The 120,514-nt window shown below is 53.4% G+C and overlaps 5 protein-coding genes and 1 long non-coding RNA gene across 6 annotated transcripts; 5 read left to right on the forward strand and 1 right to left on the reverse strand.

The window, feature by feature from the left end:
* Positions 1-1,678: 1,678 nt before the first annotated feature.
* IGSF8 (immunoglobulin superfamily member 8) lies at positions 1,679-8,563 on the forward strand. The gene is made up of 7 exons (XM_039246414.1): positions 1,679-1,925; positions 4,960-5,337; positions 5,901-6,362; positions 6,693-7,100; positions 7,322-7,735; positions 8,025-8,155; positions 8,306-8,563. The coding sequence occupies exons 1-6, from the start codon at positions 1,862-1,864 to the stop codon at positions 8,138-8,140; spliced, it is 1,842 nt and encodes a 613-aa protein (XP_039102345.1). The 5' UTR covers positions 1,679-1,861; the 3' UTR covers positions 8,141-8,155; positions 8,306-8,563.
* On the reverse strand, positions 8,287-15,893 carry KCNJ9 (potassium inwardly rectifying channel subfamily J member 9). Its single transcript, XM_039246416.1, has 3 exons — positions 15,047-15,893; positions 11,439-12,683; positions 8,287-8,297 (listed from the first exon to the last, which is right to left on the reverse strand). Exons 1-2 carry the CDS (start codon positions 15,891-15,893, stop codon positions 12,352-12,354), a joined length of 1,179 nt encoding a protein of 392 aa, XP_039102347.1. The 3' UTR covers positions 8,287-8,297; positions 11,439-12,351.
* A 9,520-nt stretch (positions 15,894-25,413) lies between these two features.
* On the forward strand, positions 25,414-55,583 carry KCNJ10 (potassium inwardly rectifying channel subfamily J member 10). The gene is made up of 2 exons (XM_039246402.1): positions 25,414-25,552; positions 51,508-55,583. Exon 2 carries the CDS (start codon positions 51,508-51,510, stop codon positions 52,645-52,647), a length of 1,140 nt encoding a protein of 379 aa, XP_039102333.1. The 5' UTR covers positions 25,414-25,552; the 3' UTR covers positions 52,648-55,583.
* Positions 55,584-62,549: 6,966 nt separating this feature from the next.
* Positions 62,550-64,363, forward strand: PIGM (phosphatidylinositol glycan anchor biosynthesis class M). The gene has a single exon (XM_039246399.1). It carries the CDS (start codon positions 62,623-62,625, stop codon positions 63,892-63,894), a length of 1,272 nt encoding a protein of 423 aa, XP_039102330.1. The 5' UTR covers positions 62,550-62,622; the 3' UTR covers positions 63,895-64,363.
* Positions 64,364-75,261: 10,898 nt separating this feature from the next.
* Positions 75,262-109,718, forward strand: LOC120241364 (Fc receptor-like protein 6). Its single transcript, XM_039246421.1, is given in 4 exon segments — positions 75,262-75,361; positions 79,898-80,050; positions 108,598-108,864; positions 109,285-109,718. Coding segments are annotated over 4 exon segments (954 nt in total).
* Positions 109,719-109,872: 154 nt separating this feature from the next.
* Positions 109,873-113,964, forward strand: LOC120241420. The gene is made up of 4 exons (XR_005530880.1): positions 109,873-109,900; positions 110,007-110,317; positions 111,274-111,361; positions 113,687-113,964. It is a non-coding gene; the product is annotated as an uncharacterized LOC120241420 (long non-coding RNA).
* The last annotated feature ends 6,550 nt before the right edge of the window (positions 113,965-120,514 follow it).

Below are 120,514 nucleotides of genomic sequence, written 5' to 3' on the forward strand. Positions count from 1 at the left end.
CTGGGACGGTGGTAATCAGGAATACCTTCCAGCTCTCAAGCATCAGGAAGGCAGAGTCAGCACACTCTGCTCCCAAATAAAGGGAGAGCGGTTTACCTCCAAAGCTTCCCTGTGCCTTTCCGTTTTCACATAGCTCCATCTGACCTGTGGATGGATTTAGGTGAGATGGAACTGGAGAAATCAGGCTGTGAATATCTCAGAGTGGGGGGAAACAGGCGCCCGGGGCTGGTCCTAGAAGTCTTGGGAGGGAGGGCTGCCCCTTGGCAAGAGCAGCATTCTGCTTATGAGTTTCTCTGATCTCTTGAATGTGACTTCAGCTGAGTGCCTCCTCTGAGCCAGGCACTGGCTGTATCCAAGGAAGGTCTGGTCTGGCCTCTGTCACTTCCCCCCTTGGGGCCTCAGTTTCCTCCTCTGTAAAAGGGCTGGGGGGTGGTTGGGGCAGGTAGGGGGTTAGAGGGTGAAGGCTAGCTGAGCTCTGGGGTCACTTCCCCAGCCCAAGCCTTGCAGACCTGGCCGCCCCTTCTCCCATCTGGCCCCACCCTCCCTGCACCCGCCCCTGCCGCGCCTGCTGGTGGCTGGAAAGAGGGCACCTAGGAGAGGTGCTCTCCAGCCTCCCACCTCCAGGCCGGCTCCACCCTTCCCAGTGCCAGCCGAGTGCCGCCCTCCTCCCTGGAAACCAGACTTCATGTAATCACGTCACTGCTCCAAAGGCACTTCCTCTCAGGAAGTGGTTTAAATAATCATTCAAAAACAGAAACTAAACCCCCTAACACCCTGTCTCCTATTCCGTGTCATCCTGTGCCAAGAACCCCGTGTACATTATGTCAATTAATCGTCACAAAAGCCCTTTGGGGTGGATGTCGTCCCAGCCCAATGTGCCAGCGGGGAAACAGGTTGAAGGAAGGTACCCAACTGGACGGGATCCCCAACCAGGAAGCGACGGCGCCCAGACGGCGCACCCTGCTAACCCCCCGCCCCGGATCTGCCCCGAGGGGGTGGCAAACAGGTCTCCCGTGACCTCGGGTCCCGCTGCGCCCTTCATCCCCGGAACGCCTGGGTCCCGCCCGTCCTCACTTGAGCGGGTCTGCCGCGAGGCCTAACGGCGCAGGGCAAATGACTGGATCCTAAGTGCGCGGCCAGTCACCTGACCGACCCCGAGGCCCCCGCACCCAACTCTCAGAGAAAAGGGGGCAGGAGCAGGGTGGTGGTACGCTGCGGGGCGGGGATTTGGCGGAGCCCAAGTGCCGCCCCCTTGTGCCGGCCCGGGGTCTGGGCGGAGCCCGGACTCAGGTGGGCGGGTCGGGGCCCGGGTCCGGGCGTCGGGGCGGAGCTGAAGTCGGGGTTGGGGCGGAGCCCGGGCCGAGAAGGGCGGAGCGGGGCCGGGGTCTGGAGTCGGATTGGTTCTGGGACTGGGGTCAGATCGGATCTGAGGTCCGGGGTCCGGGGTCTGGGGTCTGAGGGGGTCCTGGGTCCGGCTGCGGAGAGGAGACGCGACAGAGGTAGGGGCGGGACGGGCCCAGGGTCCGGGGTCCGGGAGAGTTACGGATCCGGGGTTGCGGTGGGGCTGAGACCGGGATCGGGGCTGGGCGGGGCCGGGGCTCCGGGGCGGGGCCGGGGTCAGGCGGGGCGGGGCGGGGCTTGGGGCGGGGCGGGAATGGTCGCGGAAGGAGGGAAAGCGGTAAGAAGAGGAGGGGGGGGGAGGGAGGAGACTTGGAAGCGCCCGCGCCGCCGGGCTCTGCTGCGTGCACCCACGCCCCGCTGCTCCGCTTCGTGCCCCCAACCAGGGCATGCGCCCCCCGAGCCCCCGACCACCCAGAGCCCGCGCCAATCCCCGGAGCCTCCCCAAAGCCGGCCGCGCAGAATGGGCGCCCTGTGTCCCTCGCCGCGGCTCCCGCCGCCGCTGCTCCTGCTGCTGCTAATGCTGGGTAAGCTGGCCCCCGCCCCGGCCCCCAACCCCGCCGGCAGGTGCCTGCCACCCGGCGCTCAGCCCGGCCCGCCTCCCCTGCGTTTCGGGGCCCCTCGCGCCCGCTTCTCCCTCAGGGGCGCCTCGAGCCTCCCCGAGCTTGACGCCCAGCTGCCCGCCGAGCCAGCCCCGCAGCTCTAGGCCCCGGACTGGGGCCCAGTGAGGACCCACCGAGGTGCCACCCCCAGGCCGCGGGGCCAGCCCCACTTCTCAGCCGGCGTACTCGGGTCCTGGGGTCGCTGCGCCCCCAATGCTACGTCTCCCTCAGCGTCACGCTGAGCTTCAGGCCCCGAGTGCCCGCCCTGCGTGGGCAGTGCTCGCCCGTCTTCATGATTGCCCGGAGTTGGCCGGAGGCCCAGGGGCCGGTTCTGCCCATGATCTTTGAAGTTCAGTCTCCCCTAATGGTTCCCCTCGGCTCCCGCCACACTTCATCATCTGCTGTTTGGGCACCTCCCCCTCTCACCGCCATCTCCACTCTGGACTGCATCTCCCCTTTGCCCACTTTCCCTCTTTCAGGTCGCACTTGGCTCTGTAGCCCCCCACCGCTGGTCACACCCCCTTAGTTTCCGCCTCCCCCCTTTCCCCGCCACAGGGGAAAGCAGGCTCCATGGAGACGGATGCTGGGATCTCCAAGCACCCTGCGTCTTTGAGGGGGGGTGATCATGGTGAGGTGTTCTGGCTACCGCTGGGTGGATGCTTGAGGGCCCTGACAGTGCAAATTGTTTTTGGCCTGAACTGGAGGGTTCCTTAGGCTGTTGCCTGGGGAGGAGCGTGGCTTTGAGACAGGGAGGCTGCCTGTATACACGTTCGGGAGACCCAAGCCCTTGAAGTAAGAGCACAGAGTGGGGGTGGCCTTGCCTCCCGGATTCACAGCTGGGCGCAGGCCGACGTCGCCCCAGCAGCCTGTTTCCAGCCCAGAGCCCCTCCGCAACACCAAGCAGAGCCTTGCCCCCGGCTGCATAGGCGTCTGGGCCCTCGGGAAACAGATCCAGGCCTCTCCTTGGGGCCCTGGGTGAGAGGCAGGAGGAAGTTGCTGTGGGGCCCGGTTGCCTAGCAGTCGGCCCAGTCGGCCCCAGTGGGAGCGCGGAAGAGCCCGGGGGAGGTGGGGAGGGGTGGTGCACAGACTTGGAAGAGCCGCAGAGACCTGCCTGCCCACTGTGGCAAGTGCTTAGGTTCATTCCCAAGATGAGGAAGATGAAGTGACTTGGCCCCAGAGAACACGTCTAGTGAGTGTTGGGGCTTGGATTGGAACCCAGATCCGACAGACCCCAGAGGAGGTACCTGCCCCTCAGCCCCTCTCTGGCTGGGGAGGGAGCTGCCTGGCAGCTGGTTTCCTCAGGCGGCCTGGCTGGCGGACTTTCCCATGGGGATCTCCGAGCATCAGCAGCTGTGGAGCCAGGAAGGTGGGAGGGGGCCCTTCTGAGCAGAGTCTGCCCCGAGGCCCAAAGGTGTCAGCTCAGCTGTCTCGCCTAATCACCTAGATTATGAAATGCCGTGGGGCAAGGCCCACCTGAGTCACACACACACTCACTCACCGCCAGAGTGGAGGCTCTTATCTCTCCTCCAGTGTGGAAGCCAGCTTGGGAGACGAAGGGGGACCCGTGCAGCTGGGCACGGGGCTGGGGCTGGGACCCAACTTCCTGAGTCCCAGCATGCACTATGGCGACCACAGGTGTCTCCCTCCTCCCTGGACTCAGCCACAGGAAGAGGGACAAAGAGCCCAGCTCAGGTGGCAAAGTCAAGGAGAGCACTTCTGGAGGAGCTGAAGGGCAGAGTTTGACCACAGACTGTGTTTCCCCCCAGCCTCTGCAGAAGGGCCCCTGGTATGCCCCTGGCAGTGACCGAAATTCTGGTGGCTGAGGTCAGTCTCCGTGGCCCCTGCTAGGACTTCCCCCTCTTCCTCCCTGGTGGTGTCCTTCCGCAGGGGCTGGGGGAAGCCATCTAAGGATGGTAGGATCTTGGTCAAGACGTTGTACTTCTGCCTCAGCGTTTCTCATGTGTGAAGTGAAGCGGGGGGCGGGGGGGGGCGGATGGGGGCACCCAGCTCTCCTTACTGGAGTTCTGTGACCTGACCCAGTGGGGCTGGGAAGGATGGATGGGAGGAGAGAGGAAGAGGCCTCAGGGGTATCTGCTGGGGCATCGTAGGGCCTGGAGGTGGGGCCAGCATGGGGAAGGAGAGAATGTTGCTGTCTCTGAGGAGAGGAAGATAGGAAGGGGCCGTCTGAGTTTGTGGCCCCCCCCCAACAGAGAGGGAACCTTATGTAAATGAATGCACACCATATGCAAATGAAGGCTTTTGTTGGGGAGTTGGGAGGGGGGCTTTGTGCCTGGGGCTGGGCCGGCCTAGAAGATTGGTGGGGGTGGGGGTGGGGGGGGGGGGGGGGGGGGGGGGGGGGGGGGGGGGGGGGGGGGGGGGGGGGGGGTGAGGGAGTGATCTTCTGCCCCTAGAGGCCAGGGCAGAGGCTGGTTCTTGCCCCATAAGCCTCAGCGGCTTCGGCAGCCCTGCGGGGTGGGAGAAGCAGTGAGCTCATGGCACAGCTGGACGGGGGAGGGCATTGTGTGGTGAGAACTGACTGGGTCTGTGCCCTGTCCTGCTGGGGCCACTGGCTCCATTGTCTGGAGTCCCCTGGTCCAGGTGACACAGCTGAGCCAACCAGCCCTGCTAAGCAAGATTTTGCCAGCTGCCCTCCAACAAAGGAGAGGGATGCGTGGACTCAGAATCCCTTTGCTAGAAGGCACAGAAGCACATGGACTTCTGTCTGTTGGTGCCTTACTTCTGGAACATGGGGTGTTTCTGGGTTCTGAGGCAAACCCGGGTCTGCGACCAGCTCAGATCCAGGTGTCTTACCTCCCGGCATCCTTTCCTGGGTCCCGGCTGGGTCCCAACCTCCCCCAGGTTTCCTGTCCTTTATTGGGCAGGGGTCAGGAGCGGTGCTGGTCGTGAGGGATGCCGTGGGGCCCCAGGCGTCTCCAGCATCCCCCGTCCTTCCCTACAGGAGCCGAGTGCTTTGCCCGGGAGGTGCTGGTCCCCCAGGGTCCCCTGTACCGCGTGGCTGGCACGGCCGTCTCCATCCCCTGCAACGTCAGTGGCTACGAGGGCTCTGCCCAGCAGGACTTCGAGTGGTTCCTCTACAGGCCTGAGGCCCCAGAGGCTGCGCTGGGCATTATCAGCACCAGGGACGCCCGGTTCTCCTATGCCGTCTTCGGGCCCCGCGTGGCGGCTGGCGAGGTGCAGGTGCAGCGGCTGCAGGGGGATGTCGTGGTGCTCAGGATTGCCCGCCTGCAGGCCCAGGATGCTGGCGTTTACGAGTGCTACACACCGTCCACCGACGCCCGCTACCTGGGCAGCTACAGCGGCAAGGTGGAGCTGAGAGGTAGCGGGCCTGTCTAACCAGCCCTCGGGTTTTGAAGCTGGGGAAACTGAGGCCCAAAGGGGTTATGTGACTCGCACAACATCCCAATATGTTAGTGGCCAGTCTGCGCTTCCTAGTCTATGGATCTACCTCGTAGAATGGAGCAAGTCCCCTCCATCCCCTGATGCGGGGAGCCTGCTAGGGTGAATAGAAGCCATTCCTGGAGATTCCAGGATCCAGATCTGGGGGCGGCGGGGGAGGAAGTGGAGGTAGGGTAGGAGGAGTGAGGCCACGTGACACATTCTTGCTCTCTTATGTTTCTTTGTCTTCTGAGAAGGAGGACAGAGCCACTTTTCTGTAGTTCAAACAGGGGTCGGCTCCAAACATACGGGTGAGTGGGCGCTGGGCTGGGTTATGAACTCCGAGAAGGATTTATTGAGTGCCCGTTGGGTGCCCAGCACCGCTGGGTTACGGGAGAAATAACCCAGCTGAAGCCTGCCCTGTAGGGAAGCAGGTGGTACACAGGGAACAGTAACGAGGGCCACCGGCTCCCAGCCCTCCCCCACTCCCGCTGTTCTCTCCAGTTCTTCCAGATGCGCTGCAGGTGTCTGCCAGCCCCCCAGGGCCTCGGGGCCGCCAGGCTCCCACTTCACCGCCCCGCCTGACGGTGCACGAGGGGCAGGAGCTGGCGCTGGGCTGCCTGGCGCAGACAAGCACGCAGAAGCACACGCACCTGGCCGTGTCCTTTGGGAGGGCGGTGCCCGAGGCGCCCGTAGGGCGAGCGACGCTGCAGGAAGTGGTGGCTCTCCGGCCCGACTTGGCCGTGGAGGCCGGGGCTCCCTATGCCGAGCGGCTGGCAGCAGGGGAGGTGCGGCTGGGCAAGGAGGGGGCTGAGCGCTACCGCATGGTGGTGGGGGGCGCCCAGGCCGAGGATGCGGGCACCTACCACTGCACAGCTGCCGAGTGGATTCAGGATCCTGATGGCAGCTGGGCCCAGATCGCCGAGAAGAGAGCCGTCTTGGCCCATGTGGACGTGCAGACGCTGTGTGAGTGCCACATTCCCACGGTGGGGGCTGGGAGCCGTGGCATCTCGGTGGCCACGTGGCCGAAGGGTCACTGCCTGACTCCAGGGAGCTCGTCTTCCCCAGTGAGGTGTCGTGTTAGCATCGCTTCCCTCCCGTGATGGGTCTTCTCTGCTCCGAAGTTGGGTGTGGAGATAGGGCCACGGCTGAGGGCTGAGAGCCAGGCCCTGGGAGGGGCGCCATGGTCCTGTCCTGTGACAGGGCTGCTGTCAAGGAGGGAGGTACTGGTGGCCAGTCAGGAGGCCTGTGGCCCCTGCTGCCTCCGTGATGCCCTGTCCCCCTCCTGTGTTGCAGCCAGCCAACTGGCCGTGGCCGTGGGGCCTGGGGAACGTCGGATCGGCCCCGGAGAGCCCTTGGAACTGCTGTGCAATGTGTCAGGCGCGCTGCCCCCACCAGGCCGCCACGCCGCATACTCCGTGGGCTGGGAGATGGCCCCTGCAGGGGCCCCTGGGCCCGGCCGCCTGGTAGCCCAGCTGGACACAGAGGGCGTGGGCAGCCTGGGCCCTGGCTATGAAGGCCGGCACATCGCCATGGAGAAGGTGGCGTCCAGGACCTATCGGCTCCGGCTGGAGGCCGCCAGGCCGGGTGACGCGGGTACCTACCGCTGTCTAGCCAAGGCCTATGTCCGAGGGTCTGGGGCTCGGCTTCGAGAAGCAGCCAGTGCTCGCTCCCGGCCACTGCCGGTGCACGTGCGGGAGGAAGGTGAGGGGATGGCTGGGGCCTTGCCAGGGTCTGGGGCCTGTGGAACCTCTTCCTTCTATTTCTGTGCGTCCCCCCGCCCCACCCCTGCACCGGCTGCCGCCATGCCTCGGTTTCCCACTTCTCTTCTTCAGGATTGTGGGAGCACCTTGAGCTTCCTGGGGTGTTGCTCTGACAGTGGTCCTGACCCCCTACCCCTCTGACCCCGCATCCTCGTCCTGCAGGCGTGGTGCTGGAGGCTGTGGCGTGGCTGGCGGGAGGCACCGTGTACCGCGGGGAGACAGCCTCCCTGCTCTGCAACATCTCTGTGCGGGGTGGCCCGCCGGGGCTGCGGCTGGCTGCCAGCTGGTGGGTGGAGCGGCCCAAAGAAGGGGAGCTGAGCTCCGGCCCTGCCCAGCTGGTGGGCGGCGTGGGCCAGGATGGGGTGGCAGAGCTGGGCGTCCGGCCTGGAGGAGGCCCCATCAGTGTGGAGCTGGTGGGGCCCCGCAGCCACCGGCTGAGGCTGCACGGCCTGGGCCCCGAGGACGAAGGCGTGTACCACTGCGCCCCCAGCGCCTGGGTGCAGCATGCCGACCGCAGCTGGTACCAGGCCGGCAGCGCCCGTTCAGGGCCCGTCACGGTGTACCCCTACACGCACGGTGAGTGACCCCTGCCCACCCCCCACCTCAGCCCCGGCCCTGTTCTGCCCTTCCCATGTGCTTCTCATGCTCCCGTCCCTCCTTCTCCTGCATGAAAACCCACGTTCAGCCCCTTCTGAAACTGGGGTGCCCTAGTACCCCCACTGAACCTGGTCTGGGAGGAGAGGGCAGGGGGCACCGTCTGCGAAAGGAGGAAGGGGGCCCACAACACCACAGCGGAGGCGCTGGGACGCAGGTGGGGCAGGGTAGCGGCTCCCCAGGCTGAACAGAGCCCTCTACTCTCTCCCAGCCCTGAACACCCTGTTTGTGCCCCTGCTGGTGGGCGCTGCGGTCGCCCTCGTCACTGGCGCCACCGTGCTTGGGACCATCACCTGCTGCTTCATGAAGAGGCTGCGAAAACGGTGACCTCTTGCTCCCCAGGTGAGGGAAAAGAACCCCACCGACCTTTGTGTCTGTCCTCTGGCCTCTCCCCTGCATGCTGGGGTGAGCTGCCCCGCCCCAGCCCCGCCAGCGGGCACCGGGTCTCCGTCCTTAGGTCTCCGTCCTTAGCGCACCCTGCGCTCTCTCCAGTGCTTGCAGGTGTGGACTGTCTTCCAGCCCGGCTCCAAGACCACCTCAGGCTGCCCTCGTCCTCTGTCCCCCTTCCTTTAATTTATTTGACCTCCTCCCCCCCAGAGTGGGGGCCATGGCCCCCCAGGCCCCACTCCTCCCTTCCCGTTTCCTCCCTCTGGCCTTCTGTTGTTGATCTCATGCCCCCAGCCCACAGGGAGGCCATTCCCTGTCCTAGAATTAGTTTTTCTAAAATGTGAATAAACTTGTTTTATAAAACCCAGCGTGTCTTCCTGCCCTGGGGCCGAGGGGCGTGGCCAGGCAGTCTGCTGGGGTGGGGGGGGTGATGGCCTGTTCTGGACCACTCAGGCCTTCCTTCCCACCACAAACACCATCTGGCCTTTGCGGGCCGCGCCACCCACCCCAGGAGGGGACACCTGGGTCCCATCTGCTGCCTGAGCTGTCAGTGCCCTGCCAGTCCCTGTTGGGACTCCCTCCTCGGGGAGGGGAGCACAGAGAGGGGGTGAAGTCACCGAGCCCAGCCCCCTCTCCCAGCCTCCTCCCAATGTTGCAGGGCCCGGGCTTCTGGGTGAGCCGTCTTCTGAGCTCCCCACACCACTGCCTTCACTTTCTAGGCCCTCTGGGTCTCGGACCTGACTCCTCCCTGGCCCTGGGGCCTCAGCCCTTCCCCTCCTCACCACAACAGAGCAGATGCACCAGAGCACAGCCCCCTGGGTAGGGAGGACGGCAGTCAGGGGAGGGTCTGTGTCCACAGAGCCCTCACGTGCATGCCCCCCCACAGCCTGCCTGCACCCCCAGGTCTTGGCCCAGCTCCCTTCCAGTGCCCCAAGGGCCCCCCACATTGCGTCAAGATTCTCTGATCTGAAAATTCTTAGCTGCTCCTTCAGGGGCACCCAGTTTACCTCTTGTAATGCAGTTGTTTCAACATTTATTGAGCAATACTGGTTTTCTGAGTGTTATTTTTACAGAAGGGGAAACTGAGGCCCAGAGGAGGGGTATAACTTGCCCAGAGTCACAGGGCGAATTAGTGACAGTGTCAGGAGTACAAACCAGGTCTCCTAACTCCCTGCGCTGTACACCGTGGTGCCCCGAGCCGTCACCAAGCCCACCCCTCCTGCCCAGACTCACCTGTTGCTCTGAATTAAACCCAATGATCCCACCCCATACCCCCACATTTGTTCTTGAGGGAACAGCCAATGCCAGGGCTCAGGGACCTTGTCTTTGACCGGTGGTGGCCCCGGTGGCCCTGTGTTGGGAGGCAGACATTTCTCTGAGTGGACCCCCTTCCCGGCTTCCGGGAGGCACAGGGACCCATGGGATCTTGGCTTCCCAGCCTGGAATAGAACAGACTGGGGTGCTTTTGCCCGAGGGGTTCAGTCTTTTATTAAAGGACAGGAGCAGGGTGTGGCCAGGACCAAGGGGTAGAGGTCACCGCCGGACCGGTGTTGTGGGAGCACACGCTTGCCTGGACAAACACCCCTCTCCCAGGGGGCCAGCCTCAGGCCCCCACCTCCACCCTGCCCCAGGCTGCCCCTGCTCTCCCCTCAGCATCCTGCAGGGCTGCCCCTGGAGACTCGGCGGACACCAGGCAGGGGGTGGAGGTGGGATGCGAACGGTGTTTCGGGGACGGCTGGCCCAGCTGGGTGGACAACGGGCCACAGACACACCCGATGTTTGACCTCCTTGCTTCTCCCTTGAACCGTCACCCAGGTTCAACCCTGCCTCTCAGTTACTCCTACGGGGATTCAGTCTGGGGCCACTGATGCCCTTCCCGCCCCAGCCACCCCCCCCCACCCAGGAACCCCCTCCAGGACCCCTGATGGCTTCGTCTTCCCCACACAGCATGTCCAGCTCAGCACTGCGGCTTTCCCACTGAGGGGGGCGGCTTCCCGGGCCCACAGTTAAACTTGTCGGCCTGGGTTTCAGGGTCCCTTTTCCCAGTCATGATAGCCCACCCTTTATATTCAGTCTCCTGCTACGATCCTCAGTTTTTCTTCAGCTACTCCTCAGCTTCTCCTCAGCATTCCTTAGCTCCCCTTAGCCCCTCTGCTCAGCTTCTCCGCAGCTCAGCTTCTCCTCAGCTCAGCTACTCCTCAGCTTCTCCTCAGCATTCCTTAGCTCCCCTTAGCCCCTCTGCTCAGCTTCTCCGCAGCTCAGCTACTCCTCAGCTTCTCCTCAGCATTCCTTAGCTACCCTCAGCTACTCCTCAGCTCAGCTACTCCTCAGCTTCTCCGCAGCTCAGCTTCTCCACAGCTCAGCTACTCCTCAGCTTCTCAGCATTCCTTAGCTACCCTCAGCTACTCCTCAGCTCAGCTACTCCTCAGCTTCTCCGCAGCTCAGCTTCTCCACAGCTCAGCTACTCCTCAGCTTCTCCGCAGCTCAGCTTCTCCACAGCTCAGCTACTCCTCAGCTTCTCCTCAGCATTCCTTAACTACCCTCAGCTTCTCCTCAGCTCAGCTACTCCTCAGCTTCTCCTCAGCATTCCTTAACTACCCTCAGCTTCTTCTCAGCTTTCCTCAGCTTCTCCTCAGTATTCCTTAGCTACCCTCAGCTTCTCCTCAGCTCAGCTACTCCTCAGCTACCCTTCAGTTTCTCTTCAGCTATTCCTTAGCTACTCTCAGCTTCTCCTCAGCTTCCCCTCAGGTTTTCCTCAGTTTCTCCTCAGCTCCCCCTCAGCTACTAAGTTCCCCTCAACTCCCCCTCAGCTGCCTCTCAACTACCCTTCAGCTCCTCCTCAGCTCAAATGCCGTACCTCCTGACATGACTTCCAAGTCTGTGTAGAGCAGTGGTTCTCAAAGTGTGGCCTCCGTTCCAGCAGCATCAGCATGACTTGGGAACTTGCTAGAAATGCAAGTTTTTGATCTCTACCCCACACCTACTGAGTCAGAAACTCTGGGAGCGGGGCCCAGCTGTCTGCATTTTCACAATCCCTACAGGTAACTCTGATGCACACACCAGTTTGATAACTGCCGGCTCACTCATTCTCTTTCTCTGTGCCTCACGTGGCCCCTAGCTTTCTGGTCACCAAACCCTCCTGCCCTCTGCTCCGAGAGACGGTCGGGTTCAGTTTGAGCCACACCTCGTGCAGTTGTCTGAGGGGCGCTGTGTTCTGAGAAGGAACCAGGTCTCTGACCGGCCAGTGCTCTGTACTCAACGTGCCCCCAACGGACCCTGCGAGTGACTCCCGGTCACTGTGCCCACAGGCCCCTGTACCTTAGCTCTCGTGAACTCCCTTTCTGGATCTCTCCCCCGGCCCTTCTTCCTCAGAATGTCCCTCTCCCTTTCCTGCCGCTGCAGTGCTATTTATGAGATCTCGTCCCGCTGTCAGAAAATAGCCGTCCCTGCTTCTCCTTCCCTAGGCCCCGTCTCCCTGCTCGTGGGCAAGGTCATTCACGCCGGGCTGAGCCAGCCCTGCAGTCTTCTGCCCTCCTGCTCCGGTCACGGTGGTGGCGGTGGAGCGGGGCGGGCGCCATCATCTCGGCCCACCTCCGTCTGTCCGTCCGGCTCTCTCTCCTCGGGGTCAGCTCGGGCCACTGTGTCCAGTGAGACAGGTGTGCGGCAGCACAGGGAGGCTGGCCGAGGAGGTGAGTGGGGACTGAAACCCAGCCCACGCTCTGTTCCCCAAGCCGTGCCCCTCTGGTTGGGGACGCCATCAGTCCGGAGGGAAAGGGTGCCGTTTTAGAATTTGCAAAGATGCTCTGTGGGTTAGCGGCGGCCCTCAGCGCACCGCCTGTCTGTCCATTCGCCTATCCACCAGCGTCTGTCTGTCTGCTACCACCTCCCCATCCAGCCTGCCTACATCCATCCTTCTGTTCATCCACCCGCCCATGAACAGATGTGAGGGTCAAACACAGATAGGCTGGCATGCTTGCCCATCCCCACCCTCCGTCCTCCTGAAACCGGGCCCCCTCCCGTCCACTGGATTCTAGGGGAATCTCTGGCCTTAGCGCCTCCCTGGGGGGCTCGCCTGCCTCCTTCTCCGCCTCTGACGTCCAGCTCCCAGGCACTGGTGTCCGGCCCTGCCACAGGGGTCTGGAGGGAACTGGTCACACCTTGGACTCACTCTCTGGGGGCGGCAGGCAGCCATTCTGCTCCTTGTCCGCGCCGGCCTCTCCGCCCGCCCCCTCCCCGGCCCCCTCCTCCTCCACCTTCTCATCCAGCCGGCTGGGGATGGACCAGTAAAGATGGGCGTCAAGGCGGGCAGCAGCTTCGGCCAGCTCCCGGGCGCTGCACGAGGGGGTGGGCACCTCAAAGGTCTGGTGGAAGGTGGCATAGTCCACCTCATAGAAGCCGTCCTCTAGCGTGAGCACTGACGTGAAGCGGTGGCCCCAGAGCACCTCGTCCACCAGGTAGGAGCTCCGAGCTTGGCATGTCATTCCTGCGGGGAGGGGGACATGGGTCGGGGCGCGGGGTGGGGAATCCCAGCCCCAGGCTTCCCTTTCCCGCCTCTCTTTCCACAACCCTATTCCACACTCTTCCCTCTGCCCCTCCCCAGACCCCCCCAACCCCTCTTTGGTCCAGCCCATCTTCTCCCCCTTCTCAGCTCCTGTACCTGCCCAGCCCCCCACCTTCTTCATTCACCCTCACTCTCTTGACCCCCCAGCCCACGCTCTCCCCGCCTCTCTGTGGGAGATGCCAATCGGAGAAGCTTAACCTTGAAACTGACCTCAGGAACCATCTAGGCCAACTTCCCTCTGCATATAGGCCTTCCCCCAGGAGCCTTCCCAATAACAGGCATCAAGCTTCTACTTCTCACTACCCAGGACAGAGAGCTCATCACCTCACAAGCGTGATGCCGTGAACACGTTGTTCCTAATAAGAGCTAAACTCTGCTTCCGGGACCTCCACCCCTTGCTAGCCTGGCCCTGCCACTTCACACCCCTTCAAGTATCTGAAAACAGGAGCCTCGGGGCCCATCGTGTCTTTTCCTCAGGCTGCACATCCCTGGCTCCCTCCACCACTCCTCATGTGACCCGGCCACCCAAATTTTACTTTCTTGATCACAAACCTGAATGGCCAAGCGGCCCCCTTTTGGCACTTTGAGCGTGACATGTCCGGCAGCGGCCTGAGCCCTGCATGGGAGAGGGCTCACCACCTCTCTCTCCTGGCCACGATGCTTTAGCTAACGGGGCCCAAGACTACGTTACATAAGCATTTTTGGAAGCTGTATCACACTGCTGCGACATTAAGCCTGTGGCCAACTGAAACCCCCACTTCTTTTTTTCGCCCGAGCTCTTCAATGCGGTGCTTACATAAGTGATTTTTTTAAAGCCTAAATGTAGAATTTTATATTTATTCCTTTTAAATGTCATCTTGTCGGGCTTTGGCTCATTACACTTGGCTTCTCAAAAGCGTTTTGAATCCTGACTCTCTCACCCAAAATATTAGCATCCTCTCCAGCTCTGTCTCTCTCAAAAAGCCGGACGAACTCCCCTCCTGGTCTCCTCCACGCCACCCTCCCCAGTCCTGCTCGCCCTCGGGCTGTGTCCTGTCATCCCTGGCGGGCTGGCCACCCACTGGAGCAAGCGACCGTCCTCCAGGGTCTCTCCCACCTCAGAACAAGGGGGAACGGAAGACGGAACGGTAGCTAACCAGAGACTGGCGCTCGGCGTTACAAGCGCTGGCATTCTTATTCCCCCAGTGACGGCTGGAATAGGAAGTGTCCAGTGGTGGGGGTGAAGAAGAGGCAGAAGGGACACTGGGGACAGAGGGGCTGTGAGGAAGGGAGGGCGGGGCAGGGACCTCTCTCCTTAAGGAGGGCAGCTGCTCAGGGCCTGGTGACAAGTGACCTGTCAGGAAAGTGACAAGGAGAGGGACCGGGGTGAGGAGGGGAGGGGGCAAGGGCTAGAGCAAGTGTGGGGGGCAGTGAGGAAGCCATGGGGGACACTGGGGTGGAGGGTGGTGAAATAGACACGTGGCAGTAAAGGGGTTTGAGGCCACCAGGCTGGGAAGCAAGCAGAGGCCACAGCTCAGGCCATAGCCCGCAGCCTTCTGGTCACCCACGGCGGTTTTCTTATCGTCCTATGGCTTCCAGATCTCAGGCTGCGAAGCACCACACCTGCGCCCCTGCACTGGCTTCTTCCTACCTGCTCCCAAACTCTTCACCGAGTAGGCCTGAGTTCAAGGTCATGGGTTGATACCACCCGGAGAACTCCTCCCATAAAGGGGCTAGAGATGCTAAGATCATCTAGTTCCATTGTCAGTGGAAGTTGAGAGTCTTCTGATGGGTGGGGAGACTGAGGCAGAAGTGAGCCCGGGTGTCAACCTGTTCCTAGGCTCCAGCCGGGGAATAGCTCAGGCCATGGAAGGCCCTGGCCACCAAGTTCAGGGGCCTGCACCTCTCAGCGGTGGGAAAAGCCCCGAAGGTACCCCTCCTTCCAACTTCCGACTCTGGACCCCCAAACCCTGGAGCCGGGCTTCTCCTGCCCTATCCGCTTATTCCACCCGGGACTATGGCCACCCGTCTCAACCTCAGCCTCCCCAGGCAATCTCCCGTCTGAAAAATGGGCACGATAAAGAGAAGTAACCCTCCCCGGGTCAGGAGAGTCGCCAGGACCAGAGGACCTCGGAGCGGCCCGGGCGGGCCGCGCAGCAAGCACCAGCCGAGTGTGAGCTCCGTGACCGCGCCCACCCCCCACCCCCCACCCCGGCTCCCGGTGACCCCAACCTCGCGCCCCCAGGGGGCCCCTCCATCCAGCCCGCCCCCCCACCTCCCTCCCCCGCCCTCACGCGCGTCCGCACCCGTGGCCTCCACCATGCCCTCGAGGATGACGACGATCTCGAAGTCGTCCCTCTCCAGGGCGCGGCGCGACGCCTCCCAGAAGGGGCTGGCGGCGTCGATCTCGTGGCTGATGACGAGCGGCGACACGAGGAAGAGGCGGTCGTCGCCCGTGTCGAAGCCCACGCTGAGGTCGGTCTGGTGCAGCGGGATGAACTCGCCCTCGAGCGTCTGGCGCGAGCGGATGAGCTTGGCGCGGATGGAGGCCTCGACGATGTGCGACGAGCGCAGGTCGCCCACGCGGAACATGAGGCACAGGCGGCCGTCGCGCAGCGACACCACGGCGTGCGACGAGAAGACGAGCGTGGCGGCGCGCTTGTTGGGCTGCGAGATCTTGACGAACATGCAGCCCACCATGAAGGCGTTCACCATGGAGCCCAGGATGGCCTGCAGCAGCAGCAGCGCGATGCCCTCGGGGCACTGGTCGGTGATGACGCGGTGCCCGTAGCCGATGGTGGTCTCCGTCTCGATGGAGAACAGGAAGGCGGCCACGAAGCCGTTGAGGTTGTTGACGCACGGCGTCCACGCCGCGTCGCCCAGGTGCTCCAGGTCGCCGCGGCCGTAGGCCACCAGCCACCAGATGGCGCCGAAGAAGAGCCAGGTGAGCGCGTAGGCGAGCACGAAGAAGAGCAGGCTGAGGCGCCACTGCAGGTCGGCCAGCGTGGTGAACAGGTCGGTCAGGTAGCGGCCCGGCTCGCGCACGTTGCCCTGCTGCACGTTGCACCTGCCGTCCTTCTCCACGTAGCGCTGGCGGCCGCGGCGGCGCGGCGGCTCGGGGCCCGGGGAGCGGGTGGCGCCGGCCCGCGCCATGGCGGCGGCCTCAGGGGGCCTGCGGGGGCGGGGGGGGGGGACCGCGCGGCGCCTCAGCCCCGGCTGGCGGCCCCCACCCTCACCCCCACCCCGGGGCGCCCTGCGGCCCGGCCCGCCCCCACCCCACCCCCACTCTGGGGCGCGGCGGGGGGCTGCCTCGCGCCCGGACGCGGCCCGCTGTCCTTCCCTCCCCCCCCCATCCAGGCAAGGCCCCCGGCCCCGAGGACCCCCCACGCGCGACCCAGACTGCGCGAGCCCCCTGCCCCCCTCCCCACCCAGTCCTGTCCTGCCGAGTTCACCTCACCGCCCCCCCTCCACCCGGCCCGCAGCCCTCCTCCTTGGCCTCCCCCCCGCCCCGCGCCCCGCCCTCGCCCCGCCCCCTCCCGCATCTGCCTGCTCCCCACCCGCTGCCGGAGAAGATGTGCAAGGGGCGCACGGTCAGGGCAGCAACTCCGGGGGCGGGGGCGGAATGTTCCCGCTCTCAGTCCCGCCAGAGGACTGGGCCCGCTTGTCGCTGATGGGTGTCAACCCCTGTCCCCGGGGTTCTTTCCACTGTGGGGACCGCCTGAAAAGGGGCAGGAGGGCTGCCGGGTGTGAGATCAGCACGGACCGCCGGGGTAGAGGAAGCACAAAGTTCGTCAGGAGCCAAGCTCGCATCGCCCTCCGGTCCCCGGTCCCCAGGAGCCCCGTGCGGTCTCCGCAAGTGAAGCACCGAGCACCCACATTTACCTCCCCACTCCCTCCAGGTCTGCGGCGGCAGCCTCCCACCGACGACCACACGGCCCAGGGCTCGCATTCCAAGGGAAGCCCACCTGATTTTGCGGCAGACTCTTCCCCCCAGGAGCAATCCGAGCTGCAGAGCGCTGAGAGAGGCCCAGAGCCCCTCCCCAGGCCCCAGGCCCCCTACCAGGAAAGCTTTAGAAGGATTTGGTCCTCTTCAACCTTCCCTTCTTCCTGGGAATCGTTCTCTCCGCCCACTCCGGGGAAACCTGGGTTGGCTGGGAGGGGGGTGGGGGGGCTGGACGGGAGGGAGGTGACAGGGATCACAGATGGCCTGGATGTGTGACCAGGTCCTGGGGAGAGACTGCTCGGATATGCAGCTCCAAACCCAGCGCCCCCGAATTTAAGTTCTGGAATGAGGTGCTTTGCAGCCAGACCTTTGGAGGCTGCGTGTGTGTGTTGGAATAGAGGGCAGGAGGAAAAATAAAAAAAGATGGCTTGGAACTTAGGGACCCCCCCCCCACATTGATTTTCCAAGAGGAGTCAGGGGACACAGGGTCCCATGCAGATTAGCGGCTTCCCCTCCCCCAACAATGGATTTCCCTTTCCCTTCTTGAAGCCAGGGACGTCCTCTAGAAGTTCTCTCTAAGCACCAACTGGCTCAGGGACCCCAAGTCATGCAAAAAAAGTGCCTGGTTCCCACTTCTCCCAGAATCAGCCCCAAGGAAGCCTCCAGATGTTCTCTCGGGGTCTGAGGTCATCAGAGCCCCAATCTGCCTCCTTAGACAGATCTCTCTGCCCAGGGGTGGGAAGGAACCCCGGAGTCCGATCACCCCCAGAACTCCCCAGAACACCCCCAGAACTTGCTCTCCACTGCCCCAGGGATCTAGGTGAGCCTTACTTTGTGTCCCCTCTCCTGTCTTCCTGAGTGGAGACTGCATATTTCTCAATGGGGAAGTAAAGGTGTGAAACAGACTTGATTTCTGCGCCTTCCCTCCTGTTCCTCCAGCTTGCTCCTTATTTCTTGTGCGTGCTGTGACCCCTTTCCAGAAGACCCCGCTGCCACATTTTCCTGGATCTCCCTTTCTCCCCCTGGGGAGTGCTCGCCAGCAAGAGGGTTTGTTTTTTGGAAGGGGCTTCTGGTGAAAACTCCCTCAGGAACAAGCTGTTCCCAAGCCCCCACTTGCCTTGGATTTAGGGGCCCAAACCCAAGTCCCCCGCAACTCAACTCACAGTGCGTGGAGAGGAGAGTAGCCGGCAGCAGAGACCCCTGGGGGGTAGCGTCCATGCCCCTGACACCACCCCTTCCCCGGCCCCCTTGGAGGGTGGGAGCCACAGACACCGCTGTTTCTCCTAAATGTAGCGGCAGCTCCGACTAGGACTTGCTATCTGTGTCATCCCCACTTCCCAGGCTCCCCTGCTCCTCTCCTGTTTCCACAGCAACCAGTCTGGCGACAGCTCCAGAGCATCCCCCTCCCCTCCCTGGTCCTGGGTACCACTAGAGGCTGAGCCACACACCATGGCTATTTTTAGCCCAAGTCCCTCCTCCTGGACAACTCAGAGCTCGCCTCCTCACCCCCTCAGGAAAAAAAAAAATGAGGAAAAAGCTGGCACGCTCTTTCCTAAGAAGCTTCTTGCTCTGGGAAAATACGGGCCCTGGTGTGTTTGGGAATAACGTGTTTGATCTCCTGGGGATTCAAGCTCTCTGCCCCCGAGAGCTGGCATCTCATCACCTCCAGCAGGGTGTCTGGGTGCAGGTGTGACTCTCAGGCAGGCACCATCAGGTCCCCTACTTTGGGAGAGACCATCCTGGTCCAGGAGGAGATAGCTAGACAGCAAAGAGATCCACCCAAGGAAGGGAGTTAGGGTCAGGGGTTCTAATCTTTGTCACTAGTTTATGATGCGACCCAAGGAGTCGCTTCCTCCTTTGAACCACCGGTGATCCATTTCTCACAGGATGTGGACACAGGCAAACATCCCCTTTCAACCTGCTTCACAGGGTGTGCAGATCAAATGAGGCAACACAAATAGAAGGGCTTTAAAGTGTATTTTGTTACTAGCGAAAAGTCTGGAAACAACCCACACGTTCAACAGAGAGAAAAGCCCAGGTTAGGGCTTAAACCTATTCATCCAACAAATTTCTGCGGAGCCCAAGTGCTGGGCAAAGTGGGGGTGGTTACAGAAATGACTTGGTCTCTGCCCACGCGGAGCCCGTGGTCCAGTGGGGGAGGAAGACAGGCAGACACAAAATGCTAATATCACTACTGATAAGTCCTTCAGCACCAGCTGTGAGCCGGACACGCACCTCATTTAACAACCCTGGGAGGTACCCTATGAGATGGGTGTGTTTTTCTCCATGTATGGGCGAGACGCTAAACCTGAGAAAGAGGAAGAGAGTTGCCAAATGTCGCGGAGGCAGAGATGGTACCCAAAGTCATCCATGTGAGTCCCCGCCTCACTGCATGCTCTGCACAAAGCCGCACTAACCTCGGGAATGTAAGAGCAGACGCAGAGAAACATAACAAGTTACCGTTTTCGTAAGTGTAAACTTGCATGTAGGCACGCTCTCGCATGAAAAAGCAGAATGTAAAAATATTCGTCTACGTTGGTCATAACTATAGAAATAGCTTGCAGGCATGCAGATAAAAATCAGAACAAAATTTGGGGAAATAAAAGTATTTTGATGTTCATTTTCCCCAAGGAAGTAATTAAAAGCAAAGAGAGGCATACAAACGCCAGGTGTTATTATTAGTACTGTTTTATCTGAGATATGTATCTATTCTTCTTTAGATGCTTTTGAGTTTGAGTAAGAAGATACGAGCCAGAGAAGCAGGAAGATGTAGAAATGGACACCGGAGTGCAGAAGTTGCTGGAATGACCTGGGAAGGTGGAACAGGTGGTACTGAGTAATACAATCTCGAGAGGCAGTGCCCTGGGTTCAAGTCCCAGCTCTGTCCACTGCTAGCTGGGTGACTTTGAGCAAGTTACTTAACCTCTCTGAACGGTTTCTTCACCGAAGAAGTGAGAATAACTGTATTATCCATCTCTTGGGGGGTTGTCGTGAGCCTTACACGAGGCAGTGCCTGGCACCTTGTAAGTATTCCGCGAATGCTGGCTACATCTTTCTTCTCCTTCTTGTCACCCTCATCCCCGGCATCTCCTGAAATCCCCACCTATCCTGTGCTGCCTTCCTCTGTCTGGCACCACCCAGCGAGACCTGCAGGGGGCACTGCTGGTCCGGTGCCCTCCTTTCCCCAGCCCTCTTGCCCACGTTTCTTGTTCCAAGTGGAAATACTGAGTTTTTCAGCCCGAGATTGGCATCAGGCGGGCTGTTAAAGCCCCAGTCCCCATCCCCGTCTCCTGGGCCTGGCCCTGTCACCTGAGCCTTGGGCCTGCTAGCCTGCCCTTCTCTGTCTTGCCAAGCAGCTGCTCACGGAGGTTCTGCTGTGCCAGGAGCTCAGAGAAACGAAACCGGACCCCTGGGCAAGAGCGCATTTGCATAGAACTGGTCCCATTTCCTGAAGGGAGGGGGGGTGTCACAGGGCTGGCAGGCCCATGGGGGGGGTGCCAGCCAGCCCCCTGCCTCAGTCCAGGTGACCACCACCCTGCCCCTGATATACTCCCCACCCCCCACCGCAGGTCCTGGACTTCACCTGGCCTCTAACTTCAATATCTTGTTTATCATTGAGCTTGAGCCGAGGGAGGGAGTAAAGTTTTCTTAAGTTCCAGGGCACAGAAAAATAGGCAAGATCCTAGCTTTCAGGTATTCCGACAGAGAGAGCAACTTTACAGGGAATCAGTAAAACATGTCAGTACAGTGGTGACGGTGGGAGATTGGGTTTGGAACTTGAGAATGTTGAGGGCGGGCTGGGACCACGTAGGTGGTCCATAAAGAACCTTGTTAGAAGGTAGAAAAAGGAGTCTGCTTTGGGCAGGTGTGTTCCTTATGGCATGTAGCTTGGAGAGCAGGTGGTCCTTTGGGGCAAAAATAAAAATAAAAAGGGGACTCTTTCTTGTAGATACAGCTCTGAGCCAGGGTGCAAGGACTGGCAAGCTGAATGCAGTTCAGTTCTCAGCTTGCCCCTTCAGTGAGTGCCTTTGTGCAGTCCACAGCCTGCACAGCTGTATGTGGGAGCCCTGGGACCGACCAATCTGGGAAGGTTTCCTTGAACGAGATCATGAGACCTTCTTTGGGTAAAATCTTGGAGGCGGGAGAGGAAGTATGATGGGAAAACAGGAGATGGTTGAGGATATGAATTTAATGGAACAGAGAGGCCAATCTGGCAGAAACTATAACAATTTTTATAAATTCAAGGGAGCGGGGGCCCAAGAAAACTCAGAGCAGAGGGAGAATACGGTTGAAGCAGAGGGTGCAGATGGAGGTCAGGGCGAACGGGGGAGGAGCAGAGCACAGCACCAGGACAGGTGGGACCCCACTGGGCACCTGAGGCTGAGGCACTTGCTGGCCTTCTGGCTCTTTCCTGCACATCCAGAGGATCAGAGCCTTCTCGTAAACAGGTGTATCTTACTTGACAGGATTGGGTGCAGGTTGGCCAGGATTTAAAAGCCCTGGTCCAAAATTTGTCCTTACTTACCTGGTCCAAAATTGTCTGAAATGGATCCCAAGAGAATAGACAGCGCTAAGACTAGGCATCCCAGCTCCTGGCTCTTGGTTGTTTCTTTATTCTCTGTAGTCCTCCCACCACCACCACAGTGGATTGGGGGCTAATGTGATTTTTATCCACGGGACCCAACTGGAAAGCTACCAGAGGAACCACCTAGTTAAGGAAAGTCTGGGAATGATCCTTTAGTAATGGAATTAAGCATCCCCTAACTTCCCTCTCATAAATGTGGGTTTGTGTAAATTGCATCTCCTGAAGGGAAAGGGTATGTATACCTAAACAATAATCCTTTAGTGCCTGGGGCGATGTAGCGCAGTCCCTCTGTCTTGTGGTTCTCCATGGTCTGAATCATCCAGCTACGAGGCGCCCACTACCAATGGAAACCGCTGAGCTGCAATGTTGCTTAGAGCCCTGTAGTGTGCAAGGCAACCGTCTCTACTCTTTCCAGAACAATGTCAAAGAAGAGATGAGGCTGAAGTTGGAAGGAATGAATCTGAAAGGAGCAATCGAGAAGAAGAAAGACAGTTTGCCAAACTGAGAGAAGAGGGGAGGTCTTCAGAGAAAGACGGCGTCCCTAACTGCCACTTAGGGGTGGTCCAGAAGGAGCCCTCACCTCACAGGGAAGGGATAGGTCCCAAGAGAAGGTGGTGGGCACAGATGTCACAAGCGTGGCCAATTTTTCATACTGGCCTGTGCGCATGTTGACAATTAAGGTTACATTTAACCGATGCAAATTCACTCCAGTGAGACGAGCTTTGGAGTCAAACACATGTGGATGCAGGTTCCGAAGCTAACCCCTTCTAGCTATGGTACCACAGGCCAGCCACTTAACCCCTCAGAGCCTCGGTTTCCCCATCTCAAATGATCTATGTATCTTCTATCATAAACACAATACCAATTTCCTATGTCTTTCATCCTTGCTTCCTTATTGGGCTACTGGAAACTATTCTTGGACTTTTTTTTTTTTTTTTTTTAAATATAAGCTCTACACCCAGTGTGGGGCTTGAACTCACAGCCTAGAGAATCAAGAGTTGCCTGCTCTACCGACTGAGCCAGCCAGGAGCCCTTAGTACTTCTTTTTTGTAAAAAGAGTTACAAATTGAGAACCGTCGTTTGACAATACATACAAAGGAATGTACACGATGGATATGTGTATATCTGCTGTAAACCACGACTTAAGAACAAAAACTTCATTTAAGTCACTCTTTTAAAATTAGAAAACTACAGTTCCATTTGAGCTGTCTGTACTTTTCCACAGTCTTGCACCCTTGATGTTCTAGAGCTTCTAAGCTCTTTCTAATTGTCCGGTCCCGCCCCTGATTTTTAGCAAAGGGCTCTTCTGCTCTTCAGGAAAGAAAGGTACAGGCCATTTGGAAGGAACTTCTCCAGAGACCCCTCCTTCACCGCGAGGTATCTCTTCTGCTACTGCCCTTGGCTCTTCCCTCCCTGTCTTCCACGAGTCTAAGTGTCGAGCTGAGGAGCTTGGCCTGGGCCCAGGAAGCAAAGGGCACCCAGTTTGGGGGTTGATAGGAGGGTGCAGGGACAGACATGATGAAAACAGTTTGCCTCTTCCTCTGAGAATGGGGAGAAGGGTGAAGGGTGTGTCCAGGTCCTGGGCTGTTTGTGATCCTACCTGATCCTGGCTATGGCCATGAAATGAAAAGGGACATCCTAGAGAAATATAACAAAGAGAGACCTGGCAGGATTTGGTGACTTAACTGACATGTCAATGGGTGGTACAGAGTTCAGATCACTTTTAGTTTTTAAATCTGATTGATCAGGAGGGGCATCTGGGTGGCTCAGTCGGTTAAGCATCCAACTCTTGATTTCGACTCAAGTCATGATCTCACGGTTTGTATGTTCGAGCCCCATGTTGGGCTCTGCGCTGACAACACAGAGGCTGCTTGGGATTCTCTCTTTCTCTTTCTCTTTCTCTTTCTCTTTCTCCGCCCCTTCCCTGCTCATGCTCTTCACCACCCCCTCTAAAAATAAACAAACTTAAAAAAAAAAAAAACCTGATTGAGCAGGAGAAACACAGAAATAAAGAAGTCACGAGGACTGCCAGCCCAGAGGAGGAAGAAGATAAGTTCGGCTTGGGGCCTGTCCGGTTGGCGTGGAAATCCCCAACCAGCAGCTGGAACTGAGATGCTCGCAGGAAAGCCCAAGGCTGAACACAGAGATCTGAGTGTGGCTTGGGAGACGAGAGCAAGAGCGATGTCAGTGACGAAGGCCCCACATCAGACGCAGAAAGAGGACAAGGACACAAGAGAACACAGCACCGAACCTTCGGTGTTGGAGGGGCCGCAGCTGTGGGTTTGGGCGTGCAGGGCCAGGGGAGGCGGACGAGGCTGGAATGGCACCAGATCGCAGGGGGCTTTCTGTTCCAGCGCAAGGCATTTGGATTTTACTTCTAGCCGACGGGCAGCCACTGAAGGCTTTTAAATTGGGAAAGGGGCACAGTCAAGCTTGTGTTTCAGAGAGATGGTACATTATTGGTGTTTATTCTTAAACACAGAAAGTCGTGGTTCAAAGGATTGTTCGAGTGATGGAAACTGGAGGTGGGAGGCTAGTGAGAAGGCAGCTGCAGAAGTCCTGGTGGAGAGGGGCGGGGTCCTGGAGCACAGCTGAAGGATGAGGGATGCCGCAGAGAGGAGGGGGCAGGCCTGCGGAGCCTGATAAAGTGCGTGCTCTGGTTAGCTCAGACAGAGTGAGAAAGGGAAAAGCATGAACACCGGCATTGCAATCTGCCCCCACAGTGTCCCCTTCATCCAAACCATCTTGCTCACCTCCAGATTTGTCTTCCTAAAATTCTGCCACGGCTCTGTCAGCCCTTGGCTCAAGAGCCTCCAGGGCCCTCCTTTGCCTCCAGACACCCAGAGCCGACCACCAGCTGGCATAGTCCTCTCTTTGCTCCAGAACTTTCTCTGACACAAACACCACGCCTGTGGTGCCTGGCCTGCAACCCACCGCCCTCCGCTGGGGGTGGGGTGGGGTGAGCAAGTTCAAATGTACCTTTACCCAGCCTATGGCTTTTAGGGGTGGAACTAAACTAAAACATTTAAAGTTTCTCTGTTTTGTTTTCACTTCAAGGTATATATCAACTCAATATGATAATGCTGGTTACTGATTGATAGGTAAATATCTAAATATTTATGATGAACAAAATTGGGGAGCTAATTCTTTCCTTAATAAATGCCACGGGTGGGAGCCTGTGGTAAGACCCCCTGGAAATACGGATTCAGGTACTGAAAGCAGTCCTTGGTGACGGAAAGGTTGAGAACCCCACCCGCTCTCTGTCTAGTCCAGGGGGCCCAGGGTGCTGCGGTTTCCCAAGCAGACTTGTAGGTCTATGTGTCCCGGGGACTTGGTGACTGCCGTTCCTTCTGCCTCAGATGCCCTCCCCATCGTCTCCCAGGACCTGACTCCTCTGCACTCTTTAGGGCCCTTATCAGATGCCCCACAACTGCCAGGACCCTCTAACTAGAGTGACCTGGCCGGGTCTGCGGCCTCCAGCGCCTGGCACCTGCGCAGCGCGCCCCGCCCCATCGCCGCTCTGGGACCCAGCCCGCTCCTGGCGGGGAGGCTGGTCCGCGCACTTGGCGCCCGGAACCTCAAGCAGCACTTAGGGCACGGTGACCGGCAGGGACACAGTGCGGAGGGACAGAGCGCCGGAGCCCAGCCCCGGCCGCCCCTTAGCGCTGCGCGCAGGGCCACCGCGCCGTCCGGGTTCATTTCCAGCTCATTGACTCGGCCCGGCCCGCCCCCCGCGCCCGCTCCCCGCCGCTGACACCGCCGCCGCCGCCTCTCCCCTGTCACTGTGCCAACGCAGCCCCTATCGCTTCGCCCATCGTCTCGCGTCCCTTCTTCCTCCCGGAGTCTGTCTGGGTCCCGCTCCTCGGGCGCTGCGCTCTGCGCGGCTCCTGCATCTGTCTGGGTCTCCGCTTCCTTGCCCCCTGCGCCCCGCCCCCGCCGCGGCCCCTCCAATCCCGGCGGCTCGGGCCTGGCGCTCCACGTCCCCATTGGCTCGCCCGCGGCCCCCCGCCCCCGCCCGCCGGCCCCCGCCGGGCCCCTCCATTCACACCAAGTTTGGCTCCGGCGCTGCGGAGGGAGGGGGCGGCCCGGCCCGGCCCAGCTCTGCCCCCGGCCGGCCCGACCCCGGCCCCGGCCCCCGGACCAGCCCTTATCTGATCCCAGCTCCGGGTTTAAGAGTCCCGGCTCTGCCCGTCGCCCGGCTCGGTTCCTCATTCCTGCCCGCCCCGTCCGTCCGTCTGTCCGTCCCGCTGCCCGTCCGAGGGGCCACTCCACCCCGGACCCAAGGTAAGACCTCTGACGGAGGACAGCTGCCGCCCCCGCCGGCCCTGTCCACCTCACTCCCAAAGATATGCGGAACCCTGGCCCTTCGGTCCCCACCCTGTGTGGCCTCAGCGGTACTGTCCTGTTCCCCAGCTTCCCGCCTTGGGCGACCCCAAACAGACCCTCCTGGGAAAGGCTCCCCAGGGAAGAAACTTTACCCGAGCTAGTCACCCCCAGCCCAGTAGGCTAAAGAAGGGGCCTTCCTGATGCCCCTTCCCACCAGGCGGGCCGGGCAGGGGCATCACAGCCCTCTCAAGGGACACAGCGACCGCCGCGTACAGGTAACCATGCCTGCCCCACTCAGACTCCAGACAGCGCCCCCTCTTCCCAAGACCATCAGGTTCCCCCACTCCCGCGCCAGCCCGCTCCCCCTCCCCACACAGTGACACCCACATAGTGACACCCATTGGTCACGAGTTCACACATGGGAACAGAGACACAAGCCGCTTGGATTAGGAAGCGGTGGGAGCCTGGTGTGTCTGGGACCCTGCCCACCCGGCCTCTTCCCTCCACTCCCACTTGCCCCGCGTGTCAAGCCCTCCCTCCCCGTCTCTTGCCCATTCCCCAGGTAGGTCACACTCGGATCCCTGGGAAGAAAGCAGACCCCTCCTGCTGCAGTTAGAAGGGCAGACCGGGTTCTGACACACTCACGCTCCAGACGGCGATGCCCTTTCCCCATCCCAGCCTTGTCCCCACCAGGAAGTGACCAAGGGCAGTGGCGTGAGGAAAGAGATGATGGTCTGAGCTTCCTGATTTGGGGCAGGACAGCTGAGCCCCTGGGATGGGTAGAAGGACCAGATGTGGGACGAAGTGGGGGGAGGGCCTCTGGTTGCTTGAGATTTCACTCGCGCTTCCCGAAGCACCTCAGAGTGCGGCGGGGGTGGAGGTGGAGGGCACAGAGGAGGCCAAGGCTCGGAGTGTGAATTTGTTGCTCATCAGTACAAATCCTGGCTAGAGGTTTTGGGCCAGTCTGCCTAGGCCGTGGTGTCTGATGTTTTCCCCCACCGGGGCTGCTTTTGGGAGTTCCAGCAGGGAGGAAGGAGACGATGGGGGGATTTGGGGCCCCAGGGTGAGGAGGGTCTCCCGTGTAGGGGTGCTCAGCGGGGCCTGGGGGGTACCAAGGTCGTCCTGAGGACGGGCCAGCAGCCACCACGGAGTTCTGTTTGGCTCCATCTCCAGACCCTCTCCCTAATCTCTACGAGTTTCTGAACACGTTCCTGGCACAATGCTGGGTACCATCCTGTGCTGAGGGTAGTGCGTTCGAATTCCTCAGAGTGCGGCCTGGTTACGGGGGACCCAGTGTAGAAGGAGGCAGGTGTTCTGGCTCCCAGCTAGTTCTTCAGGGAGCAGGAAATGAGGGAGGGGGAGGGACGGCGTCACGCCAGGGAGAGGGGCCAGGGCTGTTCTGTGGAGGCGATGGGCATGGCCCAGGCAGTGCCAACTCCCTTTTCCCCGCCCCTCTGTCCTTTGGTGGTGGTGGCGAGGGAGGGAGAGAGGGGGTGTTGGGGGGTGATCTGGGCCAGTCCAGCCTCCCAAAGCCCTTGCCAGCCTGGGTCCTGAAAGGAGCTGCTGTTTTCCGAGCCGTCCCCCACCCCCCACCCCCCAGCCGGAGCCCGGGCAGCCAACTTGTCTCAGTGGGTATCAAATGGCAATGACTCCACGGGATGGAGGGGTGGGGGTGGGCAGAGTTGTGGGCCCATTCGTTCTGTGGTTCTAATGCAGAATCCCACTGCAGGCCCCCTACGCTGAGGGGGAAAAAATTTATCTTCCCAACATCGGCCTCATATGCAGCCTCGTGTTTGTATGGGAGGCTTAGCTGTCTGGCCACTGGCACCCCCACCTCTTCCCGTTCCCCTACCTGCGCCTCCACACGTGAGCTCATTTATAGCTCCAGCTCGTTTGGCTTGAAGGGAAGGGCCTATAGAAGACCCGGGGACCCCCCCCTTCCCTTGTCCTCCCTAGGGACACTCAGATCTGGGTGGGCTCAGATGAAACCCTCTGCATCATTTTGGGATCCATGGGATGAGACGTTTAGGGTTCTCAGGGGGTGAGTCATACAGAAAGACCCACTTCCTCCAGGGAGAACAGGCTTGTTGGGCCTCCCGACAAGATACTCAGCCTCTGCACGCGAGGTGGAAGGAAGATGGGCCGAGCCCCCTGGCCTCTCTGGGGAGAGAAAGAGACATCGGGCCCCGGAGCCCCCAGCTTTCCTGCCAAGGGTTATGTAGGACGGAAGGGAAAAAAACTTCCACTCTCCCTCCCCTTCCCGGCCTAGATTCACCTCTTGCCTGACTAGTCAGTGCCACCGTCCAGGCTGAGGCCAAGCTGTCCAGGACAGTGGTGAGGCCCCGGAAGGGGCAGGGAGGCCGTTGGGATGGAACTGCAGAAAGACAGAGGGCGGGCAGGTCTGGGCTCCAAGTGTTTCAGTGCCCGGTCAAGGGTGGCTTCCAGCTGGGCAGCTCACGGAAGCTGGGCTCCGGGAGTTTACCCCATCGCCAGGTTCCCCCCCCCCCCCCCACCGCCCCACAGGCTGAGTTCAGCGCTTCTCTTCCCTCACTCCAGTTTCTCATACATGATGCTGCCATTCTGCGCAGATAAGGTGGCCCCTCTCCGTCCCCTCCCCCGCCAGAACCTTGAAAGGGCAAAGAGAAAGGAATTGTGGGAAAACCTCTCCGTGGGTGTCCGCCAGCCCCGGGTTGGATTTGAGGCGGTGGGGAGAAGGGAGGGGCTGGCTCTGGAATGTGGGAAGAAGTGGGAGCTGGCTTGTGCGGGGCCTGGAGAAGCAGGGCTGAGAGGTGGGCCTGAGCACTTCCGGCCTCTTAGGACATGGCATCCAAGTCCACGGCCATTGTGTTATTCTTGCAGGGGGCAGAAGGGCCTGGAAAGGGTTGGGGCTGCAGCTGGAAGGACTTAGGTTCGACTTCAGGAAGCATGTCCCATAAAAAGGAAAGAAATCTGAGATGGAATTTGGGAAAGAATGGGAGACGGCCTTCTGGAATAAGAAAACACACCCCTAGGCCCCCAAGCCCATCGTTAAGGCTTCTGAGGGGAGCTGGGAGGCTCGGTCAGCACAGGGTTGGAAGCCGTTGGGGGGCCTCTCCCTGGTGGCCTGGCCACTCCGCCGCGTGGTCCCAGGGATTCTTCCCACTCGGGCACCACCTGGGAGGCTGCGGGTGGAGTGGTTAAGAGCAGGGCCTTGGAGTCAGACTCCCTGGGTTCAAATCCTGATTCCACCACTCGGCAACTACCAACTACGCGTGTCTCCTCAGCCTTATGATGGCGCCAGTGATAGCTGGGGATGGAGACTCAACGTTTGTGGAGGGCTTGCTGTGGCGCTGAGCACAGTGCGTTTGCTGCTGTGGTGTTCCGGCCCTCTGACCCCACCCTGCCTCTCTCTGCTCCCGGGCCTTACCGCAGCCCTTCCCCCGTTCTGCAGAGGCGAGTCCAGGGCTCTGTCCATCCACCCTTCCAGAGTTCCGGAGGCTGAGAGTCATCACCTACACATGCAGGCGAGCCACCTGCCTTCATCCCCAAAGATGGGTCCCCCGTGGGCCAGGTCTCCTCTCCCATAGCTTCCTTCCCTGTTTCTACCAGGCAGAGGAGTCTTCAGCTGAGGTCCAAGAAGTGTGAACTGCGCCCTTGAGCTTCCCTAAAATGGTCTGTTTGCCCACTCGGGGCAACTTCTCCCCGTCAGCCCGCTGCCCCACATCTCAGCCATGCCCCGTGGGCTTGCCTGACCCTCTGATGCCTGGTTTACGTGCGCGCCCTTTTCTCTGTCCCCCGATCAGCCTGAGTGTCCGCAGCAGCCTCCCTAAAGGCCTCCCTGACTCCAGCCTTTCTCTCTCCTTGGTTCCCTCCCTCTTCTTCACCCTCCCACTGGGACTGTCACCACAAAGCACCTGTTTTGTCTTGTCCCTTTCCTACCCAGACATCCCTGTTGGTTTTCAGATGAAAACTCCCAATCACAGTCTTCAAGGTGCTTTATAAAAGTCTTTCCTCAGGGCGCCTGGGTGGCTCAGTGTGTTAAGCGTCCGACTTCGGCTCAGGTCATGATCTCACGGTTCATGGGTTCAAGCCCTGCATGGAGCTCTGGGCTGACAGCTCAGAGCCTGGACCTGCTTCAGATTCTGTGTCTCCTTCTCTCTCCCATCCCCTACTCGCTCTCTGTCTCTGTCTCTCAAAATAAAAAAAATTAAGACATAAAAAAATAATGGGGTGCTCCCCTCCAGCACCCATCTCTTGGGACTGCTGTCTTCAGACTTTGTCCCCGGGGTGGAGACGCGTCCACCGGCAATCCTTGGACCTCTCTTCTTCTCTCTCTCTGGGCCCTCACAGGGCCATTCTCATCCCAAGGCCGACGCTTCCTGCACGGTGCAGTCCTCATCTCCCCATTGGCTCAGCCATCTTGTACCCCCTTCTCCTCAGCAGTCTGCATGGTTTGTCCCTTGTGTCTGTGACTGGGTCCGGATGTCCAATGCAATGGACTGGCAGTGTTGCAGGGAACATGCTGTCTCCTTCATTACGTGGGGGCTCCTCTGGGATGGGGCCAAGCCCTTGCAGGTTTTGGACCCCCTGAAGCAAAGGCATCTCTTCCCTTCCTGAGACCCCTCAGCTCCTAGGAACACACTGCCCTCTGATGAGCTGGACTCTAGGTAGGAAACCTTTCGGGCAGCCAGTTCTGGGGGAGGACACTGACTCTGGAGGCTTCTGAGTGTCTGGGAGTGGGGGTGTGTGGAAAACCCTGTTATTGAACTCTCTGGGGAACTTGAAGAGAAGCCCCTCTCCTGCCCATGGCCCCACCCTGTGGAGGTGGCTTCACCCTACGATTACAAGCAGCAGACCCTGGAATCCCCAGTTTCCAGCTCTTTAAGCGCTGTTGGCCCAAACACTAAAACTCGCGTGGGGCTCCGTGGAGCCTTCCTCCCCTGGCCAGGGAGGTCTGCTCCCACCCGGTGCCGGCCTCGTTGGCAGGTGTCCAGGGTGGAAGAGGCAAAGGTCAGCACCCAGTCTGGGGCAGCCCAGTTGTTCTGAGCATCCCCTTGGGCTCGCAAGCTGGGTGATCTGTGGGGACACCCCAGGTGGGGTGCAGACCTGACCGCTTCGCCTTACATTCTCCCTGGGACTGTCCCCTGCCTGTTCCCTCGGCCCTAGTCCCAAACAGGAGACCGAAGACATGCCTTCTCCCCACATCTAAACCTCCTGCTGACCCTCCTGTGGACAAGACACGGGCAATGGGCAGGAGGAGAGCGCGAGTGTGTCTGAGTCTAGGGCGGTGTCCACAAGCCCTCTGATCTCAGACCCCTTTACACTCTTAAACGTGATTGAAGAGTCCAAAGGCCTTTTGTTTATGTGGATTATACTTATCGATATGTTAGAAATGAAAACGGAGGAGACTTACAATATTTTTAATTCATTTAAAAACAACCACAAGCCCATTGCATGTCAACATGTATATCTTTTTATTTATTTATTTATTTTAATGTTTTATTTATTTATTTATTTCTAGGAGAGAGAGACAGCGTGAGCAGGAGAGGGTCAGAGAGAGAGGGAGTCACAGACTGAAACAGGCTCCAGGCTCTGAGCTGGCAGTCAGCACAGAGCCCGACGCGGGGCTCGAACCCACGAACCGCGAGATCATGACCTAAGCGAAAGTCGGACGCTCAACCGACTAAGCCACCCAGGCGCCCCAACATGTATATCTTTTTAATGAAAATAGCTATATTTTATTTTTTTAATGTTTATTCATTTTTGAGAGAGAGGGAGAAAGGCAGAATGTGAATGGGGGAAGGGCAGAGAGAGAGGGAGACACAGAATGTGAAGCAGGCTCCAGGTTCTGAGCTGTCTGCATAGAGCCCGATGCAGGGCTCGAACCCATGACCCGTGAGATCATGGCTTGAGCCAAAGGCAGATGCCCAACCGACTGAGCCACCCAGGCGTCCCAAAATCGTTGTATTTTAAAAACAAAGCCACAAAATGTTTAGCAAGAAGAATAGTGGTATCTCACACTTTCACGAATCTTTTTAACATGTGGCTTAACAGAAGACAGATGATTTCTCATATCTGCTTCTGCATTAAATCTCTTGCCATAGCATGGGTCACATAGCTTCTGGAAAACTCCACTGAACACTTACGAGAGAATGAGGGCAAAGAAAGCAAATAGCATAACAGCATTGTTAAGAAGACAGTCTTGACCTCACAGAGCCTATGGAAGGGTCTCAGGAACCCCCAGGGTCCCTGGGCCACGCTTTGAGAATCACTAGTCCAGAGGAAATCTCAGAAAACAGTTTCAACCTTCCCCACAAACCCCCTCCAGCCAAGCTGAGTATCTTGGCTGATCTCAGCTGCCCAGGCCCCCCTGAGTGTTCTCCCTGGGGAGTCAGTATGTGGTTAAACATGTGGGGCTCCCTTCTCACCCTCCCTAACTGTGTGACCTCGGGCAGATCATCAACATCTCTGTGCTTCAGTTTTCTCATCTATGAAATAGGGCTTTAAGAAAGTGCCTATTTTTTAGAGTTGTTGAAAATGACATGACAGAATTCTAGGAAAAGGCTTGGCGTAGTGCCACATAATGTGAGCTCTTATGAAATTCCAGAGCCTTGCCTCTGAAGAGTTCCCAGGGCCCGGGAGTCAGGGGGTGGCACAGGTGATCCTTCCCAGGTGGCTGGGGGGCTTCCCAGCCCAGGGACAGAGAGCGACTGCTGCAAGGTCCTGGGAAGGTTCACAGGACTGCTGGCCCTGAATCTAGGAGTTCAGACTCCCAGCCCTCTCCCTGCTTCCTCTACTGGACCCTTTTCAGGGCAGGGAGGACTTGCAGAAGAACCCAAGTCCTGACTGGGAGAAAGAACGGGCCTTCGCTCTCCTCCAGTCATCCAGGGCTCAAGGCGGTACAGCAGGAAGCCCTGAGGGCAGATAATAGGCAGGACCTCCTGCCCTCAACACAACTGAAAAGAGAAGTGCCCAAGCCCAGAAGCTTTTTCTATCTTGCCTTGTGGGGGGCGGTCCTGCGGAGTGACCTCAGCCCTCGCTCCTGGGGGTTTCTGGCCCAGGGCAGAGGAAGACTTGATTAGGCAACACTGCTTCTCATGTGGCACCTCTCCCCTGCTCGCTGCCCACAGCCCCTTCCTAGGTCCGGGCCTGCTCTCAGCCCCCACGCCCTGCACTGGCCGCTCCCACATGGGGGGGGGGGCGGGGGAGTGTGGGGAGGCAGCACCTGGCGCCCAGGCCATGGAGGGTGCCGATGATGTGGGTGGGTGGAAGAGGGTGCTGGGTCCCCCCTGGGGAGGAGAAGGGAAGCCTCTCGCCCACAGCGTGGGGCAGGGTGAGGTGGCCCGTACACCCTGCAGCACAGCTAACCCTGGCCCTCCTGCCCTTCCGCCACATTCCCTGGAGCCCGGCTGCAGGCGCTGCCTTCGCCAGGAGCCCAGGTACCCGAGATGCCTCAACCCTCCCCTGAGCACACACCAGTTTTGCATCTGGTGGCCGTTCGGGTTCAGGTCCGACCCGCAGCCTCGCAGCCTGACAACTCAGAGACCCCATGGGCTTAGGTTTGAACCTTGCTGTCCATTGCTATTTCTCGCGCCCACACTACTGCCCGGAATAGATGGTAAAAGACGGCAATAGATGGTAAAACTGAGGCCAAAAGTGGGTGGGCTCAGACTGCCCACCTGCTTCTTTCTGGGGCAGACTGGCCCCCATAGCGTCCTCCTCCTCCCTCCTTACCAGCCCCTGTGGCTTTTCCTCTTGCAAAGGCCTTTGTGGCCAGTGGCTGGTTTGGGGGCCCTAGGCTGGTCTCCCTCTGTTGTCTCCTTAAGGGAGCCCCGATGGGCTAAGATCCCTCCAGTCTCAGCCCTGCCCCCCCCACCTCCACAGGCAGGGCCAGCAGCCCCCCAGCTCCGTCCTCTGGGCTGTGGGACAGGGAGAGGGCTGAGGGGCTGGCCCTGCATACTAATGGGCTGCCCATTGTCAAAGCCCCTTTGTGCCAGAGAGCTCCATTGAGGCGGCTCCGGGGCAGGCACAATGGGGGCTCTGTCCCTGAGTTCCCCCAAACAGTCACCTGCTTTCAGAGCCTCCCCCCACCACCGCCCCCACCCGCCCCAGTGTCCCGAGGGCCAAGAAGCGCTGGGGGAGTGGGCCCAGGGCCAGGGGGATGGGCAGGAGGCAACCCCCCCACTCCCGGGGCAGGCTGGGGAGATGGGCACTTGTGGGGAGAGGCCCCCAGCTCACGGGGCGGGGGCGAGGCTGTAGTCTGTGGATGGAGCTGGGATGCAGGCTCTAGGAGACCAGCAAAGGGAAACGGGTGCTCACAGCGCCCACTCCTCCGTTCCACATGCCCGGGCTGGGCCCAGGGCTGCCCGCCTCTGCCCCTCCTCCACTGGCCTCATATATGCAGAGACACACAGGCATGCACTCATCTATGCAGCCCCACACACGGACCCCACACGCACGCCGGGGCGGATGTGCCCAGACACAGCAGGACAAGCCAGAACCCAGGCCCGAGGTCCTCCCGGCACCCACGTGCGTATGCACCTGCACCCCGCCCCACCCCCTCCCCTGCGCACCCCTCTGCCAGCCTCTGGTGGCTCAGCGCCACCCCTCCGTGCCCTCTGTGCCCCCTGCTGCTCCAACACAGGTTATAACAAGTTTGCACTTGTTGTGACCTCAAGAATGTAGCCCTGCGGCGGGTAATGTCCCGCTGCCCCAGACCTGACCGCTTATACGTTAACCACGGGCACGGCCTCCTCTGCTGAATGGAGTGCAGCACCCCACCTCACCCCACCTCAGGGGCTTCAGAGGCCGGGACCCTGCCCCACAGCTGAGCCGAGCACACAGAGGGGAGCTGTGCAGAAGGAGCAAACCCAGCCTGCCCGGTGCAAGTGCAGTGTGACTGTCCCTTGCTGTTGCCCGAGATGCACCCTGTGTCAAAGCCCCGCATGGCCTGAGAGGTAGATGAAGCAGGACTCATTTCCCTGGTTCCCACTAAGGCTCTAAGAGGTGACACCCTGTGTCCAGGTGGCAAGGCTGGGACTAGAGCTGGGGTTTTAGCAGCACGGTCAGGCCCCCACCTTCCCTGGGAGGGGATTGGGGGAGTACTAGGTGGGGGTGGGGAGAACAGCAGGCACAGGGAGCTGAAATAGGATTCTGGGTCTAGAAAGGACCTCAGAAAGTCACCTTGACCCTTCCACCGTCCCCAGGCAGGGGGAGCCTCCCTCTGGATGGCTGGAGAGAGAAACCCCAGGGGTTCCTGCGTTAGGCTTTAGGGGTTGAGAGCTGTGTTTACAAGTCCTTTAGGTGCCTGGCTCTGACCTTCCCTGCTAACACCCTCTGTCTGTGCAGGGGGCTGTCCGGGATGTCTGTGCCTCCCTCCCCTGCTATTCCAGGCTGGGGCATCCTTGGGAAGTGTGGAGCAGGCAGTCTAAAAAGGGGAGAGACAGAGGGCCCACCAGGACCCTGGGACTTGGGGCGGCGGATGGGGTCATAGCACCTGCAACAACTCCCTTAGATGGACGGCTTCGCTGGTGCTGGCTCCCTCGCCTGCGAGGGTCGTTGAATGTTGGTCTCCACGATGTTTCCCTTATGTCAGAATTGACAGGACCCTTTGACTCCTTAACCCCCGTCTCCCTCCCATACCCCCTCCTCTGGCTGCCAGGTTCTGCTTAGGCTGCCTTATCCATCAGTCTTCTTCATGCAGGGGCACATGACCCCCCCCCGCCCCCCCCCAGCTCTTACTCCCTGGAGTGGTTCTTCGGCCTCCAGATCTCCAGATGTCCCTTCACACCTCCTCTGGTGGAGAAGGAGGGCTGCCCGAAGCACGCCGTCAGCTCCCCGGCTGCACTCAGACCGTTAGTCCCGTAAGAGGGAGGATGGAGGGCAGCCACCTCTGAATCTAGTTCTAGACTCATCTAGAATCTACCAGTGCCTTGTTAGTTAGTGTTTTCTTATGCCACCCCTGCCCCATTCTTGTCTTCAAATGGGGAAGGTGGGGAAGGCGTATGTAGAATGATGGGGGCTGGGTAGAGAGACTTCCTCCCGGGTGATGGCAGGGTCCCCTTAGATCCTCTGTGTGAGGGTCAGGGAGTGGCTCTGCACATAGAGCCAGGAGCCCCGGGGCTGGAAGGGAATGGAGCCCTGGCTGGGAAGGTGGCTCAATTCTCTGAATATGCATCATAAGAACGGGGTGCCTCGGGTCTCCGTCTCCACCAGGGGTGAAGATAAGATTAAAAGGCTTAGGGGTGCCTGGCTGGCTCAGTTGGTTAAGCATCTGACTCTTGATTTCGGCTCAGGGCTTGTGAGTTCGAGTCCTGCATCAGGCTTGGTGCTGATGGTGTGGAGCCTGCTTGGGATTCTCTCTCCCTCTCTCTTTCTGTCCCTCCCCCACTCACACTCTCAAAATAAATATATAAAACTTAAAAAAACTTAAATTGCTTAGATAGCAGTAGGTACATTTAGATGGAACAGGAGGCATTTCCTGGGTATAAGGTATTACTAGGCAAAGGGGAAGGACCGAAAGAAGTGGAGAGCTCACTCTCCCTGATGAGGGGGAGGGGTCCACCTTTGGTCTCCCATTGAACAGAGGCTGGTTGGCCTGGGAGGTAGTTCTCATGATACTTGGCGCCCCTGTGCACCATGGGATCCCCATCTCTCTCAAGAAGTCGCTTGACCACGTCTCAGCCCCCAGCAGAGAGCACCCCCAAATCCACCCCCTCCCTACAGGCCCACACTTTGGCTGTTTCTTTTAGCTCCCCTTGTTGGCCTAGTTGTGAGCTGGCAGCTGCAAGGCCGAGGAGATTCTGGACACCTGAGGGTGGGAGGGGCGGCCCTGGGCGTGGCTGTGGGTGGCCAAGAGCTCAGTGGGTGTTGCTCCCAGGTTGGCATCCGACCCTTCAGGACCCCAGGTCAAAAAAGGGTCTTATAGGAAGAGAGGGTGGGACGAGGAAAAAGTCAGTGTTATTGCTCTGATTCTGATAAAAAATCACACAGGTGGGCACCTGAGGGGCTCAGTCGTCTGTGTCTGACTTTGGCTCAGGTCATGATCTCGTCGTTCATGAGTTCGAGCCCCGCGTCGGGCTCTGTGCCGACAGCTCAGAGCCTGGAGCTGCTTCAGATTCTGTGTCTCCCTCTCTCTCTGCCCCTCCCCTGCATGTACTCTTTCCATCTCTCCAAAGTGAATAAACTTAAAAAAATTTTTAAAATAAAATCACATGTGCTACTGGCCAGCTGCGAGGTCGTAGGGAAGTTACTTGCCTTTCCTTGGCCTTGCTTCCTCTTCACATGAGACGGGGGAAACTATCTGGATGACCCAAGGGCCTCCTAGCAGGCACATTCTGTGACCCTAGGTTGGCAAGATGGAAAGCGTGGACTTGGCTGCAAACAGACCCGGGTTCGGCCTGTGGGTCCTCCTGGGCCAGTCGGCTAACCTTCTGGGTCTGGTTTGCGCACCGTTAATATGCAGGCGGTGATGTTCCCCACCTCGCCGCCTGCCCTGGAGAGCAGGGTGACGTGCTGCTGGCGAGGCCTGGCTCTCTGCAAGGGCAGGGGACCCAGGAGGGGGTGTGCGCGTCTGCAGAGGCTTTCCGGAGAAAGTGGCATCTCAGCTGAGGCCTGGGAGAAGCGTAGGGATTGACCGGGCGAAGTGCGAAGGGGCAGAGGGTTTCCCGGACGAGGCCCCAGTGTTTGCTGGGAGCTGTTGGTGAGAGGAGGCACGGGCTGTCCAAGACCTGGGAGAGGCTTGGTGTGACTGCACAGGGGACACAGTGAGCCCCAAGAGAGGACAGAGGGCGCTGATGCTGGGGAGGAGGGCAGAGACCAGTTACCCCCAACTCCGTCCCAGCTGTAATTCTGGGTCTTTCGAGGTGGGTCATGGCTTCCCCTTCCCCCTCCCATCCCCCCCCCCCACCGTCGTCTTTCTCTGGCTTCTCCTCCCATTCTTCCAAAGCTCAGCCCTCGGGCGCTCAGGCACAGGGCACGAACAGCACTGGTCTCATCAGCAGGAGTGGTCGGTCCAGGGAGAAGCTCAAGTCCAGAGTTGTCTGACCCTGGATGGTGCAAGAGAATCTGCCTCCCACAGGAGACTCTGGAGGGTCGGGCATGGAGGCTCTCCTGCTGAGAGCACTGTGCACCCGCTGTTGGCCTCAGTTTCCCCGTCTGGCCCCCCACGAGAGAGCGTCTGGAGAATGTAATGGAGGAGGGCTGCGGGAAGCTATGGAAAAGGCAGCTTTTCACCCAGAGTCAAGGCTGATGGGAAGAGCGGGTCAGTGCCTCCCACTGTTCCTAAGGGAAGCTTGGAGGAAGGACTTCCCAGGGACGAAGCGAGTCACGCACAAGAACGGGGCTGGAGGGAGGAAAAGGGACTGTGGACCAGCAATCCAATGCTCTCTCGTGGGAGTTAGCCGAGCTCTATTCTAGGCACTGCTGACCCGCAAAGATTACAAAGATGAGCAAATACAGTTCAGAAATCAGGTCAGAAAAATGTCCCCTGTTTGGGAAGGTGGGCTTGGTCCTTCCTGGAAGGAGGGGGCAGACACAATGACCCCGTAGGAGCATCTCTTCTGCCTCCCCGCCCCCCACCCTCTCAGATCCAGGGCCCAGCAACTTCTAAAGCCGCAGACAAGAAAGCGTGTGGACAACACACTTCCAGACCCCCGTCCTAACTCAGGCAGGGAGCCCCACTGCCCCCTGGGACCCTAAGGTCCCATTGGCTTGGCTCCTATCTAGTTTCTCAGACTCTGCTGGCAGATCTGGTGACAGCTCGGTGGCTCGCTGGCCTTCCCACCAAACCCCTTATCTCCTGGGGCTTGGCCATTCTAGGCTTTGAGGTTTGCCAGCCGCCTGGAGCCACCAAGGCTGGGGCCAAGCAGGGGGGCACAGGGCCGAAGGGAGTCATGGAGGAACGTGGGCCGCACAACTTCTTGGCAGGTTGAAAGGGTTTTGGAGGGAGCCTTATCTTGGGAATGATCAGGAGATGGGATATAAGCCTCTTCCGATTCTGGGGACATAGTCAATCCTACCCCACAAGTCGCTGTTACCCTAGAAGGAGCACCATCGAGCCCCCTTGGCATACGGAGAGGCAGTGCGGGCAAAGGGCCATGGGGCTTGGAGACAGAGGTTCAGGCTCAGCCATTAAACAAATGTCAGCAAGATACTTTGCCCCTCTGAGCCCTGCTTTCTCTAATTCGGTGGACACTTCCCTTCATCTACAAAAGAGGATAATAATAACAATAATATCTCAATATTTGCATAAGGGCCTTACAGACTTCACTTACTTCATCTCGTGTAATCCTGACCATACAATGGAAGGTTTTATTACCTCCTTAGGTGAGGAAACCGAGCCCCTCAGAGATTAAGAGATTCACTCATTGAAGTTCCCATAGCTAGAAAGTGACACAGCCCAGGGGGCAAATAGTGGGAAAGAAGAACAGATAGGGACCTTGGCTGTGACCCAGACATGCCGGGATAGCAAGTAGGCTTCCCTTGTTAGGCTAACTCCATCCGGCTGAACATGGTTCTCTGTGTCACCATGATGAGAAAGGTATCGAGGCCCCGTGAACAGAGGTAGGAATGATGCAGGCTGTGTGACCCTTGTCCCGGGTCAGACTGGGGGCTTCCGGTCTAAGTCCTTCCTCAGTGCTAAACAGTTGGGGGAAACGCAGAGGCAGGGGGCAGCTTATGAGGTAACTATGGCCAGTCGCCGGCTTCCAGGAGCTCGCGGTTGCTGGAGAGGGAGCAGGAGGTGCTCTCTGGAGGATGTGGCAGAGAGAGAACGGACGCTTGCAGAGGGCCCCCAGGCTGGGGGGCCACAGGAGCCCCTCGTGGGCACAAGCAGGCCGTGGTCAAGCGTGAATGGCCGCTCTACGGCCAGAAGACAGGGTACTTAGGGACAAGCGTTGGGATGAGAGGCGTCCGTGCTGTGGAAGGGCCGGGGGTGGGGGTGGGGGGCAGCTGGGGGCAGCAGAGGAGGAAGGGGAGGCAGGGTCACTGCAGCGCCTCCAGAGGTGAAAGAGAATCCAAGGCTGAACTAAGGCAGCCTCAGGGGAGACTGAGAGACGCCCACCCCCACCCGGATGCGGATGTAGGGCTGGAGGGAAGCCAGGGGTGACCCTCAGGTTCTGCATGGAGGGCAGTTCTGTGAAGAGGGGACAGCCAGAGGGGACTCTCTCCACCCTCCCCCCCCCCCCGCCCGCGCCCAGAGGAGAGAGAACAGGAGTGAGCGTGCTGACGCTGGAATGCTCCAGATAGAGGGCAGAGGTGAGGAGGGGTGAGGAGGGAGGGCTGGACAGCTGAGGAAGGGCCTCAGAGTGGCGGGAGATGAACACCAAGGGTGGGGCCCTGAGAAGCGCCCGCAGCCAGGAGCAGAGGAGAGGCCCCAGCAAGAGGGCTGGGTGCGGAGGAAACAGCCAGGCCCAGGTGGCAGAAAGCGTGGAGGGTGGGCTGGGAGGGAGAGAGGGCTCCGTGGACCCACGGCCCACAGCCCGGGGGGCCCTGCACCCAGCTCTTCTCAAAGTCCCCCACCTCCACGGGCAGGCACTGCTCCAGCCTCTGTGCAGGTGGAGGGAAGGGAAATCCAGAGACTTCAACTGATTTGCCCCAAATCTTGAAGCCTGGGAGGAGCAGGGCCGCTCAACAAGGTCTCCTAAACCGGGTCGGTGTGTGTGGGGTCCCCACCATATCGCAAGAAGAGCCAAGGGAGAGAGCGCCAAGAAGGGCCCACTGGTCACAGGTCCAGGTGCTGCAGACTGCTGGGGTCGAGGCGGGCACGCCCTTGGCTGTACTGGTGGGAAGGTCAGCTGTGACCTTGGACAGAGCTCCCTGCCTCACTCACCACCGCCAGCTCGGGACCAAGTGCACTTGCTCCCAACTTGCTCTGGTCTGCAGGGCCTCATGCTCTGAAGAGCCGGTGCTCGAATTATATTGCCTTTAAGTATTAGTAGATCGCACCATTTGATATTGCTGACATGGAACCTGATTTTTGTTTTTGATTGGCAATTTCTTATGGCTCAACCTGATAGTAAAAGGCACGGGCTGGGGAGTGGGCTGGGAAGGTTGGATGGAAGTGTGCAGGCTGGGAGCACCCAGAGCGGGGGAGCCCTGCCCCCTGGTGGCGGGGAGGTAATCTCCCGCTCAGGGCTGAGGGGACATCCTGTGACACCCTGGTCTCCTTCACTCCCCAGCGCCTGTCTGCGCTCTGGACTCTCTCATGGGGTCGGTCTTTAAGAACCCTCATGACCAACCTCTCAGCTAGGATGATGCCCTCAGCCAGCATCTTGGGGATCAGCTGGGTATAGATCCTCCAGTGGAGACTCTCAGGAGCCCCGGCCAGGTGAGGGCTGGCTGCCTTGCCAGAAGCCGTCTTGAGCAGACCTCTTGGTCTTTGCCCTGTTTCTGCCTGACCTGCCCAGACCCTCCGAGATCTCCCCCAGCGTCCTTGGGAACGTCTTCGGTATCCCCTGCCTGACGGACATTACGATAGAGTAACAAGAGATAACAGAAAATGTTATTCGCATTAATGCCCTTGCCTCCAGATGTATTTTGTCCGGTGCTGACTTTTTGGGCTCTTCCATTGAGGTGACGAGGGGTAGGTTGACATCTGAGGTGAGGACCCTGACGGCACCAGGCCAGGAGGCTCTCAGGGCTGCCCAGGGCTGGGACTGAGGGGGCAGTGGCCCATCCTTTGTCCTCAGCTGAACCCTGCACGGAGCCAAGTTCCTCGCACAGGACCGGGATGTGCAGCCCCAGACGCTGGGTAGGAGCAGACACTGGCAGACACTGGCGAGGTGATGAGTCGGGGCGGGAGTGCGCTCGGAGTCGGGGTAAAGGAGGGGGAGGCAGATGCGTCAAGGAGGCAGTGCCCATTTGCCGCACGGGCCAGGAAGTCATCCTCCATCTAGCTGGGGAAAGAGGGGGTCGCCGAGATGCCCCCCTCTGGGCAGTTCTCTGCAGGAACATGGTGCCCTGCTTGCAGGGGGCAGGAGACACTGCCCGGGGTGGGGGCAGAGCAAGGGCAGTGCTCCCGATCAGCCCAGGCTCACAGGCAGGGGCAGCGCCTGGACAGAGGAGAGCATCTGACATGGCCCCATCTGTGTCCCTCCCTCTCTTGACTGGAAAACACACAGTGGGGTCAGAAGGGCCAGACGGGGGTCACAGGCTCCCAGGAAATGCTTTGAAGGCTTTTATCCTTTCTTTTGGTCAGACTATGAGAACTTTCCAAACGTTGACACAAGGGAAGAAAAGCCTATTCTTCCCTGGGCCAGGGCCTTGGTGTCAGGCCGAGGCCAGAGGATGGGAGGGAAGGAGGAGGCCGAGGTGGCGGGCAGAGGCCATAGTGACTCAGCTGGAAAGGGTTGCCCCCGGACACGCACGCGGCCCTCCTCTCCCCACCTCCACCTCCAGGGAGCATCTGGCCCTCTTTCTATTTGTTTATTTTCTTTGGGGCAGGACAGGAGGGAGACTAATGAATAAAGCCGTCCTGTCCGAAAAGAACCCCAAACCAACTCCATTTTTCTTCCAGCCTTGAGGGCTTACATAACCCTGCGCTTTTCTTACCGGCCGCCCTGTCTTACCCTTCCCCGTCCCCCTTCCCCCCTTCCCCTCTCAGCGTTAAGAGCACTCGGAAACCCAGAAATGCTTCTTTTCAGGCCCCAAAGCAGCCCATCTCCTTGGAAGCCTCCAGGGTCGCTATTCAGCTTGAAGTCAGTGTCCAAAAAGAGATAATATATTTGGGGACAGGAGTCTGAATGGCCGTTTCCTCTCCCTCCCGAGGTTGGGGGAGGGCTCGGGCTGGACGTGGGGTCTTAGAGCAAGAAGGGACCTTGATAATCTTCAGACGGACCCACCAGCTGGTCCTGAAAGGCAGAGGGGAGGGAATGTTCCCTAAGATACAGCCATGAGCAGTCATCTGTCACACGTCAGAGGTCCTTGAAACCTGTTTTGTCTTTGAAATTAGGTCAATTTTTCATTCTTCTCTCTGTATGTTATTTGTTTAATATGAAAATAAGATTTCCCCTCAAAGTCTTTGAGTAAAATTGAAATCACAGGAAAAATGCACTTAATCCTGTGGCTTCGAGTACCTCCTGGCACACTAGTTTGAGAAGTGTGGAGCTAATACAACGAACGCTCTTATTGCACAATTAAGGAAACAGTGGCCTGATGGGCTCAGACACTGCCCAAGGTCACTGCTGTCAGTGGCAGAGTTGAGACTGGTCCCTAAGTCTCTTCTTCCCCGGCCAGCCCACTCCACGCCTCTCAGTTCCTGGCAGGGTCTTAAAACACCCTTGTTCCCCATTGTCTCACTCCACCTCCAGAATTTTGTGCTCAGACTCATGCCTCGCTCCTGTCCAAGGTGAACCTGGCCTTGGGTTCCGAGGCTGATGGTGCTCGAAACCCCTGTGTCTGTGCACAGGGATTGCCCAACACACAGCACTTGAGCGAGGTGCGCAGTTACTGGCACAGAGCCAGCTGGTTCCCCGTATTCCTGTTTCTATCCACCTGCTCATTATACTCACGCCCCCTCGTGGTCAGGTCGGGAACACCTTTGAGCCTAAAGTGATTGGACAGGTTCACAGCAAGAGTGGGTCCTGGAGGAAACGGCTTCCTCTTTCTGATCCCTTTCCAAACCCTAGATCAAGAGGCTCTTTCCTGGAGGGAAGAAGTGGGGAGAACATGAGGTAGAGGGCTTACAGTGCCTTTGCTGAAGCAGACCCCTGGACCTCGGGATGCAGATGGAGGATGGGAGGGTCGAGTGTGATGGGGAATTCACAGGTCCGAGCTCTGCCTGCACATCGCCATCCTCACAAAGTGCATCTCCAGGGTGAGACACGGGAGGCTGAGGGACAGTCCAGACAGACTGGGGGGGGGGGAGAGCAGGCCAACAGGAAGGTGACAAGGACAGAAGGGGAAACACACATTAGTATCAGCCAGCATGATGTACGAGGGGCCGAGTGGGCAACAAAGATGGCGGAAGAGGTGGGAAGGCAGCTGGGAGCAGAGTCTGACGAGGAAATGGGGCGGTGGGGACCCACCACGCCGACCTAAGGGAGCGGACCATGGGATGCAGAAATCACAATAAAGAGCATCACTGCCAGTCATGAGGTGCACTCTGGGCGTCACTGCTGGTGACATGTTCATGCCCCGTCCCTGCTAACCTGCGAGCAGGTCGAAGTGTCACTTTCTCTGGTGGCTGAGTGTGGAATTTGCTCAGTGGAGGCGAATTCACTAGTATTAGCCTGAAGCTATAGGAGAAAGGACTTTGGAATCCAGCCAAAAGCTACTGATCTTGGCTCTACTGCTTGTAAGCTGTGTCTCCTGGGCTCCCCGAATCTCAGCTTCTTCCCCTCCCCTCCCCTCCCCTTCCCTGGAAGCACCTTTTCTCTCACCCCCTAGGCCCCCAGTCTCCAAGTGTCTAAATCCTGACTAACCTTCAGGCCCTCTGGTCCCAATGCCACCTTTCTCTGTGAAGTTTTTCTTGAGTGAAACAGCCAGGTATGGAGGGAAAACTCAACTCCTGGTTGTTAGTTACTGAACTGGTTTCCTGGTCTAAATGGGGATAATAATATTCTTGAACAAAATGTCACCTTTCCCTTTGCACACCCCTACTACCTCATGGGTACCTCATCTGTGGCACTTACCACTTCCTGCCTGTTTTTAAATTTTTTTTAATGTTTACTTATTTTTGAGAGAGAGAGAGAGAGACAGAGTATGAGCAGGGGAGGGGCAGAGAGAGAGGGAAACACAGAATCCGAAGCAGGCTCTGAGCTGTCAGCACAGAGCCCAATGTGGGGCTCGAACTCACGAACCATGAGATCCTGACCTGAGCTGAAGTAGGGTCTGACGCTCAACCGACTGAGCCCCCCAGGTGTCCCCCACTTCCTGCCTGTTTTATGGCTGCCTCCCTTTTGGCTTGGAATGTCCTCAAGGCCAGAACTTACATAGAATGAATCTCGATGACTCCTGGACCTTCCTTAGAATCTGGCACCCAGGAGACACTAAAGGAAGTGGCGTGTAAATGTGTGGAATTGCCTGGATCTTCCTGCAGCAGCCACGTCATTACACACGAGGACATCTTTTCCTTTTGCACATCTGTTAATGTCGGTAACTAGTTATTGGGGTTTTCATGTGTTCAGGAAAAAGAGTAAATGTATGAAAAATCAAGACCAAACAAACAGGAAGGGAGGATGGAGGGCCTCCAAGGATAGGCTCTGGACCGCGCAGGATAAGAGCTCCCACCACGTGGGAAAGTGTGGTCTGTTCTCTCTCTTCTTCTGATCCTCTCACTCATGAAATACTTCTGGAGCACCTACTATGTGTCCTAATCATACGTCAAGGTAATGAAAACGTATTATGCCTAAATCCTTAGTTCAGTAACTTATTTGTAGTAGAAGACGGGTGATACGCCAGATCGACGTCCCATAAAACCAACAGTTGGTGATGTACCTGCGTGTGTATATGGAGACTCAGAGGAAAGTGTTAGTTAAGGTTGTGTAGATCAGAGGTCACAGAAGAGGAGTCATTTGAACTGGGCTCTGAAGGATATTTGAGTATGCAGGGACAAGGTCAGAGGGGAGGCCAGGGAGGGAGAAGAGCATGAACGCATGGGTGTGGAGAGTAGGGAGCACCTCGTTTGCCCAAAGCTGGCCGCAGGAGAGAAGAGGTGGGGAATAAGGCTGGAAAGGAGGTTTGGAAGCAGATCAGAGAAGGCCGCTTGCGCCCAGCTGAGTCTGGTCTCTCCTAGATCGATAATGCAGACACACTGACATTTCCTGAGCCGGGGACGGCACCGAGATGGTGACAGTACAATGAAAAGCGGGTGGGCTTGGGAGACAGAGGACCTGAGCGTGAGACCAGCCTACCCTCCACTGGATAAATGCTTGCAGGTTCATGGTCGGAGCTGTGCTTCGGGAAGAGCAGGAGTGCAGTGTGGGAAGGACTTGGGGAGAGAAAGCAGACAGATGAGTGGAGGCTGTGCGGGGAGTCAGCCGACAGGCATAGAGGACCCGAAGTCAGGACAGGAGATGAGGGGAAGGGGCCTAAGTGGCAAATTCGTAGCATGTGATGAATGTTGGCGTGGGGAGAGTCTGAGTGTGGTAACTCAGAAGACGATGGAGTCCTTAGCTGTCCGGGAACCCAGGGTTTGTTCGCAACAGGGAACGAAGGCAAGTAGCGTTAGTACCCAAAGTTCCTTTCAGGCAACTCGTCACAGAAAACAGATGAGGTCTTTGCTTAGGGTCACTTCCCTGCTTGCCAGCCTGACGGGTTTTAGAAGAAGGTGCACGGCTCTCCCTTGGATCTTCTGCCATGGCCCTGTGAGGGGGTCAAAGCATCCTTTCCAGCGACGTAACTTGGCATGGCCCACTTGTATGCCCAGGGCCATGTCCAAGCTCAGTCTCTCTCTCCATCTTCCTGCTGACCCAGAGGAGAGATGGACTAGTGCCTTGGGACTTGCTTTCTCCCGGCTTTTGAAGCAAGTATTTGTAACCCTCTGCAGCATTAGTGAAGCATGGGTAAGCCTGGGTCCCTCCCCTTGTGCGGATCTGCCTCGAGGTCTCCAGAGGCTCGGTGCCCCCGTTGCCTAGGAGCTAAACCAAGGCTGCAGCCCTCACTTGGGCCTCTCTGTCTAGAACAGCTTCATCTCTTCCTCAGTCTTTGGTTAACAAACTGTACCCGGCGCTAGGGAAACAGGTGAAAGTCACAGTCAGTGGCCTTACATGAAGAACTGACAGCTGACAAACAACGGTGGCCAAACCATTGCAGAGCACTCTGATGTTCTAAAATAGGAATGTGTACAAGCCCAGGCTTCATGGACCCACGCTGGGGTGTGGCCAGGGGGATGGAGAACACCAACTATTTCTGGGATGGTCAGGGAAGGCTTCAAAGGGGGCAACTAACACTTGAGTCGAGTTTTGAAAGATCAGCAGGAGGTCCCCAGGTAGGCACGGGGCGAGGTGGTGCGACGGCAGGTTCAAAGGCAGAAAGGATGAAGGGATGAGGCTCTCTCCAGAGCTGGGGTCTGGGGTGCGTGTGCAAAAGAGGCAGGGGTAATGCCACCAAGTAGGCAGAGACCAAACCATGCAGGGCCTTGAATGCTACGCTCAGAGGGTTACAGTTTATCCTAAAAGCAGTAGGGAGCCCTGGATCATTTTGAGTCATGACAGTCACTACAGCTGCGTGTCCTGGTTCCAGAGCAGAGCTGGGCTCAAGAAGGGCTTGGACAATCCACCCCCCCCACCTCCAGTTTGGAGAACACGTGATTCTGGAGCTCGGGGATAAATCCAGGCGGGCAGCCTGGGGTATAGAGCAGTATCTGTTGAGGACGCGGGCTGGACATCACCGTAGGTGTGACTGGCCTTGGTCTTAGAGAGATAGTCATCAGTACAATTCTTCGAGAATGGAGAAGTTTATGGTCTCCCTTTCATCATTTGGGGGCTGTTTTGATCCTCAGAGTTTGTCCTTGGGAGCTGGCTTGGACTAGTTTGGGGACACAGCGCCCTCTGGAGGTAGGACTCTTGTGTGTGCCCGGTTGGGGCAGCGACAAACCCCTTCCAGAGTTGGGTCCCTGCTGCCTTCCCAGGAGCCCGGCCAGCTTGGGGGTGGGGCGGTGCGGTCTGTTTATCCGCTTCTGCCTCTTACCCCCACAGAGAACAAAGCTGCCTGGCTGTGGGAGGTGGCCCAGCAGCTGGGGACAGCTGGCGGAGGCAGAGAGAAAGGCTGGCAACAGCAGGCACATGGCCGGAGGCGGCTATCACAACAGAGCTCCGACCAGTAGCCTAAATCTCCAGTGCCATGAACCCATGGACCTCACGCTGGGCTCTGATGCCCCCGGCTCTGCCTTTTCCCGCTCAGCGGGGACCCTCGACCCAGAGCCCCACAGAGGCGCTTCCCCAGAGCACCCGTGAGAATGGACCTGGGGTGCACAGACACAGTTGCTACGAAAGTCCTGGGGGCGCACATGACTCAGTCTTGGAGTCGGGAGTTCAAGCCCTGCGTTGGGTGTGGAATCTACTTATTTGTAAATAAATAAGTAGGAAGGAAGGAAGGAAGGAAGGAAGGAAGGAAGGAAGGAAGGAAGGAAGGAAGGAAGGAAGTTCTGGACCTGAATCTGGAAGACCTGGGTTCTGGTTCCAACTCTACTATTAATCTACTTGGGGCAAATCTCCTGAGCTCCTTCCTTCCTTCCTCCCTTCCTTCCTTCCTCTCTTTCTCTCCCTCTTCTCTCTCTTTCTTTTTTAATGTTTATTTATTTTTGAGATAGAGAGAGAGAGTGAGCAGGAGAGGGGCAGAGAGAGAGGGAGACACAGATTCCGAAGCAGGCTCCAGGCTCTAGGCTCCAGGCTCTGAGCTGTCAGCACAGGGCCTGATGTGGGTCTTGAACATACAAACCACAAGATCATGACCTGAGCTGAAGTCAGGCGTTAACCGACTGAGCCACCCAGGCGCCCCTCCTCAGCCTGTTTCTAATGACTTTTGTACTTACTTTGTGGTGTGAGGGTCAAATTACATATTTTATGAACAGCAACGTGATAACACAATGATCACAGACTGTCATTTGGGGAATGAGAAGCAAGCTTCCCTTGGGCCCCAAGAACTTCCATTCCACAGGGTAGGCGGAATCCTTCCTCAGCACAAAGCTAGGACTTCGACGATGGATCCCCAGATGTCGCCCGAGGACGTACGGGGTAGAGATGGCACTGAAGAAGCAGGCATCCCGGTCCTCCATGAGTGTGGGTGAAAGCTTGAATCTCCTCTATCAACTCTCTGCAAAGTGCTTGTCCATCCTGCCCTTGAGCACCTCCGGGCACAGAGCACTGCGTACCTCCCAAGAGGCTCTTTTCACATTTGAATGTCCTGGTTGTTATATTTTTCTTTGTCACGTCAGTCTGGGATCTTTCCCTCTGTGGTGTGGGTTCATTGGCCCTGGTGATTCCTCTTGGAGCTCAAAGAATAGGTCCAAAGCCCTGTGCATGTGATTGCCCTTCAAACCAAGTATTTGCAGAGAGCCGCTCACATCCCTCCGATCGTCTCTTCTCCCGACTAACGACCCCATTTCCTTCAGCCATTTCTTTCACCATCTGGGTCTGAATCCTGTCATATCCTGATTGCTCCTTGAGACTCAAAACTGCAGGTACAGGTTGAGCACAGCAGAGCAGAATCAACAACTCTCTTATTCTAGATACTTTAATTCACCGAAAGTAGCTCAAAATAGCACTGCTTTTTTGGCAACCAAAATGCATCACATCTTTCCAATCCAGAATTGCTCAGATAATTTTTGGACCCAAATATATAACCCAACACTTATTCTTTTTGTTAGATTTAGCCCATTCCTCTGGCTCCTTTTGGATCCTAATTCTACCCCAGACCTTGCATTTGCGATCTGCCCCAGCTTCGTGTCATCCTCATAACTGATGGCCTTGTGTTCTATAGGTTTGGATGAAATTAATGTTACAAATGGGCGTGCCTGGGTGGCCCAGTTGGTTAAGCGTCTGACCCTTGGTTTCAGCTCAGGTCATGAACTCCAGGTTTGTGAGTTCGAGTCCGGCATCAGGCTCATTGCTGACAGTGAGGAGCCTGAGTGCGATTCTTTCTCTCTCCCCCTCTCTCTGTCCCTCCCCCCCTCCCTCTCTCTCTCTCAAAATAAATAAACTTAAAAGAAATTAATGTTACAAACATTGAAGAGAGGAAGGCCAAGGACAAAGCTCTCTGGCACATCGCTAGAAAACAGATTCTAGGCTATCATGATCCACTTACTAGTACCATTGATTTTTGTATGTTTTAGTCACCAAAATCAGAGTTCATATTTCTGGCTTATCCTCAAGGATATATGGAGAAATCTTCGCAAAAATCTTGCACAGATACGCTTTATCTATTGCATTCCTGTGACTTGCCCATCTCGTAACCTTGACCTAGAAAGAAGTTAGGTTAGTTGATGTGACTCATTGTTGGTAACTGCATGATGGGTCCTCTGGATAATTTGCCCTTCTCCCACCTTGCCCAAGTACTCAGAATCTTAATGCTCCGTTGTTCTAGAATCTTGCTTGGGTCAATATTTTACCTGTTTGTCTGTGGTTTGTGAAATGTGCCTTGTTTTTCTTTTTGAAAATTAAAATAAGAGGCACCTGGGTGGCTCAGCTGGTTAAGCTTCTGACTCTTGATTTTGGCTCAGGTCATGATCTTGTGGTTAGTGAGTTTGAACCGTGTGTCAGGCTCTGTGCTGTCAGCACAGAGCAGAGCCTGCTTGGGATTCTCTCCCTCCCTCCCCGTCCCCTTCTCTTGTGCGCATGCTATCTTTCAAAATAAATAAACTAAAACTAAAATTAAAATAGAAAAATTATGTTCACTCAACCACAACTTTCCAGGACTGCTTCCATCTGCTTATAGTTCCTCAGAGTCTCTTATGAAGATTTCACATCTTTTCCAGTTTGAGGATCAAGTGAGAAGGTACACTAACGGGCAAACTTTAAAATGGTATTAGAGATACGGGGGCTGTGCTTGTTTTTAATATTACTACTACTGTTGAGTACTGAATAGGGCTTTACCTGAGCTCTAAATAATAATCCTTCAAACTTCAGAATTCTAGAGCTTCCCTTTTGCTCCAAAGTAGCTAAGGGTAGCGATTTCATTCGCATAAAAGTCCCAAGTGGGTGAACGCTGGAACATTCAGGATTCTCACCCATTGGTGATGGCCAACGTCTACTTGGGGGGGGGGGGTTAAATGGACCCAAATGATTTCGTTTTCCAGGTGTCGGGCTGTGGGGAAGATGGGGTTAGGGAGCAGTGTGAAGAAGGATAATGTGACGGTTCAGATTTTCTGGAATGGAGGATGGGACGAGCTTCTCTGTTCTCAAAGGACCAAACTCCCCGGAGATCACCCTCCTCCTTCCCAGAAGGTCTGGCCATCAGATCCAGAGTCCAAGGGCTCCAGTGATTGAAATCCTATCTCCGCTGGAAAAGTACAAGCTACTCCTTGGGCAGAGGCACCGGCACCTTGTATGAAGTGAGCTGTCTCCTATTTCAGAGTCTTGTCCCACTTTCTTCTATCAGGACAAACAGCAATCCTGAACTTGAACTTGTGCGGACATGACTGCTAATCCACACCAACTCTCCTACTTCACCCAGTCAAGGCCACTTTGCCACCTCTGACCTGGCATTTCCCTCTGCCCTTGGGGAAGCGTCCCCGCACCGCCAGGAGGCCTCGGTGTGGTGGTTCCTCCTTCACCATCGCTCGGGTCCTGCCCGTGCTACTCCCAACCCCACCTGCCCCAGACTGAATCCCCCCAGATGATGCAAACAGATGATAGTGATGGTGATGATACACAATGAAATGGTCCAGGTCCTTAGAGAACATCTCGAAGGGTAAAGGATGGGCAGTTTCTGCTGTTTTCTGAGCCAGCTGAGTACCTTGGTATCACCAGCGAGTGCTGCCTTGGGCCCTGGGGAAGGCGGGGAAATGAAGGGTTTGTGTGTTTTAAGTTGGGGAAGGGTAGCCTGGAAGGATTTCAACAGGATAGTCTTCCTTGCTCTGCCATTCGTGAGGGTGGGGAGGGATCCTATTTCAGAATTAGAGATCTTGACAGAACTGGTTTTGCGGGGAAAGTAGAACCACCTTCTGGCTCCACCTTCAAGGAACTTATTACTTTCTTTTCTGCCTCTCCCAAGAATTACAAAGATCAGACTGCACTGCGATGATTTGCTCACTGGATGTGTGTCTGGCTCAGTAGGTTGTGAGTTCTTGGAGAGCAAGGATGAGGTCATTTTCAGCATTGACTTACCAGCCTCTTGCCCAGCGTGCGGCATATAGCAAGTGCTCAGTAAATATGTGCGAATAGTGAGATGGGTGAGAGCAAAAGAAACGTTACTTCTTCCTTCATTGTGGGCGGTGGCCGGGAGTTGGCTGGATTTCTGCAATAACCCCCATTGTGCTGTCTATCTCCCTCCAGATGACGTCAGTTGCCAAGGTGTATTACAGTCAGACCACTCAGACAGAGAGCCGGCCCCTCATGGGCCCAGGGGTCCGACGGCGGAGGGTCCTGACGAAAGACGGCCGCAGCAACGTAAGAATGGAGCACATCGCTGACAAGCGCTTCCTCTACCTCAAGGACCTGTGGACGACCTTCATCGACATGCAGTGGCGCTACAAGCTTCTGCTCTTCTCCGCCACCTTTGCAGGCACCTGGTTCCTCTTCGGCGTCGTGTGGTACCTGGTGGCTGTGGCCCACGGAGACCTGCTGGAGCTGGGGCCCCCGGCCAACCACACCCCCTGTGTGGTGCAGGTGCACACACTCACTGGGGCCTTCCTCTTCTCCCTCGAATCCCAGACCACCATTGGCTACGGCTTCCGCTACATCAGCGAGGAGTGCCCGCTGGCCATCGTGCTGCTCATCGCCCAGCTAGTGCTCACCACCATCCTGGAAATCTTCATCACGGGCACCTTCCTGGCGAAGATCGCCCGGCCCAAAAAGCGGGCCGAGACCATCCGCTTCAGCCAGCACGCCGTCGTGGCCGCCCACAACGGCAAGCCGTGCCTTATGATCCGAGTCGCCAACATGCGCAAGAGCCTCCTGATTGGCTGCCAGGTGACAGGCAAACTGCTCCAGACCCACCAGACCAAAGAGGGTGAGAACATCCGGCTCAACCAGGTCAATGTGACTTTCCAAGTAGACACTGCCTCGGACAGCCCCTTCCTCATTCTGCCCCTTACATTCTACCACGTGGTCGATGAGACCAGTCCCTTGAAAGACCTCCCCCTTCGCAGCGGGGAGGGGGACTTCGAGCTGGTGCTGATCCTCAGCGGGACCGTGGAATCCACCAGCGCCACCTGCCAAGTGCGCACTTCCTACCTGCCGGAGGAGATCCTCTGGGGCTACGAGTTCACACCCGCCATCTCGCTGTCAGCCAGTGGCAAATACATAGCTGACTTCAGCCTTTTTGATCAAGTGGTGAAAGTGGCTCCTCCTAGTGGCCTCCGTGACAGCACTGTACGCTACGGAGACCCCGAGAAGCTCAAGTTGGAGGAGTCGTTAAGGGAGCAAGCGGAGAAGGAGGGCAGCGCCCTAAGTGTGCGCATCAGCAACGTCTGACAGCCTGGACCCCCACCTCCCCATCTCTCTGGACTCTCCTCTTTGGGCACCCTGGGTGAGGGCTATCACCCAGGCCTGCTGGAGAGCCCCAGAGGCACCCCGTTCTCCATTCCCTCTGCTTTAACCTGTGGCCTGTGGGTAGGCTAGGCCAACTGGAGTCCGAGCTTCTTTCCATCGTCCCCTTCACCCCACCCCACTTCTACCCAAGACACGCAACTCCCTAACGCCAGGGTGGGGGAAGGAGAGGGAAGATTAGGCTGAAGCGGCTTAGAACGCATCAGTCATGCTTGGAGATTCACATTCGGAGGACCATGCAGTTGGATGGATAGACTCCCCCCACCTCCCACCGCCAATCCGTGAAGTTTGGAGGCTGGAGCCCCCACCCGCCTCTAATTTCCCACCCAGCTAGTTCCCTGAGGCAAGACTCTAATGGTCATTTTGGAGTCTGTGCCCTCCGAAATCTGGGAATCTGGGTTCTCTACTGACCCCTATTGAAAGGAGTCAGGGTTTCTCATAGTGTAGTTAATTTCTGCTGGCACCTTCTGATGAGAACCCAGAACCTCGGTCACCCCCATTTTCCTCCTCCTATCTTCTCGAGTGGACCCTTTCTTAGGATGCTCAGTTCTCTCACGAAGCCGCCTCTGCTCCCAGAGAATAGAGGCTGACATGCACCCATCCTCGAGTGCCGAGCGACTGATGCAGGCCCTAGTCCAAAACCTTGACCCTGTCCTCCAGGCAGCCCTGAGAGGATTCGTCTCCCTGTGACCCGTGGATGGGATGGCCCTTGCCACTGTGTTCCCAGGCCCCATGGGAAGGTCTGGAAATGGTGTTCCAGGCACTTACAGGGCACAGCTTCCCCAGGAAAGTGATGTTATCCCTACCATGCCGGATGAGTAAATTCTCAGATCTCGACTGCTGTGTGGAGCCTCTGGGGATTGGGGGTCCTTCATTAGGGTTTGGGCCGGGGCAGAAGTCTGGCCCACAGACACCATTCTCCCTTGTCACCTCTGTCACCCTTCTGCAAAGCGCCAGCTATTGCATTGGGCAATGCTGGCAAGAAGGGAGACCCCACCTCCTAATCCAACATCCGGGGTCTCCCTTAGCCATTCCTGAGAGTTGGGGCAAAGTGGGCACCGGGCCCGTCTCCCCTCTCCTCTGCCGTGAAGAGGAAGAAGTTAAAGGGCATACTTTAGGTCGATGTCGGGCCAGTCCTTGTTCCCTGGCGGGGACTGTGGGAGGGGCCAAGAAGGGCATTTGGGCACCAGAACTTTCTCTAAAGCCCGGAATTCTGGAATTCCGAGTGCCTCCTGATCTCACTTAGGTACCAGGAGGCCCCTGCGGGGGGGCTTGGCGTAGAGCCCTTGTGTGAATCAAGTGGCAGTTTGTTAAGGTTGACTGAGCCAACCGCTCCGAGCTCCACACTAGCACAGGCCGTGTCCGCGCGTCTGCGTGCGGAGCTTTACGTAGAAACACACGGTTCTGAGGCTGGAGCTGTGGTCACCGCCCACTACGACGGCACAAGACCCTCTTCTATGCATCTCTCCTTGAATTCCACTAACTCCACCTTGAAAATGAAGACCCACCATTCTTCCCCAACCCCAAACCCCCGCCAACGCTCCCTAGCTCTCCGGAAAATGAGAGCCAGAAAAACTTGAAAATCTGACACAGAGACCAGAAGGCAAAGGGCTGATTTCTGGGCTCTTGACTTTATTCAACGTTAGACTTACCTGACTTCTTTCCATGTGTAAGGGCCCAAATTACTGAAGTGTGTGTGTGTGTGTGTGTGCGTGCGCGCGCGCATGTGTGTGTGTGTGTGTGTGTGTGCGCGCCTACCTTCTCCGTCACCAAGCCATCCTCCACTACTTCCTTCTGTGCATGGCTGTGTCCCTCCTGAGGAAATCCTCTCTCCCGAGGCCCCCGCTGTCTATTCCAGGCCCCCAGACTCTGCTCAGATTCCCGCATAACAGAATAAGGACATTTTCTGACTTAACCTTTTCGATTCTCCTCCAGAACCCCAGACTTTGCTCTAAGCTGCACTTTAAATCATACTGTTCTTTTAACACAACCTGGCTTCCTCTCCCGTCGGCCTCCCCGGGGAACAAACACTCCCTCAACCCTAACCGGCTCTTTGTACTCCAGCCTCTTCCTTGGAGCTGAGATCCTTTTTCCGGCTATCGGACAAGCTTTAGAAGCAGCCAGGTCTGGTGAGAAATGGGCCCCCAGAACCACGGCGACCGTGGACTTGGGGTGTCAGGAGAGCACTAAGCGCCCCTGTTAGCCCAGAGATTCCAGAGGCCAAGACAAGGGGAGGGCACTCAGGGTGTGACCAAGACAGGGGGTGGTGCTGACGAGGGAACTCGTGAAGCCGAGCCTCCCTTGTACTAGAGTCACGGTGGAGGCTTGGGAAGTAGCACATGGTACAAACGGGAGGTTTACCTAAGGAGAAAGAGACAGAGATAATATATATGTAGAGAGACGTATGTATATAGATGCTTATAGGACCAAATATACTGAATGTACAGAGAGGAGATCTTAGCGCTGGGGCGCTTATGTTGCTCCGGCTTGGGGGTAGGGCTCCCCGCATTTCCCGACTTCTGACCAGCGATCCTGGTCTCCGATCCTGGTCCCCATATGCAAGCGCGACAGCCAGGGTCCCCGATCCTGGTCCCCGTATGCAAGCGCGACAGCGGATGAGGCCTTCGGGTGTGATGACGGGAGAGAGAGGCGTGGGAGCCGCTCTTCAGAAGTGCAGAGACGCCCATGAGGCTGCTACCCTGCGTGCTGAGGCCCGGGAGGAGGGGACGGGGGACACGCAGGAGGGCGCTCCCAGCCGGCACCTAGAGTCCACTTTGGCTGCGCGCTCGCCCCAGCAGTGTCCTGTCACTGTAGCACTTTTTTTTTGGTTTTAAAATAAAAGCACCTTCTGTTTGCTGGTCTCGAAGCATGCTGTATTTCCCCGTCTTCCGCAGGGGTGGGGGCGGCCGCAGCTCCAGCCCCCAGCGGGGAGGCTGTCCCACCAGAAGCCGTGTGGGAGGCACGGAGGGGGAGTCCCCCGCCCCAGACCCCAAACGCCAGGACTACAGAGGTGTCGGGCTCCAGCCAGGCCCCGAGGCAGAGCCCCGGCCCTCACCCTGGATGCATAGGGCCCCAGCGCCCCAGCGGAAGACCCCGTCCTGGCACTGGGGAGGGCAGGAAAAGGGGGAGCGGGGCCACTCGCTGCCCCAGGGGAGGGTGCAGTCCCACAAGAGAATTCTGAAATCCTGACTCGGTGCTTCACCTCTTTAGCCACCGCCCACCCCTGCCAGCTAAGGTTTCCCTAGGAGACCTGAGCAGGGAAGAGAAAGCAGCTCTAATGCTGCAAGTCAGAGATGTAACCCTCCCCCCCAACCCCCCAGCTGCTACCCAGGCCCTTCCCGACCCCCGACCGTGAGCCTAGTTTGTAAGAGAACACACCGCCCTGGGTGTAAAGTTGGCACTGGCCTGCAGGCTTCTTTCCTAACGGCCAGCTCTGCTGACGCACCCCTGTCCAGGGAGGGCTTTTCCATTCCCTGCATTAGGACCAAACCAGCGCTTTTTACATAGTAAGAAAAGACACGAGCTTGTTTGGTTTATTTTATTTTATCCCATTGAGAATATGCTGCTAAATAAGATGGACAATCTCTGCTCTTTAGCTTCTGTTAGAAGTCAAAGCCAATCCTTGGGCTGAACTCACAGGCCTGAGAGAATAGAGGGTCCAGTAAGGAGGGAGCGGAAGAACTGAGCACAAGGCCAGGGGCCCTTCCCCTTTACCGCTGTCATCCAGCCCCTCCCTCCTCCGGCAGCTCCCTTCAACCTTAGAAGCCTTTAGCAAATACATTTCCCACTCAGTTGTTTGTTGTTTTTTTTTTTTAAAGCTAAGACCCAAAAATCTGGATACTGGCTCAGCTCACTCCAGGAAAGTCAAGTTGCTTTGGGTCCTGGGCACTGTGCCCTTCAGCCAGTGATTCGCGTGCGAGCTTCCCTTCCATGCTACTGTGTATACACGTTCCTTACACATCCTCGAGCCTCTATAAGCCCATTCACTTAATTGTTGGGCATTTTGCCCCAACATCTGAAGAAATGGGTTTCTCTTCCACTCTTACCCAGCACTCACCAGAAAAAGATCTGGGTGTCGGTGCCCAGTCCTGAACCCTTTCTACCAAGAAGGAACACATCCCAGAGTCACTGACTCCTGTTCCCCAGAAATGGAAAGGACAGAGGGAGGAGAAGGGAGGAAATGGGTCTCTTACCATCATCGACAGATACTCACCCGTGACATGTAGGAAACATTCAGTCCCTTACACTTTGAAGAGAGTTGCAAACTTGTGTGGGAAACAAGATAAAGTAACAAGTCACGTGCACGAGGCCAATGACAAGCAGCGTCACTAAGGACCAGGTGTGCCATGCACAACGCGTGCCAGAGAGCGAGACCTCTGTGGACAGTACTTCACAGGGACGGGCGCTGGGCAAGGGATGATAACAATCTCCAGGGTCTGGTTAGAACACTTTGATGGAAGATTCAATAAATATCAGCAAATGCCGAGTTCCTCTTATGTGGATGGTAGCAGTACCATTCAAACAGCAGGAATAGACATGACACGTGCCTCGAAGGAGGGACAGCCTCGCTGGGCTCTGCTCTGCTATTCTTCTGTGCCACTCCCTCCTGCCTGCCAGCCCCAAGCCTTGCCAACCCTTACGATGCTCTTCTCAGACCAAAACGGCTGTTACAAGCTACAGCAGCACCACATACCCCTTCCTGGCACCGATCAGAGCGGCAACTTTAGTTGTGAATGGACTTCACTAGTGTAGGTCTCACTCACTACACTTTAAGTGCCATATGAATGGGACTCACATCAGTGTATGGTCACGGGCACAGCCTGGCACTTAGGCCAGAACCCACATGTATGATATACTCAAGAAGTGCAGCACAAGGAAGCAAGGAGGGAGGGAAGAAACTTGCCTGAAATTCACACCGCTATACACAGCGGAGCTCCTGCGGCTGATAAATGCCCACAGAGGACTTAGGTAACATATTTCCTAAGGCACGACATAATTAACTGTTGAAAAAAAAAAAATAGAACAGACAATAAACTCTACTGTGCTGCAAAGAGAGAGAGCATTTCCACTGTTAAGGTCTCAGGAGAGGGGACAGAGGAGGAGAGGTTGGAAGTTGCATCAAAGGACTAATAGTATTTAAGAGAAACAGACTCCTTGTAGACGGTGCGGCATGAGGAAAAGTATGGTCGGAAGAAAGCACAAGGCACACATAAGGGGTGGGTGATAAACCCACAACAGAGGGCTCTATAGGTGAATCCACTGAAAAGGTAGGGAAATGGAGGGACTGAATGGCAGGTTAAATGGCCGATTATTTTTTTCTATGGGCAGAGGGGAGCCATTGAAAATGTTTGAGGAAGTAAAGAATCTAATCGAAGTGCTGTTTATGAATATCAGCCTAGCGGTAGAATTGAGAGACAGGAGACACTAAGCCAGTTAAGAGACCTCCAAAAGCTTGGGGGGCGGGGAAAGATAATCGCCACAGGCCCTTGTGTAGCATAGGTGGTCAGGACGTATTATTATTTTTAAAATATTTTTATTTATTTCTAGGAGAGAGAGAGAGAGAGACAGCGTGAGCAGGGGAGGGTCAGAGAGACAGGGAGATACAGACTCTGAAATAGGCTCCAGGCTCTGAGCTGGCAGTCAGCACAGAGCCCGACGCGGGGCTCGAACCCACGAACTGCGAGATCATGACCTAAGCGAAAGTCAGACACTTAACCGACTAAGCCACCCAGGTGCCCCGGTCAGGACGTATTATTAAATGGAGTTGTTGAAGGCCTGGACTATAGTACAGGATGCTGAGCACGAAAAGAATTAGGAAGACATTAAAGAGAAAAGGCAAAGCAGGAAGTCTAAGCAAGATCCATGAAAAAGAGTGACTGAATCAGTCAGTATTCTGGCAGAAACCAGATGGTATACTCAAAGGGCTAATATGGAGAGGACTTCACAGAGGGAATTTTACAAAGGTGCGGGCAGGGCTGATAAACCAAGGGCTGGCGAGGCACCCAGGGACCCCCAACAGCAGGAAGCCTTTAGCAGTCTTAAACCTGCCCGGAAGGTTACTGGCACCTGCTGAGAGTAGGAGCCACGGGAGTGGGACTGTGGCTCCAGTCAGGGTCTAAGGCAGAACTCAGCCACTGCCAAAGATCTGCTAATGCTTCCCACCGGCCTATCTGATGGGCAGGCCGAGGGCAGGGAAGGCTGTGTGATGCTGCCCAGAACAGGGCAAAAAAGATGGTAATGAGGGCAAGACAGTTTAATGACCAAGGTCAAGGCACTGGCTGAGGATGCCAGCTAGGGGGAAAAACTATGCATGCGTGTGCTTTCCCCAGCCACGGGCTTAGAAGGGGGAAAGCCTAGCAGCAGACAGTGAAAGGGGAAATGAGAAGGACTGTAAATGATAGCTCAAGAGGCAATCGACACCTGAGCATTTGAAAAAATGGTAGCTCTTTTAGGAAGAGGTGAGTAATAGAATCCCTAAGCCCAATGTGAAAAGCTCAGCCTGTGATTCTTCACTTAGAAGCAAGTAACAGAAGTTGGACCTCCCTGTCCAACTGGTTTGCCTGGACTCAGGTCCCTTCTTCAGTCCTCCGACTACTGTCTGTATTTCACCCCTTTGACTGCAGTGCTCCAAGCTGAGTTTCTTTAGATTAGTTGTTTCTTGTTTCCTTATCTGCCCAATATGGTGCCTCCTGCCTGTTTAACAGGTAAGCTCTAGAGGGTCAAACTGGCTGAGGCCTTTCTGCCACACTCCTAAACCAATCCCGCCAGAGGAACCCTTAGCTAATCCGCAGACATGCACCTCCCCCATCCTCTACTTTCTGGGACTAAGCCTCACTTACCTACCACTGGCAGAGAAAAATCAGAGCAAGGATCACAGTGAGTATGAGAACAATGCACACAAGAAATCAATGAGAGGAAGCAGAGAGGGAAATCAGAGTTCACCAGCAACATTTTATTTGCAGGCTTAGCCACACAGTCGTTAGAAATGATCTGAGCCAGGGGCGCCCGGCTGGCTCAGTTGGTTAACCGTCGACTTTGGCTCAAGTCGTGACCTCATGGCTCATGAGTTCAAGCCCCGCGTCGGGCTCTGTGCTGACCGTGCAGAGCCTGGAGCCTGCTTTAGATTCTGTGTCCCTCTCTGGCTCCGCCCCTCCCCTGCTCACTCTCTTCTCTTTCTCAAGAACAAACAAACATGAAAAAAAATTTTAAACGATCTGAGCCAGATAGAATTGCTTTTGCTTTCCGGCTCTGCCTTTAGTTCATGATGTGAGTTAGGAAAAATCATTTGACCTCCGTTAAGTCCCGATTTCTTCATTTGTGAAGGCACCATATCCACCTTGCGTGGTGCTAAGCATGATGCCCGACACTCTGTGAATAAGCCCTCAACAAAGCTGGCTGTTGGGAGTCACCATCACCACCATCACCAGCGTGGTAATGTGCTGTCACTATAGATGCAGCCACTGTACCAAAATGACAGTTAAGAGTAACGACCAATATAAGGCACGCCATTACACTGAGGCTCCCAACAGAAGAAAAAGGTATCAGAATATGAATATGGAACTTAAACCATGGATAGGGTGCGTCCAAAGGATAAATGTAAGTTGTGTGATGGATGAACAGGGGCAAGGGGGTGGCCTGCTTAGGTCAAATGGACTCTTCTCCTCTGTAAAATCTGTAAGTCAGTATCTGCCCAAAATTTATAATGTGCCTAAAGCTGCAACAGATTATGAAAAACTGAAAAGAAACTAAGGATAAAATATCCCTAACCTCAGAAACCCTACAATCTCACGGACAGGTTATGGACAGAGCCTGAAACAAGTGAGGGCATCCTGCAGTTCTGCAGACTAAGCGCTGTTGAGTGTCCAAGGAGGGAAAGAGCTAATGGGCTGGAGTCCTTGGTGAGAAATTCAGGGGGGCGGGGGCGGAGGACAGGGAGGAAAGGGCGGAAGCAGAGAGAGGTGAAGGACGTCAGAAAGAGAAAAGGGCTGGGAGTAGGGAGCCCTCAAGGATGCCACCCTGGAGGGATTCTGGTAAGAGGAGTGTCCAGGTTGCCCTGCAGAAGCACCTGTGACGTTGGGGCAAAGAGGAAGTGGCAGTTTCTACATTCAGGGCTCTGAACAGGGAGCACTGAGCACAGTCTAGAGCTGCACATGCCCTCCGGCTGCCATGGAGGCAGATCTTACGTGCGCGAGGCAGGTCTTACGTGCGCGAGGCAGGTCTTACGTGCGCATGGCAGGCAGTCCTTGCGTCTGGGCTTCTAGCTGGGAGCGCCGAGCAAGGCACTAACTGTTTTGATCTTCAGGTTCTTGGTCTGTAAAAGGAGACTCACCGTGAGGGTTACAGGAGATGTGCACAGAGATGAGCAGGGACCGGCCTCTGGCACGGGGCACTGACGGGGAGAGGGTCTCCCTCGTGGAAGTGCTCATTCTGTAGGTCTGTCTGGAAGTCTGGGCAAGTGTGTTGTGTACCCCCAGCTGCTAGGAGTGGCCTGTGTCCTGCCGTTGCTCCCCGTGGGGGCTTCCGGGCCCTGTACCCGCAGACCCTGCTCTAAGGACACTTGAGACAAGCAGAGAACTCTAGCCGAACAGGAGGCAGGGTGGGAGGGAAAGGGACAGCAGAGGGCCACACCTGGCTCTGTCCTGCCAAGGAGAGATGAAGGAGACACCGGGGGCCAGCAGTGCGCTAACCCTATAAGCAGCCATCTCAACCAGGGCCCTGGAGAGCGGAGGTGGGGGTTGGTCTTGGTAACCGCACTGGGGGTAGCAGGTGTGTCGAGGGCTAAAAAAATAAAAATTTTAAATTAAAAAAAAAAAAAAAAAGGAGGAACGTCCCAAATCAATTCAACTTGTACTTAATACCTACCACCAGTCTGCTAACATGTTAGGTGCTGAGGCACAGAAAAAGAACAAGATAATCTCTGTTCTCCACGAACTCAAAGTGCCCGACGCAAAACGAGGGAAGAGAGTCGAACAAAAAATCGAGGATCACTAGGCAGCGTGACAAATGCTATAACAGGGACTGGTCACTGCATAAGAGAAGGCCAGAGCACCGGGATGGCAGGCACCGGCCAGGGCTCAGGTAGCAGGCAGGGTCTTATACGGGAACGACCTTCTAGAGCTTGGAGCCCCCTGCACCCGAGCCGGTCCACCCCTCGGTGGAGAGGAGGCAACTACGCCACGCTGCGGATGAAAACATACGCTGAGAGCTAGGACGTGCTTTTTAGGAACTCACACCCCAGCTGAGACCTGAAGGGTCGAACTGCCGGCTGGGGACGGGAAGGCCACCTTGACACAAGGAAGGGCCAACTCCGCAGCGGCGAGACCGGGGACCACCTTCCCCGCTCCGTCCCACCCGGGGCTCCTGGACAAATCAGCGGCCGTCCAGTTCAGTTCCAGTCCGGGCACACACTGCACAGTTTCAACATATAGGCGCGTCCCGAGTACGCACGGGGCACGCACGCTCGGCCTGGCCCACACGCCCCGGTTACCGGCCGGCTGGCTGCGGGATGCCCGGCAAGCGATCACGACTCATCTTCCCTTCGTTCGCGGTCTCCGGGCCGGGCCCGAAGCTCGGCGCGTCTCAGGCTCCGTCTCCGCTGACCGGAGCTGCGGCGCGGGGTACAGACGGCGCGCGCAGAGATAACTCGCGCGACTCGGCCGCCCTCCCGTAAGGACCGGAAGTCCCGCCCCCGCCGGGGGAAGGAGCGGAAGCGACACAGCCAATCCGGAGGAAGGTACTCTCGGCCGGGCCACTGAGAGCGCGGCGCAGCGCCTCCGGCCGGAAGCGGGGCGGGGGCGGGGCTTCCCGCCGGAAGTGACTGCCCGGCCGCGGTTTCGGTTGGCGGCCGGCTGGTGCGAGAGGCGCCCGCCGCCTTCAAAGGCGGCTCGGCGCCGCGCGGCCATGGCCTCCCCCAAGCATTGGGGAGAGTGGTTCCTGGGCCTGCGGGTGACGCCCGCCGGCGTCTTCGGGGTGGCCTTCCTCGCCCGGGTGGCCCTGGTTTTCTACGGCGTCTTTCAGGACCGGACTTTGCTCGTGCGGTACACGGACGTCGACTACCAGGTGTTCACGGACGCCGCGCGCTTCGTCACCCAAGGGCGCTCCCCATACCTGCGGGCCACGTACCGCTACACCCCGCTGCTGGGCTGGCTGCTCACGCCCAACGTGTACCTGTGCGAGCTCTTCGGGAAGTTTCTATTCATCAGCTGCGACCTGCTCACCGCCTTCTTCCTCTACCGCCTGCTGCTCCTCAAGGGCCTGGGCCGGCGCCGGGCTTGCGGCTACTGTGTCTTCTGGCTCCTTAACCCGCTGCCCATGGCCGTGTCCAGCCGCGGCAACGCCGACTCGCTGGTGGCGGCGCTGGTGCTGGCGACGCTGTACCTGCTGGCGACGAGGCAGGTGGCGTGCGCCGCCGTGTCGTACGGCCTCGCCGTGCACATGAAGATCTACCCGGTGACCTACATCCTGCCCGTGGCCCTGCACCTGCTCCCGGAGCGCGGCGGCGGCCCCGGCCCCGCCCAGCCCCGCCGCTCCTTCCGGGCCAGCGTGTTCGAATTCCTCAAGAGGCTGTGCAGTCGCGCCGTGTTGGTCTTTGTCGCCGTCGCCGGGCTCACGTTCTTCGCCCTGAGCTTGGGCTTTTACCGGATATACGGCTGGGAGTTTTTGGAGCACACCTACCTGTACCACCTGACGAGGCGGGACATCCGGCACAACTTCTCGCCCTACTTCTACATGCTGTACTTGACCGCGGAGAGCCCGTGGAGCTTCTCCCTGGGCATCGCCGCCTTCCTGCCGCAGTTCCTCCTGCTGTCGGCCGTGTCGTTCGCCTACTACAGAGACCTCGTGTTCTGCTGTTTCCTGCACACGTCCATCTTCGTGACCTTTAACAAAGTCTGCACCTCCCAGTACTTCCTGTGGTACCTCTGCCTGCTGCCTCTGGTGATGCCGCTGGTGCGGATCCCGTGGAAGCGGGGCGTGGGGCTCCTGATGCTGTGGTTTATCGGACAGGCCCTCTGGCTGGCCCCTGCCTATGTCCTGGAGTTTCAGGGGAAGAACACCTTTCTGTTTATCTGGCTAGCCAGCTTGTTCTTCCTGCTTATCAACTGTTCCATCCTAATTCAGATCATCTCTCATTACAAGCAGGAGCCCCTGGCGGAGAGAATCAAATATGACTAATATGGGCTCCAGTTCCTCTCCCACTTCTCCTACATCCCGGTTGTGCCCACTGGGCCAGAAGAGAGCTTTGGACACATTTCTGAACATCCCGGGCACTCTAGTGAAAGTTCATTTGGGACCATAAGACCCAGCTCTAAGGGAAATTAAAATGAGTGGTTGCCTTATGTATAAAGGGGACTCAGTAGCTGAGGTCCACCACTAGGAGATCTTAGGACGCATTAATCGGGGACACAATGGGAAGGAAAGGTTGCTTGTTTGAAAACGGAGAAGCTGATGAAGCTATCGGATGCTACAAGGTTCTGGTAGAAAAATGGAGGAATGTCGTCAGTCATAGGGACTAAGCCAGTATTCGTACCAGTTACAATATGCCACAGTCTAAAGCTGTCCTCTCTTTTTAACCCCCCACTTTTTCTTTTAAAAGCTTTTCCGGGGCGCCTGTGAGGCTCAGTCGGTTAAGCCTCGGACTTTGGCTCAGGTCATGAACTTGTGGTTCCTGGGGTCGAGCCCCGCATCAGAGTCTGTACTGACAGCTCAGGGCCTGGAGCCTTGCTTCAGATTCTGTGTCTCCCTCTCTTTTTGTTTCTTCCCTGCTCATACTCTCTCTCTTTCAAAAATAAACATTTAAAAAATAATAAAAATAAAAGCTTTCCCAATAGCTGTGAAAACTCAGGGAATGTTCCTAAAGTACAGCTTTTAGATGTAAAGTGTTAAGTAATACTACTGTGCTTAGGTTGGGAAAGTTCCTTCTGTATTAAAAGCCAAAATTCTTGGCTTAAAAAAAGAGCCCAAAGAATTCACATTGTAACCATGTTTCATCACGTATTTGTGTTATTACTACCTTTTCTAGCGCTTAGTCTCAGTGGTATTACACTACCACTTGGTTTTATACAGAATTTTAAATTAAAATTCACCCATCTTTAAACTTTAGTCATTACGTATTTTAAAATAGCATCTTGCTTTTCGTGTTTGAGGTCCACAAACTATTAGGGACATTTTCGTGTTCTCTTACACCCCTTTGGTTTTAGTTTTCTGATTGCTTTTCTTTCTAGTTTTTTTTTTTTTTTTTAATGTTTATTTTTGAGAGACAGCGCGAGCAAGGAAGGGACAGAGAGAGGGAGACACAGAATCCAAAGCAGGCTCCAGGCTCTGAGCTGTCAGCACAAAGCCCTGCTTGGGGCTCCAACCCACAAACTGTGAGATCATGACTTGAGTCGAGGTTGGACACTTAACCAACTGAGCCACCCAGCTGCCCCTAATTTTCTGATTGCTTAAAAATGTTTTTCGTTTGGAACTTAAGTGAATCTTGTGTCATCTGTGTTGTAAAAATGAAAATTAGATTCTAAATGATAAACAATTAAATTGTTAGTAAAGCGTTTTCCAGCTTAAAAATACCCCTTAAGAAAATTCCATGAGGGGCGCCTGGGTGGCTTAGTCGGTTAAGCGTCCGACTTTCACTTAGGTCATGGTCTTGCTGGGTTCGAGCCCCGCGTCGGGCTCTGTGCTGACTGCCAGCTCAGAGCTTGGAGCCTGTTTCAGTCTGTGACTCCCTGTCTCTCTGACCCTCCCCTGCTCACACTGTCTCTTTCTCTCTCTTAGAAATAAATAAAATTAAAAAAAAAAAAAGAAAAAGAAAATTCCATGATGGAAATGGAGACCTGGGTGGGAGGCTCTGGAAAGCATTAAGGAGCATCCTCTGTAGCCATTAGTCTTCAGACCAGGAAACTGAGGGAGGGACTCTGGACGTGAGGTTTTGTTGGGCAGATCCCTTTCTCTTATTACTACAGTATTTTTAGGGAAAATGCTTTCCGAGTTTCAAACAAGCAACCTAAAAAAAAAACCATTATTTTTTAAACATAGCCCATGTAGGCTGGGGACCCCCTAAGACTCCAAAATGCAGTAACAGTATATGGGTTTAATGTTTATGATTGTGGTTTTAAAAGGTGAGCAATTCAACGACATTGTTCTTTCATAGTAACACACACACAGAACCCACAAATTTAGAGAAGTGGTATATTTCATATCGGTTCAGGCCAAAAAAGACCTGGAGAGTAAGATGTCTGCAGGCTGGTCATAAACAAGAATCCTGTTACTGGGAGCACCTCTTTGATGGATACGTTTTGGGACCTGCCGTTAGGATGAGGGGAAGAATGGGTGGTTTTGCGCAGTTGTTGTCTGGTGAAAGTGGCAGACACCATTAACTGTTGCGGACAGTGACCATTCCTAGAGCATCTAGTCTCATGTCCCACATTAGTCTTATCTTGAGGGCCCTTTGTACATGATTGTTCGTTCATGACCCTCCAGCCATGACTTTTCTTACCCTTTTTTTCCCCATTCTTTTATAATAATAATTTTAATTTTTTTTTTGATAGAACTGGTGGGAAAGGGGTGGGAAACATGGAATTCCAACATCCCAATATAATTGTCTTTTTGGTATTCCGGACTATTTTTTGCATGGTCATAAGTATATTCAGTCATTAATTCCGCCCCACCTCCCCATTTTTTTTACTTTAATATTCTGTTTTTGTCGCGGCTTATGCTATACTTAAATCACACGGGTATTCACATCACAAATACGTTAGGCTTCCACTGTGGAACCTCAACAATTGCCTCTAATGTTTAATGTTTTAAATAAGACTTTAAACGGTTCCTGTGTTTTATATCATTCCCTTGACATTCTCAGAGTATCTGATATCCTGAGAAGTCGGTGGAGTTCTGCAGGATCTTTGGATCTTTGGGAGAGCTTCCCCCTCCCCCGGCCCTGGGGGAAATTCTCACCCCAAGAATTGGGCATTTCTCAAAAGAGGCAAAGACTATTTTGCAACTCCTGTGCTGCAAACCAGGTATAAATTCATGAAGTTATTTTGTCTCTTGAGGGTTTTCATTTTTTTTCATTTTTCTTCCTGGTTTTATAAAATCTCTTCTTTTCACGTGCAGCCTTTTTGGTTTCTTAATTAGTCCTTTAAGAACACCTTAAAATCGTATAGGACTTTGCCTGATTTCCTACACAATTCTTTTTGTTCTAATGATCAATGCACCTCAAGATCAATGTACCCATTTACAGACAAGCCCTATTTATTAGCATATGAGACACCGTCCTCAAGAGAATCTGTTCTCAACCCAGTGGACCACGTGACTTATTTGTTTCAGTAGCTGCCTCACTGTCTTCAAAATGTCCTTAAATATCTCTAGATACATTTCCTGGATCAGGTACCTTGGAAAGGCTAATGCTCCCCCAGCACCCTCCCCCCAAGACTCTTAAAACTGTAGATTTTAGGTACTGACGTCTCACCATTTGGCTGAATGACCCTGTGACATAACATTGTGTCAAAAGTTGTATGAAACTGGTCTTTCAGTTTTCTCCTCCATCACCCAGCCTCAACCATCTGTACCATGAGTGGAAAAGGGAAAGGATGGGAAATATCACATGGGCCAGTCTCTAAATGCAACCTCAGATTTTTTGTTCCTCTGTGCTTTATTACGAACGCTTTTAAACGTGGCCTATAAACCCACCATCAAAGTTCAGCAGGCAGTGTTTTGCCATATTTGCTTTATTTATACATACTATTTTAAAATTTTAATTTTTTTATTAATGTTTAGTCATGAGAGACGGGGGGTGGGGTGCAGAGAGAGAAGGAGACAGAGGATCAGAAGTGGGCTCTGTGCTGACAGCAGAGAGCCGGATGTAGGGCTTGAACTTAACTGTGAGATCATAGCCTGAGCCAAAGTCAGATGCTTAACCTACTGAGCCACCCAGGCGCCCCTTAGTTTTATTTTTTTTAAAGAAAGAAGAGAGAGCACAAGCAGGGAAAGGGGGCAGAGAGAGAGAGAGAAAGAGAGAATCTTAAGCAGGCTCTATGCTCAGCACAGAGCCTGCCGTGGGGCTCAGTACCACAACTGTGGGATCATGACCTGAGCCTTAAATGTCGGAAGCTCAACTAACTGAGGCAGCCAGGCACCCTATATGCATTATTTTTATTATTTATTTGTATATATAATTTTTTTCTGAACCATGTGAGGTTGCAAACGTCATTGAACTTCACCAGTAAATGCATCAGCACACATCTCCTAGAAATAGTCTTTTCTTACAAAACTATAATATTGTTATCTAATAGAATTTAACATCCTGTCCATTTTCTAGTTTCTCCAATTGTTTTGTGTTTAATCTTAAAGAATAGACCTTGGATTGCAAGGATTCCCTGGAAGAGTGTGCTAGGTAAGCTGTAATTAAGAAATCTGGATCTTTTCCTGGTCTTTACAACTAAGTGAGAAGTAAAGGGATTTACCTTCCGTCAAAGTCGAGCAAATTCTTTTGTGCAAGTCTTTCTGTCTCCCTCCTAGGAAAACCCAGGGTAGGAATCATCCCTAAAAACTTTTTCAGATAAAAGATTATATGTATTTAGATTCTTTGTATCGCCCCTCCCCAACGACAACTGATGAACTGATTTTACAACTTGGTGCTGGTTAAGTTGTGGCTTTTCATGATTAACTGATTTGGGATATCTCTTCTGCCGTATGTGGCTTTAGTTCATTTTCACAGCAGCACTTTGGTGTTGGAGCTGGAGCTGGTATTTGTACTCCCATTTTATAGATAAACAAAGAGGCTCAAAGATTAGATGACTCGCTAATAAGTGTCAGGGCTAGAATTGACGTGAGTTTTGCCTGCCTGCCCTACTCCTTCCATTCTCTTTATGTTTTGGATTTTCCCCAAAGTGCCCAGGCCCGGTAGATGGAGACTGCTGCAAAATAAACAGGACAAAGCACGAACCCTCACAAACGTCTCCCAGTGTGTCCCTCCTAAACTTTTGGGTATCTGCCTGAGGGCCAGTTCTCGCTTGTGTGGAGGTTCCTGCTAGCCCCAAACTGCTTTCTAATAATCCCAGACATTTAATAATCCCCTCTCACATCCAAATCCTCTCACCAGATTTTATCGTTTCTTTGTGACTGCTGACATGATAATGCCCTTCCTCTCCCTCACCTGGTCTGAGAAGATGATTTGCAGAACCACACGTTAGCCCAGCGGTGGTAGGTCACGTTATGGAAATTGTGTGACCGTAATTTCCAAAAGGTAAATGATCATTGTTCGATTCCTCTTGCTCTACCGTGCATGTTGATTCACAACTCCTGACCAAGACTTGAGACTCTGGCATATGAGAACACAGGTTCAGATAGCTTAGGTTCAAGTTCCAGTGTGTGACCTTGGGCGAGGTTCTTCTATCTACACTGACTAGTTTTCTGTCCGTGAAGTGAGGATGATACCACAATCCTCAAGATTGTCTGCAAGGACTGAATGAGTTAATATACCAGTGCTGACACAGAACCAGCCATTCCCCATCGCCTCCCCAGCTTTAACGTCTGTTTACAAGCATTTAAAGAAGGAGGTACTTTTGGAGTCTAGATGTAAGCCCCCCCCCCCCCCCCCGCCAATGGATATAGGAAAATAACCTGAACTTATACTAAATAAGTGTTTAAACTGCCTGTGACCATGACTTTATTCCTTCTAATGTTGATCTTGTTCTTTGAAAAGAGAGTGGTTATATGTGAACATGTACGTGCAGAATCTTCAGATGCCTGGTTCCGGCCTGACGGTCAACTAAGCAGTGGAGGTTCGGCTCATGCCCCCTCAGCATGCACTTCCCCCGTTGTGTGAGCCGTCCCTCACGGGCTGGCGCTCTGTCGGTGGGAGCACATGTCTTCTGCCTGGGTCAGAGGCGTTAGAATAGCATAAGCATTTTTTTCAGCGCTGATCCGGGAGAACCATTCATTTAGTAAAAACCGGCATTTGTATTCTTTATCCTGAACAAAACCCAGACTGACGGAATATTCCTAGCTGCTCAGACACATCGCTAATTGTTTTGTCTGCTGTAGGAAATGAAATGACACAGAGACTATGTACAAATCGTTTGGAGCATGAATATTTGAAGCTCAGTTCATTTCTCAAAGGAAGTTTCCAACCTTTGCTCTCTATTTGTTCACAATTATTTATAGATTCAGGCCTGTGCCAAGTCCTTTAATAGACGGATAAGACTAGGTCCGTGCTCTTGAGAGTTAACAGTAAAGTCAGAAACACACCCTACTGATAAAATGCTGTGTGGGACCCCGCTAAGTTCACAGCAGTTCTGTGATTTGTGACCCAGGGAAGTGGAGGGCATGGCTGCTCTTTTACGGGTGAGAACACTGATGCTCAGAACCATGACTTTCCACGGCCAAATAGTTTGTTACTGGCCAGAGATCTGGTCTAATTCTACTGCAGTTTATTTTGCAAGTACTTCTTGGTTCCACGTGATGACAGGTGACGACAGTGAAAAACCTTATGTGCCCAACGCCCTTCGTTTGGCAAACGACCTGGCACAAGGCATCATGCGCCCTCTATGCGCCGGCCACCGTCCTGGGAGCTGGGGAGGCCGCTCTGCGTGAGCCACTCTCTCCACGGAGCTTGCGTTTTCACGAGAGGCCGAGAAGCAAACACGATGGTGGGGATTACCGTAAGGAAAAGTAAGGCGGGCTAAGGAAGAGACAGTTGTGGCCGGGTGGGGCGGGGGGAGGTGGTGCTGCTGTAGACAGGGCGCTTAGGGGTGGCATCATTTTGTTTTTTTTTTTAATATAAAGTATTTTTTAATTTGTTTTGAAAGAGCACAAGAGGGGCAGAGAGAGAGAGAGAGGGAAAGAGAGAATCCCAAGCAGGGTCCACATTGCCAGCACAGAGCCCCAGACGGGGCTCGAACTCACAAACTGTGAGATCACGACCTGAGCCGAGACCCAAAGTCAGACGCTCAACCAACTGAGCCCCCTGACGCTGCGCCGTTTTCCTTGCGGAGTCTGCAGCGAAACTGTAGCTGCTCAGAAACAATAGCTCCCACTGGTCCTGCTCCCGGCTCTCCCACCCTTCATCCCTCCTCTCCTGAGTCCTCCCCCGGAGCAGGTCTCTCCCATCACCATTGTGAGAACAGCATCCTGGGGCACTCCAACCGGCCTGCGGGACAGTCCAAACCTCCCCGCTCCCTCCGGCCTCCCCCGGTTTCCCTGTCCACCTCACGTTAGCCCACAGGGCGCCATTTCCTGAGATCCCCACACTGTTGGCCTTTGCCTGCTGTTTTGTTTCTTTTCCTTTTTTGTTTTTTAAATGTTTATTTTTGAGAGAGAGACAGAGCGTGAGTGAGGGGCAGAGAGAGGGAGACGCAGAATCCAAAGCAGGCTCCTGGCTCCGAGCTGTCAGCACAGAGCCTGACGCTGGGCTCCAACTCACAAGACCGCAAGATCATGACCTGAGCCGAAGTCGGATGCTCAGCCGACCGAGCCACCCCGGTGCCCCTAGATTTTTTTTTAAAAAAGTAAGAGTACTCTTCTTCTGTCCAGACATGAGAACCATTAACCAAAAAGTGCTCTTTTCTCAGTTCCCCTCCTCCCTTGAAAAAATAGAGGAAACTCTATCCCCGATCTGAAACAGCTAGATTTCAATGAAGGACACTTGGCAAGCTTATCCTGCCTTTGTATATAGGTGGCAGATTTAAATTTTTTCATTAAAACACAACCAACAATGAAGCAGGCTCCACACTGTCAGCAAAGAGCCCAGCACGGAGCTCGAAATCACAAACTGTGAGATCGTGACCTGAACCAAAGTGGGGTGCTTACCCAACTGAACCCCCCAGACGCTGCTTCTTCTTTTTTTTTTTTTTTTCTAGGAGAGAGAGAGAGAGAGACAGCGTGAGCAGGGGAGGGTCAGAGAGAGAGGGAGTCACAGACTCTGAAATAGGCTCCAGGCTCTGAGCTGGCAGTCAGCACAGAGCCCGACGAGGGGCTCGAACCCACGAACCGCGAGATCATGACCTAAGCGAAAATCGGACGCTTAACCGACTAAGCCACCCAGGCACCCCCCCCCCCAGATGCTGTTTCTAAGCCTCTATGCTTCTCCCATTTTTGAAGCCCCAACCCTGAGGCCCCTCCCCCTGTCAGGAGGCAGACACTGTGAGCTATTGGAGAGAGGTTAACTCTTTAAAAAAAGAGAGAGAGAGAGGCAGAAAAACAGGGCCAGAGTTGTAAGGTTTGTGAGTAATCTTTATTCGTGCCCTTGCTCTGTTCCAGTGGCTTCTGCACTTGTCCCTGAGTGGGTCCCTCCTGGGGGACCAGAACTGTGTGTCGTGTTTGTACTCTTCGCACACAGCCTTAGTACTCAATAAACATTTGTTAAGTAAATGAGGCTGAAGTTGGGAGGGAACAAATATTTGTTGAGAACCTATTGTGAACCTATGTGCTTCTCACATCGTTTCATTCCCAAAGACAACTTTTCGAGGTAAATACCACTGCTGAAAACATCCTCAAATAAATAGTGGGTGTTTTTCAAGGTCATGGGCTTGTAAGTGACGGAGTGAGAGTTGGGACGTACATCTGTCCGGCTGAAATTTTCCTCTCCTGGGTGGTTCTCAGCCAGGGGTGATTTTGTCCCCGACTCTGGGCACATTTTCAGTTGTCATAAGCAGGAGGCGTTACCAGCATCAAGTGGGCAGAGGCCAGGGTCTTGTAAACTGTGCTTTGCTAAGACTTCCAGGAAGCAGCAGCAGCTACTAAGAAGTCCACAAGCTCAGGATGGCCCCCACAGCACAGACGAATCTGGCCACAGCACAGACGAATCTGGCCACAGCACAGAATATCAGTCACGCCCTGAAGGAGAAACCCAGCCCCAGACCTTGTTGACTCCATTGAAAAGCAAATAACCCACCAAAATGAAAGCTTCCTTCTGGAAGAGTCTTAGGGGCCTGGGGGCAATCCTGAGCCGTGAGCACTGGTTGGGAATGAAGGCTCCTCTCTGTCCAGTCCTGACTTGCCTCTCTGAGTCTATGATGCTTTCTCAACTGCGTCGGCACCTCCTTCTTTCCATCTTCTCTCCCTTCTTTTCCTTGGCACACTCACTCTACTTTAGCCAGGAGAAGGCACCCAGAACACTCCCAGCGCCTTCAGATCTCTTTCCTAATGAGAAGGTAGAGTCAGTATATAAGAAGCTGCAGATTTCAAATCAGCAGTAGCCCTCGACTCTGGGAACAAGGCCAAAAATGTCAGCTTCTGAAATTGACAACAGAAAGTGGATGAGATTAATCACTGTGATAATCTTCCCAGGAACGAACCCAGTAGGCCATTCTTGCTAAGTCTGCTGCCGATAAGGCTCGGCAGTTTCCTGATCTCCTCCAGGGTCCAAGAATGCCTCCCCACAAAGAGAGGCATTTAAAACCCACTTGTGAGAGATCAACTGTAATCTAGGAAACTTGAAAATGTTTTTCCGGGGGAAGGGCTCTGATGGGGAAGCTTTTAATGACTCATAAGTGTAACTGCCTGTAATTGTTAGGGGTGTGTGTGTGTGTGTGTGTGTGTGTGCGCGCGTGCGCGCATACATGCATGCTCGTGTGTTTTCTCAGCATAATAAACTCCAGGGGGAGAACCAGCTTTACTTTATGGTTAGCTCTGGGAACAGAGGTGCGGGTGAGCCACTGACAGAGAGCGGTGGGAATTAATGGTGGTGTGTGTGCATAGGGGCAGAGGGAGGGCACAAAAATACTATTCCTAGTGAAGTGATTCTTAATCAGGAAGACAAGAACTGTTGTGTGCCAGACTGTGTGTGAGTGGACACACATGTTTTTGGTGGAAAATATCTGCAGCCTTCAGCAAAGGGGGTCCCTGAACTCCAAAGAGTGACGCCCACGGTCCTGGTGATTGCCCGCAGGTCCTGGGCCAAAGGAATAGGAAGAAGATAGATAACCCAGGGAAGGCAAGGGAGGCGAGTTCCTCCCAAGAGAGAGAAGTTTCTTCAGAGTTCAGATTTATTGATGTGCACGCATGAGGCCCCTTTGCGTACGTGTACAAGCATGTGGTGAGGAGACGAGCTATAAGCAAATGTCAAGGCAGGACAGAGTTCAGCCTCAAGGATGGTGGAGAAAAGTTACACAGGGTCATGGGAGGGCCCGGAGAGAATGAGAGAGAGAGAGAGAGAGGGCAAAATGCTCTGTGCCAACATCAATGCTGATTTTATTTTAGGTTTTTATGTTTCTATTTATTTTATTTTATTTTTTAAATTATGTTTACTTACTTTTGAGAGCAGGGGTGGGGCAGAGAGAGAGGGAGACAGAATCCAAAGCAAGGCTCCAGGCTCCGAGCTGTGAGCACAGAGCCCGACACAGGGCCCAAACCCATGAACTGCGAGATCATGACCTGAGCTGAAGCCAGACGCTTAACGACTGAGCCACCCAGGTGTCCATCGATGCTGATTTTAGATCCCACAGACCCCTGGTAACCGAGAGTCACTGGTAAGAGAAGGTTCCCGTGAGGCTGAGTTCTAGGAAGCAGATGAGGCAGTTAAGATGGAGTTCTTCGATTGTTTTCCTCAAAGATCATTTCAGTTGTAAGTCACAGAACCCAACTCTAGCTAGACAACTTATTCCAAAAAATACTAGGAAGTTCATAAACTCCAAGGAAAAAGCTAAATGAGGAAATCCGGTGCAAGAAATTGGACAGTTCGGGGAATTCCACAGCCGGTGACTGGTCCCGGTGACCTCCAGGTTCTGGATCTTTATGTCTGGGTTTTAGATTTCCAAGAAAGAAGGTAATTGTGGGGACAGGTCCCGGAGAAGAGGAGACCGTGAGCCAAGGAAGCACCTGAGCTGTTGTTGGCTGCAGTCGTGACCACTGTGGCTTGGAGGAGACGTCCTCTCTTGAAAACAGGGGAAGACCAGTAGCCAGCTCTTCCCATTGCTGGTTACACAGTGCATACCCTCAAGGCATAGTCCTAATTCCTCACTGTTTTAAAATGTAATTAATAGGAATGGGCTGAAAGTGGGGTGGGAGGACTTTCAGGCAAAGAAACAGAAAAGCGCAGTGGCCCTCAGGTAGGATGAACTTGGGATCCCAGAAATAGAAGAATAATTTGGAAGGAAGCGGGGAGCGAAGGAGGGGCCTCCATAGATCTTGAGGACTCTGGTGAGAAGTTCAGGGGCTTTCCCAAGTGCAACAGGAAGCCATTGGAGGGATTCCAGCGCATATACATTATATTTAAAAAGATCCCTCTGCCAACCCAGTGGAATTCTAGAAAGTTCTAGGTTCTAGAAAGCCCCACCCGGAGGTTATTGCAGTCATAAGGATGAGAGGTGACGAATGGAGTCAGGGGGACGGTGCCAGGGACCGTGAGCAGAGGGTGGCTTCGGCACACAGTTTTGTGTTTTGGAGACAGAACTGACAGGGCTTGCCGAAGGATTTGATGTTGGGCAGAGGCAAAGGGAAGTCCCCAGTGAAAGTTGGCTTTAGGCTGGGGCGCCCAGGGGGATGGTGATGCCCTTCCCCCTGAGCTGGGAAGACTGAGGGAAGGAGTAAGAAAGGGAACAAGATGGGATGCTGAGTGGACCTGTCAAGTCTGAGACGTCAGAAGTCTTAGAGGACAGCCACAGGATCCCAGAAGTCATTCGCAAGACGGGCGAGGTGGACTCGCCGGGTCGGGTGCCTGCCCGCGAGGGAGTCGAGCTGGACAGCGGCCGGCCCAGGGGACGGGAAGTGGTCACTCGGGTCAGAGAAATGCCATTTTGTTTTTAGAGCGTGGGCTCTTAATTTGTAGCTTCTGGACGAGCCTCTTAGTTTATTTTGGGCACTTGCATTTTCATTTATGAATACCCTCTCACATTCATCTGGGGAACGTCACACCCCACACTTCTCCGCGCCTAAGTCCTTGGCAAAATCTCTCCGGCTTCTCTGTGTGTTTGAGGGGCTGGCAGGAGCTGACTGTTAAGCAGGCCGGGGAGCAAGACCAAGGCTGCCAATAAATCTCCCTCTGGGCCTGTAAATATTTGTAGAAGGTCTATTAACTGTATTAAGTCACCGTGGATAAAACCAGGCACTTACAGGCGGTTCTAATAACCCACATGCAGCAAACCCACTTTGTGGATTATTTGCAATAAAATGTTAATTTTTCAGAGTGGCAAATGAAAGCCTAACTAAGCTGTCTTCTGGCAATTTGCAAGTTTCTGGAGTGGTTCTCTATACCGGTGTTAAGCTCGCGACTCTAAAGTCGCGTAAAGACCTGTAAAAGCAGGTCTAAGCAAAACCAAAGCAGGGAGGTAAGCCTGCTGATTACATACAGTCCGTAAGTCTATATACACACACAGCAAACTAAACCGTATGAACCAAGTCTAACTCCTCCTCCTATAACTAGTATAATAATCAATGAGTCTACCTGAGCTTCCTGTATCTTTTAATTAAAAATAAAGTTTTCCTCTTTTTTAAATCAAAACAGTATGTCCAGTATAGACAAACAAAATGTTAAAAAGGAACTTTGGAACACAATAGTCGTTAAGTGCACAATTGGGAGGTAACCACTTGGGAATACCCTTTCTGATCTCTCTACAGGCTGTGGAGTTTCGAGTTGCTCTATTGTAAAATTGAAAATAAACTTAACTTTGTTTTATTTTAAAACAATTTATTTAAAAGGAAATAAATCAGTTGAATCTAAAATAAAAATAAACTTTAAGGGGCACCTGCGTGGCTCAGTCGGTTAAGCATCTGACTTCGGCTCAGGTCATGATCTCACGGTTTGTGGGTTCGAGCTCCGTGTCGGGCTCGCTGCTGTCAGCAAAGAGCACACTTCAGATCCTCTGTCTCCCTCTCTCTGCCCCTTCTCTGCTTGCACTCTCTCTCTCTTCTCTCTCAAAATAAATAAATAAACTTAAAAAAAAAACTCTTAGCCATGTATCGTATCTTTCAGTAATAATAAACATTTTTTCAGGGCACCTGGCTGGTGGGGTCAGTAGAGCATGTGGCCCTTGATCTCGGAGTTATGGGTTTGAACCCTATGTTGGGTGTAGAGATTGCTTAAAAAAATACAATCTTTAAAGTTTATTTGTTTTTAAGAGAGAGAGAGGGTGCAAGCGCATGTGCATGCATAAGTGGGGGAGGGACAGAGAGAGAGGGAGAGAGAGAGAGAGAGAGAGAGTCCCAAGCAGGCTCTGCACTGCCAGTGGGGAGCCTGACGGCAAGAGCTCTAACTTTAACTGTGAGATCATGTGACTTGAGCTGAAATCAAGAGTCGGACGCCCACCACTCAGATGCCCACTCCCCAAATAAAAATCTTTAAAAATAAATAAATAAAAATAACTATTTTTCAAGGCTTCTGTGGACTTCAAATGACTGCCAAGAATTGCATGGTGTGAACGGATGAATTTAGCTATTTCTCAGTCGGCGTTGGCATTGCTCTGTCTTTGTTTTTGTGCTCAGCTCTGGTATCAGCAGCGGCATTTTACAACTAAGCCCTTGTATGTATTCTGATTTCCTTAGATTAAATTTCCAGAAATAGACTTATGGAGTGGGAGGTTCTGATTCACATTGCCAAATTGTCCTACATGTTTGTGTATACTTCCACCGGTAACAAATGCCTTTTCAACCTGGACCCACCCCCCTCCATTTTTTAAAAAAAATCTTTGTCAAATTTATAGGGAAAAATGGCATCATGTCATTGGTTTAACTTGTGTTTCTTTAATTGTTGGTGAGACTGAATGTCTGCCATGTACTCATTGGCTGTGGGCGTTTCTTATTTTGTGACCAGCTTTTTCACATCCTGTGCGTGATACTTTCTGGATGTGCTTGTTACTGATTTGTGGGACCAGGCTCTCTCTTTAAGGGATACTGGTCTTATGTGTTTTAAATATTTTTCCTACTCTGCCACTGACCTTTTATTTTTTTACCTGAAATGGCTAAAAAGTGTATATAATCAAGGCCAGTCTTTTCCTTTTATGATTTCTGTATTTGTTGTATTCTTCTGCTTGTTTGCTTTTTGTTTTTTGTTTTTTTGTTTTTTTCTTTCCTTCTGGTTATTTTTAGAAAGGCATCCCTACCCTAAGGCCATATGAATATTTAGCCATTTATATTTTTTATTTAAAAATTGTGTTAATATTTTTTATTTATTTTTTAGAGAGAGACAAAAGAGACAGAGAGCAGGGGAGGGGCAGAGAGAGGGAGACACAGAATCTGAAGCAGGCCCCCGGCTCTGAGCTGTCAGCACTAGAGCCCAATGCAGGGCTTGAACCCACGAACTGTGAGATCATGACCTGACCCGAAGTCAGACGCTTAACTGACTGAGCCCCCCAGGCACCCCTGAGCTACATATTTTTTCCCTGTGCTTGTTTAGTTTCATTTTTTATACTGAAATCTTTATCCTGGGGATGTTATTTGGTGTCACATAAGAAGTAGAAGTTTAATTCAATTTATTTCAAATGGTTAGCTATTTAAAAATTAATTAATTTTTGTCCTGTTTTACGTTTGCTCCCATTATGTTTTCAGATGAGTTATACAGGAAAGCTCTGATCGAAAGTTGCACACTGGAGGCCCACGGTCACATCTAGCTTAGGGGTATATTTAGCCCAGATAAGTTTTGAAATAGTTATCTGCATATAAAAATTAGGAAATTTTTATGCAAAAGCTGGTTTTACAAATTCTCTCTGACAGTCAGAATAGCAACTCTGGGCTCACTTTCCCTCTTGAACAAAATACTATTGACTGTGTATTCATGGAAGGTTCCACTGTGAGCCATGAAGTCCATAGTTCATTTTGTTGTCTGCCTGAGGGCATCAGAGGTCATGATCACTACTGTCCAGTTCTGTGTGTTTATTTTGCAACTGAACATATTACAGGAACTATTTAGTGCTATTTATGTTTCAGTTAATTTTTTTGATTTTTTTTTTTTTTATTAGTAGGCTTCATGCCTAGTGTGGAAACTAATGCAGGGTTTGAATTCACAAGCACTGAGATCAAGACCTGAGCTGAGATCAAAACACAGATGTTCAACTGACTGAGCAACCCAGGTGCCCCTAATTTTCTTGATTTTTAAAGTGAAATTATAATTTTGCCTTCTTTCTTCCATTATGCATATTTCCTAATTGCCTTTTTCTTACCTTATTACACTTGCTTAAAACTTCCTAATAATTTTGAATAATGATCATGATAGCAGACATCTTTATATTATACCAGATTTTAATAGGAGTGCCCCCAGTGTTTGACTTTTAAGTATGAGGTGACATTTTTATATATATATATATATACACATATATATACATTTTTAAATGTTTATTTATTTTTGAGGGAGACAACGTGAGTGGGAGAGGGCCAGAGAGAGGGAGACACAGAATCTGAAGCAGTCTCCAGGCTCCAAGCTGTCAGCACAGAGCCCAACGCGGGGCTCGTACTCACGAACCACCAGATCATGACCTGAGCCGAAGTTGTACACTCAACTGACTGAGCCACCCAGGCGCCCCATGAAGTGAACATTTTTTCATTCTGTCAAGAAGGTATACTTTTATGGGCCCCTGATGTTTTGATTTCTTGTTAATATCAGTAAAATATGTTGACTTTGACCAAATGAATTGTCTGCATTTACTGTTATTATCCTGGGACTTTTCTGTGAATTTGAATTTAATACATAATAATAAGAGATCTTCTAATGTCAAACCATGCGTGTATTCTTATTATAGATGCTAACAATACCTGACAGTATCTGATGAGCTCTAATAATACACCTCTTGGTCTGATTGCCTATTAAAAAAAACAATTGGGAATTTTGCACCTGTCTTCATGAATGAGCCTCGTCTATTATAATTTTTCTCTCTTTTTGGCGATTTGTCAGGTCTTTTCTTGAAACAAATAGCATGTAATATTCCTACCACTGCCCACACTTAATTCTTTCTTATTACATCAACTGGTATATTCTTTAAATCCACCAAAAGTTAATGTTTCATTTATATATCTTCTTTGTTTTGATGTCTTTTTTGTTCGTTTGTTTTACAATCTTGTTGGAAACATACTGCATACACAGAATAGTGCCCGACACGTATTTGTGCGATGTCAAGAATAACACTAAGACAAACGCTCATGAGGTGGCCACCAACCTCACTGCTGCCTGCAGGGTCTTTCAGCTGGCGCCCCTCCACCCCATCCCCAGCTGAAACCACTGTCCTGAATTTCGAGTGCCCGCACTTTTCGCCCACAGTCCACCCTCTCAGCTGTGGATCCCCAAACAAGACGTCTTCCAGTTTGGCTGCATCGGACCCCTGCACATACGGAATCACACTGCCGTGTAAGAACACTGCCTTTGCCCAGGACTGTGTGCGCGCGTGTGACTTCTTCTCCCTCAAGAGTGCGGGTGAGGCACACTTGTGTTCTCTGCCTGATCCTTTTCCGTTATACACGCTTACTATCTGTTCTGCTACTGGATGACATTTTTGCGTTTAAAGTTGCAGGGGAGAGATGTGCTACGTTTCAGCATAAATAGCCCATCTGTCTGTTTTCTCCTTGGATGGCCATAGGCTTTTTTTTTTCTCTATCTTTGACATTTCAATCTTTGCAGGAATATATCCAAATGAAACGTATTATACTGAATTTGTCTGCTTCTCATATCAGCCCCTTTACTTCTATAGCTGGTTATTTTTCTCCAGGTTCTAATCCTAACAGAGAAAGATCTGTGTTTGTCCAGGCCGGGGATGACAGATGTTGTGTTAGAGATGATGTGTTCCATCGAGGTGTTTTAGTCTCAGCAAAGGAAACAAGATTATGCTTCTTCGACTTGAATCGCCTTAGAAATGCCGTGGTAGGTGAGAGTAAGGAGGGGGTCACTAAGTGCAAACAGTCCCCCACTCTGGCCAGAGGGGCTGCTGTGTGGCAGCATCTTCTGCAAATGAGAGAGTCTCTGAGGCTCACTAGGGCTGGCCCAGGTCCCTTCTGTGCCAGACATCATTCCATCTGGGACTTGTGAAGGGGGAGTGCCAAGTGCATTGACTCGGATGGTCATGTGGGACCAGGAAACACTGCCCATTTCGCTGGTATTGACTCTCACAGTGACACGCGGACTTTCAGTGCGTTTGGGGGGAGGCTCTCAGAGCCGGCGCGGAGGACAGGGGTGGACAGGCGACTTCGGTTTTCCAATCCACACCTTGAGAAGGTCGTAACTTATTCAGTGGGTTACAAGGGAGCCTGCCTGAAGGTGACCTGGGGTTTGCAGCCGCCCCCGGGGGATCAGCGTTTGTCTCCGTGTCGAATTAGACACCTTTCCTGTTTGTTTCTGGATGACACCACAGGAGGCCAAGCATTTGCCAAGGACATTGTGGTGGACGGGAGAGACACATTGGATGGGAGGCCAGTGGTGTTACTCACATCCTCCCTGTCCCGAAATTCTGTGACTGCTGCTTTCCCTGGCTGTTAAGGGGAGTCCGTCTCTCCAATCTCAGGGTCCTGAGATCCGTGCCTACTCATTCAACGTCACCTACAGTTTTGTCATCAGGGTTTGAAGGATGAAGCTGTCTTGTGATCACACAGATACTTTCATTGTTGTAGGGCCTCACAAATCAGAGACGCCTTCCCTTTGGGGGTCCTCTGCTCACACTGCCTTTCATGGGCCTGAAGCCCCCCAGCATTCATCATGGGGTCACGGCTTTCCCCTTCTTCCTGGGAAACCCATGGGGGGTAGCAAGCTGTGACTTTGTTCATTATCCGTAAATACAGCGCATTCAAATTTATTCACACCTTTCCCGGAGGAGGTAAGTGACACATATCACAGGAAGGGATGACAGCACAGCGATTAGGACGTTCCTTCAGCTGGTCTCAGACGTTGTCCAGTGGGCCCGGGAGCCTCCAGCTTATAATTCCTGCTGCTGCAAAGAATTTAAGGGAGAGCACACTTCCCTTTGGGAGCTTTCCCGTGGTGCCCGGCGAGGCTCGCTGTGGTCTGGGTGTCTTGCTCCTCACCAGGACAGAGGCAGGGAGGGGACGCAGGGAGCATGGCCATGGAGCTCTCTATGCTTCATCTTCAGCCAGGATCTGGGGACCGTACAAATGACAGCCGATTCTCCGATGGAGGAGAACGGGGACAGTAAAATAACTCTTTGATTCATTTATGCCTGTTGGAGTCTTGACACTCTTACGTCTTCGATCTGAACACCATATAGGTGGGCCCGACCTGAGAAGGATTAGATAATCCTCCCTTATGAAACTTGTAGGAGGATAAGGTTAAGTAAAGCTAATCTGATCACATTCAGATTTGTTCAGGATGCCAAGAGCCAGAGACCGGCCAAAAGGACTTGGCTGTCTTTTTAAATTGTTGTTTTCTTATTGGACGCAATGCTCAGCAGTATTCAGGCACCGGCCGTGCCACTTCCAGCCCTGTGCAGAAGGTGGAATTCTCCCACTGTCCAAAGAATCCTGGAGCCCAGAGCTGGGTGCTGGCTGCCCACAGCAAGGTCTCTGAGAATAAGCAGTGGATGGAGGGGGTGGTGTGGCCCCTGTTTATACTTCCCCAAGGGCAAAAAATCTGAATCAGTCATGTCAGCCAATCATAACTTCCTTAGTTATTTCAGGACCCCAGGCCTCAGTTTCCTCTTCTGTAAAATGGGGATAAAAATAGAATGTACTTTCCAGAGAAGTTGTGAGGATTCAGGCCAAAGCAAGTGCCTCGCCAATACCAATTATTCATACTATTCTTATTACCTTATTTGGATCCTTGAGGAGTAAATTTCTCTCTATACCTTAATAGAAATGTTTAAATATTAGACAACTTGATTCATTCATTCAGAAATGAAGAGGAATAGGAAATTCATCTAACGGGAAATTCGAAGATGTCTCTTACATGTCTTCCCTTGTAGGTATATAGCCTATTTTGTGGGTTGGGATGCCCAGAGCCTTATATACTTTGCTTAAGAACAATAGGTGATGCTCACAAAGTCTTTTAATCCCCCGTGCTTCCCGTGAGAAGGGCGCTGATACATGGTGACAACAGTGGGTCTCAGCTCCACGACATGTTCTTCCCAAGAGACTCTTGAAACATTCTTTCACGGCGAAGATGCCTTCCAGCAAGACTGACTATAAAAAGAATCTTCTCTCCCATTGACTTGTGTTATAAAATCAGAGATAATAACGCATGGAAAAAATATCCCAATTGATTTGGCAAAAATGCTTTGCTCCAGAAGGAATAGATGACGTGCTTGTTTTATCCCACAGTGAAACTGCAAGTCCTTTAAGAGAAGGGGGCTGGACTCCTATTTGTAGCCCGTAAAGAGTCCGTGCGGGACCTTCCAAGGTGCTGGGAGTGGTCAGAGTTGGTGTGGACTGGCCACGGCTTCATAGTAGAAACAGAACTTCTGGAAACTTAAAACGAGCTGTGGAATTCTTTTTGAAATCAGAATATTATTTTAAAAATTGGTATATAAGGAGACAAAGAGAGGAGTGCCTAGATCAGAGGAAAGAGGAGAGGAGGAGGAGAGGAGCGGGTCTTGGCCCTGCCTCTCAGACATGGCTCCGTGGGTCCCCTCAGTGCTTTCGAGGTACAAGGATAGAGCCTCTGACGCCTGTGGTCCCCACCCCTGTGATTCAAGATGAGGCTCCTGTGGCCAGGACACCTAGGGACCCAACCAAGTCTATACAGCTAATGATGACAGAGACAGGACCGTAGGGCTTATAACTGTTCTGGAAGATTCCAAGATCACCCCACTGCTTTCTCTGTATGACAGGAATTTCTCCTATTTTGATTTACACAGGACACTAGTAGGATTAGTCTGAACTGGCTAATTTATTTCCTGTAAAAGAACGCTGCATGTAATACCACAATTTACCAATAGATGTCACTATGTGCCATATTATTGTGCTTTCGGCCTTTTCCCCTTGACTCCCTTGAATTTGAAAATTCCTGCAAACTCCTGGGAATTCCTGGATCTATTGGGGGCGGGGGTGGGGCGGGGTGAGACTGGGGCCTAGGGCTGGGGGGAGGGGATGGGAGAGCCCAAGAGAGCTAGGAGAATTTTCAAAATTGTGTTTTAATCATGATGAAAAATTTTAAAGAGATATCTAACGAGATATAAATGGCAAAACTTAGTTTTAATTCATTTTCATAGAAGAAAATGGTGTTTCTTAAACTGAACTCCTGACAAGAAGTAGAGTTAGTGGGGCTCAAAGCAGGCCCCACATTCTTTGCAATCAGCACAACTCCCTTCTTTGCTTTACAGAGAGGGCTTTACATGACTACAGAGTGTGGGACAGAATCGGTGTGAGTTCTGGCTCTGTGGTTGGCGGTGTGGCCTTGGGGACGGTACCCTCGTGCAGCCTCAGATTCTTCAAAGGCAATGACAATGACAGTATGGTGTCATGAGCGCGAGGTGAGACAATATGTGAAAACACAAAGACGGACTGTCATTAAATTTTATTTTTAAGTTTCTAAATTTATTTTTGAGAGAGAGAGAGAGCATGAGCAGGGGAGGGTCAGAGAGAGAGGAAGACACAGAATCTGAAACAGGCTCCAGGCTCGGAGCTGTCAGCACAGAGCCCGACGCGGGGCTCGAACCCACGAACTGTGAGATCATGACCTGAGCCAAAGACGGACGCTTAACTGACTGAGCCCCCCAGGCACCCCGGACTGTCATTAAATTAACTGCTCATTTCACTCTATGAAAACATTTTTAGAGCTAAAATCATTTGAAAACTACCAATATTCCAAGCTTTAATTTCAAAAATTGTGGGAACTGGGATTTAAGAGGTCAAATGATGTGGTTCTCTGATTTTCACAATTTCATAACAATATAATTATTTACGTGAAACAAGACACATAATCCTCTGCTAATCTCCTCCAGGTGTGTCCCCTTCCCCCCCACCTGGGGACACTTGATATGTCACCATTTGAATCTGTAAAACTGATGAAACACAAAAGAGTCGTCCTCCATGATTTAACAGGCCAAACTGTTCAGTTTCTTTTTAAATCTCAATTTTGCCTTTATTCGTTCTGTTTTCAAAAGTAATCCAGAACAAGTCTGTAAAATTGTAGCAAACCAAACCAAAATTTCAATCAAACTGAAGTGAGGATTCTGTTGAGGCAGGAAAACATTTCCCCCAGCCTCTCTCCTGGCTCCACCTTGCGAAGAGACCGAGGAGAGAACGGATGGTAAGTGCGGCCTTGTGCCCTCAGGGCACCAGGCGCCCCAGCAGTCAGCTCACCAGACCATCACCTAATCCTGGGACCCCCAAGAGGTGGGTTGCAATGGCATTGCCCCCAGGAAGGAGGATCCCCCTACACACACACACACACACACACACACACACACACACTCATCCTAACCCTCCCCCCATCCCTTCCCCCCGGCAGCCAAGGTGGTCCCAGCCCCAGGCTCGCTGTGAATGACTTAGGCTTCTGCTCTCCCCGCCTCTGCTGCTCCTGTCTCTAGAAGGAGCTGGGGGCCAGGAACCCCTGTGGCAGAGCCTCCCTAACCCACCAGGCCCTGCCAGGTTCCCAGGGACGGAAGGGACCGCTGGCCGGGATCCCAGGGAGCCCCCAGAGTTCTCTCCTGCCCCACCCCTCTCTCCCTTCCTGGAAGACAGTCCTGGAGGCCCCCAGACCATAAGGACTGAGGTCCATGGGCTCTACGGCCCCAATTCCCACCCAGTGTCCATGGTGAGCACGGGGCCTGGGGGTTCCAGATCCTTCTCACGCCCCTGTGGCTCTGGGGCACCCTGCAGAGATAGTGCACACAGGGCCCTCTCCCTCCGGGGGGCTCTCCCCGGTTTCCCGGGGCCTCTCCTGACCCCCCGGATTGGAGTCACAAAGAAATCCCACAAACCCCGTCAGTCTGGCGGGGATGAGAGGATACGAGGGGGCCGTAGTTCTGCAGGAACAGCATCAATCAACTCCCAGGAGCTGCTCGGAGACCGAACAGGCGCCTCTCAAACCGGAGTGTGCATTAGATTGGCTGGGGGTGTTTTAAATAATGGTTTCCAGCTTCCCCCCAAATTCTGACTCCGGAGGGCAAGAGATGTGCATTTGCAACAATTACCCCAGGGCACTCTGACTGGGTTGGTCCTCAGACGCCAGGCCTGTGCCCGAGCTGCTCCCACGGATTGGGAAGCCCCTGCTGTCTGGGAAGCTGGGTGGGTGGCTCCCCGTCGGGGGGCGGGGCATAGGGTCTGGGAAGAGCCGCTTGGGCTCACCCAGCATCACTGTCTTTCTCAGCCAGGGCCAAGTGGGAAGATTCTTGGCTTAATACAGAGAATGTAAGGCTCCCTAACCAGGATGCAGAAAGTAGTTTATATGAAATTATGTTAAATTAAGCCCCCCCCCTTGCCCCCGTCAGGCCTTGAACTGAGGTCCTTCCCTTCCTCTTATATGTACCTCTTCTTCAAAGCAGTTAAAGCCTCCTGTATTCTTTGGGGTTCTCCAGAGAGACAGGAGTAAGAGATACATAGATCTATGTGGAGATTTATATAAGAACTGGCTGGCGCGATCTTGGAAGCCAAGAAGCCCCACAATCTGCCGTCTGCACGCCGGAGAACCAGGAAGGTGTAATTCAATTTGAGTCTGAAGGCCGGGAGCGTTCGAGAGCGCCTGCCCGGTCCTGCGGCCACTGGCTTCTGCCTCCAGTGAAGGGAGGAAGGTTTTCCACTATCATCATTTATGCATTGAATACTTCCCGTACAGGGCGTATTGAATATAAAAATAGCATCTGACCCTGAGTTATTCACAATCTTTTTTCAGACAGGCAAAGCAGGCGGTGAGGCGGATGGGTCAGATTCATGCACCCTTGGATTAGTTTCAGGTTGGCACACACCATGCTAATAATGTTCTGGCTGCACCCAGAAGCTGGCCATGCTCCCCGTCAGTGTCATACATCCACACTGTTTCTTCTCTCTAATGGGAGTCTGCGGTCCTAGGTCACCCATCGATCCGGATCCTAGAGGCCTCAGCGCTCTCATCCAGAGGCCAGGGCCAACCCCGCGGCCCTCCTCCTTGAGGACATATGGTAGCATTGGGGCTTAACTGGCCCCCAGACCTGAGCCTGAGTCCCACTTCCTCCGCCTCCACGGTACTCCTGACAATTCAACTGATTCTGAGGGTAGTCTTCCTGCTAATCCACCGCACTTTCATCTCACATGTATCCTCTTCTGAGCTCACAATACGTTAACCATATCTGCAAGGACCCCATTTCCGAATAAGGATGCATTCTGGGGTTCTGGGGGACACCATTCACCCCACTATTCCCTCCCGCCGGAGTATGGACATCATCCATGTATTTGATCTCAGCCTGTCCACTGTCTCTTACACACTGTATCTAGACAAATGGCTGATATAAATATTTTTGAAAACTAAACATCAGGATGGATAGATTTTATCAAATTGTATCTTAAAATTCATGGGCCGTGAATCTGGCCAAATGTCTACACGTTTGATTGAATACTGCCGAAAGGCGACCCACAGTGCAAATCCAAAAAAATAGGTGGTATAAATCCAGGACGGTCTCTATCCGCATTTTGAACTTAAGATCAGTGCTGCGCATCAGTTAACAGCTGCTTTTTAGTCCTCTCTGCCCGTCCTTATCTTTGAAGTGCATATTTTAAACTATGTAGGTGTTTATAAACTGTTTCTCTTTATTGGTGAGTGTGGGGGTGGGGTGGGGGTGGTGAAGAACTAAGGTGAAGTAAAAGGCATTTACATTTGAGAAGTAAAATTCTGTAACAAAAGAGGTTTTTTTGTGGGCACATTTGATTACTTAAAAATTAGATGTTCATAAGTATAAACTTAATATCTACTCATTGCAAAAGACTTGGGAGCCGTATCAACATGAGTAGAAAACAAAATGCTTCGGGTCCCTGGGTGGCTCAGCCGGCTAAGTGTCTGACTCTCGATTTGAGTTCAGGACATGGTCTCTTGGTTCATGAGTTCGAGGCCCACATTGGGCTCTGTTCTGACAGCTCAGACCCTGGAGCCTGCTTGGGATTCTCTCTCCCTCTCTCTGCCCCTCCCCTGCTCATGCTCCCTCTCTTTCTCTCTTTCAGAATTAATAAATAAACTTTAAAAATTTTTTAAAAAGAAAAATGCTTTTGTAATCCCCACAATCAGAATTAGCCATTGTTAACATTTGGGGTACGCTTTCCGGTCTTTGTTTTTGTAACCGCAGGCACATGTAAATACGAAGCAGGAAGGAAAGGAGACCCACGTTTACACACGTGCCGTCACAGGATGATAGCTGCTTCTGCCTTTACGAGGACAACAGAATTCATCCCAAGGAAGATTTATTTTAATGGAGAGACAGTCCTCACGGGCTGTATACCGTGTGAGCGGCGGGCGTGGAAAGGAGGCGAAGCTATAAAGAGCAATGAATTACTCCCCACAGGAGCAGGAGAAAACTTTGAGCTGATGGCTCCAGAGACCGGGGCACCTGAGGGCCCAGCGGGTGGAGGGAAAGGGCCTGGGAAAGACATTCTGGAAGCATAGAAAAGAGTCCAGTCTAGGGAGGGGCACAACCAGTGAGGAATTCCCCATTGCAGGCAACGTCTGATGTTAAATGGACAGTGGCTTCCTGCCCCGTGCGGTAACCGCACTCTATGACTCAACTGTTCGGTCATAAAAGTGTGCGACTAACGGCACCCATGGGTTGTGCTGCTGGGCTTGACACGAAGCATGGAATAGCGTGGAGAGGAGAGAGAGCAACGGAGCCGGGACAGAGGCCAGGAGAGGACATTACGGAGAATCAGAATACACTGTGGGTGTATTTTTTTTTTTTTTTAGTAGCAAAACTAGAGCAGCAATGCGCCCTCGTGTGACTGACAGTCTTCACATGGCCGTGGCGCTCAACCTGACGCTAGGGTCATGCTTTCAAATGCAAGCCTTTTCGGGAGCACCTTTGAAGGGACGACAAGACTCAAGGCGACATTAAGCAAATCAGCACCAATTACGGTCTAGTCGCAAATGCGGTGAAATGGCGTCTATGGTTCATCTCCCCCAGGGTCTAGGCAGAGACCCAGCTCCTACATGATCCACGCGACGCTGTAATAAACCTCGCTGCACCCACAGCGTTGCCCACATCTCTGTTTCCTTTAACCCCCGACAGTGGAATTACAAGGGTCCGAAAACCATTTCAGAATGTTTGACCGGCATTGTCATTCCCACAAGCCGCATCATTGTTTCTTCAACCCGCCATTATCCTTCCCAAGACTGGGTGATACCATTATTTCATCCCCCCCCCCCCCCCCCGCCATACTGCAAAGTTTAAAAAATAGTCTTATTTTTATTTTTGTTTTTTGGTCACTCCTTGTTGAATGCTATTCTGCCCACCGGCGTTTTACTTCTAGAAATTCTCTGTTTCTATCCTATTAGGATGCCTGTGTTTTTCTCATGGACTTTTGTGATCTTGTAAAACAAGAATGTAGCTCTCTTGGTTAGTACTGCATGCATTCTGTCCTGATTTGGCCCTTGCCTTTAATTTTAGTTATGGCATTTCGGGAGTGAAAGATGTTTTAAATTTTCCTGCAGTCAAAATCATTTATCTTTTCCTTTATGGGTTCTATATTTGACGTTTTAGTTTAAGAGTCTTCCAAACCCAAGATTGTATATTTTTGTCTAGCTCTTTTATGATTTCATTTTTTAAACATTTATTTATTGTGAGAAAGAGAGTGAGAGAGAGAGAGAGAATAGAGAGCAGGGGAGGGTCACAGAGAGGGAGAGAGAGAGAATCCCAAGCAGGCTCCATGCTGTTAGCGCAGAGCCTGATGTGAAACTCCATCTAATGAACTGTGAGATCATGACCTGACCCAAAATCAAGAGTTGGAAACTTAACCGATTGAGCCACCCAGGTGCCCCATGATCTCATTTTTTAAATGTTCAACTCTTTAGGGGTGCCTGGGTGGCTTAGTCGGTTAGGCGTCCGGCTTTCGCTTAGGTCATGATCTCGCGGTTCATGGGTTCGAGCCCCGCGTCGGGCTCTGTGCTGACTGCCAGCTCAGAGCCTGGAGCCTATTTCTGAGTCGGTGTCTCCCTCTCTCTCTGACCCTCCCCTGCTCACGCTGTCTCTCTCTCTCCCCTAGAAATAAATAAAAATATTTTTAAAAAATGTTCAACTCTTTAATCCATTGGGAATTTGTTTTAATATAAAAAGCTGAGGGAGGGGCCTGGGTGGCTCAGTTGGCTGAGTGTCCAACTTCGGCTGAGGTCATGATCTCATGGTTCGTGAGTTTGAGTGCTGACAGCTCAGAGCCTGGAGCCTGCTTTGGATTCTGTGTCTCCCTCTCTCTCTCTGCCCCTTCCCTGCTCACACTCTGTTTTTTTCTCTCAAAAATAAATAAGCATTAAAAAAGATTATTAAAAAACGAAGTGGAGTTTTAGCTTAATGATTCTCCTAAAGGCTAGTGTCCATTACTGAATGACCATCTCTCTTCACTGACTGTAAATGCCACCTCTACATTATGCTAGATTACACTGAATGCATAAGTGTACGTTGGTCTGGGCTTCACTGCCAGAAGAATCCCAATATCCCTTAACCTCTTTGTCTTTAGTGATAGACCTTCCTACTTTAGCCGGGCACATGTTTTCCCTAAATTGAAACAATGCCATCCAGGCTCCTTTGCTGAGGTGTGGACACATGGCTAGGTGAAATATGAGGGAATGTGGTACGTAACTTTCAGGACTTGTCCTGAATGAGGGGCCATCCTCTTCTGTATGTCTTTTCCTCCTTTCTGACAGATGTAACGTCATCATGATGGCAAGAATGTTGGCAGCCATCTTGGACCATGAGTAGAAGTTACTTGTTGAACATATTACAAAATAGAAGCCTTGCTGCCGAAGGAGTTCTTGATGAGTTTCTATCAGCTGTGGATTATTTACCTTGTTTATTTTTTATCTTACCTTGTTTAGTGTTTATTCTAAAAATAAGAGAAAAATAAACTTCTATAGTGTTTAAGCCATTGTTATTTTTACCAGTCATTGCAGGTGAACTGAATTCTTTTTTTTTTTTTTTTATTTTTTTTTTATTTATTTCTAGGAGAGAGAGACAGCATGAGCAGGGGAGGGTCAGAGAGAGAGGGAGTCACAGACTGAAACAGGCTCCAGGCTCTGAGCCGGCAGTCAGCACAGAGCCCGACGCGGGGCTCGAACCCATGAACTGCGAGATCACAACCTAAGCGAAAGTCGGACGCTTAACCGACTAAGCCACCCAGGCGCCCCGCAGGTGAACTGAATTCTAACTGATGGGGCGTCTTATTAATTTCCATTAGTATCTGCGGATTCATGTAACAAGATTATACAATTTTACTTTAACCCTGTAACACATTTTAGTAGGTGACAATGCAGGTAACTCTCTTTCTTCTTTTTCAATATTTTCATGGTTATTCTCATTTGTTATTCTTATGGTGGACTTTATGATAATGACGTAGATTTGCAGACAAAAAAATTCCCTTGGGATTTTTATTGAAATTGCATTAAATTTATGGGTTAATAGAAAAGCACTGACATTTTTACAATATTGAGTTTTATCATCCAGAAATATGGTATGTGTCTCTCAAATCTTTTTTTATATTCCTCAATATAGGCTTATAATCTTTCCTTATATCAGTTCAATATACTTTTTATATTTATTGTTGAACGTACTTTTTATTGTTTATATTGTAAACAGAATTTACCACCATAAATCACTACACTAAAATATAGGTGACTTTTGCAAATTCATATCGTTGTAAGAGAGCAGACAAAAGTAGATTTAAAAAATAACTCTGCTACTTCTGCCTCCTAGATGAATATCATAACTCATCTTTAGGGTTTATGGATCTGTATCTTAAGCAACTGCCTTGATGGGCATTTTTGCTTGAGAAAGTCACGGCCTCATATTTGGTTTGGCAAGACTCGAAGAGGCTGAATGACATTTTTATAAAGTGAGAACAAATTTAAGTGTCTGCAAGCAGGCTGAGAGAGGAGTGAGGGGTCAAGAGCAGGAAGGGGAGAGGACAGTGAGGGATGTCTGGGGAGGGAGGAGGAGGACTGGCAGAAAGCGGTTGAGACGCTAGTGTAGCCTGGCACCCAAGGGTCATGGCCAGTGGGGAAGTCCCCATGTTGAGGAATCAAAAATGCATTTTTAAGACAATGCTGCCTTCTATTCAGTGTTGTCACCTACCCTGATGTGCAATAAAGAAGCTTCTTTATTTTCCCAGTTTGGGGTAAAAAATGTGCTGTACACAACAGGTTTGGGTTAACAGTGCTTTTGTGAATGAAGGAATGGGGCAGTGTCCAGAGTGGAGCTAAGGGATGCCAGAAGGATACAATTGTAATGAGAGGCAAGTTCAGGGCAAAGACTAAGAACCCAGGGAAATCTAGGAGTCACACCGAGAGATAACTGGGAGAAATACAAAGTCCCCTGAGAATCTTACTTAACTGGATGCTGGGTTTTCCACGTGGGATGTAGGTTCAAGCTGTTTGGTTTGAATTAATGGACTTCAAGAAGTCCGCACAACCTCAATATGCTCTGGGGGCAGAAATCTAGGCTACAGCTGGACTTCATTACCTTGTTTTGTTTCTGGCTTTCATTTCTTTTTGGCTGATATTGAAAGACTAGTTACATAAGCGAACAACAGTCACATCACACATGACTGCACACTATGACCCACGACCTTTGCAGGGGCCAACTGGAGAAGTCAAACCAGAATGTTTTCAGGAAAGTGAGGACTTGCCCAATGACAGCCAGCTCCCCCAAGTTCTGCCCCCGATTCCAACTCAGGACCAACCAGAGGAAACCAAATACGCTCCCCAAACCAGGCCCATAGGATGCACCCAGGTAGCCTGCCTGCAGCCTCCTCATGCCAACAGAGTCCTATCCGAGCACACTTGAACCCTTCTCTCTGTTCCCACCGTCTCTTGCCTGCCTTGAGTTTCCACCAAAGCACGTGAAGGTAGCCGACCCCTCTGCTCTGAGGAAATAACCCATTTTCATTTGGATGGTCTTCACTGATTTTCACAATATTCTTGGGTTTTATAGATGGTAATTGTGTGCATGGCAGTTAAGACTCCCTCGTTTCTGATAGCCATACTTTTTTATGTCTTTTCCTGTCTTATTGCATAGGGTTGAAATCACAACAGTGTTACCTGATAGGGGCAGAAGCAACCACTGTTTCTTACTCTTTTTTTTTTTTTAATTAATTTTTTTTGAGGATAAGTAAATTAGAAAATTTTATTCTTTTTTTTTTTTTTTTACAAATAGTTTATTGTCAATTTGGTTTCCATATAACACCCAGTGCTCATCCCCACCAGTGCCCTCCTCCATATCCATCTCCCCCCTCCCCCCTTTTTAAATTTATTTTTGAGAGAGAGTGAGATGGTGGAGGAGCAGAGAGAGGGGGACAGAAGATCTGAAGCAGACTCCCAGCTGACAGCAGGTAGCCCGATGTGGGGCTTAAACTCACGGAACCTTGAGATTGTGATCTGAGCCAAAGTCAGATGCTCAACTGACTGAGCCAGTCACCCAGGCACCCCATAGTTTCTTACTCTTAACTGTACTGGGAACATGTCTAAAGTTTTGTCTTTTTTAAAAAAATGTTTTTTAAATGTTTAGTTTTTTGAGAGAGAGACAGAGCATGAGCAGGGGAGGGTCGGAGAGAGAGGGAGACACAGAATCCGAAGCAGGCTCCAGGCTCGGAGCTGTCAGCACAGAGCCCAGCGTGGGGCTTGAACCCACAAACCGTGAGATCATGACCTGAGCCGAAGTCAAACGCCTAACTGACTGAGCCCCCAGGTGCCCCTAAAGTTTTGTCTTTAAATACAACATTGCCTATTGGTTTGAAATGCATATTCCTTCTCCTATTAAATAAGTGTATTTTCATCTCTAGTTTATTTAGGGTTTTCCTTTTTAGTATCAGAAAGCAACGTTTATAGTGTCTATTGAGCTAATCTTTTAAGTTTTCTCCTTATGGGTAATAACATATTAATAGGCATTCTAATTTTAGTCCTTACATTATTCTTATAAAATAAATCTACATGATCACAGTGTGTTATTCTCCCAGCACACTGCTGCATTTAATTGGCTAATATTTTATTCAGAATTTTTGTATCTATATGCATAAGTCAGGTCGGTCTGTAATTTTCTCTTTTTGGTGCTATTTTCGTCAGATTTTTGACTTGAAATATATCTCATCAACTATTAACATTGTAGAGTCTACTTACTTTTTTCATTAGCGTTAACAACTGGCTGTTGGTTTGAAATACGTATTTTTTTGGTCATGTTCAGGGACTATATCTAGACCTACTATATTTGATTTTTTTAATGTTTATTTATTTTTGAGAGAGAGAGAGAGTTGTGAGTGGGGGAGGGGCAGAGAGGGGGCCGACAGAGGATCCCACAAGCGTTCAGCGCTGACAGCAGTACACCCGATAAGGGACTCAAACCCACAAACCACGAGATCACGGCTTGAGCCAAAGTTAGACGCTCAACCGACGGAGCTACCCAGGTGCCCCTAGACCTACCATATTTGGAAGATGCAGTTCTTTGGCAATGATTTACAATTTATTCCATGCTTCTTTGTTGTTTTTCAGACGTACGTTATTTTCAGTCAATTTTGGTAAGTCCCACTTCCCCATAAATTTGCCGTTTTGTTATGACTTTCAAATAAGCCGGCAAAATGTTTTACATAGAATTTTAAAAAATGTACTTCCTGCCTGTGTGGCTATAACCTTTAGTTTTAATCTGCGGCTGTCATCCCTAATCGGGGTATTTGGGTTTTCTTTTTTTTTTTTTTCCTCCCTCTGTAGATATAGATTTCTTTTCATTTGTTTGTGTTGGGTATTTATTGGGTGTACGGTTAGGATTTCCCCAAGATAAAGATTTGCATGCAAGTAGTGTGTGTGTGTGTGTGTGTGTGTGTGTGTGTGTGTGTGCGTTTAAGTAAACAATATGCCCAGTTTGGGGCTTGAACTCACAACCCTGAGATCAGGAGTCACATTCTCTACCGACTGAGCCAGCCAGGCACCCCTGAGTTCATAGTTTATTTGGTTGGTGCAGGGAAACACTGGAGGGGTTTCCTGGTGACCCTGGGGAGGTGACCCTGGGGAAGGGAAGGCGGTCAGAGGAGGAGTTGCTCAGCCAGCCACCACGGTCGGACTGGATCCCGGGGACGCTGGGTGGGAAAAGCAGGCGTCAGAGGCATCTCACCCGAGGGATGGTGTAGTGGAGATATTCACACACAACTCCAACGGGTAGTGGTCCAGGGCTACTGTGTGCGGAGGTGCAGTGTTTTGGGGGGGGGGTCCCGGATCCTCCCCCCCCTTACTGTACTAGGCATGCGCAGAAAGGCCTGCTACAGTCAGAAAAAAGCTGTCAAGCAAAGCAATGCAGATACTGACGCTGGAATTTCTCCAGAAGACACCACAGCGGCGATGCCCGGGGCCCTACCCTCTGGGGCTTCATTGTCAATTCTGCTCTTGGTTTCCAATTCAGTCCAACTTTTATTAGCTTTATTTCTTCTGTTTTTTAAGCTATAATTTAATGTTCCTCCTTTTAACCTCTTGAGTTACATGCTTGCTTCCTATTTTATTTTACTCTATTTGATAATAAAATAGCCTTTCGTATCGGATATGAGACATAATTGAGATACAACTTATGAAAGTGCTGAGCCCAGTGCCTGTCACATAGCAATGCTCCACAAATGTTAATTATTATTTTTATACTTTGAAGTTGCTTCTAATTACCTATTTGGCTATCTCCTCTTGACGTCGATGGGTGGTGTTTTCATTACTGTTATTTTCCAAAGGTTGTGAAAATTGCCATTTTGATTTCCACTTTGATCCATGGAGTATTCTGAAGAGTGTTTTTATACCAAGTATTGGACATTTTTTGTTTACATATTTTTCTTTTGTAAAATTAATTTATTTATCTTGAGAGAGAAAGTATGGAAGAGGGGCAGAGATAGAGGGAGAGAGAGAATCCCAAGCAGGCTCCAAGCTGTCAGAACAGAGCCCAATGTGGGGCTTGAACCACAAAGCTGTGAGAGCATGACCTGAGCCAAAGTTGGACACTTAACTGACTGAGCCACCCAGGTGCCCCTTATTAACTCTTCTTTATTTTGCTTCAAGTCTAGGACTTTAATTCTCCTTTACTTAATATATCTTCTTCTACCTTTTTACTGTCAAACACGGAGTCACTTTGCATTGGATGTGTCTCTTGTGACCAGTATATGGTGGGATCTAGTATGAGAATCCTTGTCACTAAAAAGGGTGATATAAGATTTGGATATATTGTCACCACTATTATGTTTGACTTTCTGGTGGATGTGTCTGTATCCCTTAGTATAAGAAAAAACATAAATATCTGATCTTTGTCCCTGGTTCCTGGCATAGAGCTGCTAAAACCTTCGTATTCTCTTTAGTGATGGGAATACCTTCTGTTATTCCTAAGGGAATAAAAACCCATGGGAGTTTACAGGAATGAGAAGATCCTAGAAAGCTTCAGGGTGGAGGCTGGCCATCAGCAGCTTGGACCTTTCCGCCTCTCCTGCACCCCAACCTACAGGGAGGGGGAGGGGCTGGAGATTGTCAATTATCAGTGGGCAATGACTGACCAATCATGTCAATGAAACAAAACCTCCCTCACACCCTTGAATGATGGGGTTCGGGGAGCTTCCGAGTTGGCACACACGTCCATGGCTGGCACCATGCGATTCCACGGGACGGAGGCTCCTGCACGCATGACCCTCTGGACCTTGCCCTCCACACCTCTCCATCTGACTGTTCACATGTGAGCTTTGTGATAAAAGAGAAGCTGAAGCATATGCAAACTCGGAAGAGTTTATCTGAGCAAAAATTGTCTGGAAGTGGTAGGGAGCTCTCTGTGGAAGTTGGGGAAAGACACACAGAGGAGGTACAGAAGCAAGAAAGGAAATTATCGATGGGCTGGAGCTTGAAGCTCATTGGCTCTTTGTGACCGAGTGCCCTTTAGGCTTTGATTTCTTGACATCAAGGCATTACAAGCTTAGATCTGGGTTTGCTGAACCAGGCTTCATGGGAGTTAGAGCCACCTCAGTCTGTGGGCGACTTGCTTAATTAACAGTAATGAATTGGCATTGCAAATATAGAGTTTCACCGAGTTCTAGGAGTTTTTCAGCAAACCATGGGAACTGGTTGGAGGTGGGGTTGGGGAAATCACGAATTTTGGAGCCAGGTTGGACAGAAGTGTGAGTGAGCCTGGAACCAAATCTCCAGACTGGTGTCTGAAGTGAGGGTGGTGGAATGGGACCGAGCTCTGACACCCGTGGGGTCTGGTGCTAGCTCCGTGTACCCACTCTGTGTGCTTAGTGCCAGAATCGAAGTGATGGGGCGCCTGGGTGGCTCAGTTGGTTAGGTGTCCAACTTCAGCTCAGGTCATGATCTCACAGTTCATGAGTTCGAGTCCCACATCAGGTTCTGTGCTGACAGCTCAGAGCCTGAAGCCTGCTTGGGATTCTGTGTCTCCCTCTCTCTCTGCCCCCACCCCTGCTTGTGCACTCTCTCTCTCTCTCTCTTTTTCTCTCTCTCTCTCAATAATATATAAACATTTAAAAAAATTTTAAAAACAGAACTGAACTGAATCACAGGATACATGCCTGGTGTCAGAGAAGCAGAGAATGGGTTGGCGTGAGGACAAAAACTTACACTTGGCAAAGATGGAAATTTACTTTTAGCGTCTGTGTTTGCTCCTATTAAGAAACCACTTGCTATTTAGACTGCAGACTAGTCCCTCCCCCGCTTTATTGATGGTGGCGCCTCACTGGGATCAGACCTGCCTCGTGTTATTTCTTTGCTGTGGCTGCTTTTTGTTTATGGTGGCTGCTCCTGGCAGGCCTTCTGCCCGGTCCTCCGGAAGCCTGCTGTGCTGCACGGGGCTGCACCTGCCCCCCTCCTGGCCTCTCCCGGGGCGCCTTGCTCTCCCACCTTTGCCTGCGCAAGGGCAGGGGGAGGAGGGAGGGTCACACTTGTTCAGGGAGGAGAGGTACAGCCATTCCGAAGTCTTCCTCCAGGCTTGTCCCACCTGACCTTCGTCTCCCGTAGACACTCTGAAGTCCTTGGTGTGTTGCCTTTGTCAGTCTTCTGTGGACATCGGTTCAAGCAGGGTTTGCAGACAGATAAAAGCCTCATTCTCATGCAAAGATAAAATAAACCACGTCACAAATTTTATTCAGCCACCTCACTAATTGATGTGGGGACCAGTAAGGTGTCCCAACTGTTCCAAAGAGCGTGTGAGAAGCAGATATAGATATATAGATATAGATTTGCAACTTGATAAAGAAATGTTAGGCTGAGATTGATGAATTAGATACCAAAAGGGTTAAAATCATCCCGGGCAGTATTGCAATTTTTAGGACTGGTTGTGTGTTCCACCCGATGATAGATTAAAGGTTTTGGGGTTTGTTTGTTTGTTTGAGAGAGAGAGATAGAAGGGAGGAGAGGGGTAGAGAGAGAGAGAGAGAGAGAATCCCAAACAGGCTCCACATGCAGTCAGTGCATGTCATAGGGTCAGTGCAGAGCCCTATGCGGGGCTCAGTCTCACCACCATGAGATCATGCCCTGAGCAGAGATCAAGAATCAGATGCTTAACCCACTGAGCCACCCAGGTGCCCCTGACAATAGATTATTTGGTGTATGAAGAGCTTTAAGTTAGCCTCTCAAGTATTGCCAAATGACCCAGTGAATAGAAATCAAGCCCAGTGCTACACTGGGAGACACTTAGAAGTCTCTTCGGGGGGTGTCTGGGGGGCTCAGCTGGTTAAATATCTGACTCTTGGTTTCAGCTCAGGTCACTATCTCACAGTTTGTGGGATCGGGTCTTGCATCGGGATTTTCGTCTACAGCTTGGAGCCTGCTTGGGACTCTCTCTCTGCCTCTCCCTGCTCGCGTGGGCTTGCTCTCTCTCAAAATAAAATAAATAATCTCTTCAGTCTCAGTTACAGATCATTTTTGTGATGGACACGCTATTTTTCCCTTTTCGCTGACTATTTCTGGCTGGGATGGGGGCGGAGGAGCTGCCCCGGTCGTTAGCTCTGCGGCTGCCTCCTGAAGCACTGTTCTCATTTCTCTTACTCATGGATTATTGGCAGGCTCAGTATAGTCTTGGCTAAACAAGGTGTCTTAAATTATAAAAGAAGCTTCTCCAAAATGTATTACAAATGTCTCATTCATTTGAAAATGCAAACACAAAAGCTCAAATAAAGGAGAATTACATGGTACACTTGTTTAACGAGTAAATCCAAGTGTACACACAGCCAGAGAGCACTGGGGATAGGGAGGGGCTTGCTACCCCATTTGGCACCTTTATCACGGGAAGAAAATGAGAGGGAGGCCCAAGTCAGCCTGCGTCGTCCATCTCCGCTTTCCTGGGTGAACATCTCAGCCTGCCGGGTGCGATTCCGGTGTTCAAAATCACATGCATTTTTGAACCACATGGTCCCTACATGAAAGTCACCTACATCAACTTTCACGGTAAGTTCCAGCTAGAAGGGAAACACCTCGCTCTCGTGTCAGCTTCTTAAGGGATTTCCTGGAGTGATTTTCACACTACATTTCATTTGCCTGGTAGAGAGTCTGCAGACGTTGTATTCGTATTTTGACTGCCGCATCAGGCACTGTTGCACATTTAGCAGTTTGAAAATCGCACACAGTCACTAAGTCATGTTTTCCGAGGGTCAGGAGACTGGACAAGGCTTAGTTGAGTCCTCTGACCAGTCTTCTGAGACTGCATTCAAGGTTTCAGCCAGGAGGCGCCTGGGGGGCTCAGTTGGTTAAGCGTCCGACTTCAACTCAGGTCATGTCTCACAGTTCGAGGGTTCGAGCCCCGTGTCAGACTCTGCTGATAGCTCAGAGCCTGGAGCCTGTGTCAGCTTCTCTCTCTCTCTCTCTCTCTCTGCCCCTCCCCTGCTCGCTTTCTGTCTTTCTCAAAAATAAACATTAAAAAAAAAAAGATTTCTGCCGGGCTGTGCTCTTATCCGGGGCCTCCACAGAGGGGCAAATCTGCATCTGAGCTCTTTTAGGTTATTGGCACATTAATTCCCTTGGGGTCAGAGGGCGGAGAGCCGCAGTTTTTCTCTTAATGTCGACTGGAGGCTGTTCTCATTTCTTTGCCGTGTGGACTTCCTCTTCATAGTGCTTACTTCATCAGGTCAGTGAGGCGATCCCTCTGACCTCAGGAAGGACCTAGTCCTTCTCTTGAGGGCTTTTACCTGATTAAGTAAATCAGGTAACCCCATCTCCCAGATCACCTCTCTTCTTATTAACTCAAAGTCAAATGCTCTGGGACCTTAATTACACCTGCAAAATTCCTTCACCTTCATCATGTTCCATGGGTTGAAGCAGGTCACAGGTCCTGCCCATGCTCAACGGGACATTAGTCAGGGCCTGCACACCATGGCTTTGGTGGCATGGGGGCCAGTCTAAGGGTCCAGCTGCCATAGACCTTAGCCCCCATAGTGGTCAGGGTCCAGCCAGAAAAACAACAACCACGCTAGGTATTCTAACAGAAAATATTTAATGTAAGAATTTGGTTAGATAGTTATTAGAGGACGAATAGGTATACAAATGTGAGGAGGGAGGTAACAGAGAGAACAGGTGCAGGAACCAGCTTTGCTTCAAGGCTGGGGGGTGATGGATGGGGGATGGGGTCAGGGTTAGCGGGACCTCTGAGCTTGGAGAAGGGGCTCTGCTTAGCCTCTGAGTAGAGCCCCACGCTGCCCCTGATGAGCCAGGCTCATCGGGGAGGGCCGGCCCAGCCAGGCTCGCATCTCGGAGAAGGGGCTGCATGGCCGGGGCTGGTCCCCGTGAGGTGGTATCACCAGCCTCATCCCAGGAGTCTGCAAGATGCTGGAGACCCGCCCTGCGGTGGCTGCCACAGGGGGGCATTGCTGGGCCCACGTGGCCTGAGGAGCAAACCTTGGGGAGAAGAGTGCTCCCCTCTTTGTGCCTCGTGGCCTCTGTCCAGCCTCGCTCCTGGAAGAGCCTAACAGTCGGAAGCCGGCAGAGGAAAAGGACAACGGCCATGCCCTGCACCCGGCCCCACGAAACAAGCCGGTCAAGGCACACCTGGAACTCAGGGACAATAGCTTAATAAACCATCACACACCTCCCTTAGACACGCCTGCTGAAACCGAGGTCCCGTAGAAGACCCTGCCCTTGGCCTTCTGGTCTAACACTGGCAGTGCCAGGACTTTAGGGGGACATTGAATAACACATCTCTTCCCTCGGCCTGAGTTCTAAGCCAGCCAGGTGAGCATCAGTGGCTCCGAGAACAGGATACAGATCTCGGCTTTGTCACCAACAGTCTTGGCTGTCAAGTGCGCAGCCCAATGTGTTTGCTAACATCCCATGAGCTGGACTTACTGCCCCAAACTGCAGGCCTGCCCTGCGGGTTCATGAGGTCGTGTGCTCTCTGGGTGGGGGATGGTCCCAGGAAAGGCAGAGAAGCATCCAGGAGGAGTGGGGAGGGAGGCCCGGGGGGCTCCTGGTGGGGGCTTCTCCACTGAGGAAGGGGAGGGGCACACAAGGAGCTTTTCAGACCAGCAGCTTTGAAGATATACTTGGTCACAACCTGGCTCTGGCTAGAGATCTAGAAACTCGGATTTTTTTTTCTTAATTAGAAGTACTTTTTAAAAAAAATTGTGGTAGAATATCCATGACATAAAGTTTAAGTGCACACTTCAGTGGCCTGAAACACACTCACACTGTTGTACAACCCTCCCCACCGGGAATCCCCAGTGCGTTTTCATCGTCCCAAACTAAAGCTCTGAGCCCACTGAGTCCCCATCGCCCTCTTCCTTGTAACCTTGAATCTGCTTTCTTTTTTTTTTTTTAATTTTTAAAATTTTATTTTAAGAGAGAGAGAGACAGAGCATGAGCAAGGGAGGGGCAGAGAGAGAGAGAGACATAGAATCCGAAGCAGGCTCCAGGCTCTAGCTGTCAGCACAGAGCCCGACACAGGGCTCAAACCCACGAACCATGAGATTGTGACCTGAGCCAAAGTCAAACGCTCAACCGACTGAGCCACCCAGGCGTCCCTGAATCTGCTTTCTGTCTCTAGGAATTTGACCCTCCAGGGACCTTACCTGGTGGGATCATAATACACCTGTCACTCTGTGTCTGGCTTGTTTCACGAGTGCACTGACCTTGAGGTCCAACCGGCTATAGCAGGTGTCAGCATGTCCTTCCTTTCTAAGGTGGACTCGTATTCCATCCCGTGGATGGACCACATTTGTTTACCTGCCAATGGACATGAGTGGCTTCCACCTTTCGGAGGCGGTAACTGCCACGCAGACGTTATGAACGTGGACGTACAGATATGCGGTCAGAGCCTCTGCCTTTGATTCTCTCGGGTGTATACGCAGAAGAACTGTTAGATCCTCAGTAGCTCTCTGTGCATTAGAAACACAGACGTTAATGGGGATGGGACAGGGGTCCCGGGGTAGGGCAGGAGCCCCCGAAGAGCACATCACTCAGTCTGGAAGCCTCCTCGGGCCTGCGAGTGGAGAGTGGGCTCATCAAGTCAAGGAGCCCCACACCCCTCACCTCCAGGCACGGGGCGCTGAGCCCCTCCCTGAAGAGTATGGGCCGTGGCTGACGCTGCATCGGTCCCACAGCTGGGACTGGTCGCCAGAGCCCAGGGGGATGCTGAAGCCTCCCCGCCTGCCCTGCTCTGTTACTTCTGTGCTTTGTGGTTAGCACACCGGAGCCGTTGGCCTGGGTTGCATGTGCGGCATCAGGGACAAACTGCACATGGAGACTGGGAGGACTTTTCTGGTCTCAGGACCCTCTCGGGGCCAGAAAAGACAGGAAGCCAGTGGAGGCCTGATGGTTCCTGAGGCTTAACAGCTGTTAAGACCCAGGCCCGTCTCCTACAGGGTTAAATGTCCTCTAGGGCATCACCCACACGGTGGGATTCAGCCCGGGGACAGGCTGTGGGGCAAACATTCTGGAGCAGATGGAAGGGATTAAAAGAACAGTCTGGCATGGGGGTCCTGGTACCTGCTGAACCTCGGGTGAGGAGGATGCTCCCAGATCACCGAGTATCTCAGAGACAGCGTCGTTATGTCCTTCTACCCGGGGGCGGGACCGTCACTGTGTCCGAGGCCAGCTGGACCTCCTTTCCTCGCTTAGCGGGCATCACGCATCAAGGGTGCCCCCCGGGAGTGTCCCTTGGTCACCATCATGGAAACACGGAAGACAGGAGCAGACGAATGCCAGAATGTGTTCCTCTTCCCCTGAACACACAAGACTTGTCAACGTGTGGCTCCCACCAAGGGTCAGAGACTCGAAGAAAACCGTCTCGTAGAAACATAACGAAAGCCACATACAGAAATTCAAATGTCCTAATAGCTCCTTTACTGTAAGAGTAATGCAAAGGTAAAAGGAAACAGGTGAAATAAGTTTTAATAATATATTTGACTTACCAATACATCCACAATTTGATCATTTCAATGTGTAATCAATATAAAAATGATTGAGCTATTTTACATTCTTTTTTTTTTTAGTACGAGTATTTGAAATCTGGGCATCCTTTATTCGTGGCGCACCTCAATTCAGACTAGCCACATTTCAATATTTACCAGGGAGTAAGGGAGAGACCGAGACCCGATGAGCCACGTTTCGTGTGTGCTATAGTCACATGTGGGTTGTGGCACTGTTGTGGTTAGAGCAGCTCTAAAAGACCCACGGATAACCTATCAGTGAGCATTTATTGAACGACTACCACGACGTGTATTAAATCACTTAATCCTCATACACTCTGAGGTAGGTGCTGCCTACTAAGGAACACAGGTGCATCTTGGATCTGCGGACCTTTCTTCTGTCTTTAAAAAGCCCACATGGGGCGCCTGGGTGGCTTAGTGGTTAAGCGTCCGACTTTCGCTTAGGTCATGATCTCGCGGTTCGTGGGTTCGAGCCCCGCGTCGGGCTCTGTGCTGACTGTCAGCTCAGAGCCCGGAGCCTGTTTCGGAGTCTGTGACTCCCTCTCTGACCCTCCCCTGCTCACGCTGTCTCTCTCTCTCTCTCTCTCTCTCTCCTAGAAATAAATAAAACATTAAAAAAAAAAAAAAAGCCCACGGTGTAGCATCTTCTGTCCCTGATGCTGCTCCCATCGTCATGGGACCTTCTTTCACTCTGATTTCTGCGGAGTCCCTTTTAGGAGGACCCCGTGGTGACATCTGGTCGATCCAGATCATCCAGGATCATCTCCCCACTGCAAGGTTCTCAGCCGAATCACATCTGCTAAGACTTTTTGTCACATAACGTCACAGCTATAGGTTCTGGGCTCAGGGTTTGGATATCTTGGGGGGATGCTGTGCAGCCTGCGTGGAGGGAAGGGACTCTCTTTTCATAATCACGGCAGGAAGGCGCGGAGCCGAGGCCACAGACTTTCTACTTCCACTTCTCACCATCTGTGCCACCAGCGCGCCTTGCTCCGGCAAGGGTCCCCCGCCTTTGCTCCAACCGTCCTCAAGCCCTGGCCGCTGGGGGAAGTGTGGCCCTGGTGGCTCGCCGCGGTGTGGGACTCTGCTGGGATTGATCTGTGTCCTTCCCGCAAGGGAGCTGGAGAGTCGCGAGGAGTCCTTATTTCCTGCTTTTTGCTTCTCATTTTGGGCGAGAAGAGGGAGGAGGCTGGCCAGCATCATTGACCAGAAGAGGCACCTCTGACCTCCTGGAAGGGACCTCAGAGGTCATCCAGACTGCCACCCCCGCCCTGCCCTGCCACCACCCAGCTCCACTGTGTCCTAGCCAACGCTGACATTCAACTCGCAAGCAAGTCATTTCCCTTCTAACAAAGATCTTTCCAATAAACCCACTAAAGTCCTGTAGTAGCAAGTAATAGAAACCGACTTGAATGGACTTTTGCAAGAAAACAAAACAAAACAATAAAAGGTGGCCAGGGAACCTCTCCTTGGGGAGATCTGATGTCCTGCTTTTCCTGACAACTTGGGGATTCCTTCCCTAGAAAAGGGAAACTGTGTGCCTCTGACTCCTCAAGCCCCACCTACCATAGCTACTGGACCCCCCGGGAGGCATGGAGAGTCACAGACCTGTGGCGGCAGTGAGGCAGGTGCTGGGCAGGAGCATGATCACGATGACGAGAGCCTGGCCAGGGTGCCTAATGACTGAGCAGGACCGCAGGGCATTAGGCGGACCTTCAGTGTTGTTCTGCGGTGCGTGTGTCTCTGGGCGGGAGGGGTGCTGGGGGTGGAGGAGAACGTCCCTGGAAGAAGGGATCACAGGCCCCTCCTGGAAGTGTGCCTGGAATGGTCATTCTCGTCGGTGGCCAGGGATCAGTGCTCAGCACAGAAACGGAAGGAACCACAGATGTGTTGCTGATTGGCCGCAGCTCCCTTGACCTTGATCTTGCTCTCAGGGACCCAATCTTCTCTCCACCCTTATTTCCACTAACTCCCCACCTCTGCCCCATGCTCCATCCAGATCTGGCCAGGGATGTTTCCCAAAGCATCCTGTAATTCCCCGTCTGTTTGTACCGGTGCCTTCACACGCAGTGTGTTTATTTCACTTCATGCTGCCTCCAAACCCCTTCCCACCACGCCCCTCCCTGGAGCCCCCCGGCTCGGTGGGCTGCCTCTCTTCTTTCATCTCTCCTTTCATTCCAGCTCTCTGCTTTGTGCATCTGTGTGTTTGGTCCTGCGTGGCCAGACTGCCTGGGAATGAGGGCTGCTGTTTGCCTTCTCGTCCCCATTTCCCCCCAGCACAGTGCCTTACTTGTGGTAGAATCAAATGGATCTTTGTTGAATTGAACTGAAGTGGAAAAAGATTGCCTAACCTATTTTCTCTGTGTCACTCATGGCAAACAGTCCCATGAGGGTCTCTTCTAGTCAAGAAGGTATTTTTTGGCTACCATCTTCTGACTCTTCACTCCTGCCCTTTGAAGCTTAGATTGATTTAAAGCCTTTCGCCTTAAGTGCTTAAGCACACTTACCGAAGTGAGCCCCTGGCTTCGTCTATGCCTGCTCACCCAGGGCGATTTACATTTTTCCTGCACATTTACAAACATATTAGGACAGTTTCTAAGCAGAGTTATGTTGTGGTTTCCTCTCATCTTCCTAGCATGATTTGCATATTAAAAGAAGAACTTGGGGAAGGTAGTAACCAGGAAGAAATCAGTGGAATTTCTAGCGTGGAGGAGTTGGGCCCCAGGAAGATGTGACAGGAGGCTCTTCTCGGAAAGAACTCAAGCAGCACAAGCCCATAGCCTTCCACTTCCCCTGCTCTGTGGCCTGTGCGCCCACTTCTCCCTGCCCATCCCGCTTCTGCAAGGTTTCCTCCATGCACAGCCGGGCTCCACAAGGCTTGGACTTGGAGAAGTGAAAGTGCCTGACGAGGAGTTAAAGGGACATAAGGCTGGAGGCATCATGAGAAGGGGGAAATTACCGCTGAGGCTCAGACCTGGTGTCCTGTACGGAGATCCGGTTTTCCTGAAAAGTTGGCACCAGACTCGAGCTCTTCTTTGTAAAGTGCCCCGGCCCAACCCTGGGGCTTCTTAGAGGACAAGGTAGCTGTCATGGAAGTCCCATCCGCCTCCTTTCCTTGCACCTCCAGTGGCAGTGAGGACAGACGGTGGGGAGGGGTATGCCCTGGGCTGGCTGCACAGAGACCCCAAAACCAGCACAGCCAGAGTCCGTGCAGAAAGGTTCCTAGCAAGCTTTTGAGGAGCTACGATCAGGTGGGGCGCTTTCCAGATCTTTCCATGAAGGGGGAGTCAGGGGCTCGCTCACCCTCCGCACCTGCCATTCCCATGTGGGACCACCCTGTCGGCCAGGAGGCAGTTAGCAGCCAGTCTTGTCCTGACCCTCATCTCCGCTGGAGCCCCCTGTGATGGGAAGCTTACCGTGTCCTTAAAGTCACATTGCCGCTGTCTATAAATGTCTGTCTGATGCGACAATTGTCTGGCTGAGACTTGGCTCTACATCAGCTGGAGGGGGGGCTCCACCTCGTAGAGCTCAGGCTTCGGTGCCCGTCTGTGCAGTGGCATTTCCCAGATCTGGAGGCCAGGTGGCCCCAGGGGCTCTTCCCGCCTGGTCCTCCCTCTCATCCCGGCGCCCGGTGACAAGCATCTGTGTCTGGGTGCACCTGCCTGTTCCCAGCCATGACCCCCACGCACCCAGGCCTCCCCACCAGCTGGAGCCCAGGCCTGCCGGGGGCATCCTACAGGGACACTGAGTCTTTCCCCACTCCTGGAGACAGAGAGCGCTATGCCAGAACCGACTTCCGACAGAATACCCTTCTGTCACTGAGCAGAGTGCACCCGCTAACCTCTCGTCTTCCGCTGCTGCCTGTGACACGGTGGGGAGCGCCAGGGGCCGGGCTCAGCCTCGCTTGGTATCTCCCATCCTCCGCCACCACCAAGACGGGTGCTGTGTCACCTGTGTCACCATCAGTCTTCTTCCCACTGGCCTCCCGCCTGGGCTCCGGCCCCCTGGACTCTGGATCCTGAGGGCCACTCCCACGTCCTCCGCTGCTCTCCTGCCCAGTACCTTCTGGGCAAGGAACCCGCCCTGCAGGGGGCTGGGGGGGGACGGTCTTCAAGTAAGAGGGCCTGACTGAAGGTCGTATGGGGAAATCAGGGAGGTTGGACTCTTTCATTTTATCTCACTTCTTCATGGAAAAATACAGGTGAATGTGGTAAAAACATCAAAAAAGAATTTTTTTAAAGAGCAAAGAAGGGACGCCTGGGTGGCTCAGTTGGTTAAGCGTCTGGCTTTGGCTCAAGTCATGATCTCACTGCTCGTGAGTTCGAGCCCCGCGTGGGGCTCTGTGCCGACAGCTCAGAGCCTGGAGCCTGCTTCGGATTCTGTGTCTTCCTCTCTCTCTGCCCCTCCCCCACTCACACTCTGTCTCTCTCTCTCTCTCAAATATAAAGAAACATTAAAAAAAAATTAAAGAAGGAAGAAGCATGTTGTGAAAACAGTTTCTTCCCTGTCCTAGCCTGTGGCTTGCCCAGTCTGCCGTATACTCCTGTACACAGGAGCTCATTCCTGACGGTACGTATTTCTGGACCTACCTCTGGTTTTCTCATGGCCATGGTAGATTTCATTATATGGCTGGACCATAATTGATTTTACCAGTTCCCCATTGATAAACGCTTTAATTGGGGAACCCCGGGTGGCTCAGTTGGTTTAACGTCTGACTCTTGATTTCGGCTCCAGTCATGATCTCACAAGTTTGTGACATCAAGCCCCACATCAGGCTCTTTGCTGACAGTGCAGAGCCTGCTTGGGATTCTCTCTCTCTGCATCTATCTCTCCCTCCCTCGCTCACACTCTCTCCCTCAAAATAAATAAATAAACTTAAAATATTTTAAATAAATACTTTAATTTTTTTTTTACTTTGGCTGTTATGAACTTTCTCTCTCTCTAGATCTCTCATGTCTTACACATTCTACCTCCTTAGGGCATCACCATACCCCACTGGGGCTGGGGATTGGCCTGGGCACTGAAGGAGGAGGGGGGCAGGATGGATCTGGCTTAGGTCTCCCCATCCCTGGATTCTCCTGGGGTCTGGACCTGGAGCTAGAGGTGGGTCAGCCTGGACCAGGGCGGGATGTCACATGTGAGAAGGATAAGACAGCTAAGTGGTTGAAATTACTCCAGGTGGAACCAAACAAGTCAAGGTTGGAGAAACCCTCTGTACAGTAGGGTCAGGGAGAGAGGGAAAGAGAGGAGAGGGGAATGGTGAAGAGAAGAGGCAGGGGAGAGGAAGGAGGGGAGGAGGGGGAGCAGAGAGGAAAGCAGACCCCGGCCCTGGCCTCTCTCACATGAAGGTCTGGGGGGCGGGACAGCTGAGCAGGTGCTGTCCAGCAGAGTCTGTCCCCAGGAGGAGGACTGGGGGAGGGATGGGGCAGAGGGAGAACACTAGCCGATGCGGTGAGTGCTCCAAGACGACCCTGTTCTCGTGTCTCACAGTCTGGCTGTACCTCCGAGCCTTGCCAGACCCCGTGTTTGAGGGAGACCCCCTGACTCTGCGATGTCACGGATGGAAGAACACGGCCCTGTGCCGGGTGAAGTTCTACAAAAATGGAAAATTACTGGAAAAGCCCGGGACCAGATGGTCCCTGTCCGTGGGGACAGCTACACTGGAGAGCAGCGGCCACTATAGCTGCTCTGGGAAGATGGGCTACATCCCACACCTGGGCACACAAACTTCAGAGATGGTCATGGTTCAAGTCCAATGTGAGTCACCAGCTCAGGGGGGTCGGGGGTGGGGCTGGGGTGCTGCTCAGGGATCTGGTCTCTAGAGGTCAGCAGGCACCCATCCCTCTGGCGGACTTGATGCTGGGCGACCACAGGGCCTTGGAAAGCCCATCCTGCTGTCCAAGTGCCTCCGGAGCCCAGGGAAAGAGGGGGATGCCCTGGGCCAGACCCTTCCCCTCTGGGGACCAGCTGACCCTAAGGCCCCCTGGCTCTGGCTCAGGGTTCCAGAGAGGCTCTGGCAGGTGTGGGTCGCAGCTGGGAGGCGGGTCCTGGGACACAATGACAGTATCCCCCACGGCGCGTGGAGCTGTGAGCTGGGATGTGCCCTGGCTTAGACCGTGGCCTCTGGGGACTCACGGTTCAGCAGGCCCCCCTGAGCCTGGGCCCGCATCTCCCCAGAGCTGTTCCCGCCTCCTGTGCTGAGCGCTGTCCCCTCCCCCGAGCTCTGTGAGGGAAGCCCGCTGACCCTGAGATACCAGACGAAGCTGCACTCCCAGAAGTCGGCCTCAAGGCTCCTCTTCTCCTTCCACAGAGATGAGAGCACCTTGCAGGACCAGGGCCCCCACACAGAGCTCTGCCTCCCAGGAGCCCAGGAGGGAGACTCTGGGCTTTACTGGTGCTGGGCCACCTCTGAGGGTGGTGTGGCCCAGAAGCAGAGCCCCCAGCTGGAGGTCAGGGTGCAGGGTGAGTGGCAGAGGCCTGTCTGCAGAGAGGTACACTCCGGCAACAGGGGAGAAGGAAATGCAGCCGGCTCCATGGAGGAGGATGGGGAGAAGGAGCCGAGTCAGGCACCTGTGGGCGGGGTCAGGAGCACCTGCACACAGGGCCCCTAGCCCGCCTCTCTCCTCTTGCTTCCCCAGTGCTGCCTTTGTGGGGCTCTCCCTCTCCCTGTAATAGAGGCTCTGCTGTCATCACAAAGCACCCAGGTAGTGTGGGGGGAGGGGAGGGGGGAGGCTTCAACAATGAAAAGTTATGTCCTCACTGTCCCGGAGGCTGGAAGTGGACTGTCTAGATGGTAGCAAATTAGCGATGTTAACTCATTCTGGGCTCTCATCTTTAGGCTTGGGGGGAGTGGAGGGATGGACAGAGCGGGGAGATTCTCTTCTATCTCTTCTTCTTAGGCTGCTCATGACGCCACGAGGGCCCCACCTCATGACTTCCCAAAGGCTGCATCTGCAAAGACCATCTCATCAGGGGGTGGGGCTTCAGCACACGAATTCCGGGGGGACATGGACTTTCAGTACTCGGCACACCCCGTGGCCGGTCTTGTCTGCAGGGGAGGAGCCTCCCCCTGGACCCCGGTGAGAGCGGCTCGGAGACCCCGGATCCCAGTGCCAGCTCTGCAAAGCCACCAGGACTCCCCTCGTACTGCACTGTGTCCGTGTCACCTGCCCCACCTGGGAACCCCTCACCCAGTAACAGAGGACATGGGGTAAGGCCTGTCCACCCCAGTCTCACCGCCTTCTTTCTTCCCAGAGGATGCTGGGAGATGTCCCTCTTCCCCACTCAGGGCCAGGCTCCCCCTGTCCCCTGCTCCCATGCGAGCGGCATGGCCAGCTCACAGAGGGGCTCAGAGGCCGTGGGCACACGCTGTCCCTTCATTCCTCCCTGGAGCTGCTGTCACAAGCAACAGGCAGCCATCAGGGGTTCGGTCGTGCCTGGACAGATGCACTTTGTAAGGTAGGCCCATTTCTTCTTGCCTCCACATCCCCTTGTTTGAAAATGAATTTAACATGTTGTGTCGTGAAGAATTAACTTCACCCAAGGGGAGGTCTGGGCTTTGCCAGGGTCCGCTGGGCGGATCTTTCAGGATGCCGTGTCCCACAGGGGTGTCTCTGTTTGCATGGGGACCTCGGCCCCCAGACAGTCTAACAGGGTGGTTTACGGTGAGTGCTTCGGGCCATGCGGCCTCACTCCTACTGCCAGAGGGACTGGGCACTGAAGGTGTGAGCCCAGCCTTCAGACAGGCCGGAGCTAACAGTCAGCCACGTGGGCTGCCATCGTCAGGCTCCAGTGGCACCAGAGCTTTTCTGTGTATGTTGTCATGTTGGTATTGGAGCATAACTAGGGGACAGGACATGTTTGGTACTTTTCCTGGGCCTGTGTCCTGCAGCCCGAGGCCAACTTTGATCAGGTAGCCTTTCCCTGTAATACAGCACAGCAGTCAACATAAAAAGCTTTCAGTGCAGGGCGCCTGCGGGGCTCAGGTTATGATCTCGCGGTTCATGGGATCGAGCCCTGTGTCGGGCTCTGTGCTGACAGCCAACTCCGAGCCTGGAGTCTGTTTTTGGATTCTGTGTCTCCCTCTCTCTCTGCCCCTGCCCTGCTCATGCTCTGTCTCCACTTCTCAAAAAATAAACACTAAAAAAAAAAATTTTTTTTTTAAAGCCTTCGGTGTGTTCCGTGAGTCCTTCTAGCAAATTACTAAAACTGAGGTGGTTCCGGGGACTCCTGAATTGTGCAGCTGGTGTCGGAGGTGAGGGTCTGGTGTGGGCCGTGTTCTCTCCCGGCAGCGGGGCTAACCTCTTGCACACAGTTTACAAAGAGAACACGAGATAAGACACCAATCGGTGACGAAAATCAGATTAGGACATAAGCTGGAGCCAGAAGGGAGGTCACCATCCAAGTGGCATCGTTTGTGCTCTGTCCCTGCTAAGGCAGAGCCACGAGGGTGGGTCTCCCCCTGACAGCAAAGTCTGGGAGGCGGTGAGGCCTCTGCTCAATCACAGGACTGCTCAGGAAACGGCCCGGCCCGTGCATCTTTCCGCCTCCCCCCACGGGCTGTGGGTGGCGCAGCAAAGTGCCTGAGAAGGGGGCACGGCCCCTGTGGCATGTCGTTTGCGTCTCTGCTTTCTGATCACCCGCCTAGCGTGGTTTGTGATTCTCCAGGGGTCAAACTCCCCAGCCCCCGACTTGGATGACCTCTGTCGGAGCAAGCCAGGGTCGCTTATGGGAGCACACAGGTGTTCTCTGATTCGTTTACAGCCACAGAATCAGAAACAAACACTATTTTAAAGAATTTCAAGTATAGCAGGGGATGGTTTTTTAAAAGGAAGCTCACCCTCCTGCCAAGAAATCTTTTCATAAGCCTGTAATGTAAATGGGGGGGCCTGGAATTCTATCTACTGTGATGCCTCGATGCCTCATTTCTTAGCCCCCGGCAAGCCCGGAGCCCCCACGGAACCCTTGGGACCCCAGGGCACTGCCGTCGGGTTTATGCTGAGAGGGGCTACAGCCCCCAGCATCCACCAGGAAAGTCCATTTATGTTTCACAAACTGGGTTTCTTGTAATATTTCCTTTGAGGAAAGGGTTGTGTGGATGTTTTCTGAAGTTCAGAAACCACTCTTCTAAAGAGGACTGGACCGCACGGGCTTCGGGTAACACGGCACCAGGCGAGCTTCCGAAAGGTGTCGAGTTAGGCAGAGACCCCTGACCCGCACGCCCCACACGCCGCTTCCAATGCCGCCCGAGTGGACACCCTAGTGCCAGGCACAGGCCCTGCGGGCATCCTCCCCGCCTCTCCTTCCCCCTCCCCCAGAGCGGCCTGGTGGCTGCCTCTAAACCCTCCACTTCTCCTTCTGACCCTCCATTTCCTCTCCTGGGACACTGGGGGGATCCCCGACGCCTTCCCCCGTCCTTCGCCATTTCCACAGATGGGGAGAAAACGCCTCACCGTTGCTGCTTTGTTATCAGGCCACTGCCCCCTCGGAGGAGGGAAACCTCTCTCAGTTCCAGGCGGCCTAAGCCCCAAGCCGCCCTCTGTGTTCCAGGCCAGGACCCCAGATACCCCTCTCTTGCCCAGGAAGAAAGATTTGACCCAGACAGCAGAGCGGTACCATAGGGTGTCATAGTCTTCCCTGGCGAGAGTGTTTTGTATCGGATAATGAAGATCTGCCGTGTTTCTCAAAAGTGGTGTGTGTGTGTGTGTGTGTGTGTGTGTGTGTGTGAGTAGGTATGCATGTGGGACTATGTGTGCATGTGGGAGTACATGTGCGTGTGCGAGTACGTATGCGTGTGTGTGTGTGCATGTGTGTGCAAGTACGTGTGCATGTGAGAGTACATGTGCATGTGTGTGTGTGTGCGCGTGTGCATGTGTGTTTGCCCATGTGGCTGGGTGGGGAGGGGGGGACTAGGTAGCACTGGAAGGAGAAAATGAGCTTGCTTTCTGAATCCCAAGTTAGTAAATCGATACTTAGGGGATCCGAGCTGAGATCTGCAAATTCTCCCCAAAGAAGCAAATGATCAGATGGAAGCGTCTCCCTTGTTAGAAGAACCAGATGGGGTGGTCGTGGTCTTTGCCAGCAGAGCCGCAGAGGTGAACCCCGGTGGTGGCTTCGGGCTTCTGGCTGGGGCTCATACAGCCCACAGGCTGCAGCTGGCGGAGTGTGCACCGTGGAGAGGGGCGCAGCGGGTTGTGGCCAAGTTGTTGACTCACAGGCCATCTCCTCTCCCAGAACGCCATGCTCCCCGGCAGCCCTTGGTCGCTAACTCCTCATAGTGACCGGGCGTGGGGGAGACGTCGGGCCCCGGCTGCTGCTGGTGGCTTTGGTCGGAGAGCTCCACTGAGTGGGCTTCAAGCTGCCATCCCGGTCGTTCCTTTCTGCAGCTTCGTCTTGACGTTACCACTTGCTGCCGGTATTGTTTGCATGTGGTTCATTGCTCATGTCCCTCCCACCCCCCTCACCCCCCCGCCGGCCCAGGCCCTGTGTGATGTTGTAGCTGCTGCGTCTCCCCCCTCATTCTGCCTCCCGCATCCAGAGCGGCGCCCGTGCTTACCCAGAGCTTTGTAAATATTTGTAGGATGGATGCACAATTCTATACATCTGTTAATGACGAAGGCGCCTCTGATAAAATGAGGTAGCATCCCAGATTCCAATAAACTCTGGGACATTGACGAGCTGGACTTCGGAGCCTGCTCTGTGAGTGTGGGGTCTGATGGGTGCTGAAGTCAGTGAGAAAAATACCCTCGGAGGCCCATCTGCCTGGACTGCTGGCCACGGCCTTCCACTGGCCTCCGGACCCTTCCGGCTCTTTGAGTGCCTCCAGCCTCCATTACAATTCACAGTAAAAAGCGAGTGCAAACGCAAAGTGATAATTCCACCAAACCAATTCTGTCCCGTGGGTTTTCCGTGCACTGGGACAGCAGCAGATATAGTTCTGTTACATCCCAAGTTAGTCCAGTCGAGTCAAGTGCGGCCAGCAAGACACCCGGTGACCTGGGTGCGGGACTCTGCTTTGCCCCGTGTGGCCTCGGAGAAAAGCCGCTCTAACACCTGGACCTCTGGTCTTTGTGTTTGCTTTTTCTGGTTTTAACTGTAAACTAAGGGGTAGGACGAGACCAATAGATTCTAAACTTTCTTTCTTTTGACAACAGTGCCCTATTTTCCAACAGCTTCTATTTCAGCAGCACCTCCCCCCACCCCCCACCCCCGCCGCCATATCTAAGGATAAAAGCAGACATGGGACGTGTCAGGTAGATGCTCCCAGGCCTCGCACCTGCTTCCCTGCATGATCCAGGCTCCCAAGTTGCCAGGGGACCCCAGGAGGACACACCGAAAGCCCCAGAGACCCTCTTTCGTTCTAGGAAGTCCAGCCCTAGAAGGCGGCATCTCAGAGCCCTACTCAAGGGGAGAGAAAAGTTTTGTGACAGAAGACAGAGATTTATGGCTGGGAACTTCCTCTCTGTTTTGGTGAAACAGAGGAGCAGGCAGAACGAGGTGTTCTCGGATTTTAGCCTGGGGCAGCAGGTGGATTTGCAGCCCCTCCCCCCAGCCCCCACCTGATTCCCGGGTCTGGAATGGGGCCAAAGGAACGGGTGTGGTGACCAGCCCTCCGAGTGACTACGTGTAACTGCTGCACATGCTCCGATCCCTGCATCCTGAGCTCGATAGCACTTGAGAGAAGTCGAGGGAAGGGGGTCTGTGGGGGTCACTCTGGGAGCTGGGTACCCAGAAGGGGCAAGGGGTGAGTTGCTGGGCAGTGTCTACAGGGGCTCAGCGAGTGTGCTGGGCTGACCTGCTGCAGGGATGGGGGCGCTAACTCCCAGCTGGGCCGGGCGTCCGGCAGCAGTGCCACCCCCCACCCCCCACCCGACCGCGGCTGCTGCCAGTGAATGTTCTGGAATAAGCCTATTCACGTGTCCAGTATTAGAGAATTCCTGTGTATCCTCCTCAATAGCCACAGGCCCCGGCCAATGACGGAGGGGCTCTGGGCCCTTGAGCTTTCAGAGTCACCAGCCGTCTGTGATAAGCACATCTCACAGGCAGGGACCCCCACGGCCCTCACCTTCGCAGGCCCATTTCCTTCGACATCTCATTTCATTCTACAGCTGCCCGGCAGAGCAGGTGCGGTGAGGACCCCACTCTGCAGATGGAGGAGCCCAGGCAGTGAGGCGTTGCAGGTGTGATCTCTTACCCTGCCTGCTCCACCACCCCCTCCAGAACTTCCGGGCCCTTCATTGGCCAGAAGAGCTAAGGGTGGCCCTCAGCTTTTAAAGCCTAGCTAGCAGGGCACCTGGGTGGCTCAGTCGTTGAGCGTTCGAGTCATGATCTCATGGTTCGTGGGTTCGAGCCCCACATTGGGCTCCGTGCTGACAGTGTGGAGCCTGTTTGGGATTCCCTCTCTCTTTCTCTGCTCCTCCCCTGCCTCTCATAATAAATGAACTTAAAAAAAAATTAAGCTTAGCTGGCTCACCGAGCCTCCTTTAATAAGATTTTGTCTTGTTCTAGAGCAATCACATAGTTTATCTGAGAACCTGGACCCTTCCTAAGAGCAAAAAGGGGCATTATTGATAACCAGCCCGGGACAACAGGCCTAAACTGGGATGGTCCCCAGAAACCTGGACACAGAGTCACCTCATCTATTTCAAACCCCCTCCTTTCTCCCAAAATGCCTGCCTTTGACGCATCCACTCAAACCCTCAGCTTCAGCAGATGATGTTACCTCTACTTTGCAGAGAAAATTAGAAGCACGAGACAGGACTCCCTCCAACTTCTTGCCACCTGCATCTCGGACCTTCTTCTCCTAAAATAGAAGACCAGCTTGCAGCCCAAGGCTGGGTCTTCCTCCTGGGCCCTGCATCTCACCTCCCTCAAGTTTTCTGGGGGCTGCGGGGACCCTGCTGCGCCGACCCTCCCATTTATTTCTTGCTTTCTGCTTGCTTCTCTCCTCGGCATTTAAATATGTTCAACTCTCTCGCATCTTAAAACAGATCGACAGCAGTACAACTTTCTCCCTACCCCACCCCCATCCCCCGGCTCTCCGGGCACCTCCTGGCCATCCTGCGCGTTTCTCTGGCCTGTGACAGTGATCTGGGGAGAGCAGGCCTTATAAACTCCAGGTGCCCACAGGCCCAGGAGCTGCCTCCCACCCCTTCTCCGCTCCCTCTGCTTCAGTCTCTCCGCCTCACCTGGTGGGATCCTGGAGCGATCCATGTGCACCGCATGGTGGCTGTTCTCTCCCACCTCAGGGACCCCGCAAGGGCTGGTCCCTGCAGGGGGCGCTCCTGGCTCCTCTGGGCACATTTCAACTACCTGTGCGCTGTGTCAGGGTTCTCCTGCCCCCCACATGGCCCACTGAATAACCACTTTTAACCCTGACCTTGAAAAAAGAAGGCAAACCAGGCAGGTAGAATAGAATAGACATGAGGCAGGTGGTTTATTTGGGGCTTATCTGCTAATGGCTCCTCCAGAACCAGGGCTTTGCCGTGTGGGTCCCCATCTTTCCAGACCAAAGAAAGCCGAAGAGAGAGAGTCTGATAAACAATCTGACCCTTCGTTACCACCCCTCCCCTCCGTCAGAGCAGGACCGGCTTCTCCCTGGCCCCTCTTTCCTAGGGTTATTATGTCAGGAGAATCAGAGTGGAGGACTCATTTCTCATTAACTTATTTGTCCCTAAAAATCCAGGCAGAAGACACAGGGGATCTACATTTCACTGGCTCAACTACGTTATCATGAACAACAGTATCTTAATCTAGGCTCCTCCTGGAGCAGGGCCTTGGACAAGGACTTGGGTGGAGGAAGTCTTGATGGGGAGGTGACCTAGGGAGCCAACCTGAAAGAATGAGGAACAGGAGCCTGGGAGGGGAGGAAAGCCAACCAAGGGTGTGTCAATGGCGAGTCACTGCTGTGGGCAACTGGGGCTCAACCCTTCTGAAGAACCACAGAGCACAAGTCTTAGCACTGTAGCAGGGAAGGGCAGGTTTATCGGCCAACTCAGCCCTTCTCGGGCTGAGCTGCCTCTGGGGTCTGTACAGGGCCCCCCACACTCCTGGGCTGAGTGCCCCCACCGCTTCCTAGAAAGCTCTGAAGCAGGTGCAGGCGTGGGAGCTGGGAGGCACCTCATGGTGCCGTCCAACAGCAGCGCAGAAATCAGCGGGGCCAGAGGCTGTGGGAAGGGTGCCCAAAGTGTCCGCTACACGCCAGATGTTAGCTGGGAGCCTCCCTGGGCTGTACCACCGCCATGCCCATGAGCCAGGAGTCAGGAGATCAAACGCAGGGCGATGGGGACCTCTCCCCTCGTGGGATTTACAACAGCATCGAAGAGCAGCTTGGATCACTGTTCTGGGACCCCTCAACCAGGGGTGGGGATTCAGGGTGGGAGGTTGGAAAGGGATTTCTTTGGAAACAACTGTTACTTTATGGTGAGTTCCCACAGTTTCCACCTAAAGGACACGGGCCAAGTGACGGGGGTCAAGGAGAGGACTTGGGGAGGTCCCATGGGGGAGGGTCCAAAGCCTGGAAGAGTTGGGCACTGAGATCTGACCCCCTTGAGGCAGGCAGGAGTGCGGTATATGCCGTAGATCCTGACACCACGCCACCGAGGGCCAGCCGTGAGACAGCCTGATGATGGGTCTCTGGTGTCACACAGTGGGGACAGCGGAGGGGTGAGAGGAGGGGACAGAATGTTGGTACGTGGCCAGTGGCTGTGGAGGGACTTTCAGAGGACTGCCCAGAATAGAGAGGCATCTAGCCTGGGTCAAGGGTAGGAGAGATGAAACCAGCAAAACTCTTCAAAAGCCATAAAACCCCTTCTCAAAAGAAGAGACCATCTTAACCATCTGCCAGACCCGCACACAGCAAAGCCACTTAGCCAGATGTCATCACCTCTCCTTCATGTTCACCCTGCTGGAGGAGGGCGGGCAGTAGCTGGGGGAAGGGAGCTCAGGGCAGCAGAGGCGCTGGATAAGCTGGGACTGAGCAGAGAGAGTCTTTCCCGTCCCCCAGTGTAGGCTTCCAACCTGAGACAGACCCAAGCCAGGGGAGGGGGAGCCTGATCTGAATTTAAGTTTGGAATTTTGTATATGTATTACACGGGACAGGAAGTTTTCATTTCTGAACCCAGACCAGAAGCCAAAACCAGACTTCTCATCTGAGCCAGGGGAAGATCACCCTACTGAACACGAGTGAAGGGGCTGGGGGCACGTGGCTGGCTCAGTCGGTGGATCATGTGACTCTTGATCTGGGGGTTGTGAGTCTGAGCCCCACGTTGGGTGTAGACATTACTTAAAAATAAAATCTTAAAACAACACCACCAATGACAGTGAAAGGGTGGTGAGAGACAGAAATGGAGTTGAGTTTGGATCAGAACCCATGAGCCAGAATGAAAATCAGATTTTCAGAGCGCTCGGAAAACTTCTGAGAAGTCCCTTCTCCACATTGGACAGAGAGAGCTTGGGGGGTATGACGATGTGTGTATGTATGTGTGTGCGTGTGTGTGTGTGAGAGAGAGAGAGAAAGAGAATTATCTCTCTCTACTCAATAAGCATGATGTACTGTTTATGCTTGTTTATGGAGACAAGTCTAATCAATCTGATCACAGTTCCTTTTATCGGGTTGCCGTGTTTACTGTAGTGGCCACGAAGGTGCTCCCGGGCTTCCCATCAAGAGAGTTTGTCTTCCCCTGCAGGGGTGCAGTTGACGGACGGCCTGCAACACAGGCTGACGGACCCCTGTTCTTCCTGGGCAGATGCAGCTGTGACTGCACACAGAGTGTGGGACCTGCTTTGCATGGCAGTGGTGGGCTCTCCCTGCCTGACTCTGCCTCCTTCTTTTTTATCTTTTATGGGCTTTTCCCTCCACCCACATGAAACTTCGTTCACACCCAACGCCAGCACCCACTTCTTGGAGACCCCAACGGATAGACTCACACTTTAAACTCTGCACATTATGCATGTGACTTCGCTTTGTTTTATTTTTTTAATGGGACGATTACATAAAGTTTTCATACTCAGACTGAGACCTGATATACATTTTCAAAGAACCCCAATCCCTGAGGTTTGATGCTCCTAAATTGATCTTTCAGAACTCCCCATCTCATTCTCTTAGCAGATCCTACTACCCTTGAGATCATTTCTCCTTGACAGCCTTTTCTGACATTCTGACTTCAAATTTGCGAGATCCCCTTGTCCTAGGCTCCCCAGATGGGTCCGTGGTGAAACTCATCCAGCCCTCAGTTAGTTGTCCAAGGTCACATCTTTAGCCCCTGATCTCTTCGAGGTCATGATCTAAAACTCTTGGCCACTGCTAATCCCTCAGGACTCAGGACAGTGCCTGGGCCACACCTCAAGGCTTGAAATGCCGACCCTTGACGAGAACTAATGTATCTGCCTCCATCATGTCCTTGGTCTTGGGGACATTGCTCTTGCTTCCCGATCACAGCACAGACCCAAAGAATTGAATGTTTTAAAAAACCTTAAGGGTTATCCCATCTGATGCCAGATGGATTGTCAAACATCCAACAATCCAAGGTTTTCCAGTATTAGCTTGACTACCAGGGACGGAGACCCCCTCCCAAGGCCACCACTGTGTCCCTGACTGTCAGGTTTCCTCTAGCTTTGGTCGGCATCATATTCGCACCACTTTCCTTACTTACTCTTTCCATAATTTTGACAACCTAGATCAGCGCTCTGGCCCAAAGTGCTTTTTAAGGGGGTCAAAAGTTTTCTTCCTCTGACTCATCTCTCAAGCAGGAACCTAGCAAGCTTAAACTAGAAATACTTCAGGGAAATCTGGGTGGCTCTGTCGGTTAAGCCTCTGACTTTTTTTTTTTATTTTTTTTTAATGTTTTATTTATTTCTAGGAGAGAGAGAGAGAGAGAGAGAGAGACAGCGTGAGCAGGGGAGGGTCAGAGAGAGAGGGAGTCACAGACCGAAACAGTCTCCAGGCTCTGAGCTGGCAGTCAGCACAGAGCCCGACGCGGGGCTCGAACCCACAAACCGCTAGATCATGACCTAAATGAAAGTCAGACGCTTAACCGACTAAGCCACCCAGGCGCCCCAAGCCTCTGACTTTTGGATTTGGCCCAGGTCAGGTCATGATCTGGCAGTTCATGAGTTTGAGCCCCGCATTGGGCTCCTTCTCTCCCTGTCTCTACTCCCTTTTCTTAAAATAAATAAACTTAAAAAAAAAAAAAGATTTCGTTTATTCATCCATTGCAGAAATATCACTTGGTTGCTACATCTGTCTAGCGTGGGACTTAAACAGATGTCCCAAAAGATGGAGTCTGTCTGGGTGACAAAGATGCTCATAAGGTCAAATGATCACAGCAACATAGGAACTTACAAGTGAGAGCTGACGCAGAGTATGCGGAGGGCTCAGGACAGGCGGTGTGTGTATGGGTGGGTTGGG

This window comes from Hyaena hyaena, unplaced genomic scaffold, assembly GCF_003009895.1.
Source record: "Hyaena hyaena isolate Hyena2069 unplaced genomic scaffold, ASM300989v1 scaffold_281, whole genome shotgun sequence".
Taxonomy (NCBI): domain Eukaryota; kingdom Metazoa; phylum Chordata; class Mammalia; order Carnivora; family Hyaenidae; genus Hyaena; species Hyaena hyaena.

Bases quoted from the DNA above. Each gene is read 5' to 3' on its own strand.
- IGSF8 (XM_039246414.1), top strand. From the start codon at position 1,862: ATGGGCGCCCTGTGTCCCTCGCCGCGGCTCCCGCCGCCGCTGCTCCTG. The intron at 1,926-4,959 runs GTAAGCTGGCCC...CCTTCCCTACAG, and splicing joins CCTGCTGCTGCTAATGCTGG to GAGCCGAGTGCTTTGCCCGG. The intron at 5,338-5,900 runs GTAGCGGGCCTG...TGTTCTCTCCAG, and splicing joins CGGCAAGGTGGAGCTGAGAG to TTCTTCCAGATGCGCTGCAG.
- KCNJ9 (XM_039246416.1), bottom strand. From the start codon at position 15,893: ATGGCGCGGGCCGGCGCCACCCGCTCCCCGGGCCCCGAGCCGCCGCGC. The intron at 12,684-15,046 runs GTGCGGACGCGC...CCCTCCCCGCAG, and splicing joins GGGCATGGTGGAGGCCACGG to GAATGACATGCCAAGCTCGG.
- KCNJ10 (XM_039246402.1), top strand. From the start codon at position 51,508: ATGACGTCAGTTGCCAAGGTGTATTACAGTCAGACCACTCAGACAGAG.
- PIGM (XM_039246399.1), top strand. From the start codon at position 62,623: ATGGCCTCCCCCAAGCATTGGGGAGAGTGGTTCCTGGGCCTGCGGGTG.